This window comes from Ziziphus jujuba, chromosome 2 (assembly GCF_031755915.1).
Source record: "Ziziphus jujuba cultivar Dongzao chromosome 2, ASM3175591v1".
Lineage (NCBI taxonomy): Eukaryota > Viridiplantae > Streptophyta > Magnoliopsida > Rosales > Rhamnaceae > Ziziphus > Ziziphus jujuba.
In genome coordinates, this window is record NC_083380.1 from 8,094,064 (window position 1) to 8,199,783 (window position 105,720).

The 105,720-nt window shown below is 32.9% G+C and overlaps 14 protein-coding genes and 1 long non-coding RNA gene across 32 annotated transcripts; 8 read left to right on the plus strand and 7 right to left on the minus strand.

Moving 5' to 3' along the window:
- Positions 1-12,965: 12,965 nt before the first annotated feature.
- On the minus strand, positions 12,966-14,708 carry LOC107417964 (probable BOI-related E3 ubiquitin-protein ligase 3). The gene is made up of 3 exons (XM_016026621.4): positions 14,441-14,708; positions 13,936-14,320; positions 12,966-13,827 (listed from the first exon to the last, which is right to left on the minus strand). Exons 1-3 carry the CDS (start codon positions 14,665-14,667, stop codon positions 13,126-13,128), a joined length of 1,314 nt encoding a protein of 437 aa, XP_015882107.2. The 5' UTR covers positions 14,668-14,708; the 3' UTR covers positions 12,966-13,125.
- A 10,828-nt stretch (positions 14,709-25,536) lies between these two features.
- Positions 25,537-26,831, plus strand: LOC125422470 (protein CYSTEINE-RICH TRANSMEMBRANE MODULE 4-like). Its single transcript, XM_048474250.2, has 3 exons — positions 25,537-25,847; positions 26,032-26,206; positions 26,572-26,831. Exons 1-3 carry the CDS (start codon positions 25,811-25,813, stop codon positions 26,618-26,620), a joined length of 261 nt encoding a protein of 86 aa, XP_048330207.2. The 5' UTR covers positions 25,537-25,810; the 3' UTR covers positions 26,621-26,831.
- Positions 26,832-30,969: 4,138 nt separating this feature from the next.
- LOC107417962 (uncharacterized) lies at positions 30,970-35,147 on the plus strand. Of its 5 annotated transcripts, none has more exons than XM_016026615.4 (4): positions 30,972-31,185; positions 32,030-33,121; positions 33,649-34,032; positions 34,524-35,147. In XM_016026615.4, coding segments are annotated over exons 2-4 (1,431 nt in total). In that variant the 5' UTR covers positions 30,972-31,185; positions 32,030-32,076; the 3' UTR covers positions 34,526-35,147. The 5 variants fall into 5 exon arrangements, with proteins under 5 accessions (XP_024930102.3, XP_024930101.3, XP_015882101.1 ...); XM_016026618.4 differs by having other exon boundaries at positions 33,649-34,026; XM_016026619.4 differs by having other exon boundaries at positions 33,649-33,979.
- Positions 35,148-35,903: 756 nt separating this feature from the next.
- LOC107417980 (protein Iojap, chloroplastic) lies at positions 35,904-38,637 on the minus strand. The gene is made up of 5 exons (XM_016026644.4): positions 38,305-38,637; positions 37,458-37,584; positions 37,151-37,289; positions 36,963-37,051; positions 35,904-36,535 (listed from the first exon to the last, which is right to left on the minus strand). Exons 1-5 carry the CDS (start codon positions 38,539-38,541, stop codon positions 36,411-36,413), a joined length of 717 nt encoding a protein of 238 aa, XP_015882130.2. The 5' UTR covers positions 38,542-38,637; the 3' UTR covers positions 35,904-36,410.
- A 452-nt stretch (positions 38,638-39,089) lies between these two features.
- LOC107417979 (serine/arginine-rich splicing factor SR45) lies at positions 39,090-43,545 on the minus strand. Of its 2 annotated transcripts, none has more exons than XM_016026643.4 (12): positions 43,218-43,545; positions 42,364-42,432; positions 41,958-42,049; positions 41,706-41,752; positions 41,541-41,621; positions 41,297-41,456; positions 40,966-41,200; positions 40,813-40,878; positions 40,464-40,580; positions 40,221-40,287; positions 40,098-40,129; positions 39,090-39,412 (listed from the first exon to the last, which is right to left on the minus strand). In XM_016026643.4, the coding sequence occupies exons 1-12, from the start codon at positions 43,448-43,450 to the stop codon at positions 39,349-39,351; spliced, it is 1,263 nt and encodes a 420-aa protein (XP_015882129.3). In that variant the 5' UTR covers positions 43,451-43,545; the 3' UTR covers positions 39,090-39,348. The 2 variants fall into 2 exon arrangements, with proteins under 2 accessions (XP_015882129.3, XP_024930103.3); XM_025074335.3 differs by having other exon boundaries at positions 40,813-40,881.
- A 419-nt stretch (positions 43,546-43,964) lies between these two features.
- LOC107417965 (protein NARROW LEAF 1) lies at positions 43,965-48,951 on the minus strand. Of its 5 annotated transcripts, XM_060814508.1 has the most exons (7): positions 48,638-48,946; positions 47,247-47,459; positions 46,586-47,092; positions 46,280-46,423; positions 45,421-45,661; positions 44,727-45,227; positions 43,965-44,611 (listed from the first exon to the last, which is right to left on the minus strand). In XM_060814508.1, exons 3-7 carry the CDS (start codon positions 47,078-47,080, stop codon positions 44,175-44,177), a joined length of 1,818 nt encoding a protein of 605 aa, XP_060670491.1. In that variant the 5' UTR covers positions 47,081-47,092; positions 47,247-47,459; positions 48,638-48,946; the 3' UTR covers positions 43,965-44,174. The 5 variants fall into 5 exon arrangements, with proteins under 5 accessions (XP_060670491.1, XP_024929751.3, XP_024929748.3 ...); XM_025073983.3 differs by having other exon boundaries at positions 43,965-44,605; positions 46,586-47,459; positions 48,638-48,951; XM_025073980.3 differs by having other exon boundaries at positions 46,586-47,459.
- A 1,966-nt stretch (positions 48,952-50,917) lies between these two features.
- Positions 50,918-52,077, minus strand: LOC107417971 (auxin-responsive protein SAUR77). Its single transcript, XM_016026635.4, has one exon. The coding sequence runs from the start codon at positions 51,767-51,769 to the stop codon at positions 51,335-51,337; it is 435 nt and encodes a 144-aa protein (XP_015882121.1). The 5' UTR covers positions 51,770-52,077; the 3' UTR covers positions 50,918-51,334.
- Positions 52,078-53,419: 1,342 nt separating this feature from the next.
- Positions 53,420-57,879, plus strand: LOC125422485 (uncharacterized). Its single transcript, XR_007241185.2, has 2 exons — positions 53,420-53,726; positions 57,054-57,879. It is a non-coding gene; the product is annotated as an uncharacterized LOC125422485 (long non-coding RNA).
- Positions 57,798-62,658, minus strand: LOC107417967 (uncharacterized). 5 transcript variants are annotated; one of them, XR_007241184.2, is made up of 12 exons: positions 62,392-62,658; positions 61,596-61,784; positions 61,381-61,434; positions 61,101-61,211; positions 60,639-60,701; positions 60,249-60,503; positions 59,925-60,071; positions 59,749-59,776; positions 59,472-59,542; positions 59,101-59,160; positions 58,147-58,282; positions 57,798-58,031 (listed from the first exon to the last, which is right to left on the minus strand). XR_007241184.2 is itself a non-coding variant. In XM_016026629.4 (11 exons), the coding sequence occupies exons 1-11, from the start codon at positions 62,590-62,592 to the stop codon at positions 57,963-57,965; spliced, it is 1,248 nt and encodes a 415-aa protein (XP_015882115.1). In that variant the 5' UTR covers positions 62,593-62,658; the 3' UTR covers positions 57,798-57,962. The 5 variants fall into 5 exon arrangements, 4 of the variants coding, with proteins under 4 accessions (XP_015882115.1, XP_048330314.1, XP_048330315.1 ...); XM_016026629.4 differs by lacking the exon at positions 58,147-58,282; XM_048474357.2 differs by having other exon boundaries at positions 57,798-58,282.
- Positions 62,659-64,028: 1,370 nt separating this feature from the next.
- On the plus strand, positions 64,029-69,422 carry LOC107417960 (protein PAT1 homolog). Its single transcript, XM_048474354.2, has 5 exons — positions 64,029-64,463; positions 64,877-65,022; positions 65,656-65,712; positions 66,175-66,238; positions 66,320-69,422. The coding sequence occupies exons 1-5, from the start codon at positions 64,382-64,384 to the stop codon at positions 68,464-68,466; spliced, it is 2,496 nt and encodes an 831-aa protein (XP_048330311.1). The 5' UTR covers positions 64,029-64,381; the 3' UTR covers positions 68,467-69,422.
- A 1,139-nt stretch (positions 69,423-70,561) lies between these two features.
- Positions 70,562-75,522, plus strand: LOC107417972 (protein PAT1 homolog). 2 transcript variants are annotated; one of them, XM_048474353.2, is made up of 5 exons: positions 70,562-71,059; positions 71,461-71,603; positions 72,196-72,252; positions 72,489-72,552; positions 72,634-75,522. In XM_048474353.2, exons 1-5 carry the CDS (start codon positions 70,978-70,980, stop codon positions 74,799-74,801), a joined length of 2,514 nt encoding a protein of 837 aa, XP_048330310.1. In that variant the 5' UTR covers positions 70,562-70,977; the 3' UTR covers positions 74,802-75,522. The 2 variants fall into 2 exon arrangements, with proteins under 2 accessions (XP_048330310.1, XP_048330309.1); XM_048474352.2 differs by having other exon boundaries at positions 70,677-71,059; positions 71,458-71,603.
- A 487-nt stretch (positions 75,523-76,009) lies between these two features.
- On the plus strand, positions 76,010-80,580 carry LOC107417974 (BTB/POZ domain-containing protein At1g04390). The gene is made up of 8 exons (XM_016026639.4): positions 76,010-76,373; positions 76,697-76,823; positions 77,007-77,514; positions 77,628-77,761; positions 77,861-78,309; positions 78,503-79,618; positions 79,723-79,875; positions 79,967-80,580. Exons 1-8 carry the CDS (start codon positions 76,273-76,275, stop codon positions 80,421-80,423), a joined length of 3,045 nt encoding a protein of 1,014 aa, XP_015882125.3. The 5' UTR covers positions 76,010-76,272; the 3' UTR covers positions 80,424-80,580.
- Positions 80,581-80,815: 235 nt separating this feature from the next.
- On the plus strand, positions 80,816-83,463 carry LOC107418102 (mitochondrial phosphate carrier protein 3, mitochondrial). The gene is given in 8 exon segments (XM_016026775.4): positions 80,816-80,904; positions 80,976-81,174; positions 81,881-82,242; positions 82,358-82,364; positions 82,366-82,402; positions 82,506-82,720; positions 82,838-82,962; positions 83,101-83,463. Coding segments are annotated over 8 exon segments (1,011 nt in total). The 5' UTR covers positions 80,816-80,896; the 3' UTR covers positions 83,159-83,463.
- Positions 83,464-83,512: 49 nt separating this feature from the next.
- On the minus strand, positions 83,513-87,363 carry LOC107417975 (uncharacterized). Of its 3 annotated transcripts, none has more exons than XM_025073278.3 (14): positions 87,204-87,363; positions 86,963-87,059; positions 86,718-86,828; positions 86,449-86,546; positions 86,164-86,247; positions 85,877-86,013; positions 85,650-85,722; positions 85,513-85,558; positions 85,276-85,385; positions 85,073-85,180; positions 84,943-85,002; positions 84,537-84,598; positions 84,067-84,379; positions 83,513-83,831 (listed from the first exon to the last, which is right to left on the minus strand). In XM_025073278.3, exons 1-14 carry the CDS (start codon positions 87,279-87,281, stop codon positions 83,622-83,624), a joined length of 1,587 nt encoding a protein of 528 aa, XP_024929046.3. In that variant the 5' UTR covers positions 87,282-87,363; the 3' UTR covers positions 83,513-83,621. The 3 variants fall into 3 exon arrangements, with proteins under 3 accessions (XP_024929046.3, XP_015882126.3, XP_024929047.3); XM_016026640.4 differs by having other exon boundaries at positions 87,186-87,349; XM_025073279.3 differs by lacking the exon at positions 83,513-83,831 and having other exon boundaries at positions 84,236-84,443; positions 87,186-87,351.
- A 10,484-nt stretch (positions 87,364-97,847) lies between these two features.
- On the plus strand, positions 97,848-101,073 carry LOC107418105 (transcription factor BC1). Of its 2 annotated transcripts, XM_016026781.4 has the most exons (8): positions 97,859-98,550; positions 98,717-98,899; positions 99,079-99,144; positions 99,270-99,338; positions 99,505-99,588; positions 99,722-99,931; positions 100,058-100,191; positions 100,280-101,073. In XM_016026781.4, exons 1-7 carry the CDS (start codon positions 98,179-98,181, stop codon positions 100,148-100,150), a joined length of 1,077 nt encoding a protein of 358 aa, XP_015882267.1. In that variant the 5' UTR covers positions 97,859-98,178; the 3' UTR covers positions 100,151-100,191; positions 100,280-101,073. The 2 variants fall into 2 exon arrangements, with proteins under 2 accessions (XP_015882268.1, XP_015882267.1); XM_016026782.4 differs by lacking the exon at positions 99,505-99,588 and having other exon boundaries at positions 97,848-98,550.
- The last annotated feature ends 4,647 nt before the right edge of the window (positions 101,074-105,720 follow it).

The window sequence follows — 105,720 nt, forward strand, 5'->3', positions numbered from 1 at the left end:
ATGATTCAATAATCTATTTATTTTTGATTGGTTTGTAGTTCTACAAACTAACTATTACTATTCAATTTTTTACTTCCCATGGTAAGAACGGTACTAATCTTGTCATGCACCAAGTTTTGGAAGTTGTAACAAGTCCAGTGCGAAATTCTTAAGTTTTGGAAGTTGTAACAAGTCCAATGCAAAATTCTTATCCGTCAAGTTTTCTACTCTTCAGGGCTAACAGAAATAGAAGATGTCTCCAATATCATTTTCAAAGTGTGGTTTGGCTGAGAAGGATTTTAGCTGATTTCTATAGCAGGTCTTGACAATTGATGGTAATTGGGCTCTCTTCTGGAATTTGAACTCACTGTTACAGAATCCAACCCTTGTTTCCTTTAAGATTGCTTAGCTCTATATATGGGCCTTGCATGGTGTGTGACAAGTCCAATCATACAATGTATAAAAACTTATAATAATTGATGAACAAAGAGGCTTGTTATATGATTATTTGTTTCTGTACCTTTTATTTGGACTACTTAAAAACATGGTCATTTGTTTTTGTGCATCAGACTCTATAGAACAATATCAAATTCTGTAATTAAAACTTTAGCAAAAATATTAATCGTAAAGAATACGGTTACCAGTTTTTGACTGTAGAGCTTGATTTAGGCTCTTTGGCAACAATATGATTACTGTAATCAGAGCACTTGACCAGTGTCTCTCTTCAGTTGTTATATCCAGTTGCTAATGAATGATTGGCTTTAGAGACTTGCATGTTAGGTTTCTCTCAGCCATGCCATCATTTCTCTTTTGAAAGACAACCTAAATTCACAATATCTCAAACAAGATATTTTTATCATTTGTTCTGTAGTCCTGGGACTTCTTTTCTAAATTAGATTTGTCTACTGACAGAACATGATATTGAACTTCAGTTTTTATCCTGATGGAATCGATTTGGTTTATATTTGGAATAATTAAGCATAGTTTTCTGTTTTGATTAACTAACAACTTAGATATGAGTTCTCTTATATGCCATTGGATGGCTAAAGCAAGTTCAGAGTTACATGTAATGAAATCATCGATATCAGTTTCTTATCCACCAAAGTACTAACGTCCCCCGTTCTGGGGATTGAGAACATGACACAGAACCAGGTTGATTACAAGATTGTTATGACATGTGAAACAATGTGCATCCATATTTGGTTTCATTAAGAAACAAAAATGTTCATTCTTGTTAATAAATTACATACAACCCTTTGCCACTATTCAAATTTCATACCATATAGTGTTTCTTATTCTTTCTACAAATTTATATTTAGTTAAGTTTACATACTTAACATGACTCAAAACCATGATAGGTATACTTTAATGCAGCATATATTCTGCTTGGTGTCCCACTTTTTCTTGAACTTTATTGTAAATTTTTACACTCAATGATTGGTGAATGGTGCATATTGTGTTGGAGAAACACTTCTCATCTTAATATGTTTTCTATTTGATCGAATTTCAGGATATTTCAGTAACACTTCGATTTCTTTTTACTTGATTGCAGAGGTGAACTGGTATTCCATTATAGTAGGACCCCCGGAATCTGACTAGAAAATGTTAGGCACATAGCCTCTCCCATCAAAATAAGAACTTTCACTTCAGTACTAGCCACTTTATCTGCATCGCGATCAAAATGTCATCATGAAATAGTTTGCCTTCTCTCATAAGTGGACTTATATATTAAATTCTATATATACATATATATCATATATTCCCAGTCAACTTTAATAGTTAAAGATAAGAATTTGGATTTCTCAATTGTCATCAGTGTGCCTTTTGGGTGAGAATGCTTTTTCAGGATCTCAAGAACTTCTGCAATATGTGGTTCATTGATTACTCATTTTATTACCTTAAAATATGTTAGAACTTACATTTCAAATCAAAGATATATATTGAGACTAAGACTTGAAAATTAGTTAGGAATTCACAAATCAGAGAAAAAAGTTTTACCAGCACTTTTTTCTTTGGTACACTTTTTAAGAGTAATGATAACTCAAAACAATCCACCATTCCATTTTGCCCACACATAATAATGGCAAATGAGTGGTTTTGAATGACTTTTTTTGGGGTTTTATCTTAGTGGGCAACTGTTTGAATTTTAATATGCTTAAAATTAAAGCCTACTATATATGTGGCAGATCATATAGCACACACACTCAAAGATTTGTACTCTCCCTTTTATCCCAAATCTCATTTTATATAAAAGGTTAAAGGACACATGTTAGAAAAGAATTTTGGTTTCCTCTCTTTTTTTTTTCTTCAAGAAATTGGAATGCAGGATGAGTAGTAACCCACTAAAAATGACTCTTTTTCCAGGAATTTTCCTCATTTTCTTTGGAGCTCCTTTTACTATCTTTGATTGGCTTTTCAGGACCTTCCAGAGAAGCTCTATTTTATCGGCTATGCGTTTTTGGTTTTTCTATAATTCAATCTATATTCTAATTCACATTTGGACAAAGAATATATCTCTGTAGCAAATACAGACCAACATGGACATTTTCCAGTGCTTTTAGGGATGCCTATACTTACAACTTCACTGTGCTTTGCACAAATATTTTGTGCTTTCATGCAGAGCCAAGTATATTTTGGTACCATAATTTATTGTCAAACTTTTGCGCCCACTTTAGCCAAGTATATGTATATATTCTTTTTTGCAGTTTTTTGCTGCCAAAAACAATCCCCAGTAACTATCAAAAAAAAAAATGCCCAATGTGAAATTAACGAAAGAATTATGAGTAAGTCAGTGAATCCAAGCAGAAAATATAGAATGATTTTGAAGCAAGTTATTTATGCTAATTTTAATCGTCTTTTTTGGATTTCATGATTCTGGAAATGAGAAATTGATCTCAGAAACAAAAACCAAAACGGACCTTGGTAATATTTAAAGATGTACTTAAAAAACTTATAATCACAGAGATTAATAAGGAAAGCTATAAGAACATGTTTGAAGAAAAATAAACAAATAAACAAAATCTATATATATATATGTATATTGTAATTTTCACCAGTAAACTTCATTATCATAAAATATCTTTTACTAGATATTATTGTTAATATTTTTTTATCCTTTTTGTGCTCGAATATCTTTTAGTAGTTTGAAACAACTCCATTATAAATGGACCATGTTTGATGTCTAGTATGTTGTATGACATGGTAGGGACATATCTAGTCTGTGCAATCACTATCTATTCATCATGAACTAAAAAGTTAGATTTGATGAAAAAACAAGGGTCATTATTTCATTGACAGGGTTTTGTAGTTATATATTATATATTATAGTTACAGTTCATAGTGGAGCCCTATATTAGGCCCAATTTATTAACTTGGTCCTGTAATGTTGTTTCATAGGGCCCATTTTGTTTTGTCAAAATTGGGGTATTTTCTCATAACAGCTCCCAACCCATTAAGAAAAAGAAAGCAACTTGGCAATTCCAACCTCCTATTCTGCGAGAGAGATTTAAATTTTGGCAGCAGCACCATCAATGGTGTTGTTGCCTAATTCAACTTTCAAAAGGTGAAGAGTTTAGAGTCAAGTGGTGTATCTATTATGATTTATGGATAAGTGGGAGGCATTGAATTTAAATCAATGGAAAGAACCAAAAAAAAAAATAATAATAATAGAGAGAGGGTGGGAAATGAGAAGCATAAATAGCCACCGGCATGTGATATTGACAAAGAAAGACGAAAAAGAAAAGAAAGAAGCAAAGTAAAAGAAACAACTATAGGTTAGTATTATTATATCATTGATGGTGATGGAGAGCGGGTAGATAGAATGTCATCATTGTTTATTTTCCCTTGTACTATAATTCTATATCCAACTTTCATATTACTTATTGACATTACAATGTAGATGGTGTCTGCCACTTGAACTATAAAATTAATTTTGACAAACATTAATTATATATCATCAAATTATATCGAGGAAAAAAATAAAAGAACAACTATGATGGCATCCCAACCCTCAAACAAAAGAAAAATGAAAACTATCATATATTTGGTTTATTGGTAGATGTTAACATTAGCAACCACTAAAGCATATGCTATTGGTTGATAAGGCATTAGAATTTGAAATCTTGAAAAAACAAAAAAGATAATAAAAAATAAAAATAAAAAAATGAATGACATAAAGGGAAAGAGAACATTCAACAAAAAAAATTTCTACCTAAATTGTGAACCGTCCAATTTTTGATTGAAATGATAATGATATTAAGGTTGATGTAAACTTTTCACTTGGAAGTGATCTTTGCTCTAATTACCTGATTAATGGTTTGATTGGACATAGCATTAATCAATAGTGAAAATTGAAGAGATAAAGAGACAAAACAGCAACTGGGGTTTGTTTTTAATTTGCATCAACATTAAAAGAGTGTTAAACACGTAGGTCCTAAAAGGAAAATGCCACATGGAGATCAGTCCATGTAAATCCTAGTTAGGTGTAGTTTGAATAATACCCTCCCAAAGATAGAAAATGTACATGGATTACTAGTATCCAATTGGGTTTTGAATTCCAACGACATAATTTTATGTTTCATAATAGATGGGACCCATATTTTCCCAATTCAGATGAGATGTCTATAACATCATGTATTGTGACTTCCATATTCATATATTGGTGATAGTACTTAGTTTTTAATTTTCCTCTTCTGTTGATTTGTTCCAAGTGGTAGATGATTCTTTGTAATGTCACCTCCAACTCTAAGGTCATGTATTACATTTTTACTAAGAAATAGTTCTGTAGAGATCAAATCTGATGCCGATCAATTTTACACTTAGCCATCTGATATCTTTTCCAATTTTTTTTTGAATCACTTTGTCCTTAGTATTGATTAGGATAAGTTAATTATTTGATTTAGGATAAGTTTCAATATTAATGAAGTTTTTCACACATGGTCCAATCCAATCCTCTATGACTAAACCATTATAGAAAATCTAGGTCTCATATTTCTCCTTTATTTCTGATGAGTATCTAGGGGGTCTTTGGTGTGTGCCCACTTACCTCCAAAGAAAAACCAGAGGAATGATTTGAGTGGTTAGCTTTTGCAGGTGGTGGCTAATGTAGACAAGAAGGAACTATTTAACACTTTTAGACAAAGTTGGCACTAGAGAGTAGAAAGAGGAGAAAGAGAAAGATCGCAAAAAAAACAAACACAATTATTTTACCCAAGATGGGGGAGTTGGGTTCACAACCACAATCTCCAAGAAGCTATTAATGGGGATGAGCAAGACTATATGGTCACAGCACATGGATATACATATATATATATATATATTTGAGTGTTAGTGGGAGAAGCTGATGTACACACTTGCAATACACAGCAGCAAAATATATATTATTACATCTATCTGTCAAAGCCAGACAAAAGAATAGTTGCAACAGTTCCACTTTTACTCTTTTATGTGTTTTTTCATTATTATTTATATATTTTTCTCTTTTGTCAATGTGTTTTTTTTTTTTTTTTTTTTCATCCATAGTGGGGTTTTCTTGGATTCAAAATTGCAATAAATAATGTCTCTATCTTTAGCCTTACTCCATCCATCCATCCATCAAAACGCATCCCCCAAATCCAACCTTGTAAAAAGTAGACCCATGGCAGGTCATTGAAATTCCCACAAAAAGGAAAAAATTCATTGTGTGAGATATGATTTCTAGGCGAATGGTGTATGCTCTCTTTCTTTTTGGAGGTTGTGGATTCTTATCCTTGACCCACCTGCCTTTTTAAAAGCCAATTCATATATCTACATCTATGTCTATCTATTTATTTAATAACCCATTACACACCTTTTGCATAGTTATATCAGGATATGAGAAAGACAATTTATTTTTTCGTTTTTTTCAAAATAATAAGTTAATATAGCTAAGAATGATAATGAAACTTCGTATAGATTTTTTTAATATATATGGATGATTGATTGTCAATTTGTCATTGTGATTAATTTTTCAAAAAAAAAAAAAAGGAAAAGAAAAAAGGAGAGTAAGTAAACAAATACCGACACCCAATGGTAATTTGTCATCTAATTTAGACAAGCTGAAAAAAAAGAAAAAAGAAAAAAATTCTGTCTATATTGGTAGGCTTTTACTAGATGGTTCCTTTTAGACTTGTAATATTCATACCAATTAAGAGAAAAAAAAAAAAAAAAGGGTACAATTAATGGTCCAATCTTCAAAATTCCAAATTGGACAAGGCCTAGCTTGGGTAGCTAGGTCTTATCAAGTTTTTTTTTTTTTTTTTCTTCTCTCTCTCTCAAGTGACTTGTGATATGGGAATGTGGGGTCCTCATTTAAAGATATATATATATATATATATAAATGTTAGGACAGAACAAAAGGAAGCAACAAAATCAATTCTAAGATGATGGGGGAGAGGAGTAGTAGTAGTACATGAGTGCCCCCTTTCACAAGGAGAGAAAAGTTAGGGTTCCTATCATGGCCCCCCATCACACACACACACACACACACACACAAACGTCTTAATTGGATCCATATTCTATGCTTTTGTACTGTCCCATTGCTTTGGCAGCCCCACCTTCCTCAACTGAAAATTGGAATATGGTTTATATCACCAAAGTGGACAACTTATGTGACACATTTTCCATCCCCTTCCTCTCTCTCTCTCTCTCTCTCTCTCTCTCTCAAAACACAACCAAAAAAGATTTTTGTTTTTTAGTTTTTAAAGAAAAGCACAAGGCAATGGGCCTAAGATACTTAGGAAGGACATTGTCCTTTTTGAGCTCCTTCCCCACAAGAAATTTTTTTTTATTGGGTCAAGTGTCACTTTCTCTCTCTGCGTCGGCATTTGGTTTGGACTTGTGCGTAGTGTGTACGTGACGATGAGTTTAGAGCATGCTTTTGATTAATTCAAATATCTTATTTTTTTATTTTTTTGAAACAAAAAATAATATTATTGTTCAATGAATATTGTTTGAATAAAGGAAAATAAAAATAAAAAAAAATTAAAGAAGAAAAAAAAGGTGTGGGGTTGGATCATGACCCACATGAAATGGATGTGTGATTCTATTGCTACTGGACCAAGGCAATAAAATTGTGGCTTGGCTTAGTTTAATCACCTATCCTTTTCTTTTCGAGAGAGACATAGGAGTCTTTGTCTGTCATTAATAAAATAATGTGTTATAGTTGATGATTTGGGTAACAAACAGCATTTGAAATCTTGGGCTTTTTTTATTTTTATTTTATTATTTGATGATTCCAATGTGCAATGCACCACTCAACCAAAACACTTTCATTTCATGATATGTGCTATCTTAGACAAAATTAGTACTTAATTCCCCCTTTGACAATCCCTATTATCTCCAAATTAGATACCCTTTTGTAGAATAAAATCATATTATTAATATATATATATTATCAAGTGTTATACGGTCGCAATCGAATAAATCTGATGACGAATACATACATCTGGACCCCACACTTATGAGTATGCACTAAGCGTGCTTATAATTTTTTATTTTTATTTTTTAATTCTTATTATCCACAAATAATATTCTCGGCTACAAATTAAAACCCCGTGATACTTTTTAACTATATAAAATTGTTTAATTTCTTAATCAACATGGTCATGTTAGGTTGTGGTTTCGTAACAAATATATATAAAAGAAATGTCTCGATGGGTTCGAGTGAAATACTTTTTTTTTTAATCCTAATTAGGTCAAAAACATATAATAAGAAACAAGTGTTAAGAAACAAATCGTTGAATTAAGTAATCAAACAAATTAAATAATATAAATAAATAAAAATCTTTGAAAAATCATATCATTCACAGGCAAACCCTGGGTGGTACGGGTCCAATGATGATTCAAAACTGCTCTAAACTGATTGCTTAACGTATGAAACTACATCATGAACAACATTTTTTTAAAAAATATATAAACAAAGCAAAACAAAACAATTTTCCATATATGTATGGCCGTCCAATTGACGTTATAGGTTTGAATTGCTTCAATTATAATTCTGCGGAAAATCAAGCTAACAACTTATATACATGTATACAAAAGATATTAATATAACATTATCATGTTGATTGATAAGAAATTGATTTATGTACAATATATATATTATTATGCATTTCAAATACACTTCTAAACCTTTCTGTCAAAAAACAAAATAATAATAATCTCCAAAACAAAACTCATTACTTTTTTTTCCCAACTTTTCACCATGCCAAATGTTAAAGCAAAGCAGAAAACTCCTTGTGCCCCCTAATGTCTATCATAAAAATAGCAAAATATCACTTTAATGGTAAATAGCCATCCTCCATAATTGAAGGACATGGGCATCACTCTTTTGCCTTTTTTTTCTTCATAAAAGAAAATAATAATAATAATAATAATTTTCTCAACTAATTTTTCTTCTCCTTGGCCAAGTAGTACTAGAGAAGATGGGCATCTGACATAGCATTGACAGTGACTTTAGCTGATGTTTTTATTTTTATGATAAACCAAACTGGCTGGCAATGCCATTGAAATTTCACCAAAATCAGACTGCCCTAGCTAGCTAACCATCGTCTATAATACAAATAGAGATTCTTTTGGACAAATTGTACACATATTGCATACGCCATTTACATTGAAAACAAAACATATTATTTTTTTTTTTTTTTGACAACTAGAGTTGGTCATGTCCAACAATTTTGGTCAATTTCTTGGCCTAATTGTATAAAGAGGGTGATCATTTCAATGGTTTGGCTTTTGTATTTATTGCATGGGGGTCGCATGCATTTTCATAGAATTAAACATGAAAATATCATTATATAAAACAAACACGTACACACACAAAAATATATATTATAACATAAAGTACAAAAAAAAAAAAAATCTAAACGTAAAACCTAATTAACCGAAGGAAGAAAGAGCAAAAGAAACGAAGAAACCCACTATAATCATGAACAACAAAGTATGGGAATCATTCCATTTTTTTTTCTATTTCCTCAAAATGGGTCAATAATTCGTGCGTATATATAAAGTTGCGTATATCTATCCAAGTATAAGATTAATAGACAACGTGTATAGATCAAATTTATGTGTGAATATGTGTTCTAATTATATCTTTGAGTATATACAAAACTTTGGAGGAAAGATAAAATTAATAAACATTCTCTAAAATGTCAAATAAGGTTTTGTATTTTTGTCATTTGGAAAAACTTCCAAGCAAAATATTGGAATAGTAAGAGAGAACATTTGGATGGTTGTTAATTTTTTTTTTTCTACAAACAAAAAAAAAATTATATTGTAAAAAAATAAAACTATAATTTTGGTGATGTGGGTATGTTGAAAAGCAGGCAAAATCAGAATCCCCATCGATATTTTAAAATATATATATATATATATATATAATGATGTCCACTTGTGGGCATATTATGGTGTTTCATGCTACCACAAAGTCACAAAAGAGATAAATATTTTTTTGAATACAGACCAAAAAGAGCATCATTTCTTTTTTAGGTAAAATGTTTACTAACTTCTCTGATTAGATTCCTAGGCAGAAACACCTTTTTAAAATTTGGTAAAGTCCAATTAAAATAAAAGCATAAAAGTTTTTTGCTTTTTAATTATTATTAAACAAAAATGAAATCATTATCACAAAACTTAGTCAATAGAAAAATATCCAACTTATGATAGCAATAATTTATCCTCCTAGACAAAACCCAATTAACATAATTAATTATTTTTTTAATTATCCAATTAATTAATAAAAAAAAAATAGACAAATTGGCAGTGCAAGATAATGATGATGAATAGAAAGAAGAAAGTAAGGAAAGATGGGTGGGAATCAGATTCACGTGTTATGGAGGGCATGCCGGTCATAAAGGGACAGATGGTCCTGATCTTTGTGGGGGCCCAACTTGTGGGCCCAAAGATCCTAATCTTTACAAAACAAAATCTCCCATTATTTTTGTGATGTCCTTGTTACCCTCCTCATTAAATGCCAACTTTGGCTTTTGTACCCCTTTGTTTTTTAAAAATAAAAATAAAAAATTTGTTTTTTGGTGGACCCCATAAAAGTATTTTGTCCCTCAAATCAGACATATTGTTCTAAAATTGGCCCATTAGTTGGACAAATTTGAAGATTGATTTGGTTGCTTTGGAATTGAAATTTAAAAAATTGACCTCTAAACTATTTTTGGGCACCTTTTTTATTAAATGGTGTATATGTATGACTATTATTGCTATTGGAGCCTACTATAATATTGTCCAACTAGTGAATATGACTAACATTATTGGAGGTGATACCAATGCCATTTGTACATTTCTTTGGACCTTGTTTGTTTAAAGAATGGTCCTTGATTCCTAAATTGATGCTCATATCTTCTTTCTTAAATTAGACCTATCAATTTTTTATTACTCAAAATATTTTACAATTAAAGTTTAATAGATAGACGTAGGTTCATTTATGGATCAACTTACTAACCACGGCTAAATAGCTTTTTTTTTTTTTCAATAAAAAAAATGGAAGACATCATCGATTGGATATGACATTTTTTTTTTTTTTGGTCTGCACACAGAAATTAATACCTTTGCCTCTTCATCTAATCCAATTTAATTATTTTTTATATATTTGTCAACTATTAATAGTAGGTTGTACAATGTTATTGTCTAAGCCAATTTGTTATTTTATGTTTTTTAAGTAAAATTATAAATTTGAAAAACTTATTATTAAAAGCATAGCACCATTAGTAGCTATTTGATTATCTTAAAGGGTCTAATAGTAAAAAATTCCAATCAATTACTTCATTAAAAATCGTCCCAATAAAAGAATTACTTCAACTTTATAAACAAAAATGAATATAGGAAGAAACTCACTCTGATTGACCTTTTCTTTTTTAACTTGTGGTTTGGCCAAATGTCAATTAAGCCTTTGATTTTGGCAGCATATTCAACAATAGCTGATTGAAACTTTTCATATGTTATTATTGACTCAACACCTTTAATTGGAACAATTTTTATTTTTAAACTAAATTACAATTTTTGGGTAATAAGGTACATTGTTTTGCACATGTTTAGGTAACAAAATGGAAACCACATGCAACAAAAAAAAGAATAATAATAATAAAAATAAATAATTAAGAAATTAAAAAAAATGTCGTTTTCAAAAGAGATAATTTTTTTGTCATTTGTATTTTTATACAAACACATTAAATCTTATCAATTAAAAATACTTTAAATTATGGGCATTGATACATTTTACACTCAAAATTCTTTTTTAAATTTTTTAAAGAAACTATATATATATATATATATATATTAATAAAGGTCTAAAATGCCTAGTAATATCTCCACCCAAACTATTGGCCATATAAAACAATGGGGAATAAAATACGTACAAAAATTTTCAACAAGATAAGCAATTGTATATTCTCAATTTGAATTCAATTTTTTTCTTTTTTTTCTTTTTTTTTTTTGTTTTATTCCTTTTTTTTAAGGTGGGACCCAATAAATGAAAAAGACCCTCTCTCAAAATCTATCTCTCTCTCTCTCTCTCTCTCTCTCTCATATTAAATATTGACAAAATAATATCCCATTCCCACAAGAAATTGAGTGTGAGTAAGAGAGTGAATGCAACCCCTCCATTAATAATAAGACCATAAACCTTTTGCTTATCTTATTACCATTTGATCCACCTACATATCACGTGTCATTCTCGTGCAACCCATCAACATTACTGCAAGGTAAATTATAAAATAAAAAAAATAAAAAATAAAAAAACAAAAAAATGCCACATTTAGCGGAACCCCCACATTGATTTGTCTTTTACTCCTTCACCTCCTATATTAGGCCACGGTGGGACACAAGTTTTAATACGCAACCTCCCATGATCTTTTTATTTCACCTGTTCCCTAAAAAAACCTTTTTTCCATAATAAATGAATGAAAATAACAAGAAATTGAATAATAATAATAATAATAAATTTATAGAATTTTTTTTTGTTTTTATAAATTATGGTGTTCTGTGCTTCTGGGAAAGGAAGGGCGGGTCTTAATCTGGTCCCTTTTTCTAGTTTGAAAGCGACCAAAGAGGTGGGGCAAATGGTACCGTGCGTAGGACGCTGCTCGCTCAACTACCACCCATCACCACCACCACGGCACCGCCACCGCCACCACCACCACCAGTCACCACGACCTCGGGAATCCCAACGGCTTTTATGCACTTCCCCCATTACAAAAAAACTCTATTTTTATTATTTTTATTATTATTATTTTTTTCCTGATGCCGTAGTGATGGTGGCGATGCCTTGCTTCGACTTTTTTTTATTTTTTATAAAATTATTTTACATATAAATAAAAAATCAATTTTTTTTTTTTTTTTATTTATATGAGAGAGAAGAAACTAAAAGACAGGGAGTGGCCGTTGGCAGCCATTGCACAGCAACAGCGACATTTGCGCGCGTCCTACGTGTCAGCTTTTGCCTCACACCTGTCGCTTTTTTATAATTTTTTTTGGGTCACCGTCGTTGACCCCACTCTAATTGCACAGCGCGTGCATTGTACGCTCCATTTATATCACCTAGTTGCTCTGGGAAAGACTAGCTGTCGGGTAGATGCGCCATGGGTCCCACTTAGCCCAAAAAGAAATTATATGAAGAAAAAAAATTAATAAAAATCACATCTTCACCTAGAACGCCCCACACACACATATATCCTCTTCCCTGGCCCCGCTCTTTCACCACGCATTTGCTAAACTGCGCCACTATCTTGCTATCGTGAGCCGTATTATCCAATCCGCTAATTATAGCCCCCACAAAATTATTAAAAATAAAAAAATTGTAATCTAATTCTATCCAAAAATTAATAATGATAATAAAATGACAAAATTACAAAGAGGGGGTTGATTTTCCTTCGATTTTCCTCCTCGCAAATTTTCAATAATTAAATTCCAAAATGCAGGAGATTTGCCTCTCAAAATGTTGGAAATCCAATAAGTAAGAATTATAAGAAAAAAAGAATATGTATTCACATGGTAAAAACAAATAAATAATTGGGATCGAAAAGAAGACGAAGAAGAAGAAGCAAATTTTGTATAGAAGAGGGAAAAGTTTTGGGTTGTGAATTTGTCGTGTTTTTTTTTTTGTCGTGGAATATATATAATTCAGGACATATTGACATGCAAACTGACGTTCTTGGGAGTTTTACAGATTGGGCAAGTATGCAGCGACGACCCACAAACTGTACACAGACAGAGATGCCTGCAAGGCAATATCAATACGCAAGACTCTTCTTTCCCACAATTCCTGCACCACCTCTTGTTGCTATTCCCAGTTGTACCTCCATTAAAACTATTATTATCCACCATCATCTTATTGCTTTTGCTTTTATTACCGCCTCTCCCACTTGTACCTTCCTCTTCCCCTTTCCTATCACCTATCAATCGCCACCCACACCCATCCATGGTGGCGTTTACTTCTCCATCGTCTCCGTTTACTTCTCCGCCGCTGCTTCCGCAGCCTGACTGTGCATCGTCCATTAACGCGGCTAAACCCGCTGCGGCGGCTTGAGTTTCTTCTTCCTGGGTTCGATGGTGGTCTTCTTTAACCTGGGCTAGAACATGTTCGAGATTAGTCCTCAGAGCATTGGCCGTGGCTTCGTTCGTCTGAGCCAGGTCGCGCCAAATCTGATTCTCTACGCACAGCGATTTCACTCTCTCTTCCAATGCCCAATTCAGTTTCCCCATCTTCTCTATCTCTTCCTCTTTGGCTCTCAGCCTCTTCATCATCCCCAATTCGATTGCCTCTAATATCTTCCTCGCTTGCCTTTTTCTCTTCTCCTCAATTTCCAATCTCACTTTCTCCATCTGTAAACAAAATCAATCAAAAAAATAAAATTAAATTAATTCATACCCTTTTGCTAATATGAGTTTTTGAGAAGTGGGTAATATACAATATGCAATAATAATACATACATGATGAGAGATTAAGTGGTCGATGTCGAATTGATGTTGTTGGATTTGCAGAGAAATGTCTTCGCCAAGAAAGGAGAAAGAGGCGCCACAGTTCTTTGTTGCGGTTTGGTAAGGTGAGAGGAAAGGATCAATGGAGGAAGAGTCTCTGGATCGCTTTCTTGATAAAGTTGGGAAGTTATAGGTGAGACCGCTATCGGATTTCATAGCGGTAGTCGTGGTTGTTGTCTTCGGAGGAAACGAATTGGAATCGTTGAAGACATTATTGTAAGCCGGAAGCAGAGTATCGGCTGTGATTGTTCCTGATAATGGCACTACTCCATAACCCATCTGGTTGCTACTACTGTTGTAGATATTCGTGTTTCCTTCAAAGGTGTTCATCATCTCTCTGCCATATTCAACCAAACCCAATAGCACTTTTAGAGTAAAACAAATACAGATACAATTTATATATCAAGAAGAAGAAGAAGAAGAAGAAGAAGAAGGTTGTAAAATTGGTTATAATTACCTGTTGCCTATGAGTTGAGGAGGGAAGAGATTAAGGTGGCGAGCTTCAACAGCCATGGAATTCTTTTTCTTTGTGATGTTTGTTGCTAGCTCTGTTATCTTCTGTATAAGGAATTTCTTTTCTTTCTTGTTCTTTGGTTTAGAGTTCTGGTATTTTGGAGAGAGTTGAAAGAAGATAGGGAGGGAGAGGAAGAGAAACAAGTACGAGGAAATGAACAAAATGGGCATGCAATAGGGGTGGAAAGGCTGTATGGTGGGGTTTATTTAGGGTTTGGTTTGGTTTAGAGAGAGAAAAAGAAAAGAATAATATTATTATTTTAATAATTAAATTTAAAAAATGTAAAATAATATATAACACCCTGATTTATAGAGAGAGAAAGTTACATGGAAAAAAAGAAAAGAAAAATGAAAGAGAGAGAATTAGATAAAAGAAAAAGTTGAGAGAGAGAGAGAGAGAGATGTGTGTTATTTGTTTGTTGGTTTGGGTTTTGTCTATTTTGGGATTCGGTTACCAGAAAGGCCCCTGCTATTACTCGTCCTATTTGGGCTCCTATTACGTAACCAACAGAGATTCAGTCAGTCCGTAATTAATGCATTTTACTAAGGGTATTTACGGAATATCAGCGAGCGTTTATCGCAACCACTGATTGGTTCTTTTTTTTATCATTTAATTTATTTCAGTTTATACAGTAAAAAATAAAAAAATAATTAAAGTACGAAAGACTAAGGTGGAAGGGATTTAATAACTGACAAGCTGGGTATCTGCCACGTATCACCAGCCGACTGGGGCCTGCGTGAAATTGCCACGTAGGCTTAGCAAAACTCCAAAGCACTCGCCTTTCCTCAATTCTCTTTCTCTACCCCCACCCCCCTGAATAACGTGATGGGCCCGTGGGGTCCACAAGAAACACGTGTGGGACAGGGTGGGTAATGGGGACTATGTGTGTGAGGGAGAGAGAGAGGAATAGGACAAGATAAGCCTTCTGGACACGTGTGAGGGGTCCAGCGTGGAAAATAAAAGTGGGACCCCAACACAAAATGCTTTGGAGGAGAAAAAAGGAAAAAATACAAATAAAAAAAAGTGGGCTCCATGATAAGTTTAGTGTGGGTCCCCACAAAGAGGCCGTTGGGGTGGGTACGGTGTACCTCTGAAGGATGAGAAGTGAAAGCGGGGCTCTCTGGTCCTTTTTGACAGTTTCTTACTTTGAGGACAGCTTAATTCACGGCTGCTCCCAAGGGAAAAAAATAAAAAAATAAAAAAAATAAAAAATGTACTCTTCTCACTTCCACGTGGCAGCATCCCAGTTCTCGAACGTTGTGTTTGCCGTTCCATGATTCCTTACCCTGAGACCTCACCAACAACCAACAACCTCCTCCCCACAATCACGATCATCCATTTTCTCTTTTGGGGGGGGCCCATCTAACTTCATCATTGTATTTTAACCATGTTGCCACGATTTGGCATGTGTACGGAGTTCATAGATTCGTGTGGGCTTAGCTTCGGATAGATATAATAATAAACACGATCATATTATTTAAATTATTGCATTGGTATTGCTTTAATTTACTTTTTAAGCCTGAAACTTTTTGAGTTCACATTGCATACACACATTTTGAGGATCAGTAATATATTTAATTTTTATGAATATTATGTTATGGGATATGGTTCTCAAATTTTTCTAATAAATTTGGCAAGTTCGATGCGTTTTGATTAATCAAAGTATGTGCGAAGATTATATATATACATATATAAATGGGTTTTGCTGACCAAGAAAAACCATGACCGGCTGCAACGTACTCTGAAATTCAATCAGAAGAAATTGAAAATTGAAAGGTGATTATGATAATTGACCAAAAGAAAAAGAAACGGTTTCAAAGTTGAAACAATGTTCCAAAAAAATTTCAATCTAGTACGTGAAGTCCTTTTTCAATGCATAGCATGGTCTGATACGATTTTATCCAGATTTCCCACATTTGAGGCCTGATTTCTTGCATAGCAGAATTGTCCATTTATTTGACATTTTTGCATATTTTTGACCATTAATATCTCATTTTGACAGCAGCCCTTGCATAGCCTCCTTATCATTAATTTCTAACTAATTTTTGATTTTTCAAACTTCATGACCTTCCATCTCATACCAGTATATACATATAAATGCTATGCATATATATTAGTAATGTCAATATTTTTATATAATAAAATATGCATGGGAATTGAATTATTTGAAATTGCCTGTCACTTCCAATATTAGAGTTTCCCAATTGTTTAGGTATGTCCAAGTTTTCTTAGAAAAGACTTAGTTGCTAAGGTTTAGCTTAGATATCTTTTCTGGGTTAGTTCGCAAACTTTGACCCCAAACAAAAGCATGAATATTCATTATAAGTAAAACATGTGTGTATATATATATATATATAAATATATTTTGGACATAATTGTGGTAGGTTTAGATCCAAAATTGTTTATTAAGATTGATGCTTTTTTGTTGAACTATTTAAAAAAAAAAAAAAAAAAAAAAAAAAGAGAGGAAAAGATTGATGGGTTTCTGTCTATTTGTCTAACCCCACTCTTCCTCCACCATTCACTCACATTATAGCCTAGATCTTGCCGACTTTGCTTTGCAATGAAAAATGTATACAAAGTTAGTAGCAAAAATAAAAAAGTGCATTAAACATATATACATATATGTATCTGCAAATACTTTCATATATTATATATCAATTTGATCAATACTGATTTGTCTGGTTGCACTTGCATCTGCTTACCATGCGCCAATATGCCCTACAACTCTGATTACTTTGATATTGTCATCCCCCATAGATACATGTTGCAGCTTCCCAATAAACTTCACCATATGTACAACTATATATACATATATAAAATGTAAAACGGTGTTCTCAAGGTATATACTTATAATTAACATTTTTTTTAAAGTAATATTGCAGATCCTTCCTTTTGTTCAGAATACTTTTTCATGCGTGGTTTACATTAATTATGAGAGATTAGACAAGTTATCTTCATTTAAGGAGACAAAATGACAAATAAATCTCTCGTGTATATATATATATATATATATAGATACAACTTTTATATTGTTTAATTAATTAGACTGCTAATATTATAAATTGTTATTATTATTATTTTTAATATGCACAAGTTGATACATTTAACTTTCATATATATATATTTCAGGAGACAAAACCTTACATTGAATATAATCAAACTTTGTCGAGTACCCCACATGGGTAAGATTATTAAACTTTAATATATATATATATATATATATATTTATATGTGTATGTATATTTGCAGATATATTCTGCATGAAGCAGGCCGTACAGGGACAGGTTAACAAAGGCATTAATATGCCATAAATATGACTTGTGCTTCCTACAGTTAATATATATTTTCCAAACTTTGCTTTGGCTTTGCACAAGTGGCTTATTGACTTCATATTGCAAAAACTAATCGTTTTGAAAATGATGGGTTAGAACTTAGAAGCTGATAAGGTTATTTTCTAATTTGTACATACATACGCAAAGGTGGAGTTTAATTAGTACTTGGAGTTTCTATTTTGTTACAATGCATTTCTTGTATGTGAATAATACATAGACTGTAAGCGTGAAGACAAATAATCTTTACCCTTTTATACACGTTAATTAAGAAAAGGACTGTTGTTTTTCTGAAAACAATATTTATATATAGAACATTGTAAACTTGTCAGATGGACTATGCAAATAAACTGTTTTTTTCTTTTTTGTTTTTTTTTTTAATATGTTTAGCTTATTTGTATATGCACGTAGGGTCCTCAAGCTCTGATTTAGCTCTACAAAAGCCATAAAGTATATGGTCCATAAATTAAATTAGTATGACACATATATAGATAAAAGTTAAGGCATATATAGAGTACTTTCATTAACCCAAGAATTTGAAACCACCAATAATAATAATTGCTAAAGTTATCATGAAACTTCAAGAAAAGAAAGAGTGAGTAATAGATGAAAAGTAGGTTAAGGGAGTGTGTGTGATTCTCTCCCTTTTCCTTCATCTTTCTCTTTCACTATAGTCCATATCTCTATTATTGCTCAACACCAACAGCATCAAACCCATATATATTATATACTATGGTTTAACCACCACCGAAATCGAAAAAAGCAAATCAAAAGTAACAAAAAGCAGTAGCAAAAAAGAAAAGGAAATATTTTTACAAAGTATATAATATAATGGATCACAACCCATATAGATATGTATATAACAGTCTGATTTACTTTATTCTCCAAGAAGGAAAAGGGAAAAAAAAAAAAATTATATATGATGCTATATTGGACGGCTAGATCTTTATGAAATGAGTTAAAGAAACCAAAAAAAAAAAAAAAAAAAAAAAAAAGGAAGAAGAAGATAGATATAGGATGAAGATCATGTGTGTTTGTGCTTGACCCGCTTTTAAGGGCAAATTGTTTTGTATTATTCTATATATATCTGTGTCTGTGTGTGTATATATAGCTTGACTTGTGGAGATAGATGGTTTCTTTATCTTTTTCTTTCATTCAACTTAAAGTTTTGGTGTTGGTATTCTACATGTGATCTTCACCCTTTTTACTCTCTCACATTTTTTAAAAGGAATCTCTTATCTCTTTTATAGCTTTGTTTTTCTTTTTGGGAATCTCATTCATCACCCTCCCACAAACATATAACACCAAACTTTGAATATGTCTCTCAGTTTTCATCAGTCTCTGTCAAATAATTTGTATAAAAACCCATTTGATATTTGATAAACAATGGATGAATAATATATATATATATATATATATATTGAAAGGAAAGGAAAGTAAAAATGAAAGAGCATTTTCCTTTTTGGCCTTTTGAAACTGGAAATAGGTTGTGACAACTTATTGTGATGTTTCCTGCTGTGGTCTGATTGAGGGGCTATCATTATTTCTTGTATTGGAAACATACCTTACTTGTGCTCAGGATACTTGGAAAGATGTCAGCTTTATATATATATATATATGCTATCTATCTATCCTAGCTGCCAAGAGAAAATTTGACCGTTTGGTTGGGAGTAAAGTGATTTACAAATATTCTTTACAAAAAAAAGAAAAAAAAGAAGAAGTGATATTTAAAAATGTTAAGCAATCATCTCATGGGTTTTTGTAAAGAGTGGGGTTCCCTCACACCAAAGGGTATATGATTCTATATCATACATCTTCGCTGGTTAATGAATCTTCTATTAGGTTGATCTAATATAATTAAACTATGATTTTTTATTATAACGGTTAAGCTTATTTGAATATTTTTACTAAATTTGATCTTTTATTCACCCCCCAAAGAAAAAAACAAAAAAAAAAAAAAGAAGAAGAAGAAGATCTTCTTAGTTTAATATTAATATTATCAATCAATCTGATAAAAAATTGATTGTTTCACCACTATGTTATATCATTACGATTATAATGATTAATAATTGAATTAAATACCTCCCCTAAATCTTGCAACTTTTTCTTGTCCACTCAATTGAACATTTAATGTGATTTCACTATCAAAACAAATTGAATTTCCCATCAAATAAGAAACTTCCAAGACATTGAATATGAGATAAGCAACAAAAGAGATAAGCAAGAATTGGAAAATGGGAGTTTTGGAAAATTAAAAATGTTTCTCTCAGAAAATACATTTCCCAATGAGGTTTTTTTTTTTTTTTTTTCCCTCATTAATTTTTTTTTATTTTTTATTTTCTTCTTCTCATAGTGTGTTTTTGCAGGCCTAATGTCTCCATGTGCCTTTCAATACAATCTCTCAGCTTTGGACAAGTCAATTTCACATTCAATATTTTGCTTTCTTGTGAATTCACAATTCAATGAAGATGCTTGTTCCAATGGAAACTACCTCACCGGTCTGCCACATTTATAATTTACACCTCAACTGTAACACGACAATTTTGCATTTGTCAGAAAACAATTTTCATTTTTATTATATAAAAAGAAATTCCTTACAAGTTTTGGTTGACTATTAAAAAATGATGTGTACATAATTTGTATCTTTATACATAGTGAAGTACTTTGAATTGCTGCTAAAGATTATATAAAATAGATTATTTTTTGTCAGCATTTGGGTGGAAAATAAAATATTAAAAAAAATTAAGCTTTCTGTTCCAAAAATTAATATATATTCCTCAAAATAATACAGCTTCAAGATCACGTATGAACTATATACAAGATATCTTTTTTTTTTTTTTTTTTCTTTCTTTGTGAAAACTTTTGACTATATCTCAATAACGTGTTGACAATTGTTGCATGATGTTCTACATTAATTAATTTATAACACGATAATTTTTTATCTCATTAATTTTTTCTTCATTAAAAAATCAAAAATCTATAGATCGATGACCAATAGTTTGCTGTTTAATTTGCCTGCTTTTAGTGTTAATTATTAGATTAATTAAAGTCCACAATAACATTAATTGTATATAACACGAATTTTGAACCGCTATTATTATAGCAACACATTAATGAGCATGCCACATGGTGATCGGTTTATATACATCCCCTAATCTTCCTCCAAGTTTGATTTTGTTTATTAGAATTTTCTCTTTTACATAAATATAAAATATTATTGCATAATTGTAAAATGAATTAAATTTACTCAGCTTGTTGTATGGATTGTAATCAATTAATTCGGCTTTTTTGTCTTATCTTTTTTATAAACCGAAATTAAATTCTCTGCATATGTAAAGCTTTTGGTGTTGGGTTATGTGTTGAATGAATCTATATAGCTACTAGTACTAGTTACGTATACAAATCGATCTTTTTCACCTCGTTATATAAGAAATCAAAACTATATATTATAGAATATATTATCCATGCTTTTCATCGTTAAATTGATGGCCTTGCAGGGCCATGGGTAGTCTCAGAATATAGACACATGTATAGCATGCAAACAAAAAAACACACACAAGCATAATGGAGTTGTGATTAATTAGGCACCTCCATTTTTTTATTGTTTATTTATTTTTTAATATTGAGGAGAGATTTTAATTTTGAATTTTTGCTAGAAATTTCTGTTTTTGCTTTGCTATTAGACTGTTAGGTGAAAACGGCACCTACCTAATTAAGTTGATTAATATATCAGTCTTAAATTTGGCTCATTGGAGAGTGTTCACCAATCAATTCTAGTGACAGATCTCAATTTATAACATGGAATTTTGTACTAAAACAAATTGCGTGTGTTTATATAGTATGATCATGTTGCACACAACCTCAACCCCTTGAGAAATATCTTGAGTAATTATTTATCTATTATCTTTTTGATTTTGGAATTATTTGTATATATAGTATATAAGGACTACTGATTAGTTTTTACTAAATTCTAATTTACTGTGGAGCACTGTTTTTTTGTAATAAAATGGTGTAGATCATTTCAACTCATCTAAATTAGAGCCAATTTGTTTTTTGTCAACATTATTATTTATTATCTTTAAATCAAAATAAGACACCACCTAATTAATTAAGAGTGGGGGGTTTGAGGGGCTGAAACTCACATGGAAAGCGTGTGTATTATATAAATTTCAAGTTGATAACTCTGTTAAATTAATGATACATTTATGGATATAATTATAAAAATTTATATATAGAAAGGAGGAAAATTAAGAATTAGAAAGAGCAGAGAGAAGATTACATATAAGGGGGTCTGTAATAAATTGGTTTTGGCTGCACTAGAAGTTTGGGAAGATAAAGATGAGGCAAAAATCCAATGTAGAGAGACCAAAATTGTGAAATGCATAAGGAATCAGATTTGGCTGTCTTTTTGCACCTGAGGTGAAGAAGTAATTAATATTGATTGGCAAAATAAAAAATAAAATAAAAAAAAGAAAAAAGAAAAAAAAAAGAAAAAGAAATGTACAACAAAATTGTCTGTTTGCTATAATGGTTGATAAGAGGCAGTGTACAACTACTATTGTCCCATTGTGATCATATATATATATAATATATATAAACTTTGGTACTTATCCATGCATTCACTTGCTTTTTAGCTAGCTCTAGCTATATCATAAAAGATAAATTTGTACAAATTTAAGCTTACCGACTTCAATATTATGTCTCGTAAAATGACAATTCACCTTCTGAGACCGACAAATTGTGCACGATTCTTGGGGTGGAAAGCAAACAAATACATTAAAAAAATGTTGCACCAAAACATTTTTTATCATCACCATCATCATCATGATGTTGATCAGGAACTAGGTTGTTTTATTGTGTATGAATTATTGAAAAGTAAAAAGAAACCCGAACTCGTACCATATAAACTTTTACAATTTTTAAAAAAGAAGGTTTAGAAGGCCCATAAGGCCTAACCTTCTGGGCCGGGCCACTATTCATGTATCCCAAAAAATAATAAAAAAATGAAATAAAAATGAGAATTTGAAAGACTTTTTCATATGTGGATAACCCACGGCCTCATATTGTGCCTCAATTGACGATTATATATGTTTTAACATGCCCATCATATATTTTCCACCTTCATGTTTGACATTTATTTATTTATTTAATTAATTAAATTTGCTCTTAGTTTTTATCAATTGTAGATGGCCATTTAAAAGGGCCTTATGATCCTTTCTCTCATTCATACCCTTCGGCTTTTCCACCTGGCATGGGGTTAGAGAATTAGACTACTTTGGAGCTTGTTTAATAAGACAATAGTAGTAAGTTTTCAATACTAATCATGAAATCATAAAACAAGTACATGAAAATTAAATTTAATTATAATATTATAGGTTGGATGCATTTTATAGAGATAATAAATTGAGGGGCTTCTTCACAAGTCGATTATCAGCTATATATATCGAGTTATATATGTAAATTCCATTTCGGCAATATTGATTTTAAAGTTAATTTATTAAAAATTACAAATACTTTCTCAAAAGCACTCAAGCAACCTCATATATTCCATTAAACCTATCCTCATGAGTCACTACTATCACCTTCCTTCTCCTGGTAATTCCGAATATTATATACGCATATATATATATATATATATTATTCATTCATATACTTTGTTAATTGAATTAAAGAAAATGGGTAATTGATTTAAGCATGATTAAACCTCTATGCATTTGATATAAGCGTATGAATTAGTATACATATCCATGTCATGGTAAGGTGTTACATATAAGCTAATTTTAATGAGATTTTTGGGAATTTGAGTGGTGTATCCTCCACTTGCAACTGCATATGGACCATCACCAAGGGAAAGGGACACTCACTGGGACCCTATGTCCCACCACCATAACGATCATCACCACCATTCAGAAAAGATCATGATGCTTCCATCAACATGCCTCCAAAAAACCCCAAATATAGAAGTAGTAAATTTTGGCAAATATTATTCACCAATAAAAAAAAAAAAAGGGAAAGATTGTATGTAATATGCAAATTTTATACTCTGCCTCTCTCTGATCACTTACTTTTTTTTCTTTTCTTTTTCTTCCTTTTTTTTTTTTTATAGTTTGTTTGATTTTTATTATTGTTTACAGTTTTGCGGCTGAAATTTCATGCATTTCTGCTTCATGAAAAATGAGAGATATGGAACAAAATATTTGATTTTTCTTGTACCATTAATTAGTTGCTGTTAATCATAGAAATTTCCCCGTAATTCCAAGTAATAGGTTTTTTAGTAAGCTCTTTTAAATATTTTACAAATTGGGTTTTTTTTATATATCCTTCTGTATTAATTCTTTCAGTTTACTAAATATTAGTTTAGATTAATATTTGTTAATATATACATACTATAGAAAGCAGTCAATCAGGCCAATTTGTATCAAATATATACATTGCCAAGATACTGAGGAAAAGTAATTTTCATTTTTTGTTACATTGAATGATAACTATCATATAGACGATCATCTAAATAGATGAACCATAATCTTGAAACATATTACTGAAATCACATATTAATTTAGTTTGAAATGGAACTTTATACAACTTTAGTCATATTTGTTTTTGAAATGGAAGTTTATACAACTTGAGTCATTTTTTTTTCTCAAAAAAAAAAAAAAAAAAAAACTTTAGTCATATTTTTCTTCTAAAAAAAAAAAATAAATAAATAAAAAATTAGTCATATTTTGGAGTATATCTAAAATGAAATAAATTGCCTTAAAATTATTGGTTAGTTGGATTCTAAAACTTATTCAGAGGGCATTAACTTGGAACTTTTGGCAGACTATGTTTAAATATAAAATACTGCAAAGCTATACATATATATATATATATATACATACATACATACATACATACATAGTAATTTTTTCATTTGGAGCAACACATATCGAAGTCAACTTTTAAATGCTCAAGAAAAGAAATGAAGGTAAACAGGGTTAACTTTCAATCGTCAATTTTTGTATCTTTGAATTGCAAACGAATTATTCAAACCTGTTGAAAAATTACTTTTTTGTGATGGTAGATGATCATAAACAAATTCATCATACATCACATTTTTTTCATAAGACAAAAAAGAAAAAGAAAAAAAGAAAATCTAGTTAGAATATATAAAAGCTAACTATACAATATGGCTGGTCCATTGAATATATACCCTTGCCAATACATAATTTTCTAAGTTCTGGGGCCACAAATTGAAGAAAATGAAAACCAATTAAACCTCTATTACACGATAAAATCATGGAAATTAAAATGACTCACTAGAAACGTCCCAAAAGTTCAAAAATGCTACCGATTCATAAGAAATTGACCACCAAGATAACGACAGGGTTTAAATCAAAATAATACATATGCATTATTTGTAATTTTATAACGACTAATAAAGGCTACCCCACGTCAGATAATTATCATCTGAGGTGGCGAAATCCGCGTGACGTGGCACATTGATTTGTTGTTGACCCACCAATGAAGTGTGAGCATGGAATTTTCTTTTTGTTTTCGGCCAATAACAGAGTATATATATATACATGCAGAAAGTGTGGAAGAACTTTCTTGTTACTCTTTTTCCTTAGCCTTGTTGAAATTATATATAGAAAGTGTGGAGGAACTTTCTTGTTACTCTTTTTCTTTAGCCTTGTTGAAGTTCCTTCTTTTTTTTTTTTTTTTTTTTTTTTTTTAATTTAAATTATTTTTTTGGGTAAATAATTGAAATCTCATTGATAACATCGCGTACAGACGGCTGCCTCTATAGTTTCTACACTCTAGCTAGGTTCTATCTGAATATGTATGCAAATATAACATATATATCAAACCCCATCTATACTCCTAGAATTTTCCAATCTTCCCGATAACATTGACTTTCTTTGGTTTGAAGTCCTCCACTAATTAAAACTTGGTTATCTTCTTTCAATTCAGCTAGCTCCTTCCTCATCTTTTTTGGCCAGTCATGAATCACTACAATCATCAACATGAAGCAGCTTCTGGTAATTAACTTTTCTCTGGCTTTACTTTTTCACATAATTTTCTCTTCATCATCTTCAACAATTTTATTATATGTTAACTGAAGTATTAGTTTTAATCAGTAGTTTAATTAGAATGGTAAAAGGTTTATATACATAATCAGGGGTGATTAATTATATATGTATTATGTTATTGAATATTTTGTAGCACCTCAACAACAGCAAGAGGCATATCATGAAGCTCAAGAAGTAGCAGCTTATGTTGCTCCTCGACCACCATCACCACCAATTGGTTATCCCACAAAGGATGTTCCTTCTGGGTTTCACCAACAAGCTGTTCCTGTTGAAACAAAACCCAAAGGTGAAGGCTTTTGGAAAGGATGGTAAGTGCTATCAAAACATTAATTTCTATGCCTCCCTGGATATGTGTATATATATATATATACACATATATGTATAGTTGTTTTCTATTGGATGACATTAGGCTTCTTATGCTGTCCAACTAACACCTGATTATCTTTAATCCACGAAATATTTCATCTAGGATTATATGTAATTAGGTGACAATTACATAACATAAATTGTCTGATGTTGCCTATTAAAATATTATCCAATATATATATATATATACATACATATGCTTCAATTATATTGATTTACTCTATATGTTTAAAGTTTGTAGTTGGACACGTTTTTGACCTAGTGTCTATATCCATAGATAATAATACTCCTTGATCTTCTTGTGCAGTGTTGCTGCCTTATGTTGCTGCTGGGTCTTGGATGTCTGCTGTTGCTGATATAATATATAGTAGAACATTAATATATATATATATATATATATATGATAATTGTACACATTCTGAGTGGTTTTTACCATTCAGAATTAAATATAGAAATAAGACTAGTAGAATTATATTCTCCTTTTAGCATAATGTATAAATTTTCTGTTAGAACTTATCATTTCTAAATGGTTCTGTTAATCAATTATGATCTGAAATATGAAATTTTGCATGGTGTTATGAATATGTTTATCTCTAGAGAATATATAGATATATATATATATATATATATATAGATTCTTTTTCCACCAATTTGAGATATTTATTGAAGCAACATATTGGATATGTAAGGTGTTATGTATGTGAAATATTGTTTGAAACTCTTAACCATTAATTTAACATAAATGGTAATTATTCACATACTCTGAGTCTGCAGTGACGTTGGACATAATATTTTTTAGCTATGGTAGTTGAAACTATATTGTATAATAAATTCTTGCTTTTTACATCTTTTTAAACCGATTACCAACTACATTATTATGAGCCACATTACGTAAACGCCCAGGTGATGAAAACTCAAATTGTTTTTTAGAAAGACACTTTTAAAGGATTTTTTTTTTTTTTCTCTTGAATGGTTGAAGGAATTAATTAAAAAAATATATATCCAAATTAACATAGTTAATTCTGACCTCCAAATGGTACAAATCCTTGACAAATTTACCCTGTCCATATATTAATTAATGGATGTATGATGTAATCGATCAGTTGGGTTAGGTAAACAAATTCACTAATTATATGCGGCAACGTAACCAATGCATGTTGTCATATGCATGCAAGAAAAGGGTGACTTTGCGAAACCTAACATTATCTAATCTAGGTTATTTATAGATGATAGCTTTTAGACTTTTTAAACCCTTTTTTTATAGTGACAAATACAATTTGATAACAAAAAGTTTTAATTTCTTGTAGAATATTAAAAACAAGGATGTGATGTAATGGAATGTTAATTTGTGTGGACTCCGCAATTAAAGATAAAGAATTCCATTAATATTGATTCTTTTAGATTTTTATCCACAAACAATAAAAACTTTGTCAATGGATCCAGTATTCAAAATTGGAGAGATGCGTCGATTACTACTTTACAACCTCTTTTATTCATTAAAATAAAAAAAGAATAAAAATAGAAGATACCAATCCAACTTGCCTATTACCCTGTGATGTGGCATATATATAGAGAGAGGGAGAGATATGAAAATCTCTAGGTGGAAGGAACTACCGTGAAAACCACAAGATTTTATTTCAACATGAATTTTTGTTGTAAGAAAAAAATTATATAATAAATATAAAAAATACATATTACTGATATTTATATTTACCCGAAAAATATATATTATTGATCTTTATCTAAACTTTGATTAGCAAAGTTGAATTTTTGCCTTCATCTTAATATTGTAAAAGGGAAATGAAATAAAAGAAATGTGATTGTTCTCCTAAACCCAGTTGATATTTCTCTTTGAGAATAACACTTCAGCACTAACACGCTTATTAGGCCGACTTCCATATCGTTACCCTAATATGACCACCACAGTGCCACTATACAAAGTTTAAACATGTTCAATTTTTATCAGTCTCTCAACTTCAAACCAAAACACTCTTTCTACTAACAACAACTACAACTACTACTTCCTCTATAATTTTTTTTTAGTCACTAAATAACGAGTCACTAAGCTCAACAAGAAGCTCCTCCTGCTTAGTGTGTCTCTATAAATTTAATTGGTTTACTCTCTCTTTTTTTTTTTTTTTTTTTTTTTTTTGTCTCAATAAAATTAATCAGGACTATTTATTTATTAGACAACTCAAAAAAGATCAAAGAACCAACATTCTTTGTGTATGTACTTTAAATGAACAATTTGGCGTGTTTTTCAGTACGCAAAATGCTAATAGCTAGAAATTAGTGATATAATAGTTGATTATAGAAATGGGTTTTGATCTTGATGTGGGATTAGTATCATATCCTCCAATTGCATGGACTGCCACCGCCACAGCAGCAGCAATATTTTGAAGGTACTTATCCATATGTTAGAGCAGCACCACCAATTGGCTATCCCACCAAATCAAATGCCCCAGCTGATCAGTTTCCCCGGCAAATTACCCCTCCAGAATCCAATTTAACCACTGCTTTCCAAAGCTTTTTTACAGAATGTTAAACTACAAAATTTTGCTTTTTCCTATTCTTCTACTTATGCAACAACTGCCTCAGCTGGGATTGCCGCATTTTCAACTGATAAAAAAAGGGAGAGAAAATCGTGTATATATATGATGCATTATTTCTGCAAATATACGAGCATACAAGTAAAAACAAAATGTGTGAATATCGTTCTCTTAAGGATTGACATTTGAAATTTTACTTACTATCAAAATTGTTGATAAATTCTTTTTATTTAAGCACTTAATTTGATTAAAAACTAATACCGTAAATTAAAATTAAACTAAAGTAATAAAATAACTAATAAGAGAAACAACACATACAAATAATAAAAATGATAAATATTATACTCTAAAGCTTTAAGATATTAATTTATCTCTTATTCTTTTTATAATTGAATTTAACTTCAATGATTACTATTGGATTTCTATCCTTAATTCTAATCATATCCAATTATATCCTTAGGAAAATTAGAATCTATGAATGGAAATTTAAGAATTTTTTCCTAAATTAACCTAAGAAGTCATGCATTAATTTACATTTTCTAGATTACTCCTTAATTAAGCTTTTCAACTCTAGTTAAAACATGGATTGTGTAATTTTAGTAACAAATTCATTAAATAATCCTTTCAAAAGGAGAAATTCATATATTCACCCAATACCCAATTGATTTATGATATAATTAGGCATATTATAACATTAAATCCAAAAAATACACAAGAAAAGAATAGAATTGCACAATAATAATCAACCAACCATTCAATCTTCTTCCAAGCCTAAGCTTTCTCTAAATTGAGTGTGTAGCTCTATAGTTCTTCTCAAACTATCTACAATGGTGGCTCCTTTCCCCTCTCCTCTACCAAGTCTCCTTCTACATATATATAGGTCACCCGAATGAAGACACCTAAAATAATATTCAAAATCTTACTATTTTTGGATAAATCTAGCCCTTAAATCGAGATCAAAGGATCATAGATATGCATATGACTCTCACATGTTTATTTTAAATGAGGTCATATGATTTGCATATAGAAAACTCTATATTAAAGGCACATGTCTTGCACATGTTCTTATTAAAGCTTCATTTTAACCAAAATCAATAAAATCTAAATTAAAAAAATCAAGGCATTGATGGTGAGTGATCTTCCTCTCTAAGTTGATCCCCATAGCTTTAAAAACCATGAAAATTACCTTTAATTTCATAAATAATTAAGTTATAGAAGACTAAATGAGTGAACTTAAACTCACTTATATATATATATATATATAATGTAATTTCTCAATGTTGCTTTTGTAGTGGTATTTTGAGAAAGCATGTTGTTGTTATCTGAAAAAGTATATATATGTTCTCTTATTTATTTATTATTTTTATTTTTGTGAGACTACTGTCTCCAATCAAATGAGGAAAGCTAGCATCTACGAACATGTTCAGGTGGCGTTAGAATTGTGTACTATTTACTCAGAAAAATGAAGTTCATTTATGAAAGAGGTTCAAAATTTTACCTGAATATGCATTTTTTCTGTTTTTGCATATAATATACACATACAAGGATCAATAAACGTTAACTGTAATATATATATATATATATATGATTTTGAGTCAAAATCTCTTATTCCCATTAATCCAATTATATATATATATATATATATAATTATGATCTACTTGAGAATTGATACACAAATAAGTTTTGTGGAGAATTAAATTTAATGAAATACCATTTCCCATGGAAAGTAATCAATTAGCCAATATTTAGAGGACATGAACATGGACATGTAAGTTTCATATCTATTATAAATCCTATGTAATTAATAAAAAAAGAAAACTTCATAGTAAACTAGTAAAGTATAACATCTCTTTCAAAAAGAGATTTATTTTTATGTGTTTTAATATTATTGATTTTAATAAATTAGATAAATAAAATGAAGGCATCCGTATTAATTCAACTTGTTAGACTTTTCATGTATTTGACATCTCAAAAAGAGGCACGCATTCAGCTATACCAAACGGGTCTGAATCTTGCGTGATTTCAAACCAAAAATATATATTTCATAAGGGAAAAAAAAAAAGTATATTAAAAAATAAAAAATAATTTTTTTATAACTTTTATTTTCCAATACTATCTCAAATATATATATATATATATATATATAAAATTTTTACTTGTTTCCTTTCCCATAAATTCCATTGTTGTCGTAGTTATGGTATGGGTGTTACTACAGTCGGTGCTGAGATGGCAAACTCATCGAGTTTCCTTTTACTGCGAGAAAAGCATCCCAATACCCAGTTACCCTCTTCTATCTCTCTCTTTCTCCAAAACCCTAATCTTCTTTTTCCATTACGAAAACTTCCTCTTTGGACTCTGCAATTTATTCCAAGGTTAGTCTCTGTTTCCATTGTTATGCAGATTATCAGGGCTTTGTTCATAATGCTTTGTCTTTGAGTAATTTTTAAAATTATTTGTGTTGTTGATTTTTTATTTTTTTAAAAAACAATGGTTTAGCATTAAATATGATTGCAAAATTTGATGTGAAATGGGGTTTGTTTTGGTTTCTTTCCTAATGGGTTTTTGATGGGAACAAGTATTCTTAGAATCCTGATTGTTGAAATCGATCCGTACGATATCTAGGAACTGTTTTTCTTGCTTAGATCGAAGAGAAAATTAGCTAAAGGAACGAACTTTATAGTACTATATGGCAACAAAATGTGTTCTTTATGTGAATTTGGGACACATGGTTGGGAAAATGTTGATTTTTACGTGTAAGTTCCAATTAAACCAAGAATTTAGTAAAATTTTGATGAAACGCGTATTCTTGCACTAAAGCATCTCCTGGTAACTCCATTTTTCCTTTTCACTGGATTAGATATCACCTCTTTCTGACGTTAGGCCTCAAATTAACTATTGATATTATAGTGCTCATGGTAGAATATGACTTACATAGTTAAATTCAAAGAATATGATTTTCAAAGTCAACCTCTTTCGCATTTGACACGTATCAGATAGGGTCTCTCTGACATTAGCTTAACTAAGGTGGAGTTCTTAGAGAAAGGCTTTCAATTTTCCTGATTAATCTAGTTACCGATTTTGGTCTACTGGAAGAAAGATTTAGTAGCTTAAATGCTACACTTCCCAGGTTTCTAATTTTTAATTTACCAAATGGAAATGGAATTACTCTTTTTTTTTTTTTTAACCTGTTTCATATGCCATTTGTAATCCATGCAGTTGATTAGGTACCTCTTACTCAGGTTGATAGTATATTGGAGCAATTCATGGCAGGTAATGGCCTGCCATCTGTGGGTCGTGTGAAGTTAACTGATCTAGTACCTGCTGAAGGCCTACCGTCCGATTCTTACAAATTATCAGTTTCAACTTTATCGCAATCACTGGCCCAGTACTCTGCTGCAATCATTCAGTTTCCTGCAAGTGATGGAGCTCTTTTGAGAGCTGGTTTAGACTCTGCTCGCCTCTACTTCCATCAAAAAGCACCATACCCACCTGCAGATTTGATTAATACCAATGATCCCCGTGAGTGGTGCAAGACTTCTGGTTACTATGCAGATACTCAACAGTGGCAAGAAACCTATGATTATAGACCTGGCCTCACTCCTTCAGAGCTCAATAATACGATAGAATTTCCTCCGGCTGGTTTGCCAGATATATTTGCTCTCCTTGGGAAGGCAGCTAGGGATATTCTAGATGCTGTCAGCTACTATTTGAACTTGCGCAGCTCACCCTTCTCTGACATACTTGATAATGTTCCCCTGAGAACTCGGGAAATATCATCTTCTGTACTATCTGCCTGCTGTCATGCAAGACCATCATTTCAGGGAGCCCAACACCATAATTTTGCAACCCAAGAGGATGGGCAGTTGATAATGTTTTCTGACCATGAGCATCAAGTTGACAAAAGCTTGATATCTCTTGTTAAGTCGGATAAAGCTGGTCTACACATAAAAGACTTCCAGGGTCGGTGGGTTCTTGTGGATGGAGATCTTGGTCCCCAAGAAGCAATTGTCTACCCTGGACTTGCACTCTATCAGGCAACTGCAGGATATGTCACCCCAGCACTGCATAGAACAGAGATAGGCAATCTGCAGAATAACTTGTTTGGGCGATGCTCTCTGTCTTTCAAACTCATGCCCAAATCTATGACTAGTCTCACTTGTTCAGAGATGAGAGCTGCTGGTCATGGGGTGGAAGCTCAATTCCAGCTTCCAGTTCCAGTTGAGGACTTTATGCAGAAATCCCATCCAACTGATCAACTCTTTAACCGGCAGAATTTCCAAACTTTCAATTTCCAAGCAACCCAAGATGGTAAGCACCGATCTAATTATTTTGACCATCTGATTGCTTAATTGGTAGTAATTGCATTGTTTCCATACAATTTAAACATGCAATAAATGTGTGAAATTTGTTCTATTAACGGTATGGTATCTACCACGTTTTATTGTCTCTCTTTACTTAGAATAGGCTCTTCGTTTATTTGGCTAGTATTTTTTTTCCCTTAAAAAATGTGTCTGGATCTTATTGGGACGCTGAGAGATTTGCAATATATACAAGCACACAAACACAAAATACAAGTATTAAGGTGCTGTTTCAATGCTGGATCACTTTGTTAGGGCTTTGTTCTTGTCCTTGAAAGAGAAAGTTATATGTGAAATGATAATATTCATTTTTATGATATGTTGGAATTTCACCCTAATGTTGGTTACTAGCTAGTTCACTGTTCTATTTGACTGCCCCCCTTGTTGTTGGATTGTTATTGCTTTGTCTTTGCGTGAGTAGCTCTTAGTGAGAAGCTTTTAACAGCAGGTCCTTGGATCGATGAAATGCTGGTACAGGATCTGTAAAATCTTCAATGAGGAGGAGAAAGAATGATTCAAGGTCCAAACCTCTGCCACCTTCAAAGAGATTACGGCTTGAGGCTCAGAGAGTACTAAAGGAAAGAGTTCAGGACATTGCAGACAAGGAGGGAATCAAGCTGAGGTTCTGCAACCTGAAGGAATGTGAGAATCATGTTCATACTCTTGATAGTCCCTGTGCGAGTATAAGAATGAAGATAGGGTGGCCATCTGGAGTGCCATTTGTTCATCCCCATGATCTACCCAATAAGGCAAAGCTTGGCTTTCTTGAAGCATATGAACCTGGATGGACGGCAACTCATGATATGGAGTTAAGTCTAACTGAACCTGGACAGACCAGTCAACACTCGGCTAATTGTAATTGTAAATCCTGTTCAAGTTATATCTGCATGGTCATTCATTATTGTGCTTGCTTATTCATCTACATCTCTCATCATCTTTGGCGTACAAACTTGTAGAAACAACTTGCTAATGAAATGCTGGTATAGGTATTCTTGTAAAATCATGCAAATGATTTTTGTTGTCCCAATGAAATGTTTAGTCTTGAGATGTTTTATTCATGATAAGTTATCCTTCTTTAGGAAAAGTTTGAATAGTAATAAGACAGGTTATCCAGGAGTTTTATAGATATTTGCTTAGATCACAAGTTTGCTTTAGTAGTTAGATGTAAACCAGCAAAGTTGGTTTATAAATCCTTATCGTTTTTGCCTCAGCATTGTGCTCATTTCATTTGAATTTCAGTTATGATTCACATTTATAAATTTTCCAATTCATAAGTATTTCTTATCTCTGTTTCCCACATTTTCATTTATTGCTATTAACAAGGTTCTCATTCATATTCCCGTCTTCTGCAGGAACCAATCTCCTTGATTTCCAATATGGCCATCCTGATCAGTTTCTATCGACATTGGTGTTTTCAGGAATCATGCTCAATGATTTACAGCTTCTTGTTACTAGATAAGATTCTGAATGCTCTCACTGAAGACCTGGTTATGACCCTTCAGCTATTTTACGCATATTTTTTGTTAGAAATTGGTTACATAAATGAAACATAGGGTCCATAATCCAGTGTTAGGTTATTTGTGAATATAAAAAGTTTCTGTAAAAATAAACTCATCTTTGACAGGTCTTGAGGGTACCCGATATATATAATTTTTCAAGTACCCTCTTGAGAAGAGTATTGTGAGGATCAGAGAAATGAAGTCTGCATTAGAGATTCAAAAGGGCGACAAAAGTTCAAGCCCTGAAGGTGAAAACAAAGGGAGACAAAAGTTCAAGCCCTAAAGGTGAAAACAAAGTCTTGAGCAACCTTTTTCCTTACAAACTGCCTACCTGCTGCACTATTGCATTACAGAGGATTGTCTCCGTTTTCTTGAAAAGTACAATAGATGTATGTATATAACCATTGGGTTATAAAATAATCAATTGTACTTTGTAATTGAAAGTCCTGAAGCATATACATTTGCAATTTTTCTTCTTCTTCTTCTACCCTTCTTTTTTTTTTTTTTTGGGAGATGTAAAATAGAATTGTTTTCAAGAGACATTCTTTAAGTTTTGTTTTTAGTCATTTAAAAGATATTTACATGGCTCATTATTTAAAAAATTATAATATTAATGATGAGGACAAATTATGAATACCGCTTTAGTTATGTACTTTTCCTTCAGAAGAGAAAAAAATAAAAAAATACACGGTAAATTTAAAAAAGAGAAAAAAAAAAGAAGAAAAAAAAAAAGAAAAAGAAAAAAGAAAAAGAAAAAAGAAGAGTAGATTCTATAGAAGGGCTAAAATTTATTAAAAAATGAATATTATATTTTGTAATTAATTCCTCATTCCCTCCAACATGGGAAGAGTAAAGGATATGAGTTCCAAACGAGTCTTACGGCAACCTGAGTTCCAAATGGGTCTTGAGACAACCTCCGACAGGGACAGTGTACAGTTGATTACTATAAATGGAAAGTTGTTATGGATCGCTTAAAACCTGTTTTTAACCTATGTATAGATATAATAAAAAATGATTAGACTAAAGAAATTTTAAAAACAAGATCTAAAACAAACTTTTTCCTCTTTATTTTTTGGGTCAAGAGAAAAAGTAAATGTAACTGAATATAAACTAAAAAGGTGGACTGGTAATCATATATTTATAGAAATTTTTAACTTAAAAGCTGCTTAAAAGTTCTTAATATTTTAGCCTCCAATTCGATTCCAATTACACTAGCAAGTGGAACAATGAGAATTTAGAATAAAACTCAAAATACCAATTGAATATAAATTTTTTACACTAAACTTATCAAATTCAATCGCCGCTTAAGTGTTTCGAGCATGTTAACAAACTAAACTACCCAATTGCTATTGCATCTAAAAGACAAGTCTACATTTAAGTTCACCCACAAGACTACATTTTAAGTTTTTAATCCCTCTCCGGCATATGAAAACATTCCCTGGAAGAAGAGAGAGTTACAACAATACCTATACAATTTCTATCACCAATTATCATCTACAAAGCATGCAGACAGAGCACAGACGAATGGAACACAACTGCTCTATTGCCGGTTGATCATCCAACAGAAGCAGACTGTAGAAAGAAACTCTTAGCAAGATACATTCTGCCTCATAGCAAGAGTAAGCTGAAAGGGGCATCAAGCTAACTAAAACTGACAGAGATAAAAGTGGCCCACAAGCAAACAATGACTCTTGTCAGCATCTATTTCCTCTTGTATTCAGAAAATTGAAAATGACTTTCTCAGCCCCGAAATGGTGGAGGTTGGTTTTCGAAAGGCAATTCAATTTGTGTAGCATTACCATAGAATTCTTCCAAGTTGTAGAAAGCTCGCTGTTGAGGGAGAAATATATGGACAACTACATCACCTGGAATCAAGAAACCATGTAATGCTAGGTTAATCACTCTAGAGTGCTAGATCAACAAATTTAACAGGGAAATCCATACTTCCACAGAAAATATGATATTAAACATATCTCAATTCTCAAGAGACCAATATCAACACAATTAATCTTTGAGTGATTTTGATGAGCCAATAGAATTCTCAACCATAGGTCAATAACAAACTTTAAAGTCAGATTACAGATGCCCATTTCAGCACCATTGATGAAGTGTCAAATGAGCAACGTAAAATCCAACTCACTGTAGAAGCAATACTTATTGTAGCTCATATTATTCACGAGATTGATATAACTGAATTGGATTTTATGGCTAGGGGACATAGCAACCAAAAAGCAAGCAAAATAACCACACAACTTTCAAATGAAATGCACTGTGATAAAAAATAACTCTTACCAAAGTCCAACAGGGTCCATGAATTGGGTTTTGAGTCGCCGGTTGGCACTTTTCCATACTTTTTCTCAGCTAGATCTCTTATCTTGGACCTAAAATGCAAGAAAAGAGCTAGATTGAACATTGCAGCCTATTCTGACAAAAAATTTGGCAAACCACTAATGCAACAAATACAAACTTGACATTCATACCCAATAGCATCAATTTGCGGGCGAGAAAATGCTGTAGCAATAATAAAGAATCGCGTCCAATACACAAGAGGCTTCACAAAGAGGACCTTTATATCTCCAGCTTTCACCTCATTAGCAACCTTAGCCATTGCTACAGCAACTACAGACATGGGAAAGAAACCAGTATTCAGCAGTGTAATATATTAAACATTTAAAGGTTTAGCATACATCCAGAAAGTACATTTTAACTTCTATACATTATAATCATCAGAATGCAACGACTCCAATGAAAGAATTTTGCTCAGAATAGTTTGTGAGATTAGCTTACAGGATAAGCTCTCAGCATCATCATCAACCTCTTCACTTCGAGTTTTTTTGTCATTTCTCCTATATACCACCTTTCCATATCTATCAAACAAGTGATCAAACATATCATCTGTATCTTCATTTGCATTCTGCAGGGGGGGGAAAAAATTAGTGTCAATGATTAGGAAATCCACATTCAAGGTTTAAAATCCCATCACTTGAGACTTTGATATCGAATAGATGCCCTCTAGCATAGTTGGATTCCATAAGCAAATGCACAGTCAGAAAGTTTAGTTTAGACTATCTAAACGCTTGCTTACATATTCCCCCAAATGAAATTCCTCATTGTTGGCATAACCTAGACAATGACTAAACTACGCCCCTATCCATAAAAATAATAATACGAATACGAAGAAGAAAGAGAAATCATATGCCCTGTACATATCATTTCCTATTTCTTTGATGAATGCACACGTTCAAATCTATCACTATCAAACCCTCGTCGATTAATTCCAGGGTTTTTATCTTTGAAGTGAAATGCTAGACCCACCATCCTAGAAGTATAGAAGCTTAAGATCCCAGACATTGCCTATTTCCATTGTAAGAATGGCAATGTCGGGGAAAGTTAAGAAGCATTATCATCTACACATTAATCCTGAACACCAAAAGTTTCAATTTTTCATCTCTTTTGCTCCTTCCACTGTTACCAAAACCAATAAGCAAAGGGTTAAAATTGCATAAGCCAAGCCAGTTTTAAGTTAAAAATTTACATAGAAGATTTCATTTTTTCAAGTAGGAAACACACAATTCAAAAACCCAAATATAAAGCTCGGGTGAATTCGTAAAATGGGAAACTGAAAAAGTAATACCTGTGTGAAACTATCTTCTCCCTTAGCCTTGCAAGTTAACAAGTACCTTGACTTCAAATGCAAGTTCTTGCTTCTTTCTATTTGCCAAAAACACTTGCAGTGTAACCAACCGTGGTGATAAACTTTGCTTGAACTTTCAGCCAGCTTGGATTCAACACGACCCAGTTGCCGGATTTCTCCGGAGGACCAGACACAGGCACCGACTCCGGCTAAAGACAGAGCAATAGGCACTGCCATGTTGGTCACCGATGGAAACGGCAGAGTGACTGATTCTTTCGAAGACGGAAAATGGATATACCAGAGAAAATGCGTTATCTCACTTTGATGATCTTCTTTGACCCGTACCTGGATTTTTTTTCAGCCTCCTCTCGATTGGGCCTCAATAAAAGGCCCAACTTTTCAATTTTTATTTTTATTTTTTCAAAAGCATTATTTAATTTTTAAAAGGAACAAATATTTTGGTTTAACTTTGCTTTTAGACAGCTACCACCGAAGTTTGATGGGTTTCCACCAAAATTTGAAAACTGGGTTTGAAATAATTTTCAGACACAAAAAGTAAGTAACATTATTTCTTTTTGGTTTCGTGTTAGGCGTGAACATAGGTTTATTTGATGACTAGTAATGGAGTTATCTTATATGCCTCTACTTTTAGCTTTGAACCCTCAGTATAGTATTGCTCTGATGAAATATTCGTGAGGAGAGTGTTTTTTAGTTACCTTAATCTGGTGTCAGAATGCATCAATAGGTATGCAGCACAAAAGACGATATAGAAAAAGTATACAGGATTTACTAAGGCAAGGAAACAAAAACTTCACCATATGAATCAGAAAAAATACAATACGGAATCTTTTGCATGTAAACTCCCCAAATGACAATACCATACGGGATCTTTCATACATAAACTTCAAAAGTGACAAATATCAACTCTGATGATTCTGCCAGAGAATTTTGATATCACTTCATTACTGGCTACTACTACTACTACAGAGATAATGGAAAGAAAGGGGCAGAAAGACAGAATGGTAGAGAGAGATGGAATATTAGCTACGGCTTCCGAGGTGGTGAACTGCTGCTGCTGCTATTGCTACTACTTCGTCCTCTCAAAGGCCTATACATAAACCATCTTTAATCAGAAAAACTGAAAAACTAAGTGTTAAAAACTGACTACAGGCTCCCACCATTAAAAAAACAAACAACAACAACAACAACTTATATGCCAAAAAATATACACATCTCACTAGTCCATGCCCATGATATCAGCAAATTGAATGAGTGTATTTAATTTGAAACTGCAAGCTGAACTAGGTTTTTAGTACGATCATGCATATAACTAAAAAAACTAAAGAGAAAAACAAACAGACGAAGAAGATGATAAATAAGTTTATCCCCCTGGGATTCTGTTTCCTACTGACTGATATGAGAACAGTGTAAAAAGCTTGTACTTCCAACTATAAAATGCTATGAAGCATGCATAAAATAAGAAACTAAACAGACTAGTTCAATACGATAGATTTCGAATTACTGAATAATGCATAAAAGATAGAGCTCCAACAAACAGCCGAATAAATGTATCATTGCCTTTGAATAAAAACAGATGCATTTTCAATCCGTCAGAAAGAAAAGAGTAATCCCATCTTGGTGGGAATGATGAAAAAAAGAAACAAAAATAGAAATGTATCCCATCTTGGTGGGAATGATGAAAAAAAGAAACAAAAATAGAAAAGTAACAAACACAACTAGTATCTAAGATAGATCAGAACTGTAAGAAAATGCAATAATCATGCACATTTTACCTTCTTGGACTTGGGGATACCCGCCGCGTTACCTGTTAAATTAGAAAGAACAAAACCATAAGGCACCATACCATTAAAAGCTAATAATAAACACCAAGAAAACACACCACCAAATCAACAAACCTTCCGTGGACTAGGTGATTCAGAGTATGATGATGACCTCCCACGTCTTGTCGCTGGTGCTCGACCCCTATAACAAAAATGCAACACAAAAAAGTCCAAGCACATTAGGCTCCAAAAAGTATAACTAAAAGCAAAAACTGCAATAAAGTGAGCATACCATTGAAGAATTGTGATTTCTGATGCAAGGAAAAAATAATAATAATAAAAATTAAAAAAATGAAGATTCAGTTATCTAAATGTCACCTTCGCGGTGGTGATATTGATCTTGTACGTGAGCGAGCAGGCCTACGAATAGGAGAACGAGTACGTCTACGGCTAATTGGAGACCTTCGAGGACTGCGAGCCCGTCTTGGAGGTGAACTAACTCAAAACAAGCATTCTTAATAAGAAAACCAAATTTGAAATAAATACACAACAGATAGTTTAAAACAAGCTATCTTTCTAATAATACAGTCAGTGGATGTAAGTGCAAGTAAAATATTCCATACATGTGTATTATATCTCTATCACTTGAATACAATATTCTTATATTGAGTTATAATTTGTTCATGATCACAAGAAGTTAAGAATTTAATAAAGAAAGTACAGTTACCGGCGCCTTGGAGGAAGGGGAGAGCGTCTACGAATAGGACTGCCACGCATCCTTCTAGGAGAGGCTCTGCTGCCACGAATAAAATACAAAGTCAAGAACACTAAAAGCTTACAATGAAAATAAGAAATGAAAATTTCAAACAAGGTATCATACCTAGCAGGAGACCGCCGTCTTGGAGGAGGTGATGGAGAACGGCCCCTAGGTGGCGATGCAAGCCTCCTGCGGGGAGGCGTATCACCACGACGATAAGGAGACTCTATTCTACGACGAACAGGAGACTCAGCACGACGACGTGGAGGAGAGTCTGGCAGTCTTCTAGGCGATCCACCTCTTCGAGCTACAGGTGACCTCCTTCGTGGTGAGGGAGGAGGTTTTCGCCGGGGAGAAGCTGATGTAATCGAATGGAGGATAACTTATTAGTTAGATACACAAAACAAAAGACATCTACATGTGCAGTAACATATATCTCATATATCAAGCATACGTTCTCTTGGCCGCTTAGGTCCATCCTTGTCAGCACTAACATTATCAGATTTGGAAATGTCTCTCTTCGGAGCACCGGCAACAGCTTTAGGAGGAGGTGAAACCTTTTGTCTCTGAGGTAATGTGAACCTTGCTCGAACTACATTACCATCAATTTGAGCCTGCAAAAATGTACAAAAAAGATCACTTTTGAACACATGATTGTGATTTCATTAATCATATCCCCATATTTCAGTAAAGCTTACACCATCCATGTACAATTGTGCTTTTTCAGCATCGGATCTCGTCTTGAACTCAACATATCCATATCCTTTCGGCAAATTGACCTACAGATACAAAGCAAGATTCAGCAAATTATGCCAGAAGGAATAACATCATTTTTTTTTTTTTTTAACCTAGTATGAACTTACAGTTCGATCCATTGCCAGCTCAACATGAACAACTTCACCAAAGTTACCTACAATGTCAATGAAAAGAGGGGAGAAGAAGTATGTTTAGTAAATTTTATATACAAAGCTTCTGAAATTCCCTTCAATAATCCACTTCAAACTTCATTTTATAGTTTAACAACAAAGTACAAACAAACACAAGGTGGAACTATCTTAATAACCATCAAGATACAAAAAGTAAACAAACACCAAGAAATAAGAGGCAAAACATACTGAAAATTTCTTTCAGATGGCCTTCATGCACATTCCTGGTAAGTGCATCAATATGAAGAACAAGCGACTCATGAGTAGAAGGAGAAGCTTTCCTGAAATTCATCGCTAAATGTTAACACATGAAATATAACAAACAGAGCATACATTTGATGAGGGTAAGAAGGAACATGCGACAGACTTTCCCTGATGATTTATGAGAACACTGTTTCATGAATGCATTATGTCAATATATTTCTACTTTTCACATGAAGCAAAAGAGGAAGATAACCATTGCAAACAAAAGGTGAGTTGTTGCAAACATAAATATTCTTGTGCCAAAGACATGAACATGTATTGAAAAATTACACTAGAAAATACATGTTGAACTAAACTATTGAATTCAACATAGGAAAAGAAATAACTTTACCTTGGAGGCGGTGAAGCTTTTTTAGATTGTGGTGGTGGAGATCGACCACGCCTAGCTGTTTCAACAGGACTGTAAAAGAGGGGGAAAAAATAATGCAGTTAAAAAATGAAAATAAAAATGGGCTCATAAAGGCACTAAGATGAACATTTACAGCAAAGCCACAGAAACCATTATAACAGTGCTCAAAAATCTAAAACAAAAATGAAAGTTCTTTGAAAGTATGTTCTAACTAATTTGTTGATAAAGCAGAAACGGATTCTACCATCAAAAATCTGCATAATAAACGAAAAATTTGATCACCCCACTCTCAATGTTAATGGTTGTTTCTGTCCAAAAAAAAAAAAAAAAACACAGAAAAATTTGATCACTTTCATTTATCCCACATTATGGTTCAAACCAACGTGCTTACCACATTTCTGAGAAATTGACACATTCTCTTACAGTGTAAGAACAAAGAAAAGAAATAGCCAATTCGCAACGCAGTTTTACCAAAAATTACTCATTTTACGATTTTTTTTTTAAATAAAAATAAACAGACATGTCAAGATTAAAAAATTTTAAAAAAACCGAAAAATTAAAAAAACATAAACCAATAATTCAAAATGCTTGAATATATTACATATAATTACTATTTATTTTTCAATAAATGGAATTCAAGCTTAAAGCAATTAACAACTTCAACTGAAGAGGTCTATCGACTACCCAAGTTTTATTTTTTAATTTCACAAACTTTCTCAGCAACCAAATGGAAAATCCAAAACCTAAACTTTTATACCCCTCAAAAAACAAAAGAAAAAAAAAAGAAAAAAGAAAAAGAAAAAGAAGCGTGATGGAAGGGGTAAAGAAGCAAAAACCTTTTCCTAGGAGGTGGGGTTCGGCTGCGAGAACTAGCGCTGCGAGAAGGAGAGGAACTGGTGGAGATAGACCTGGAACGAGATGGGGAGCGAGAAACCGAAGGGGACCGAGAATACGAACGCGAGCGAGAAGTGGAGCGAGACGACGAGCCGGAGTATGAACGCGACCGTGAAGATGAGCCTGAATTGGAGCCTGATGGGGGCGACCGACGGCCTCTGCTCGGCTTCGCCATTGGTTCAAGAATTTCCAACCCAACTGTGAACGATATGAACCCTAGATAAACCCCCCGACCTCACCACACTGGTCGATTAAAAGCAAAGGAAAAGACAACGAAATGAGCAATTTTTTATTAAACCCAATGAAAGAGGGAGGGCATAAGTCCGCCGGGCCAACCCGAATTGTTTGGGTTGGGTTCGGAGTTTGCCCTTTTTTTTTTCTTTTACTTTTTTACTTTATTCTATGTTTCATTTTTTTTTCTTTTTTTTATTTTTTTTGGCCAATTAAGTTAATATATATATTCTTTTTTTACTTCATGTGGTAAGAATATCTAATATATTGTTTTTTTGTCACTAGTTTATTCATTTATATAAGGTTAATATTATGACCCTTTTCAGAGTTTAAAAAAAAAAAAAAAAGGAACAAAAAAAGTCTGAATTATTGGATAATTTTTGACATTTTACTACTTGGTTTCTACTTTTAATGGATTTTTGTGTGTGTTGGCAATTAGAGAAACAAACATGAATGGCTGTAGAACAAAATTGCAAAGCTCTAATTTTAGTTGAAGTTGGTCAAACTCCAAATACAGGTGGCTCTAAAAATTTCTGTAGTTTCTAAGGCTGTTGTTTAAGCTGTGTTACAGTTAACAACATGGTTTTAAAACTTTTGAGGTTTAGGAAATGGGTGTGTTAGTTTTTTTCCCACCCTATTCCCAAAGTTTGAAGCTACAAGTGACAAATCTATTTTCCTTCTTCGGTACTAGTACTAGTAGAAGCATCCGAACGCCTCCTCTTGGCTTCATTGTCCCCCAACTGTAATGAAACACAGATGTCTTCGTCACAGCCGTTTCTTAATAAAGAAAGATTCTCGGAAACTAGTCTCTCCTTCATGTTAGTTTGATGCAATGGCGAACGTCTAGGGAAGCTTGGAATGAACTGATGCTCTACGCTCGGAGCCACCTTGATTCCATCTTCTAGATGAAACTCTGTTTCCATGGACAATGGATTCGCCGCTGGGCTTCCAGGTTGAACTTCTAAAGGGATATGCTGAATTTGGAGACCCATTGGCTCAAACTTCTCGGTTTTCTCTTTTGGATGGATCCCATCAGGCGGTGAGGAGTCCCCAACAGTAGAGCCTATTGCTGTTGCTGATGCAGCCCTTTGCTCTTGCACTGCCACTAGATATATGACATGAATAAGAATTCTCAACAAAGTCAGCTATTTTCTATAAGCAACAAGGATACAGTAGTTTAAGCAGTAATTAGCAGAAAATGCGTTTGCTACAAGACAAACCTCTAAGGCCTTCCTCAGTTGTGATGAGGTCAAGCTCAAGGAGATTGAGAAGGCGCCCGAGATCAACACCACTGGTCCAATTCTCAGGTGGTTGGCCAATTTTTAACTTAAGTCGACCTCGGTTAGCAGTTCCTCCCCATATGATCCCAATAGGCCGTGGTTTCTCCCCATTTACACCTTTCAGTATTATAAGGCTTCCACTATCTCCTTCAAGGTCAAATGTTTGTTGGTTCTCACCCACAACAAGAAAATCAGTTAAGAAGCAGATGCCTTTTTCGTCATTGTACTCAAGGGCATAAGCCAATACAGTCCCATTAGTCAATCCAGAACTTCTTCCAACCTTCATCACCTGCTTCCCAATGAGGCTACTGATTGGAGATTGAAGGTCTATTAATTTGACATCGCCAATCTCTCCAACACCTTTCACAGATGTAGTAACGCTAGGCATGTCGAAATCATCAGCAAAAGGAATGAATGCCCCATCTGCTCTAACAAATGTCTCTGCAGTAACAAGGAACTTGTTAGGTGCATTGTCTTTGGCTTGATATACATGGTTGAGTGGTGCTCTTTAGCAACTTAAAATTTCCTAGATCTTATATAATTTTAACTTCACTACAAATCTCTTCAATAAAGAAACAAGGGCAAGTTATTTCTTTTTAAAGCTACTCGTAATTTGGAACTTCATTTGTATTACCTGGGTTGATTCCAGCAAAGATGCCATACCAAAGCTCATCTGTGATAAATGAAGTAGCTCTCTCCACTGCACCAAGATACACACCCGGCCCAAGTGTTGGAGGCAGAGGATGAAACATTTTCTGGTTCGGGTAATCTAAATCAACAGCAACATGCCGGTTTGTGAGAAACCCAACCTGCTGACTGCCTGTTTGGCTTCTGACAATAGCGCCCAAAGTTCCATATGTCTCCTGGCTAGCCACCTAAAAAGCAAACAATAAAGACAGCATACCTGAATCTTAAACAACAACAGAATAATCCAAGGCTGCTAACTAAGTATTCGAACAATGATACACCAAATTGTAGTGTGAATCCCTAAACACTCAAATGGGATAAGGATGAATATTAATTTGTCACATCACTATTTAAGCTGCCCCCAGGTGGTGAAGTCTTAAAATATCAAAATAATTGTGGGCAATCTAACAAGTATAACTGCAGAAGCCTAGGTATGCAAAGACAACCTACTCATTACAATATCGTTAAATATAGAATGAGAGCGAAAAGTCAATATATATCAGTAAAAGCTCATGAGGCCAATATGTAATATTCAAAATCAGCAAACGATTTTTCTTAAGTTGGTATTTCTTAAATTAGTGTGGATATTATAAAGAATTTCAACCTCAAGTATGCATTGGAAAACCTTTCCAATCACAATAAACGATTGGAGAACAAATTTCTGAGCTTGACTCATGAAAAAAGCTACAAATATTTGTAATAAAATATTAAGGGGTTGGATCATTTTTTCATGGAGATAACTAGCAAATTTCCATCCATAGACTCTTTGTGGAAGAGAATGAAATTTTGAAGGGAACTTAACAAACCTGAGAACCAGAGCCAATGCATAGATCACCTCCACGCAAGTCATCTACAATTTCTGTGTACAACTGCTCTTTGGGAGCTGGCTCGGGTGCACCAAAATACGAGAATTCTACCACATCCACATCACACCATACCCCTCCTGGTCCCTGATTGGAAATACAAAAAACAGTGAGCACCACAATGAAACATAGGCAACATTTATGTGTATCAATGCCACAAGAAGATGTTAATCCCAGCATACCCAAAACAAAATTTATTAAATTATTAAAAACATACAAGAATAATCAATATAAACTTCTTTTCCTAACCTCGAGCGCAGTGGGTAGACATTGGATGGGACTGAGCCATTGCTTGTGGACTTTTCTTGAAACAAAAACAAGAATAGCTGGTATATCCGTTAACACGCCTCGTCGAATACGAAAGCCAATTGCAGTGCCAAGACTGTAACAACGCAAAATCTTGCTATGAAATGCCCTTATAGTCATGAGTTCAAGCAATGTGGTTGCTTGCTGACCCTTTGGCAAGCGATTAAGGGTTTCAGGTAGGACCCCCTTCTGTAGGTTCGCAAAATAGTTTGCCCTCTCTTCTGCAGCATTAATTAACCGGCTTGATGTAGGCCATGAGAAGTAAGCAGCATTGCTTTCACAGTGCTGTCCAGCTGATGCAAAAGGTTGAAGCGCAGGTGGACTTGATGAAGGAAAATTAGAATGACTGCAACCATTCCTCTCAAGGTCCAAAGCTGATTCCTCTGAGGGTGTTGAACCAGAACAGCGAAACCTCAATATAAGTCTGCTTCGCTCCATGTTTTACTTCACCTAAAGCAATAGTATAGAGAACATGAAATAACCCCAACCGCAGGTAGATTAGATAAATAGACAAAATCAAAACTAGCAGAGTTAAAGTTTGCACAAGTTCCACAATAAAAACTGATTTCACTGCTATTCCACAAGTTCCAAAATGATACATGACCTTCTATGATCTATGCAATCCAATCTTCTTTCAATTGATTCAGGTTGAAGAATTAGCAATTCTGTGGAATTATCTGAAGCACAGCAAATAGTACTCGAAATACTAATGCCTCTCTCAGATTATTTCTTCTAAGTCTCTGGAAATGTCTCTCACGCTTCACATCATAGCAATCTCCATAATTGAACTCTGAGACAGACTCGTGCACTTAACAGGCTTAACAAAACACAATGTTTTATTCCTCTTGTCAGAAATGAAAATCAGACATTGACCTACCGATATCAGACATGACAGGCAATGGGTGGACCCACGATTCGAAATTGAAAATACGGAATAAAGACATGATTTGATATGAGAGGAAAAATGAAAAAAGAAAAGCAAACCAAAACATGACAGTTAACCTAATGTATCGCCTCCGTAAAGGTCAATCTTAAAATAGTATGTCAACAGTGAAACATGCTTCAACAGTAACAACATTCTGTGCACACTTAAAATCAACAAAATAATGATGTTTCCACTAAAATCCAATACATAAGCGCGCTTGCTTTTTAGTCCCACAGCCACAAATTTCACAAACATTCGTAACTCATATATTTAAAAAATTACAAAAATTCAAGCAATGGGTCCGTATAAATGCATGACTATCTATACGACCCGAGCCCCCCAATCAGGCTTGGTTGCCAAGGAAATGGAGGAATAGATGCCGAAAAAAGAGGAAGAGTCTGAAATACATTTGCTTTTTCAGTAACTAAAATATCTCAATTCACATTTGCACAGCAATTCATTTAGAACCAAGAAAAAGTAAAGAACAGCTTTCACATTTCTTTCCCCTTTTTCTCTAATTGGTCAACCAACTAAACAAGGCATGAGCAGGTGGTAAGGGAAGGGCAAAGAAAAAAAAAAGCTCCCTAGGAAACCGAGTCATTAGAAGACCACCTCACTATCAAATCCATAACACCTTCTTAATTATAAAAACCAGAACTTTTCCCCATGGGTGTGAAGAAAATTTTCAAAAATGGGTTTTTGGAAAAAACAATCCCTCGACCAAATACATAACATGGAATTCATTGAAGCCCAAGTCCAAAGCACAGTTTTTGCATGCAGAAAGCTTAAAACAACGAACCCAGAAAGCAAAGAAGCATAATTTACAGATGCTAAAACTAAAAAGATGGTTTCTTGAGGTTAAAAAAAAAAAAAAAAAGGAAAAACGAAAGAAAAGGGTCATGGCAAGAGGAAAAACTCACTGATCAGCAAAAGATAAGTGATGGTGAAAGACAAAAATATTTAGAAGAAGCTCACCGTCAAATGGTGTTGTTCAAAAGAGAGTAACAGACAAAGTCAGTAAGCCAAAAACTAAGCAAGAATCTGCCGAAAAAAGTTGCAGTGATATTTACCTCGCGTTGTATGAGAGAGAGTGGTTGTTGGTGTAGAAAACCATGAAAAGCCAAGCGAAGCCAAAGTGGTGACCTTCCATATAAATGTGGTAAAGTAAAGCAGGTGGTCTCATATTATAGTTTTTAATGAACTTTATTGTACGTGGGGAAGGGAGAGCTGGGTAGGAACAGCGCATACTACAGTTGCCTTCATGGAAATCACCATAGATGTTTCTCTTACTAGCCGTTTGATGGAACTTTGTGCTGTGATTTTCTCTTTTGGGATTTCATCAAACGATCATCTTTGAGTCAATGTTTAATTGATATCTAGGCCAATTGATGTTCCATGTTTTCTTTTGCATACTTATGTGGTACCTTTTTTTGCATTACCAAAAAAAAAAAATTAGCACTTTTTTTTTTTCATGGAATATTTGTACAGTACTTCAAATTCTCTACACATCAGAATTTATGTTTTTTTTCCTTTTCTAGGTGGTTAAATAAGGTGATTAAAACTGGGAAATTGATATTTGGTACACTATTATTAAAAGCAATTGAATTTTGTAAAATATTATTACATAAAATATTACGAAATTATAACAAACTTAATCCAAACAAGAAAAGTAAAAAAAAAAAAAAAAAAAAAAAAAAAAAAGAACTAACTTAAGAGAGGTGTAAATTACATGCTGCCTGTTTTTGTTCTTTTTTAAAGAAAAACCAACACAAAACAGCCCTATCTTCTATTTGGCTGCACACACCAAATTGGTTTTGTTCCATTTTTAGAAGCAATTTTCTGTCTGCAAAATTCAGTAAAGTCAAACCCCAAAAATTAGGCCATGAAAATTTTAAACTTGTGCATTTTGTAAGTTTAATGTCAAATCAATTAAGCCAATTTTCTTTCATGATCATGATAGGCCTTAAAAAAGAGTGATCATGTTCATCCGAAAAGAGAGAGAGAGAGAGAGAGAGAGAGAGAGACATTAATTTGGTGGGTCTTAGAGGTTTGCCATTATGAATAAAGTGTTATCATTTTGAGTGCACAATCTGCCGAAAGTACCAAAACTGTTTAGAAAACATATATTGGTTTTCATCAACATATATTATACATGATTTATAATGTAATCCTACTCTTTATCTTTTCCATGACTTGGACACTAGGCAGGCAATATAGAATGTTCTGATTTCTGAAGACTAAAGCCCAACAGAGGCCTTTCCGTAACACCCTTTTAGCTCCATCCTCTTCTTCTTATACATATTGGAATTTTTATTTTTATTTTTATATAAATCTAACGTGTATATGTATATATTTGGGGCAACTATATGGGATTTTTTTTTTTCTGTATATTTGAGTTTCTCTTTTCTGTCTTCAGCATTTCAGGCTTTCTTTTATCAACACATTTCAGGCTTTATTTTTTCTTCAATATAATATTATCATAGGTTCGCAATATTTGTGGTTACTTTTCTTGCCAAAAAATTAAAAATATATATATATATATATATATGTATATATATATATATGTGGTCACTTTATTAAGTACTTAAAAAAGAAAAAATATTAAATTCTTTGTTTAAAATTATTAATGGAAATTTTATATTTTAAAAAAATCTATAAATATATTTATAGTTCATGTTTCTCTTTCAACGGTGCGCGTGTTTACTTTATAAATATTTAACAAATTTTTCTTGCATAAAATATAGCTTAGCTAAGTACACTAATTAATTAATGACAACTACCAAGTTCCAACGCACAAGCAAATGGATTTATATAAATGCTTTGATATATTCTTCTTTAATCATTTTATTTAGTCGAAAAATAATTGGCATAATTTTTTGAAAAGAAAAAAAAAATTTGGTAAGACATAATAATTAAGAGTTAATGTGCCTTGCAAGTAATTCAAATCTGCAAGTTGTTTTAATTAGTAGTGAAAGACAAGATCAACCCCTTTAGGTATCGATCATTTTAGATCTCGGTACTGATTGAAATATTCTCTTCAACTATATATGATGAAAAGTTAAAAACTACCAGCTGTGTACATTTTCCTTACAGCCAAACAACCAAATTAAACTATTAGTATGGGATTTATAAATTTGCCAATTAGTACAAATTAAAGGATTCAAACTCAGGATTTATTAACCAAGAAAAAGTGATTGGACTATCTCTGTAAAGACAAGTACTTAATAGAAAAATTCAAATACAAGATTATCAATTGAGAAAAAGTTATTGAATTATCTTATAAGAACATACTAGTTTAAGATAAACTTAACACATTTGAAAAAATAATAGGAGATATGTACTCTTTATCATTATTAATTAAGTACAACATTATTATTCATATTGTTGAGGATGAAGAAACTAGCTAATATATCTCACAGGAAAGAAAGCTAAGCTCCTCCATGAATATTACATATATCTATACAAAAATACATGAAAATATATATGAATACCCCAAATTTCTGGTAATATTCATGAACTTTTGGACCCACGAAAACGCATTGAGTTAGAGATCACAGCGAGAGAGAAAAAATAAAAATAAAAATAAAAAACATAACCAACACGACAATTAAGAATTATAATAATAATAACATATAACAAAATGATGTCACAACCTACTTTGATCTCCATCCCCCATTAGAATGAACATAATATATACGAATATATATATATATATATATATATCAAAGTTCCCAACCTGTAAGTCATCTTCAACTTCTTCTTCTTCTTCAGAATACATATAGTGAAGCAAGTTCTTCCAAGGACTCTGAGCTAAGATTCGGATCTGCATTTTCAAGCATCCAAAGAAGATGATCAAACAGAACAACCTCACACCTGACCAAAATAACTTGATGATGATGATGATGATGATCTCCAGCTGCCTTGTGCTTATTCGCCGGCGACGACTTCTCGATGAGAGCATTCAACAAAGGATGGTTCAAGTACTTAGAGCTGATAACGTAACGCTTTCGAGTACTGCCTACCAATATAGTTTGATACTGATCATGTTCAACTTGATCTTGCATGCCATGATGATCATGACTATTATCCCATAATAAATCTTCCCTCGTAGATTTGGACCTTAAACTAGTATAAGATGAAGATCTGCCTAGCTGCCTTGACAAGCTCTTGCACTTCCTCAGTAATAAGTTGATCTTCTTCATGATCTTTTGTATGAATCTGATAATAATATTGATGAAGATGATGATGGACAAAGTTTTTACTAATCCTAATTGGTTTCTGAGAGAGAAAGAAAAGAAATAAACATAAGCTAGCTAGCTAATTGATGAAGAAAGAAAAAATTTGGAGAAGATATATAGGCGGCTTGAAGTATACTCTGAGAAGAAGTAATGAATGAGAAAGCATTTATATGTGATTATGTCAGTAGTATATTTGAAGAAGAGAGGGAGTTAGAGGGGTGGGTGGGTGCAAAGTCGTTGTTTTCCGGTGCTAGAAAATTGTGGGGCCCTAAATTGGAAAACCGAACGTTTTTTAGTGACCGAAACAAGTCATCCTTTTAATGTGAAAGGTGATGATACTGGTGCAGGCCTTTTTACCACTCTCAACAGACAGACTAGCACAAGCTCTTGTCACTAACTAGCTCAAGAGTAACATTCATGACGCATCCGCCAACACGATGTAAATTGGACATTTAAGACCCCTTTCTTTTTTTTCTTTTTTTTGGGTAAAAGAAAAAGGATGCCTCCCAATAGTATCATACGCATAAGACCGTAGTCTTGTGCTATACGGTATTATAGCATGGGACCATTCGAGACAATAACAGAGCTTGTCAATACTTGAACCTCAATTTCTAACCTCGTAGATGTGAAGGTTGAAGGGTTTTTTTCCGTTAAACTATCACCCTCAATGGTTAGACGTTTGATACCTAATTACACATAATTTCAGTAATATAATAGATGAGTTAAATGTAATATATGTCTAACATCCAATAGAAAATTTATGTGTATATATATATATGTTACATAATGAATTTAAATATCTAAGTTGTTTTATATTAATATTTAAATTATTTTAAAAGTTAAGACTTAAAACTAAAGGTGTAAAATGAATTTAATAACATTTATAATTTTATATTTAAAAAAAATAAATTCAAAACTCGTGAAATATAATTGTAATTTTAAATTTTATTCCTCAAACAATCTAATAATTATTAAATGTTATTCCGATAGTAAAACTATCTGGTCAACCTGATATTGATGTGATTATATATATGATATATATAACAATTTTACCATTAGGATATCCCAATGGAATTAATGTGTGAATTCAAACATATTCTTTTAAAGATATGCTGCTATTTAAAATATATTATATATTTAGAAGAATAGTTTAAATCTGTATGATAAATCTAGTAGAATATCTTAATGATAGAATGACTATATAAATATAATATTTAGGCTCCCATGATATATATCTCTTTCCAAACTGGAACTTGACTCGATGTCTGAAAGCAGTGGGAGAGAGAATGAAAAAGTCCAAAATGAAACTAACTTTTAGCCAAAACGGTGAGAATGGATCATGGTCTTTTAATGAAAAATACTTTTATTAATTAATTGAAAGATGAGAGGATAATTTCGGTTCCGTTTTGCACACATCATAGATAGATTAAGTATTGTGGCGTTCTTTGTATTTTAGTAAGGACTTTGGAGTTTTCTTTTCTCTTCTTTTCTTTTTCTTTTTTGGCAGGACTGAGTGTGGATAAGATTAGAGAGAAGTAATGTATCAATAAAGATTATAAACAAAATTAAATCAAGTTTTTTACGGGGAAAATCAAAACAAATTTAGTAGATTGTTTTTTTTTTTTTTCTTTAGTAATGAGGAAATGTAATTAGCTATCATGATCTACTCTTTAATCTCTAGGGCCTATATATCTCTTATAGGGTTTGAAAATTTATATAAAATTATAAACATCTATGCCTTACTAATAAATGAAGCAAGGATGCATTTGCATATGATATATGAAAAAAACAATTACATGTAAGAATATATTGTAAGCATGCATATGGGCATAAAATTCTAAAAAGTAGGCATATATAGGAAAAGGATATTTCTCCTTGTGCCTGCTGATGCTTTTTGGGGTGCTGGGATTGCGCTACATGGGTAAGACTTCTTAGCCAACATTTGCTTTCCAGAGCTCATAATAATTCAACATGGCTTTACATAATCTACGTGGAAATGCTTTGAATCATCCATAACTTTGTTCTTGAAAACTGTGGAATATTCTTTTAGCTAGCCTTGACTTTGTTAGGTTGATGTTAGGGCTTAGAAGGGCTAACTAAAAATAAATAACTAAATTGTGCCTCGATATATAAAATGTCAAAACCAATCAAGAATTTTTGTGTATGGATTTATGGGATTAATTATAGATGTTTCAAAAATATAAACAAAGTTTCATAAAGTCACTCCAGAAAAACAAATGGTAAATCATGACTTTGACTAAAATCATTCAATTAGAAGAGACAGTGTGCTTCATACATGGAAAGTAGTATACGTTTTTAGTATATATATCTTGGTTTTTTCCTAAAATCTAAAGAAGTTTTGCTATATTAATCAACTAAATTGAAGAGTGAAACCCTTCAATTACTTCATAAACACCCAAAGATCATGCAGAGGAACATAGGATCCAAAGGGAAAAAGTTTTAGTGTATCTATCCTAATAATAAAGTTATTCTTTTATATATTAGACAATGATTCTGAATTTGAATTCTCAACTCTAATAGTTTTATAAAAAAAAAAATTACAATTATAGTACAGATAAATGGCATAAAAAATAAAACTTAGGAACATTGGATCCATCTTAACCAGTAATAGCCAGTAGCAGCATGAAGGCAAGATATGCCATGAGCAGTGGTGTCCCACAGGACTGGAAGCTTGACTAGCTGCCTTGTCCTTAGCACAAAGAGCCAAATCCTTCCCACATGGTACTAGCATTTTGGCTAGGAACTCATTGCCTTCTCTGTAACACACAGAGAAAACCCAATTAAGGGTCTCAAAAAAAAAAACAAAAAAAAAAAAAAAAATCCACTTAAGGGCAAAATGCATGTTGGGTACATGTATGTATACCATCCCTTTGGCATGGGCAACCCTAAGACTCTTGTTATAGCTATGTTATAATTATTGTGCATGCATTGTATTTGGAATTTAATATATTAAAATTCCCACACATGTGTTAATTTGTACATATACGACGTTTGGAAGAATATACAAATATTTATGTATTATGGGGAAAAAAAAAAAATTTGATTGCAGGGACCAGGGGACTTTTCAGAATGAATGAGTCCTCTTTATAGGAACATACCATGTATAAAAAAACAAGGTGTATCTATATCTATCATATACATATATATATATGTATACGAATGTTAAATTAAATTTTATATCAAAGTTTAAGAACTAGCTAGTATATGGTATTAGTTTTGTATTAAAATCCTATTTGTTCATTATATTTAAAAATGAAAATCGGTACAAAGCAGTGTACTCAAAAATATCTTGGATGTCTGAGAAGACAGTGACTAAATAGATCAGAGTAATATTGCAATGGTACAGAATCCTACTATTTAAATTAAATCATCATGCCTGCTCATATAAAGCTACCAAACAAACCAAATTCCTGCCTATCTGTAGATCTACATATATATATATATATATATATATATCCTAATTAAGCTGCTTCATTTCTTATTAACAACTTCTGTCTTTGCCAACTAAATCAGGAAATTTAACCCAAAACCCAATTAGGATTACTAGCTTTGAAATCTAGGAAGATAGTGAACAAAGTCATTAAGCAGAGATCAGGTTGGCCAAAATAATCATACATATTTAGAAAAAGGTTAAACGGATTCTCCAACCTTTGCCGGGACTTATATTAGCAAGTTCATGTGCCCAAACATTGAAATTGGACGATTCTTGATTTGGAATAAAATTTGTCGGTTTAGAGCCTAATTTAAACTTTTAACAAAAAAGTGAATCATATAAAGTGAATAACAATATTGTTCTGAAACAAAACAAAGTTATAGTGGGAATAGGAAGGTCATGAACAAAAGAGTTAATAGGAAGATGATAAAACTCACCGAGGAAATTAGTAAGAAAGTAAATTTTACAGGAAGCTGCATTGAAATATATACTTTATAGCGTGTATATATATATATATATACACATATGAATGACAAATTCATGGAGTGTCGCTTTCGATCCAACTAGGCTAGTAGTACTACTTATGATATGTCTTGTGACAAACTCTGAAAAAAAAAATTTGTCAAAAAAAACCCTGAAAAAATTGTCATCCATTTTGCATTGCTTAATGGACACCAACTTAATTTTACCATGGAAACAGATTGTTACGTGTACTTCTGCTGATGACATACACATGTTGAGAAAATGAGTATAGGAATGATTGTTCTTATTTTACACGGAACTTGTTACTGTTTTTGATATTATTAAGCTATTTTATTGTTGATTTTACAAACTTGAAGTTTACTCTCATAATGTAACAATTAAGCATTCGAATGATTTGATTTTTTTATTTTTTTTTAGCATTCACATCCTTAATATTTCATCATTGATTATGAGCGATTACACTGTTGTAATTGCTTTGGCAATTTTACAAATTTATATAACTTCTTTTTTTCGTTAATGTTTTTTTTTTTTTTTTTTTCACATGTTCAAATTGAAACTTTGGCTTCCTTTTTTTTGGCTTCCATGAAACTTTGGCTTCTTAAGATATAAGAGGTGATGAACATACAAAAGTGTGTGATAAATAAGTCAATTTGCGTGTGTGATTTGGTTCACTCTTTCAATGCAAGTAATGAAAATTAGAATATACATTTTTTCTCTGGAAAAAGAATTAGAATATACATATGGGAAAAGACAATATTACTTTTTATACAAGCATGCATGTTACTTTTTATATGTATAGGTTTAGATATAAAGGGAAAACACTGTAGACTAGGTAAAGGGAATAAATCTTTTGATACTTTTTAGATACCACACATAAAACATTGTACTTAAACCTATCCACCAAAAAAAAAAAAAAAAAAAAAAAAAAAAGGAACATTTTACTTAGAAATTAACAATATTAATAGGATTTTTTAATCTATCTATCCCAGTAAGAAAGAAATAAGGTGAGAGATATATGAACTGGCACTAGCTTAAGGAAGAAATATTTTGCTTCATATAAAGCATGGCATAATATAAAACTAATATAAAGTATGTAATCATTTATAGAAGGTATAAGAAAAAAACATTCAAAATTACCCAATAGATGAAATGAATGTTAAGATGAGGAAATCACTATTTTAGCAGGGACTGAAAGTGATAATGACTTGGAAGACATCAACTCTATCTTACATTCTTATCGTTGGGATCATGAAATTAGTCAAGGAATATTTATATTATATTTTTATTAACATTATATCTTTTATATATCAGAAACAAGAAGGGGCTCTTAAGGATTAATGTGAGGGGCAGTTGGTAATCCTGTAATCAGTGACAACCCAAGAGTGGGACCTGAACAAAGCCAAATGATGCTGAGAGTGGAATTTAATTTAATATATAATTTTAAAATATATGAAATAATGAAAGCTTTTTCTTTTTTTTATTTTTCCTCCAGCTTCACTTCCAAGTGATAACAGCTGGGATTTTCACTTGCTTAGAAGCAAAAGCATCACCTATCACATCAAATATTGGAATAGCAAAAACAAGAACCAAAAAAGTATTAAATACCCAGCACCCCATTCCAAAGCAAACACCAAACCATACCTATCAATCAACAGAAAAAGACATCTGATCTTCATCCTGTATCAGAAAAGAAAAACGGTTTTTTTTTTTTTTTTTTTTTTTTTTAAATTTATTTTTTGGTCACGGCTGCAAAAACTTTATAGATTTTGATTGCAATACCAAATCATTCATTTTTATTTTTTTGCATTCCATATGGTCATAACTAGCTGATAATCCACCAGTTATATAATTCCTTACTTTTATCCAATTTCAGCAACCCTGTTCACATGGTTTTTGGAACATACCAAAGGAACTTTTCCAACATATGAATTTTATAGATATAATGGTGAAAACTATATTCTATTAGCTTTTCTTCTCTTTCTTCAATATATTTATTTTTTCAAAATCATTTTACAACAATTTCCTTAACGAGTTGAGCTTTTGCCTCTACAATCAGATATAAGTTTCTCAGCATTTATAAAACAAAAGAATATTTCAGATTCACATAACAGAAATGATCTCAGACCATTCAAAATTTCCAAGATCATCTAAATCAAATGAACTACATCTCAATCTCAGTACTAGGGGGCAAAAGAACTAAGCCTTCCATGTTTCAAATTATCACACATTGAAGCGGAAAAGCATCACATCTCCTTCTTGTACAATGTAATCTTTACCTTCAGATCTCAACTGCAACCACCAAAGCTTAATATTAATAAGGTTTCTCCTTTTTGGACAAAATAGTATTAATAAAGATTGATGTAGGATAATACAAGGAAATGGTAAATAAATGAGAGAAGATAACCTTGTGATGCTCATAGACATTAGCACCTTTCAATACTCTACTTTCCAAGCCTATTAGTCATTTACTGACAAAATCAGCCATCTCTCTCATAATCAACATGCATGCCAAATATCACTTTGATTTGACTATTTGGCAACTGTTTGATCAAAAAAGTCTAACTTATAATTTAAACAAGTTGACTGGCAGGACATATTTGGATATCCAACAAACTAAAAGAAAAGATTGACGCATGGCTAGAGACAGACAACTAATCGATGGGCATGGACGAACCACAGGAGGTTATGAAGGCATAATAGTCAAAGTATCAAAATGTGAAACAATAAATGCATTGACGGTTGTTCAAGAGTATAATCACCATAAGACTTAATACATACAATAGGTTGATCAATTGTCATCGGTTTTTCTAGAAAACATTGTAATCCCTATGCAAATTGAACTTGGAAGTCATAAACCAAGCCGAATGAGAATATGCTCAACAGCAGTAACTAGTTGTGGTAAACAGAGTGCAACACCTCATCATTTTCAACTTCAAAGGAAGATTTGAAGCATTGGCTCATTAACAAATCGTCAGATATTAGTTTTACCCCCAACACAAACCATGTTAATCTACTCCTAATACCCAACGGGGGTTCCACGAGAACTAGCTAAGCTAGAAAAATTGATGTTAAACTTTCAGAAAGCGATTTTCTTAACGGGTCAAACATTTGACGAAGCTCATAAGAATGTGTCCCCAGCACCAATTTTTTCTGTCAGCTAAATACCGGTATATTGTACAATATAAGTCATATCTACACCAAACAGCCTTTGAGTTATGTATATAATAGAATTAGGTCCTTAACTGAATAAACCTATAAAAGGCAAATTTACTATTTTCATAAGGCAGACTATAGATTGGTAGTATAGATAGAGCTTCCTGCAAACCGTCCAGAATATTTTGTAAGACCACAAACTTACAACTCCTTTTTCTCTAGCTGCAGCAAGTGAACCAGCAGCAACAAAATCATCATAAGACACCTGATAATGCACACAATGGTCAAAAACATGATATTGGCTAACTATTATGTGCATAACTTTGATACTGCATTAGACTAACAAACTTTTCTTTTTTACTCTCAGAATATAGCCCACTGTGTTTCATATCAATATTTTTAATGGAAAAAAAGAAAAAGAAAAATAAGCAACACACAAAGAATTTTTATGCTTATCAGAGATGCTTTCTCACACAGTCAAACTCACCAAAATATTTATATATATTTTTATTTCATTGCATCAATAATAGGTCTGTGTTCCAGTAAAAAACATAAACTTCTAACTATGATTCTTACCGTCTCAGCTCGAATGAAACCTTTTTCAAAGTCAGAGTGAATGACTCCGGCAGCTTGAGGTGCAGTCATTCCTGATTCAACAAATGAACATAAATCTGAGGATACACATGCTATGATGAAAATGTTGTCCAACACATTTTCAAATACCTTAATAATTTACTTCAAAGCAATGTAGGTACTCTTAACCCCAAAAAAAAAAAAAATAAAAATAAAAAAAAATAAAAATTTACAAAACATTAACAAAATAGAATTTACAACCAGCAGGGGTTAAGCTAACCTGCAAGAATGGTCCATGCTTTTGTTTCCTACATGAGAAGGAGAATAATCATCTCAAAACATGAATCGCTAATAAACTCAAGAATTCATGTTACAAAACATGAGAAGAAGAACAATCATTTCAAAACATGAATTGCTAATAAACTCAAGAATTCATGTCACAAAATTCTTCCTCACCTTCTCGCCAGAAGTAAAATAAGTACGAAGCCCCAAAAGATTATATGTTGCCCTGATAAGATTTCCAAGACCACTTTCACTGACACCAAGAGACTTCAAAAACTCTGTTCTCTCGTCAGCAGGAAGCTCAGTAAGCTCTGACTCAACCTGCAATGAAAAACTTACATGCATAGGACAATGATTAACAATAAGAAAAATGAAGGGCAACAGATCAAAGCTAGAAGAGATGAATTCTAACACTTCTAACTTGCAGACAGTGACAGACACATGCTAAGGATGTACTCTTTAAAGTCTAGCACTTCTTTTTGTTATGTATATGCAAACCTGAGCTGAAATTGTTACTAGTCCAGATTGCAACTCTGATGCAAGATTCATCACTTGGTTGACATAAGGATTACTTCCAGGGTCAGCAACATCAGACTCTGCAACATTTGCTACAAATATAACAGGTTTCATTGTAAGCAGGCAAAGATGCTTTATAGCATCTTTTTCAAAATCTGTTAAAGAAACAGATCGTGCTGGTTTTCCATCCATAAGTGCCTCTTTAATTCTTTCCAGGGCAGATCTTTCTGCTTCCTCCTGAAGTAATAGAATTATTTAATTTCAAAACTAGCATAAAGCATTTATAGATCAAAAGAACATTGAAAGTTTGGGAGCGAGGGGAGTGATATGCTACTTGTTTCAGCAAGTTGGAAATAAGAATCAATGCTATACCTTAACTTTTGACTGCGAGTCTTTTCCCTTGCCTTTTTTGAGCTTCTCTATTCTTTTCTCGATCTGCATTTCTTGTAAAAGATACAGTTTAGTTCAAAATCAGTTCTACTCATTCTAACAAGCGGTAATATGTGATACGATCATAAAAAATAATATATAAATATATATATAGATAGATAGATATATGTGAGTTACCAGGACAATGTTTAACAAAGGAAATTGTTCCTTTGGCACTTAAGAACCATTTAAAGTACAGAACCATCAAAAAGCATGTGACAATCCCCAAACCTTCCCACACCCAAAATACAAAATAATCAAATAAAAATCGAGAAGGTTATATCAAACTATAAAGATCAATGAAATAACCAAAGTGCTCCATATACATTTAAAATTGTTAAATCAGCTCCGAAACTTGAGCCAGAAAGGTCTAGTACAATTGTAAGCAAGTCCAAACTAGCAAACCTGGTCAAGATCTGAGAAGACAAGCTCTAAGTTGATAACATCGATATCAGACTTAGGATCAACTTTTCCATTAACATGAACAATGTCATTATCTTCAAAGCAGCGAACAACCTGAAAAAACAATTAATTGGTTCGGGATATAGAATTGAAAAGCAACATCCGCAAGCATTGGCTCACGTTACACCAACCCATCACAAAATCTCCACTGCGGCCAAATTATTCAATAACAAACAAAGACAAAATCCACAAACGACGGCAGCAGAAAACCAGGGACATAAACCTGAAGTATAGAGTCGACCTCTCGGATATGTGACAAAAATTTATTACCTAACCCCTGCAATATACAGATTAAGAGATAAATAAAGCTAATGCATTTTTTCTAATTCATGACATTCTGGAGGCAGAACAGAAATAACAAATATAGTAATGATAATTCATTGTTTAAGTTGTGAACTCAACAATGATGCCACAATAAGCTAGAGCAAGGAATGTTACCTCTCCTTGACTGGCTCCCTTCACAAGCCCAGCAATATCTACAAATTCTATAGATGCTGGGACCACTCGCTGGGATTTGCTGAGATCAGAAAGCACATTTAGACGTTTATCTGGAACTGCAACAATCCCTACATTTGGCTCTATAGTACAAAAAGGAAAATTGGCAGCTTGAGCCTTCCCATTTTCAACCTGCATGCATGAAAAACTTTTGTATCGTAATCGAGTCTACTTTGCACCCGCAAGGAATACAGGATGCATAATTCCAGACCAATGATGGTTCTTCAACAACATGGTCAACAAAGTATGGGGAGAGAAGTGAGAAAACATAAGGGTTTATGCATGAGAAAGTAGGCTACTAAAGAAATGCCAGAAGTCTATCACCCTGAAACATATTTCGCCCAAAAGTGTTGCCTTTCTTGGAGTTTTGACTTTAAAAATCTACAAAAACATATGCTGCATATCCCAGAACCCAAATTCTATCCAGCTGACTTAATAGGTCATGTAAAAATCATCCATTCCCTCAAGACAAATTGGAAATACATCCAATAACTCCAAGGTCCCAACCACGTCAAAATTCCCAAGTTTGTACATTGTCTGTCAACATCAATCAAAATGAAATACAGTCCCAGTTCTAGTTCATCAGTTTTTTTTTTTTTTTTTTTTTTCAATATATATATAAGCCAGGAAAGCAAAAACATAAACAATTTTCAATAACAAGCAATAAATAGCAGTGGTAAATAAAAATAAATAAAAAAAACTTTAGTAAGAAAGTTGGGTTCTGATCGTTTAATCTTACAACAGCATTGAAGAGAGTGGATTTGCCAACATTAGGCAGACCAACGATGCCGGCTCTAAGGCTCATGCTTATCTTCATGGAAGACGCAGAAAACCCTCTGCTCAATCCCCCAACTACTCCCATCAGCTTATAATGGTTTCTCTGCTGCTTCAGTGGATGAAGGAGTGATGGCATAAGGTGGCTGCAAGCTATTCTCGCCATTTTGTTTTTGTTACAGAAAACTATGCTTTTTCAGTGTTTTTTATCACTGGAAAACTTTCAAAGATAGGAAACAAAGCCATATTTTATGGCTGCGCACCAATGTTTTCGGGTATGATCCTTAACCGACCCATCTTGTTTTCCAACCCGAATTGCCTGACCCGTATCCATGTTCACAACCCAAAAGAAAAAAGAAAAAAAAGAAAAAACAACAACAACAACAACAACAACAGCAACAATAACAATACACACGAACGCGCACATACACACACACACACACAACAAAAAACGGGAGTTTGATCCATATTTGCATGTATAATGCAGTACACTCAGAAAACTCATGAATTAACAACTAAGGAGGATGATGTGCTCCAAAATTAATTCTCCATAACCACACAACAAACTCTTATTCACCAAAAAATAAATAAATAGATAAATAAACTGGTTTTTATTTCCAATAAAGAATCAAAAATAACAAATAAACTGTTTTTTATTACGATAAAAGTGAACCAACCAGTGCAACAACATAAAATTTGATAATACGAAAAATAATATTGAGAAGCATATTTAAATTTTGTACAAAGAAATTAAAAAGGAATGAGACCATATGACGGATAAAGATAAAAATGTACATGTGTATAATATATATTTTGGATGGTAGAAACACAAATTTTTATGAAAAACCAATATATATTTCAGTCAAGTAAACTTTTTTTTTTTTAACATTTTTGAAATTTATTTTTAACAAAATTATATCACTTTTTTTTTTTAAGAATTATATTACTATTTTTAAATATCATACACATAACGTAATCCTCTAGAACCAACCACCTTAATTAGAATATTAGATAATTACAATACTAACATACTCTGTTATTACATTTTCCAACATATAATAAGAAAACAAAATTTAATAATTGTCTTGAAGAATTTTATTAAAAATCCAAAAATTCCAAAAGTATATACCCCTTTTCCTTCATTCTCAATAAACTATAGACCTTTATTTTACTGCCACAACTCTAATAATTCACAATTATTTTTTTCACACAGCAGCTGTATTCCATTTCAAATCCACTGCCACTTTTTTTTCTTTAATTATATATATATATATATATATATATATATATATATTGGATTTATGACAACCAATTGCAATCAAAAACCATAAAACCCCATTCACCCAAAAAAAAAAAAAAAAACCATAAAACCCCACAAAATTATATATTTGTTATACGGCTACTACCTACTGATAACCAACCAGTAGTTTTTACAAGGGAAAAAAGAATAATAAAAAAAAAAGAAATAATAAACAATAAAAATCATCTCGCCGTCCTTTCGCTCTTAATCTCATATTCTTTCTCTCCGTCTCTTTCTTTAATAAATTGAAGCCCAATCGTTATCTTCTTTCTCTACCGTGGGTTCTTTTTTTTTTTTTTTTTTTTTCAAATTTTTTTTTTCTACCTGTATTTTTTTCTTTTTTGGAAAATTTGTTTATCTTTATAAATCCAACCCCCAAAAAAGGAAAATAAAAAAAAAAGAAGTTTGAAGCTTCGGGATGTATCGCTGTAACAAAATCACTGTACAGATCGTTCTGTCACCTACCTAGCAGAGACCCTAGGAATTTGAGTTTAAAAGGGTTTTTGTTGTTTTGGCTTTTTATTCTTGTAGTTTTAGATTTGGGATTTGTGTTTTTAAGTATTATTGAGTAGGTTCATTGTTAGGGTTTTGGGTTTGTGAGTTCTTTTTCTCTTTTGTTGATTGGTTCGATCTTGAATTGGAGTAGGCAATAGATATGGAAGGGTTTGAGAGTGGGAGTGGTATTCACGAAGCTCCCAATCCTCAAGATCTCAAGCAATTCGGAGATGATTCCACAGGTTTGCTTTTTTTTTTTTTTTGTTCTTTTTTTTTGTTGTTGTTGTTGTTGTTGTTGTTGTTGTTGTTGTTGTTGTTTGTCCTTTCTGGGTCTTTTTTGTATTTTCGTTTTTAGGTTCTCTTGCTTGTTTCTTGATCTGGGTTCTGCTAACTAAACTGTTAGACTGTTGAAGAAACTGAGAATAATAAGTAAATTTAAGGAACCAATTGGATATTCTTGAGCCTGAGCTCCACTAAATTGGCTTGTAAATTTTGTTCATGGTTTTCAAATGGAAATAAGTTTATGGGTGACTTTTGCTTAGCGCTTTGTGAAGTGTTCTTCATGATTTTAGTGTTGAAATATATATATATATATATATATATATATATATATATTTTTAACCAATTTTTTGGAATAAATCATTTGTTTATGCAGGAGATGCTGTATTTGATGCATCTCAATATGCATTCTTTGGTAAAGACGTCTTAGAAGAAGTTGAATTGGGTGGGTTGGAAGAAGAAGAGGAGGATTTTCCCGCAGCTGGATTTGAAGAAGAGGAGTTTCTTTATGAGCCAGAAGAGGTATGTCCTTTTTCGTTTCATGCTTTAACTCAATCACGATGGTAATCTATTTGAAATGTTTAAACACGTACGCGCATAATCCCTTGGAGGGCTTTCTGTCTCGCTCTCTGTTTTCATTCACATGATGGGTTTTTGTGTCAGTTGATATCTCTTCATTTGGACTAGGGAAGGTGCATGTCTTTTGGTGGCATAACTAGGAACTTATAAAATCCTATTCTATCCTTTCTACATTTCCCATAAGTGAAATACATTGTATAAGAAAGTCATTAAGTCAGTGAAGTATATAAAGTGCTAAACTAATCCTTTAGTTTTTAAGATTTAGTGACCAGTCAATCTGTTATTTTTTATGTAGTTCTATCTGTTCACATTTGATTGCAAAGTAGAAGCTTAGGTGTTCCTCCCCTGCCATGGAAAAAAGGAGTTCCTTTTTTGTTCATGTCACTCTTGGCGTTCAGATTATCTTTCTGTCTGTCCACTTACTGATTTTTCTGTTCAATTGGTTTCGGTTGATAGTTGATCCAATTGTAACTTCTAAATTTACTAATAATGTTGAAATATAAAAATTTCCACCTGGTTTCAACTGACTTTCTTTTTCCTTTTCCTTTTTTCCCCCCTTCTTTTTCTAATTTGCAGGGTGAGGTTTTAAGATCTCTTTCTGATATTGATGATCTGGCCAGCACTTTTTCAAAGGTTAGTTTAATGCAATAATATGATCGTGAATGTGGTATGGATAATTTGTAGTTATTTGTCGTTGTGTTTTTGTGTATGCTGTGGTGTATGGAAAATCAATTCATATGTTTAGGGCCTGTTTGGATGTAAGATTTGACTATATTGGACTACTTAAAATAGTCCAGCCTGCGCTTAATGTTTGGGCCTTACCAACAAAAAGGAAAGTTTTGATCTTTTTTTTTTTGGGGTAATTACATCTAAATTTAATCATGCTAGCCTTATTCTTCCCAATGCTTCAGATTTTACCTGATGACAGCAATTGACTTCTTTAAACTTTTCCCCCCTCCTTTTGATGGGAACTGAAAATTTGCATCAAAAGAGTGAAGTGCACGCTTTTTTTATGGTCTATAAGGGCCAAATATTTTTTATGGTCTTCAAGCTTTTGAGAAAGTCATGCATGTTCTAATTGCTTGTTCCTTGCAGTTGAACAAGAATGTCAGTGGACCAAGAGGCACAGGTGTAATTGGAGATGGGGGATCCAGAGAAAGTGAGTGTAGAGGTGAAACTTCCTAATTTAGTGTATCCATTGGAATCCATTATTCCTCTAATGTTTACTTGTTTCTTTCAGGTTCATCTGCTGCAGAATGGGCACAAGATGAGTTCCCTAACTGGGTTGACCATCAAATATATGATGCTGAGAGCACTCTAGAAGGAAAGCGATGGTCTTCACAGCCATTTTCTTCTGCTCAGCTGATGGAATCAAAGACTTTATACAGAACATCTTCATACCCCGAACAACAGCAGCAGCAGCAGCAGCAGCAGCCGCCACAAAACCACCACCCCCACTTTGCCAGTGAACCAATTTTGGTACCAAAATCTTCTTTTCCTTCATACCCCACGCCAGGTGGCAGATCCCAGCATGCTTCACCAAACCACCATTCTGGACATCTGAATGTTCCATATCACGTTGGAGGACACCAGGGTGGATTATCTTCTCCAAACCTCACTCCCTTCTCTAATTCTCAGCTTCAATTGGCTGGGTTACCTCATTCACCTCATTTTGGTGGAAATTTACCACAGCTTAATTCTGGTATTACTGTGAACAGTCGACCTCCAAATCAATGGGCCAACCAGGCTGGCATGTATCCTGGAGATCACCCTACCTTATTGAATAATTTATTGCAGCAACAATTGTCTCATCAAAATGGTATAATGCCTCCACAATTAATGACACAGCAACAGCAACAGCAACAGCAACATAGAATGCACCATCCAGTCCAGCCATCATTTAATCATTTGCCAGGGATGCAGTCCCAACTTTTTGCTCCCCATCTTCCTCCATCACCACCCTTAATGGGCAAGCTTGAAACAATGCTTGGTCTGGCTGATCTTAGAGATCAACGGTCAAGATTTGGTCAGAAAGGTAGGCTGAATCCTCGTTTTAATCTGCAGGGTTCTGATACTAGCAATCAGAAGAGTGATGGTGGGTGGCCACAGTTTAGGTCAAAGTACATGTCAGCTGAGGAAATTGAGGGTATTCTCCGAATGCAACTTGCTGCAACACACAGTAATGACCCCTATGTAGATGATTATTACCATCAGGCTTGTCTCGCAAAAAAATCAGCTGGGGCAAAGCTGAGGCATCATTTTTGCCCGACTCACTTAAGGGATCTCCCTCCCCGAGCACGTGCCAATTCTGAACCCCATGCTTTTCTCCAGGTTGATGCTCTTGGGAGGATACCCTTCTCTTCAATCCGTAGACCACGTCCTCTCCTTGAAGTGGACCCTCCAAATTCATCCAGTCCTGGAAGCACCGAACAGAAGGCTTCTGAGAAGCCCTTAGAACAGGAGCCAATGCTTGCTGCTAGAGTTACAATTGAGGATGGGCTTTGTCTTCTTCTTGATGTTGATGATATTGACCGTTTTCTACAATTCAGTCAACTACAGGATGGTGGAACCCAGTTGAGACGTAGACGGCAGGTCCTACTGGAAGGACTTGCAGCGTCACTTCAGTTGGCTGACCCACTTGGCAAAAATGGCCAGACAGTTGGGCTTGTTCCAAAGGATGATCTTGTGTTCTTAAGGTTAGTCTCTCTACCTAAGGGACGGAAGCTCCTCGCAAGGTATCTACAGCTTCTTTTTCCTGCCAGTGAGCTCATGCGAATTGTTTGCATGGCCATTTTCCGTCATTTAAGGTTCCTGTTTGGTACCCTACCCTCTGATCCAGGATCAGCAGAAACTACAAACAACCTTGCAAGGGTAGTTTCATTGTGTGTTCATGGTATGGATCTTGGTGCACTTAGTTGCTGTCTTGCAGCAGTCGTTTGTTCATCGGAGCAGCCCCCCCTTCGTCCCCTTGGCAGCTCTGCAGGAGATGGGGCTTCTCTCATTCTAAAGTCAGTTCTTGAAAGGGCAACTGAACTTTTGACAGATCCTCATGTTGCTAGCAACTACAATATATCTAATCGGGAACTTTGGCAGGGGTCCTTCAATGAATTCTTTGGTCTTTTAACCAAATATTGTGTAAATAAATATGACAGTGTCATGCAGTCCTTGCTGATCCAGGGCAATATTACCGTTATTGGAACAGATGCAGCAAGAGCTATTACATGTGAAATGCCAGTTGAGCTTTTACGCGCAAGTCTTCCTCACACCAATGAGCATCAGAGGCAGCTTTTGCTGGATTTTACACGGCGGTCCATGACTGTAAGTGGTTCTGATAGTCACAGTGGAGGGAATGGTGGTCAGATCAATTCCGAATCAGTACTGAGCTGATATAGAGCCGTATCAATACACATTAGCAATGTGGCCGGCAGAGAAACTGTACTTTTGACAAATGAGAAGTGTACGTGGACTTGTTGTTTGATGACCAGTGGAAGTGCTTTTGCATTTCTTCTCTACTTATGGTTCTAGTCATATGGGTAAGTTAGCAACAGGTAACAGCAATAAAATGCGGTGTTTTTTGGGCGTATATGGTGGGGTTAAGTTTAGTTTTATGGTTTACATCTTTATGATCCCTTATTACATGTCTCTGCAATGGTAAACTAGTAAGCAGGTGTATTTGTGTTTTTTTCTCTTTTCTTTCCCTAAAATGTGATGGGATTTTTCCTTTAGAATATTATATTTTTTGGGGGGTGGAGGGGAATATAACTTTCCTTTGACTTGGGAGCTTATTTTTATGCTCTTTTGTGGAACACTCCTTATAATGGAGAGAAGAGGGGGAAAATGTACAGTGGTCTAGTGCAGTTAATTTCCCACGATCCTGTCCGATTATTAATTTTCAAGGATGGGTGGGGGTTAGAGTTATGTGCTTTTTTTTTTCTTTTTTTTTTTTTTTTTTCTTTTCCCCCTCTCTCTCTCCCCTCTTATGATATTTGGAATTATGGGTCATGTTTTCCCTGTTGTGGCAATGCAATTGGGAGGAGAAGGGGCTTGCAAATGTTTAGGTTGTAAGCTAGTTGGTTTTTATAAAGCAGGATAATCAGTTGGGTTTTGCACTCAACTGTCAAAAATTATGTTAAAATTGCTGTTGCTTTTAGTATCAAACTTTCTGTTCCAACTTTGTTTATGAATTCCTTTTCTTTTTTGGTTGTCCTTTTGAGTTCATATATTTTGAAGATGGGCTACATTTTTGTTATGTGATTAGTACGTTGTACCATTTTGCCAACAACAATGGATTTGAATTGATTGCAGTGAATGTAAGCTGAAGCTGCGTGCCATATTTGCTTCTTTTTCTTTGTTTGTTTTTTTCTCTGTTCTTTTCTTTGGTCCCAAAAAAAAAAAAAAAAAAAAAAAAAAGAAGAAACTATTTTATCTCCGCCGAAATTTAGTGGGAAAATGGTAAACGGGTCAGAATAGTCATAACAATTAACCAACCCGCGCTGGTTTCAACTTCCCAAGCCCGATTGACCTGCCCGAAATTGTGGTATATTTCACTTGGTTGCACATGGACGGTCCAAATTTAGAACTTTACACAGTAATCCAGATCTTAGATTCTTAGGAAATTCTCATTATTTTATTTAATGGGAGATTGGAAATATTTTATTCCAAATAGTGATAGTTCCGACTTAAAGAAAAAAAGAAAATAATAATAATAAAAACAGCACCTTGACTTTAAATATTATTGATAAAAAAAAAAAAAAAGAAGTGGATTAACAACAACAAAGGGGACAAATTTTTCAAGATCATATTCCAAAATCACAATTTTAAATTTGATTTGATTTTACTGACTTATGAAAAATAAAAATGCTAAAAAAGAGTATGCATGTCGTAATATATACATGTTAGGTGGATTACCATTAGTTTTTTGGCAAGAAATCATAATCAAGAACTACTTTTGACAACCATTTTTGACATTTGGCAGATTGAAGAGTTAATATAATTCATATGTTATGTGTTTATGTTACTTCCGATTGGACCCTAGTGAGTTTTATTTTATTTTTTAAAAATTTTAAATTTTATACATGAAATAAAGATAGTGCTTTCTAAACCAATAGAGAGACAACCAATATATAAAAAGAAGAACAAAACCCAATATGCCAAAAAAATATAAGGTCATTTGTTGTAAGATTTCCCAACACATGAGAGTAATTATATAGAAAATCCCAAAAAGTATATACCCCACATAATAGAATTTCATAATTATTTGTAATAATAATACCCCAAAAAAAAAATAAAAAAATAAAAAGCAAGGCTACCGTGTCTTCTTATAATTCCACTTTGGACAACGCATTTCCATTCCACGTTGAGAAAAAACATATAAGCTTATCAAAATTTAATTGCCACAGCTACTACCTACTCAACCAGTTTTACAAAACTAAACAGAGAACATTTTAGAGAGAGAAAAGAAAAGAAAAGAAAATTACAAAAAAAAAAAAAAGAGGGTCATTTCGCCGTCCTTTCTCTCTTTAATCTCATATTCTATCTTTCTGTCTCTCTCTCTCTCTCTCTATCTCTATCGTTTTCCTCTTTGCCTCTCGTGGGTTCTCTTCTCTTTTTAGCTGTATTTTTTTTTTTTTGGTTGAATTTGTTTTTCATTTTAAAAAAAATCCAACTCGTTGAAAAAAAAAAAAAAAAAAATTCAATCTTTGGAATGAATCGGATTAACAAAATCACTGTAGAGATCTCTTCATTTCACCAACCGAGCAGAAACCCTAGAAATTTCAGCTTATAAAGGGTTTTTGTTTTTTTTCTGATTCGTTGAGTAGTTTTGTTCATGATTAGGGTTTTGGAGTTGTGAGTTTCGATCTTGTATTTGGAGTTTTAGTATTATATAAGGGAATTGATATGGAGGGGTTTGGGAGTGGTAGTGGTATTCACGAGGCTCCCAATCCTCAAGATCTCAAGCAATTCGGAGATAATTCAACAGGTTCGCTTCTTATCGCTTTCTGGGTTATTTTATTTTATTTTATTTTATTTTTTAATTATTATCTTCGTTTTAAAGTTTTCTAGCTTGCTTCTGGATCTGGGTTTATGCTAACTAACTGTTTGACTGTTGAGAAAACTGAGAAAATGAAGTAAAATTGGTGGAATCAATTTCATATGGGTATCGAATAATTTAATTTTCCACGTTTAGTAGTATTCTGGAAGCTGACTTTTTAATATATTGGTTCTGTAAATTCATTTTCTGGTTTCTGGATGAAAAGGATTTTAATTGTCTGACTTGTGTGGTGTTTACACGAAATGTTCTTTGTGATGCAAGTATTAGAATCTTTTTTAATATATTATTTATATATTTTTTCTGACACGAATCATGTCTTTATGCAGAAGGTACTGTATTTGATGCATCTCAATATGCATTCTTCGGTAAAAACGTATTAGAAGAAGTTGAGCTTGGAGGGTTAGAAGATGGACAGGAGGATTTTCCTGCAGCTGGATTTGATGAAGAAGAATTTATTTTTGATAGAGAACAGGTATAGTCTGTGTTTAATCCTTTAACTTTATCAATATGATATGTTAATATATACTTTTTAGTCCTCATTTGGAGGGCGCTCTGTTCCCATCATGTGTTCACCTCATACGTTTGTTTTCGTTCACCAAGTGGTAGATTTTTGAGTCGGTTGATGTCTCTCTGTTCAGACTATGGAAGGTGCATGTCTTCCAATAGCATCCTAGAGGAACACAATTACAGACGCATTCTATCCTTTCTACAATGCCCATATATGAAGTAATTTGTTTTAGTTAGTCAATGACTTGGTCAATATATCAATTATATGAAGTGCTTATTGATTTTTTTTGCTTAGTCAATATATATTGATTTATTGGGTCATCTATGTGCAACCATTTGATTGAAAAGTGTAAGCCCTGGAGGCCATCCCCCACCATTAGTCCTTTGTCATCTTTGGTGTTTGATTTCTCTTTATCTATCCACTTTGATTATTTTCAGTTCAATTGGTTTTTGGTTGACAAGAGATTTGATTCAAACTTTTTCTTTTGATTAAAATTCTAAGAATTTAGAAATTTTCAGCTTGTTTCAACTAACCTTTTTATTTTTCTGGGTTGCAGCGAGAAGTTCTAAGATCTCTGTCTGATATCGATGATCTAGCCAGCACCTTTTCAAAGGTTAGTTTAGTTCCGATCATATGGTCATGAAACTGAATTGCCTGATTTTACCTAATAGCAGCGGTTGACTTTTATAGTATGTATTCCCTTTTGATGGGAGTTGAAAAGTTGCATGAAAAGTGAAGCACGTCTCTTTTTGATGGTTTAGAATGTGCCTGGTATCTTTTATGGTCTGAGAGCATCTTCTGGCTTTTGTGTTTAAGGCATGCATGTTCTTATACCTAGTTTACTTGCAGTTGAACAAAGGCGTAACTGGACCAAGAAACACAGGCGTAATTGGGGATAGGAGATCCAGAGAAAGTGAGTGTAAATGTGAAAATTCATAATTGAGTTGATTTATTGCAATGCTTTATTCTTCTAATTTTTTTCTGTTTCTTTCAGGTTCAACTGCCTCAGAATGGGCACAAGAGGAGTTCCCTAACTGGGTTGACCATCAGTTTTATGATGCTGGTAGCAGTCTAGAAGGAAAGCGATGGTCTTCGCAGCCAATATCTTCTGCTCAGCTTATGGAATTAAAGCCTTTGTACAGAACGTCTTCATACCCTGAAGAGGAACAGCAAGTCAAGCCTTTGTACAGAACATCTTCATACCCTGAACAGGAACATCAGCGGCAAAACCACCTCCAGCACTTTGCCAGTGAACCAATTTTGGTGCCAAAATCTTCTTTCACTTCATACCCGCCACCTGGTGGCAGATCCCAGCATGCTTCACCAAATCATCATTCTGGTCATCTGAATATTCCATATCTTGTTGGACACCAAGGTGGATTATCTTCACCAAACCTCAATGCCTTCTCTAATTCTCAGCTTCAATTGTCTGGGCCACCTCATTCACCCCACTTTGGTGGAAATTTACCACAGCTTAATTCTGGTGTCCGTGTCAATGGTCGACCTCCAAATCAATGGGTCAACCAGGCTGGCATGTATCCTGGAGATCATTCTACCTTATTGAATAATTTATTGCAGCAACAATTGTCTCATCAAAACGGTATAATGCCTCCGCAATTAGTGACTCAGTCTCAGCAACAGCAACATAGAATGCACCACCACATCCAGCCATCCTTTAATCATTTGCCAGGGATGCAGTCCCATGTATTCAATCCCCATCTTTCTTCACCTTTAATGAGTAAGTTTGAAGCAATGCTTGGTCTGGCTGATCTAAGAGAACAACGGCCAAAATTGAGCCAGAAAAGTAGAAGGAATTCTCGTTCTAGTCAGCAGAGTTCTGATTCAAGTAGTCAGAAGAGTGATGGTGGGTTGCCACAGTTTAGGTCTAAGTATATGACAGCTGATGAAATTGAGAGTATTCTTCGGATGCAACTTGCTGCAACACACAGTAATGACCCATATGTAGATGATTATTACCACCAGGCTTGTCTTGCAAAAAAATCATCTGGGGGGAAGCTGAGGCATCAGTTTTGCCCAACTCACCTGAGGGATCTTCCTCCCCGTGGACGCTCTAATTCTGAACCCCATGCTTTTCTCCAGGTAGATGCTCTTGGAAGGATTCTCTTCTCTTCAATTCGTAGGCCCCGTCCTCTTCTTGAAGTTGACCCACCAAATTCATCTGGTCCTGGAAGCACTGAACAGAAGGCTTCTGAGAAGCCCTTAGAGCAGGAGCCAATGCTTGCTGCTAGAGTAACAATTGAAGATGGACTTTGTCTTCTTCTTGACGTAGATGATATTGATCGTTTTCTGCAATGTAGTCAACTACAAGATGGTGGGACCCAGTTGAGACGTAGACGGCAGGTCCTGCTGGAAGGACTTGCGGCGTCACTTCAACTGGCTGACCCACTAGGCAAAAATGGCCATTCAGTTGGGCTTGTTCCCAAGGATGATCTTGTGTTCTTGAGGTTAGTTGCTCTACCTAAGGGACGGAAGCTCCTCTCACGGTACCTACAGCTTCTTTTTCCTGGCAGTGAGCTTATGCGGATTGTTTGCATGGCTATCTTCCGTCACTTAAGGTTCTTGTTTGGTGCTCTCCCCTCTGACCCAGGAGCAGCAGAAACGACAAATGACCTCGCAAGGGTTGTTTCATTGTGTGTTCATGGCATGGATCTTGGTGCACTTAGTGCCTGCCTTGCAGCAGTCGTTTGTTCATCAGAGCAGCCCCCTCTTCGCCCACTTGGCAGTTCTGCAGGAGATGGGGCTTCTCTCATTCTAAAGTCAGTTCTTGAGAGGGCAACTGAACTTTTGATGGATCCTCATGCCGCTAGCAACTATAATATGACTAATCGGGCACTTTGGCAGGCTTCCTTCAATGAATTTTTCGGTCTTTTAACCAAGTATTGTGTAAATAAATATAATAGTATTATGCAGTCATTGTTGATGCAGGGTCCACCAAATATCACAGTTGTTGGAACAGATGCAACCAAATCTATTATTCGTGAAATGCCGGTCGAACTTCTACGTGCAAGTCTTCCTCACACGGATGAGCACCAGAGGCAGCTATTGATGGATTTTACACGGCGCTCCATGTCTGTAGGTGGATCTGACAGTCATAATGGCGATAATGGTGGTATCATGAATTCAGAATCGGTGCTAAGCTGATGAGGAGCTGTGTGAATATATATACCATGGTAGCTGAGAAACTGTACTTTTGAGAAAGTGAAGTGTATGTGGACATGAGTGGAAGTGTTTCACATTTCTTCTGTGCTCATGGTTCAAGTCGTAGGCAACTTATCAACAGCTGACAATAATAAAATATTTGATAGGCGTATATGATGGATGGGGTTAAAAGTCTAGTTTTTATATGGTTTACATCTTTTTGATCCCATATTACATATCTGCTTTGGAAAACTAGCAAGCAGATTTATCTGTTTTTCTTTCTCTCTAATATGTTATGGGACTTATCCTTTTAGAACTCATTTTTGTTTAAGGGTAGGGGGGATAATTTTCCTTTGACTTGGGAGCTTTATTTTGATGCTCTGCTGTGGAACTCCTCGATGTTGAAAAGGTGGAAAATGTACAGTGTCTAGTGCAGTTGATATCCCACGATCCTGACCTATTATTAATTTTCAAGGATGTGGGGGAGGGTAGAATTTGTGCTTATATCTGGAATTCTATCATATTACCTTTCGTGGCAATGCCATTGGAGGTGGGTTTGCAGATGAAGGCCGTAGTCAAGCTGTGTCTGTAAGCATGATAGGCATTGGGGTTTGGCTTGAACCCTGGAAAAAAAAAAAAATTTATGTCTGTTTAGCGTTAGACTTTCTATTTCAGCTTTGTTATACTGTCAAATGTCAATGATTTTATGTGTTTTCTTCTCTTACTTGCTTCACTTGTGGTTTATTTTGAAGATGGACTTTCTTCATTGTATTTTTGTTCATCATTTTATTGATTTGCTTATATTCCACTAACAATGGATCAGATAGCAGTAAGAAAATGGGTTTTGGTGTGAAATTGGAGCTATTGTTTTATTAAAGTAGGTTCTAAATGCCAAATTAAATTGACGACTAAATACTATATTAGAGAAGCAAATTTGTGAATGAATCTCTAAAATGTGAAATGTAAAAAAGGGTATATGGCCATGTTTCGAAGGGATTAGGATTATTTATTTGTTTTTACTTAATCAATGCTTTTTTGAACCATAAATGGAAACAATTTCATCACTAACGTTATTTATTTATTTTTTTGGTATTGTTATATTAATGAAAAGAAACAAGCATAAAAAGGGGACAATATTTCTAAAATAGAGAAAACAACGTTTCTAAAAAATTTTGCAAAAACACTGCTGTGAAAAATAAAATACGATATAAAACAAATAAATATTTATATACCTTACCAAAAAAAATAAAATAAAATAAAAAATGGCAAAGAAGAAGAAGTTGAAAATGGCGGTGCTTGGAGTTGGGGTATTTTGTATTTTTCTTCAGAAGAAAAAAGTCGGTTTGCCGCTAAAGTTGGAAGTCATATAGCTTTTAAGACAATTATTGCATTTTTGATATATACTGGGGGGTTTTGTTTGTTGTGAAAATTTTTGGGTTTTGATACAAAAGTAAAAAAAGAAAAAGAGAAAGAGATGGGATCGTCGAAACGCGGAGCAGACGACAATCGGAAACTCAGTGGGCGTACACAAACCGCCCATCAGCGTCTCCAGGATGCTCTCAAACTCGGTACCAGGTTTGGGTTCCTAAATTCCTCTCCTTTTCCAACCTTTATAGCTAGCTTCTGTTACCTTTGCCTTCAAATGCTAAAAAAGTACCTCCTATTTTTCTTGTTATGCTTAAAGATGTTATGCTTCCAAAATCATACGACTTTTGTAGCCAAAACCCAGTGAGCTGGAATTTTTTTTTTTCTTTTTTGGGAATTGGATATAGAATCATTCTGGTGGCCTACACTTTTGAGTTTGGACAAAATTAGTGAAAGGTTCAGCGAGTAGATGTAAATAGAAGGCCCATGCCTATTAAATTATGTGCTTCCTGAATGGGTTTTATACATTGTAGGTCTTATGACAGCCATGCAAGAAAATGGCAATGCTCAGATATTGAGATACAAAGACATGTAGTCCACTCCATTTCTGCATTTCTTGATTCTGTTTCTCGAGATGCTCGGCACCATCCACTTGTGAAGGTATGTGACAATACCCATCTAGTTAAAAAAAAAAAAAAAAAAAAAAAAAAAAAAAAAACCCTTTAAATCATTAGTTTTGTAGGTTGTAATAAGTATATCTAATTTGGGTGTATATGTTCTGGGATCTGTCCAATACTAATCAAAAGTCGAAACCTTTTCATGACTTTTGCCTTCCAATTTCAGGATTCTGTTGCTGATATGGTTGGGGCATTGGTATGGATTCTTCAACGTCGAAATGTGAGCGTGTTGAGCATGGCAGCTGAAGTGACTGTGAAGTTGGTCAGCAATTTACCCAACTCAGTTTTGCAGTCTTACATGTTAGATCTTGTTGATCCTTTGTCATCCTTGTTATCTGCCCGTCAGACTGAAGTTGCTATATCATGTGTAACCGCATTAAACCATATTCTCTTAAATTTGAGCTTCAAGAACAAAAAGGTTGTTTGGGAGATTCTGAAGAAAACAGAAAGTGTTTCTCATGTTAGTGCTAACATATTAGACTTTTTCAGAGGAAAAAAGCCAATTGAGTATTTCAATCAAATGGCTTCATTCTTGAGTACAGTACTATGGCAGTGGCATGAATCTAGGTTTCCTGTTTGGAGCAATCCAGAACTGACGAAGGCTTTAAACAATGTGCTTGTAAAGCCAGATTTTCAGGATAGAGTGGAGGTTTTGAAGCTGTTTTCTGCTGTAGGTATTTGACTTTTTATATTGAACTTCCTTTCTTTCCATCTAAGTTCTATTAAATAATCAACCTATATTCTTGCAATATTGGATTATCGTGGTTTTTCTGTTTCGGCTTACCAGCTTTATGCGGCAATGGGACCAAGAAACTTTTAGAGAATGGACAAGCCCTTATGGAGATGATGCTGCACTGCATGGACCATTCACAACCTTATTCTGTTCGTACCGAAGGTTTTAGGCTTGCTCAATGTTTAGCGGTAATGGCTGTAATTTCTTCTTCCCAAAAGCATATCATGGTAAGAACTTAAAAAGCATCCTAATGTATTAAGTCAAACTGCTTACTGTTTTTTGCTCAGATAAATGAACAAGAATTTTTAAAAATGATGAGCTTGTGTTGTGAACCATTTGTGAAAGCCATCATCAGTGGAATGAGCAAGTGGGAGTTGAATTCTGGAAAGGTTGCTGGTGACAAGATATCTTTGCTAGTGGAGGCATGTCGCTTGGCTCTAATTACTTGTTGGGCAGGAAAGCATCACATATATTTCTGGAAACAAGGGATAGACAAAGTTCTTCTTGATCTTCTCTTAGAAGATTCTCATAGCAAATTGTATCAACCTATTTTGTCATTAGAAGAGCAGATATCTATTGCTAAGGAATGTCTAAATGCAGATTATCTTATTGGTTCAAGGAATTACATATGGGATATTCTTGGATGGCTTGCTATCCATTGTGAGGAAGATTTCAACCCCGAGATGCATGGAAATGGAAAGGAGCTCTTCATTGACATACTCATTACATCTGCATGGTAGGTAATGTCTAATGCTTTAATCCTTATGAATACTAGGTTCTTGTTTATACTATGTTTCCCTGTATATAAATTTGTGTCTACTGCATTCTCTTTCCTTAAGCTTAAATGTTGCTTTTTTGTGGAGATTCTACATGTATTATTTCCTATATCTTCATGGTTGGGTGATTTTTATCCTTTATTTATTTGACAGCTTGGCCTTTCTGGATGCAATTAAGAAATGTTTTTGGCAAAATGATATTGGTGATACTTTACGAGGTGAATCAGCAATAAGGGCAGTTCTGATGATGATTTATACTCCTTGCAAGTATGTTTCATCAAAGGCGAAAGATAGACTGTTTAAAGTACTGAACCACCAAAATTGCGTAGGATATTTGAAACTCTTATTGACAACACTCAATAGAAACTTATCGGGGAATGACTTTGATGCACTACAAATTGTCATTTACCTGATGAGTTTGACGTGTTACTCAGGTCTACCACAATTTCAGAAGTGGTTAATTGAATGTGGAGGAGTGAAGACGCTATTACATCTTGTAAATTTGTGCTTGAAGGGTGACTTCTGTACAGAAAGGTTGAACTTTTCTTCGCATCTGCATAATGCATTCTATGAGAGGACTTGTTGCTTTCCTTCCACAGAAGTATGGGAAGTCAAAAACATGCTTTTGCTTTATAGTTTGTGGGGTTTAGCAGAATTGATAAAGTATTCTGTATGCATAAGAAATAACTTAGACATATTTACAAATCAGATGACTTGTACAATAGCCGAACTAGTTTGCAAACTGCAGGATATCTGTAGTGACAAAACAACTCCTGAACTACGATGGTCTGCTGCACATGTTCTTAGTTATTTTGGATTCTATGGTTTTCCAAGTAAACTTGGGAATAGAATTGGCAAAGCACTCAATGTCATGGATCACACTGATACTAGACTCATTCTTACAAGTGGTGAGTGTTTGAGTGTTCATAGTGTTGTACTTGCAATTCGATGTCGATCACTGCTGCCACTTAGTGAGCAACAATCTGGTTCTTCAGTAACGGATTCCATGGAAATTTGTGGAAAGTTTAGCGGAGAAATTCGGTTATCTGCTCATGTTGATCACCAGATATTGGTAAAGTTGTTGGAATATATGTACTTGGGACACCTACGGGTAGGAGAAGAACTCATTAAAAAGTTGAAAAGGCTTGCTAAACATTGTAATCTTCATCCTCTGCTGCAAATGCTTTCTAGGAGAAGTCCAAAGTGGGGAGCTCCATATCCTAGCTCTGATCTTTCTCCAGCTTTGGGTCCACTTGGACATCGTTTCTCGTATGTTTTTCTTCTATCTTTGATTATTTCGAGCGTAATTATATATATATATATATATATATATTATATACTTTGATAGTAATGTTATGCGTTGCTGGCTTCAGGGATGTCATCTTGGAAGCCAAATCAACCGAGTACTCGGGCTGGGCATGTGGTTTTTGTTCTGTTTTAATGCCCCACATGCATGCTCACAAAGTTATATTGTCATCAAGTTGTGATTATCTACGAGCCTTGTTTAACTCAGGAATGCAGGAGAGGTACTTGTATATTTGCATTTTTATTTTTCAACATTTCAGTTTTCTGTTTTCATGCTTTTTCTTTTTCCTTAGATTTTGTTTATTCTCGCAGCCTTTCACAAACCGTAAAGGTCCCTGTCAGTTGGGAAGCAATGATTAAACTCGTAGGCTGGTTCTATTCCAGTCAGCTGCCAAATCCTCCCACTGGATGTCTATGGGAGAGCATGGACACCCAGGAGAAGCTCCATGAGCTACAACCGTATGTGGAGCTTTGTTGGCTTGCCAAGTTCTGGTTCTTAGAAGATGTTCAAGAAGCCTGCTCAAATGTGATTGTGTCCTGTCTTTATTCTGCGAGACAACTTTGCATTAAAATAATCCAACTCGCTGCCAATTTCTCTCTAGGAAGCTTGGTCGAGGTTGCAGCAACTCTAATGGCTCCATCGTACCGGCAACTATGTGATTCTGGCGAACTTGAAGAGCTCGATGAGGATCTGGTGAACATGGTTCGTGCTGCCTCTGTTCGATTTTCTCAGGAGGTTGGTAGCAATATCGAAACTAGTTTCAGGTGAATTGGAGGATTGAAAACGTCTAAAACTGTATAGAGGATCACAGAATACCAGACATGTAGGTTTGTACTGCGTATACATATGTATGTATAATATTCAGCAATTTTGGTAAAGATTTTGTTCTCCCGAATTTTGATATGTCAAACAAGCATCCAACAGATATACATCATTGCATTTGTAGTCAAAATGATGTATTTCTAATTAAAATTATAATATTTTATTTTCTAAAAAAAAAATATCAATAATAACAATAAAAGCGCGTAAAGTAGGAAGGTTGGACAGGTAATTTTGAGAAAACGTGAAGAATTTCTCCACGCAGTCCCCCACCAAACCCCCCCACACATATATGTCCATTCTCCTCTCTTTTTATTCATTCAATACAAAAGAAGGCCAAGGTCTTCTCACAAGGAGAGATTGAGGAAAAAAAAAAACACTAGTTAAAAAAGAAAGGTATTGGCACTCAAGAGAAAGTCGGAATGGTTTCGTCGGAAAAGTTTTCTCTTCCAAAGTTCCTCTACTCCTCCTCCATGCCGTCAAAGAGTCCAATCATCTCGTGTCGGAAAAGTTTTCTCTTCCAAAGTTCCTCTACTCCTCCTCCATGCCGTCAAAGAGTCCAATCATCTCGTCACCGGAGGAGGGGATCAAGATGTACTCGCCGGCGTTCTACGCGGCATGCACGATCGGAGGGTCATTATGCACCGGACCAACACATACCTCGGTCACTCCTCTTGACGTCGTCAAGTGTAACATGCAGGTTTCCACTTTCTACTTCTTCTTCTATCAAAATTGTATTTCTCTGTTACTATATATTTTATTTTCCTCCCGTTCTTTACAACAATTTCATTGTTTTTCAATAAAGACTTTTTTGAATTTCTTAAGAATAAATATATATATATATATATATATATATATATCTATACACATGTTAGCTTTTCAGCTGAGTTTCTATTTTCATCTCAGAAAACCATTTTAGAACTCCCAAAAAAAATAAAAAATAAAATAAAAATAAAAACTTTTGTGATTCTGATTACAAAATTACACTTGTTCAAAGACAATACAATACAAAAATTAATATAATATAATTCCCAAACTCTGGGAGCAAGACAGCACCTTCCGATCCATGTTCTTTTAGAATTTTCAATTTGTTTTGGCTTTTTTGACCATTCAAAAAGGCGGCTTGACATTGTCTAGAATGGTCAACGAGTTGACTGGTGAAAAAAATAATTTTCATTATTTTATTTAAATTTTATATTTTTGAAATATTATTATTTATCTTCCTTTAATTTTTTTTAAAAATTACTAAAAAACGATTAATTTGTGAACTATAATTATTAAAAACAACCAATGTGTCAGTTTTTATAGCTAATTTTAAAATTTAGAAGGTATAAATGAAATTCGCCAAAAAAAATTTTGAACTTTTAAAATTTTTTTTTTTTTTTTTTTTTGGTTGAATTTTTTAGATCGACCCGGCAAAGTACAAGGGCATAAGCTCCGGTTTCGGCATTATTGTGAAAGAACAAGGAATCAAAGGTCTATTTCGGGGTTGGGCTCCAACATTGCTGGGTTACAGTGCACAAGGTGCTTGCAAATACGGCTTCTACGAATTCTTCAAGAAGTACTACTCCGACCTTGTGGGCCCCGAGTACGCCGCCAAGTACAAGACCTTCGTCTACCTCGCCGGCTCTGCATCGGCGGAATCCATCGCCGCTGCCGCTCTTTGCCCCATGGAAGCTGTCAAAGTCAGAGTCCAAACCCAGCCTGGTTTCGCCAAAGGTTTGGCCGATGGCCTTCCCAAGTTGGTCAAGTCCGAAGGTGTTCATGGGTAGTGAAATATCAATGTTCAAGATTGCTTTTTTTTTTTTAATTTTTTATTTTTTTTCCCTTTTTCTTGTTCAAATTCATGGTTCTAAAAATACCCTTTTGAATATCTTTGCCAGATTGTACAAAAGGGATTGTTCCACTTTGGGGTCGTCAAATTCCTTGTAAGCTTTAAAAATACAGTATTTGTGAAAATGTGATTTTGGTTTGGATTGATAAATATGATGTAATTTGTGGTTTTTTTTTTTTTTTTTTTGGTGGATTCAGATACGATGATGAAGTTTGCATCTTTTGAGACAATAGTTGAGCTGCTATACAAGCATGCAATCCCAACTCCGAAGGAGCAATGCAGCAATACATTTCAGCTTGGAGTGAGCTTTGCTGGTGGATATTTGGCTGGTATCTTCTGCTCTGTTATTTCCCACCCTGCTGACAATTTAGTCTCCTTTCTCAACAATTCCAAGGGTGCTACCGTTGGTGATGTTAGTAGAGTCTTTGCACTTCTCCCTCATTCAATTTATATGATTTCTTTTATCTGTCTTCTTTTATAATATTCGTATCCTCACTCGCTTTCTTTCTCATTTTGATCTTGAATGCAGGCTGTTAAGAAGCTAGGCTTATGGGGTTTATGTACCCGTGGCCTTCCTCTTCGTATTGTGATGATCGGAACTCTTACCGGAGCTCAATGGGGTCTCTATGATGCTTTCAAAGTTTCTGTTGGACTGTAAGTTTCTTCTCCTGCATTTCTCAATATCATGCTCATCAATATTAATATGTCCTTCCAGATTTATAATTGTCGAGTTCTGTATGATGCTTCTTTCTTTGTTCAATCTGATATGATATATGGGTTTATTCCTTTTAGGCCAACTAGTGGTGGTATTACTCCAGCTCCGGCCGCCACCGATCTTGCAATTGCCTGAATTTTTAAGTTGATGGCTAATATACTCCAATAGTTACAGAAATGGAAAATAGGGTAATTGATTCAACATTTTTTTGCCTTGCAAAAGCGACTACTTTATTCAAGAGAGATATGATTCAAGAAGATGGTTCTTATTCTTATCATGTCAGTAGGTATAATGAGGTTGCGATAAGGATCAGATTTTTTTCCCAAAGATGGTGTATGCAATAAAAATTTCATTTTGAAAATTAGAGTTTTTATTGTGTATTATGTATTCTACAGAAAATGATTTTGATTTTAATAAATTTGGTTAAAAGTTGCTACTTATTTTCAATTGCAATTTCATTTTATCATCAATGTCATTTGTACAGTAAGATAAGAAATCTAAGCCTTTACGCAGATTTTATTTTATTTTATTTTTCTCATATTACAGTATATGATTTTTCATTTTCCCTCTTTGGGTTCACCTTCTAACAAGGAACTACTTAAGCATGATCATGGTCTAAATTTAGAGGGAAAACAGTATCAAAAACAATCCTAGCAAAAATATACCTAACTTCTGGCAGGGTTCCAAGAGCTAATGACTCATAATCAATCTTGCTGCCTTGCTTTGACACAGATTTCTTCCCTGTATCCTCTTTTACACACTCAAAAATTCTGCCGACCCTCAAATACAATTCCAATGGGATAAATACCTGCATTTTGCGATAGAGAGAATCATGAATGGTCTTCTATGATTGCTCAATAAATACACGAACCTACTCAGATAAAACAAGAGAAATAAAAAGGTGTGACTGTCCAAGTGATAATTCTCAAGCAAATGATTCCTCCATATGTTTTATTGCCATCTATAAGTGAAACACCGATTGGCAGCATTTAAACAAGTGATTACATAAAACTAAAGAGGAAAAGAAATTGTAACCTACTTACCAGATCTGAGTATGGTGCTTTAGGATACTCTGCCATTGCCAGGGAGACAGCTTGCTCATTGGTCATTTTACAGAGAGCACGTTTAACAGATGCTGCTAGATCCATAACCTCATTTGTCAATGCACAAGAGTCCAGGTTCCGACATTCTAATAACTCATAAAAGCTTGTATCATGTGGTTTAGTGATCCTTCTAGCAATATTTACTGCTTCTGAGATATCTCCACCATTATGAACTGTAAGGCTGAAGGTGGCAACAACCATGGGATCCCTAGGTTGGTCACATAGGGCTTTGTGGAACGCCAAGATCCCAACCCTGAAATCATAAAACTGTTGTAACCTACGCTTGATTGGTCCAAAGGGGACTTAATTTCATGCAACTGCAAGTGATAATGCTGTTTTAAAGATTTTGCTCATAGACAAATGGCATATGGGTAACAAACAAGCAATTGTTTTTTGGAGATAGATCTTACCACAAGCTACTATGACAAGGCCTGTCAGGTGCCAGAAGTTTATCCATGTTAGAAAATAAAGACTGCAGACGAAACATCAAAAGTTATATAAATTTATTAGCTACTTGGCTCCTAGCTCTCATGAAGTTGCAAATAATATAATATTATGACGCCAAAATTTTTGCGTACAAAAGGACAATATAAGGCTATAGTATGGACAAAGATTGTAGTGATTCAGGACAAAGAATGATGCATCCCATATATCAGATATCAGCACCAAAAACAGAGAGGACTGCTAAGTCTTCTGGATCAACTATTTAGCTACTAAAACATGAACCTTGGAAAGCTGTAAGCCATAAAACCTCAAATACCATGTGCTCTAACAGAAGCATATCAGATGACTGAGAAATCATGTAATTATCATTACCAAAAGCATATTGGATCTTTTGTCACGTCTTCGAAAACCATTCTGAACAAGATATGCTGCCTGCAACATCAATTCATAATAAATTTTAAGTGATTGAATAGCAAAAGAAATTCAAAAGTTACATACATACCTGGATGGGTAGAAGAATTTCTAGGAGTCCAAATTTCCATAATAACCTCAAAGAAGCCTCAGCAGAACCATATGCTAGCATGTAGTTCATTTCCATCAGTAGCCTTCCCTAAACCAGTTTGGAACAATGAACCGGTTATATAAAACTCATGCACATACACATTGACTGAAGGAAAATGATAGGGTGAAAGAGGCTTTAACTACCCTATCAAGTCCTGAGACTGAGCCAGATAAGTTTTTAACAAAACGAGCTGTTTCCCTTGAAATACGGAAACCCAACCGGGCTGCAATTCTTATCGCACGTAGAATGCGAGCTTCATCAAATAATGAAGGATATCTTAGCTTGGAAAATGCAAGAAAGTGTCCATCATTTGTGCATGAGCAGGTGTCTTCATTAAAGAACCCCTCCCATAAACATATGAAACAGCAAACAAAACTTACCACAATCCTCTTGAAAAGAAGTGCTTGGAGGAATCACAGTTTTCACCTACGTCCACAGAAAATGAGGTAAGGTCTATTTACATTTCCAGCTAGTCTAAGTAATTAAGAAAGCATCACTGCTAAGACTATGTGCACACTTTTGCTCTTTTAATATCTTCCATTCCTCCCAGATAGTCATACACAATCCTTTCGTATGGATCAAACATTAACCTGCAGAGAGACAGAGAGGTTATAAGAATAGGAGAAAAAAATTAACAGAAAGAAAAAAGGTAGTGATGAGGACTACAAATAATGAAGCAGACAAGTAACAAACAAAAGCATTAAAAATTTTGAACTTTCAAGTTACAAGGGTCTTAGAGTCCACCCGTTAATTGTAAAGTCTCGCTGTAGACAATTCCTCCAACGAACATAATCTTTTTCTTCACAGTCAATAGGTTTTCCATATTCACTACTGCTCAAATCCCTCTTGAAGTTGCTTGCAGAGGTGCTAAAACTTGAAACCTAATTGCCAGAATATAAATTGAGCAAGAAGAAGTAACAAAAGAAAGTTCAATATCATATATTTCAGCAAGGTAGCACTGTACAATCAAAACCAAAAAAGAATTTAAAATACCAAGAAAAAAAATTAAATAAATAACAAAGAAGACGAACCTCCACAATGGCATCGTCAATGTGCACATGACATATGGGAAACCGTTTTCCAACTATTTCACACCAAGAAAATGATCTTCTCACCTGTCAACAGGGAATGTCAAAAGATTAGCTTGGAAGTTAAAACAATAAAGAAAATTTTCAGGAATTTAATTTCATATATGAAAAGGGCCTGCACTTTTGGATTATAGAAGATAACATCAAATAAAAACAAATTGTGGATAGGGTGAGACTTAGCATGCACTAAAAACAACACGAACTATGAAGATAGCAATTAAGAGTAACCTCCTTCAATTCTGCCGAAGTTATTATGTCAAAGTCCTTTGGTGTTCGATTTAACACAAGATCACGAACACAACCTCCTACAAGGTAAACCTGATAACCTAAAACAAAAGAAGGGGAGAAAAAAGAAAAAAACAAAAAACTTACCCAAAATGAGAAAAAAAAAAATCGCTACTTCTAAGAAAAGTACCATGACCGTTGTATGGTGGCAACCATGGAATTCAAAATTTCACCAACTCTTGCATTGGACCAAAAACAAAAAAAAAAGTTACCTTTTTGCCTGAGAACATTGAGAACCTTTCTCGTAGGCCTAGTGATCTTGGAAGTACTAATTCCAAGCTCTTTGGAATTCAACTTTTTCCATTCTGGAACTTTACCATCTCCTTCAGCACGAAATATGGAAAATTCAAAAACCCAGATAACGATTCCACAACAGGATACTCAAAATCAGGAAGCAAACACTTCAAAATGGAGAAGGGAAAAAAAAAAAAAAAAGTTCAAATCTTTTGCTTCTTGCCTTCTGTAGAAACCGATTTGTGATTATCATTGTCGACCTTCAGAACATCCTCTGGCTCATCAACAACGTCGAAGGCCGCCACCAAATGTTGCCTCACCTGCAAAATAGATCATAGAACTGGTCCATTCTCTTGTCCATGAATGCATAGATACAAATAGACAAATATATATATATATATATATATATATATATATATTATACATATATACACATAAATAGATACATTTACAGAGGGAATTGCCTTGCTAACGCAGGGAAAGAGAGGGATACGGAGAGGGACATGGGGTCGGCAAGCGAACCCTAAACCCGGAATCGCCATGGATGGGGCAACTGGTTCATCTGGTTAACGTTGTGAGCTTAAACCCTTGGAACCAAAGCGTTCCTAATCTTCTTCTCAGGGTTTTAAGAGTAAAACGATATATAAATGCTGGGCCCACGTGAAGAAGATATTGGCCCATCTTGGTTATGGTTTTGACCTTAATATGGTGGACTTATGTAGATAACGGGCCTTATATGGATTGAAACTATGGGCTGATATGATAGTCACAGGCCCATATTCTATTTGAACCTGTTTCTGAAACATGAAAAATGAAAAATGAAAATTCCTGATGAAGAGCAAAATGAAAATTACCAGTAATACACCCTTTCATCTTTCAATTATACCATCGGTTATATATGTATATTTATTTATTTATTTTATCTCAAAAGGAGTAAAAAAAAAAAAAAAAGATTAAACTTCTACGGTAGCTAGATGCTATTTTTTTTTTATTATATAAAATTCGACATTAAATTTTTAACGATCTATTATTAACTTTATATTGTTAATAGGATTCTATTTAAGTTAATATCATTAAATAATTTGGAATCTTTATTAATTTGGTGACCCCAGAATTTTTCATCAAAGTAATTATACTCTTTGTGTAGGACCAAAGGAATTAATTCATATATACTGTTAGGACTTGAATTGAAGCATATACATATACTAGTTAATTAGCAATGAATATATTCAATCTAGCTAGCTAGAATAGTAGCATTAATGTTATTGTCATTTAAAAAGCATTACAGAAAAAAGCAGTTACAAAATAAATAATTGTTAAATCACCATCTTTTTTAAAAATTATATCTAATAGGAAACTAATTTAACGATATATATGAAATTTAAAATGAATCTTTACTAAAGTATCGATATCATGTTAAATCACCGTTTATTCTAAAAACTATAGCTTGAAAGAAAAAAAATAGTTAAATCCAACAAATTTGGATCCTCTGTTTATTTTTCTTTTATCCTTATATGTGTATGTTTTTTAAGAAAATATTTAATCACATGTATTTTATTTGAATTTAGTTATATTTTTAACAAATGTATTAGTAACATCTATATCTATACATATTATTTATTAAATTGGTTAAAATTAAAAAACAAGCATAAACAAATATTGAAAAAACCAAACAGAGGATCCTAATTCATCTGGACAATGTATATATTAAGTTTATTATCCAATAACAATTATGATATTTTGCTTTTCCCCAATCTAGTAGCTAGATAATTGCTTCATTAAAGCAAGGTTTCAAAGATTAGCGTATCAATATGTGTCTCTTTGTCCAAACAAAAACTTAATCTTAGGGAGATATTGCTTAACAAAACTTAATCTTGGGGAGATATTGCCTTTATCTTGATGGGTTTCTTTCGGCACCACTTTATCTCGATGAAAACTGAATTTGGCCAACAAACGTTGAAATCTAGCATTCATGATCTTTTTGGCTAAAGCTTTCAATGATAGATCAGTTTGGTCGCGTAGGATGTCTAATTAACATAATTCCAATTTCCTTTACGCGTAGAAAAAATAGTTTTCAAATGCATTTTAATTCATTTTGTAATTTCTGTGTACCACTTGAAAGTGATATCCCATTAAAGCTACCTTCATCAGCAACTTCCTCGAAGTATCGTATCTGACTATAAAACTTCGTCATGCCCAAAACATTCTAATTTTATTTTATTTTTTACTCATATATTGGGAAAAAATAATAATAATAATAACAATAATTAAGCTGTCTTGGATGAATCTAATTAAGTGGGGTTCTGTATATATTATATTTACTAGCTTTATTAGAAATTATTTTGAAATCTTATATGTATATACTAGCTTATCGTAATGGATTACTAAGCTAATTAATTTACAAAACAATATAGTCAAATGGAGTCCAAAAGCAATCCATTTTTTTTTTCTTTTTCTTTTTTTATTTTGAAAAGCTGGTACAAACGCGTAATGAAGAAAGAGGGCCAGAAAAAGTTTAAGTTCCATCAATTTGAATTATTTATCAAAAAATATATATATAAAAAAAAGAAGTTCCATCAATTTGAATAGACAGTACTAGATCATATTTCTGCAGTTTGTTGTTTTGGTCAAGTTATGGAACTGTTTCCTGGTCAATTTTTCCCCATACATTAAAAAAATAATAATAAATAAAATATAATTTGATTCCCCTCCACGCAAATTATATGTAATACATAGCAAAGTACTGAATGCTTTTTGTTGTTTCTCTAAAGTTTTGGGTGAGAATCGTAAGGCATGTAGACACATTAAATTAGGGTTATCTAAATAATGAAAAGTCCAATGTACAGAAAAGCAATTGAAATATATATTTTTGTTTTCTTCCTGAAGAATTTGTGAATGTGTTTACATATGTATTGGCTTGATTTTTGGGCTGCAGTATATCATTTAAAGCAACATTTTTGTATTTTCTATCTCTTTGTCTCTCTTTCATCAAAAAAATAAAAATCTCTTCGTCTCTCTCACATATTGGATTTGGTTATGTGAAAGTTCTTACGTACAGGAGAGAAATTAAGCCGTAATATTGCTAAGCTGTAAACCACTGCATCAATTATATATTACGCACTTTCCATGTATGTTTGGATGATGTAGTTAACTAACATAATCTCCTTCATATTTTTTTTTTCATAACTAGCTACAGTCTAAATATATATATATATATATATATATAGTCCGTTTATGGTGTGGATGATTCTTATGCGGACCACAATATTGGTAACGGTTTTTCATAGTATTGGTGACGATTTTTTAAGAAACCGTCGTTAATACTATGAAAAAACGTCACTAATATTGCGGTCCTCATGCGTACCGTTCTCACCATAGAATTTCCGTATATATATATATATATATATATAAATGTTAATAAGAGAGTTTTTATACCTATCCAATTAGACCTTTAGTTTCAAAATATAAATATATGCCATGACAGTTTGTTTTCTAATATAACTTGGAAGATAATTCTCAAAATATCAAAATTATATATAAATACATATATATTTTGTATGAAAATTCTCATATCCCAGATGGTGGACAAAAATTAATTTATTGACAATGTAAAAGCACCTGAATCCTTATTAGTCCTTTTAGGTGTTTATTTTTGGATTTTAACTTTAGTTCAAAATCTTGGATACAAGCTTCATTGTGCTTAAATTTTATTGCTATAATGTCAATGTTTATATTTTAATAAAAGTTTATGTCTAATTATATATAATTTATGAAATATTTATGTCTGTTTTATTGAAAAAAAATATATATATGAAATTTAACATCGGTTTTCAAATAAAACAGAGCTATATATAGAAGTATATGGACATTTATTTATTTATTATTTTTTTTTTTATAAAGGATGCAAAGGATCTAAACTTGAGTCCTTCACGAGTTTCTTATGCCAAAAACTATAGGAACCAATGAATTAGTTCAAAGGTTACAATACTATAGAATTTATTTTATATAATATAATATGAATGTACATATATCCATACGTACATATATCCATACGTACATGTACATGTGCATGCGTGATGAGAAAAAGTGGGTCTGTGCATGTAGCTAGTTTAAAATGGTTCATGAGATTTGGAAAAAGTAAATGAAATCTCTCTCTCTCTCTCTCTCTCTATATATATATATATATATGCAAAATTATTTATAGATTGATCTAATGGGGTGTTTGGATAGTGATAAAGTTAGTGAAAATTTAAAATTTCATACGAAAGTGAAAAAAAATTTTATTTTGATAATTTTAAGAAAAAAAATTTATGGGTTCTAGTGAAAAATAAATCGTGAAAAACTGACAGAAAAATTAAATTCTATAAAAGATGTATCATCTAAAATTTCCTCAAAAATTGATTTTATATAATTTTTTAAAATACAATTTTATTATTTAATTTTAATGTATAAATTTATTTAATTACTTGTATATCATATTTTTTTCTATAATTAACCAAACATTATAGAAAAAAAATCCTAAAAAAATTCATTCTCAAATAACTGAATCCCAAAAAACTAATTTTCAAAAATAAATTTTCTTCAATACTTTCACTTTTATCAAACACCTCATAAAAATATTATAATTTTTTAAATTGGGATAAATAAGCTCAATTTTAATATCATTGAATTATAAATATGCATTCCAGTTCAAATAAGTATACCCTCAACTTGAACTTTTTTATGTACATATATATAGTTGCTTTTATTTAATTTATCTATAATATTATCTATATCTTTTTATGGATATTAAATACATGGTATACATACACTTGTTATCAATATCAATATCTGTATTTTCTCGAATCCTGCGAATAGGATTGAAGAGTTTGGAAATGGAAATGTGGAATAAGGTATACCACCCAGTAAGTTCGTTAAGGATATACACAATACGCATAAATTGAAAAATGTAAAATATTTTTACACATAAACAGTTGGATAACATTAATTGCAGAGCTTCGTTATCTGTTTGCTAATGTGATTTGATGAGTCTGATTGTAGTAGCAGAATTATCGAATGACCAAGAACAGTGACACCGACCATGAAAACGTACTACCACCAAGAAATTAAAAACAATCCAATCGAATCAACAAATATAAATCAAATCAAATTTTTTTATAATTAAAAAAAAAAAAGGAAAACAAAAACAAAAGAATCGAAGCCTGCGAATTTCACGCGTGTAACAACTTGTCGCCATCAAAAGATACGGAGCCTCCTATCCTCTCTCCCTTTCCACTGGCTATAATTTGGGGTTGTTAGTTTTATCAGTCTCCAACCTATACCTATAATTGCAATTTAGTCTTTTTTATCTTTTGGTTTTTTTGGCATTTGATCTTTTAACTTTTATTTTTTTATGCATTTTAACCGACAAACTTTTTAACAATTTTGAGGTTATATATTGCAATTTGATGTAACATGCAATTGGATTTTTGTGTGATTGCCCTTATTTTGTAATTTCATTGTTTTCTTGTTCATATATGTCTAAATATCTATTTAAAATTATTCTAAAAATTAACACGTATAAAAAAATCGGTTTTTAGGAACCAAAATGAAATAAAAAAAAAATTGAACACCTTTAGTATGCAAAATGATTATTCCTTATAAAATAGGAATATCTATACATAAAAATTAAACAAGAAAAAAAGAAATAATTATTCATATCAATATATTTTGTTATTATTTTAAATTAGATTCAATTTTTAGCATTTTTTAAATATTTTTCAAAAAATATTAATAATCACTCTAAATTTAACTATATTTCAAATATGTTATACTTGAAATGAAAGAATACCAATTCTTTTTAAAAGCAAATATTATTCTTTGAAATGGAAGAATATGTGTTCCTATAAAATAAATATTTATGAAATTGATAATATAGCAAACAAATTAATAGTTTAACTTATGGGATACTTATTATATTCCTATGTTTATTCCATATCAAAGGTGCTCTTGAAAACCAAATTGCAACCATAGGCATAGGTTCAAGGACAAACTAAGCTAATAATCCACATATGAATAGGGTTTTTTTTTTTTCTTTTTTTTCTTTTTGCAATAACATATTATGGAGTTATTTTTGGTTAAAAATATATTCTCAAGATAAAGTAGGGTGCTAATGGATAAAGGGTGACATCTTAGATCACATCCGTGTGAGAAATATTAATAGTTATTTGAAAAAAAATAAAAAAATATTTAAAAACAACTCTTACCAAGAAAAAAACTAAAAAGAAAAATACATAAACATACTATTAATTAATTGAAATAAAAAAAAAATAGAAATTGATCTTTGGATTGTACATGTATTAGGTAAACATCTATCTGCCACAATAACCCTTTTTCAACTTCTGTACCATCTTAATATTTTAAATAATCTCACATGATATGCAAAAATATATTTTTAAATTATCAGCTTTTAAATTATTTTTAAGAGCTAATATTAATAAAGGTTTTTATGATTTTCAATAAGGACGGTGACACTAGAAAAAATGACTCCTTATACATATAAAGGTTTTTATGATTTTCAATAAGGACGGTGACACTAGAAAAATGACTCCTTATACATATATATATTCATGCACCCACACCAACCAAAGTCATACGCTAAAAGACCATCGAAGAAGTGAAAGCTTCAATGGACAAGATTTGTCTCTGCAACAGTCCTTGGCTCTCACCTGAGTCACCTCTGCCATGCACAAGTACTACCCATCTGATCTATTACTTCAAATTTCCAGGAGATAACAACAAAGTACCCAAAACAATACTTAAAAAAAAAATATATATATATATATATATATATATATGTGTGAGTGTGTGTGTGATAACAAGCTGTAATCTCCATTTATTATTTACGTTTTCAGGAGATTTGTTCGTTCTATTGGTCAATTATAGAGGCTGTGTTTTTAATAATGCACAGCTGGGGATTTGTGGGTGAGACTCAATTTTTCTGATCCTTTCATATTATTTATATACAGATAATCAATTCTGAATTCAATATACATATTACATTCTAACTCAACGTGACAAATTCAAATTTTCAACCCCCATATTTATGAAATAATAATGTAAAATCATTCTCCGATCACCTTTTTTTCTGACAAATTTATTGTAGAAACTGTAACTTAGCATTGAAATATATATATATATATATATAGGTATATAGACAAATAGCTAGGATGGAAAAGTTGCAATTTCCAAGAACATATACATGAAAGAGTAGGTGGTTATATAGGTTAGACATGATTTATGAAATCCTTTTTCTTTTTCTTTTTTTAAGTGAAATAGTATAAATAAAAAAGGGACCACTGGGCATCGGAAAAGCAGCGGTAGTTGCTAAGGAGTGAGGAAGAATAGTGAAAGGTGGTTTTCAAGGCACAGAGAGCTCCTGGGACTGAAAGATACCTTACATTTTGCAAATGTATGATCCTTTTTCCACACACGCACACACACACACACACACACACACACACACACACACACACACACACACACACATTCAGAGACCTACCTCAGTCTCTGTAAATCCTACTTACAAAAACCACCCAAGTAAAAAGTGGCCATGACTTTTCCCAATTACTTTACCTAGTACCCTCTCTCTCTCTCTCTCTCTCTCTCTCTCTCTTCAATTTTTGTTTTTTTAAATCACCGCTACTAGGAAGTCAATATTCAAATTTAGTGGAAACAGTAATTCTATCACTTGACCATCTTTAAATTACTTTTTGACAAGCAATTTGAGTTTCAGATTTGTCCCTTATCATCATATGGTCTAGAATAGTTGTATTTTAATATTTTAAATTTTTACATTTTTGCAATTTAAATTCTCCATTTTTAGAAATTGCAATTTGGAGTTTCGTTTATAATTTGTTGCAATGTGAATCAGATTTTATTTTTTACTAACAAGGGATGTTAGTTGTCATCTCGTGTTGCACATGGAATATCAAAGTAACTTTTTCTAAAAATAAAAAGTAGTAAAGACAAAATTTCAAAAATTTAGTACTTTTTAATTTGAAACTTAATATAACTTAATCTATATTACAACATGACTTGCACGTACAAGGGAAAGGGTTGTTAAACATTGTCAGTTAAAACAAACAAAGTTTAAATTTCAAGAAATTACAAATTGAACACATAAATCACAACCTTTGAAAGTCAATGGACCAAATTGCAAAACTATCAAAACAAGTGTACCAACGTGAAATAAACCTAATAATATAATTTGTTTTGATCCTTTTGGTTTGAGGCATGGCGTGTATATATATATATATATATATATAGAGAGAGAGAGAGAGAGAGAGAGAGAGAGATTATCATATTTGGATATTCAAATTTTGTTAAAATCTAACATTGAAAATTACATTAATCGTGTTAAAATGCATTGCATTTGGACTTTGTTGAAATCTAGATATCAATAGGAAACAGCTATGCATATATTTATTAGCCATAAAAAATAAAAATAAAAAGAAGTTTATATAGATTTCATTTAGTAACATGGTTAATTTTTCATTTCTATCTTTTATTATTTTCTACTTAATTGTATATAATTTGTTTATATCAAATGTTAAAGCATCTTTAATGGCTCGTATAGCACGTAAGTTGAAAAAATTTCTAGTCTGTGTGGTACAAATATTTATTTAATAAGCATTTATTCAAAAAATCATTTTTCAATAATTATGTTTAATATATCTATATATTTTTTAAAAATAATAATAATAATTTTTTTTCATTTTGAAAAATATCTTGATAATTAATGTTTTCATAAGTCACTTTGTTTGATAGACTATCTAAAATAAAAAAAATCTCCTTAATAGTGTCTATTTTATTTTTTGCCACATTAGAGTCATTGAAGAGGTTTTTTTTTTTTTTTTTTTAAATAAAAACTCTGTTTATATTTCTAATATAACAAAAACAATATAATAATTTATAGAGCCGTTGAAGATGCTCTTAACTAATGACATTATTTGTTTGGTATCTTAAATAACTATGAATTTGAATAAAAACAAACAGATACAAATATAGAAAATTTGAAGTTGTGTTCATATTTCTTTTTTCTTGCTTAATTTTGTAGTTAACTTAAATGATTAATAAATTATAACTATCATAAATTAATATTTGGACATAATATGATGCAAAACTAGATGGGAAAAAATAAAATATCAAAACTAAAAGCCAATCACGTTATATGAAATATAAATTTAATTAAAATTTTCTAATTCATCAGATTTAAAACTGTCCCCATCCATCGACCAATGGTGGGCATGTGACACTGCAAAAGAGTGCGCCTCTAGTTTTTAGGCATGTAGGACCTAGATTGGCTTAATTTGTTGGGCACTTGCCATAACTATTTGTCCAATTTTGTGTCCTCAATTATTTCTAACACCCTGCACAATGGGAACATAAGAGCATTGCATATCCAGTTGTTTTATAATGGATCATCAACTTTCATTAAAACCAGTCATTTCAGCATAAAAGATTTTGATTTTATCACTATTGTCTGTGGATGAAACAGGGTACTCTGTTCCTTGTAACCTTGGTTTTATATATATATATATATAGGATGAGATTAAGGTGCGGATTATCCGTATACAGACCATACCAAAATAAATATTTTTTTTAAGAAAAAAACATTGATTTTGTTGTTATGTATATAAAGCAAAATCGATATTTTTTTCAAAAAATATAAATTTTGATACGGATCCACATACAGAAAGACTGTACCATATAATTACTATATATATATATATATACACAACTTTTAAGTAGTGCCCCTTCATTATATGTTATATGGGTTGACATTATAAGTTATAAATGGACATAATTAAATGATATCTACGAATATAATAACAGCTCTCTGTAAAGATCTCGCACTTTTTAGGAAATTGATCAAATTCAATAGCTGTGATATTATGACTTCTATATATATATATATATATATATATTTAAATTGCAACATTATGACTTGTGTGATGCTTAATCTTTCATATCTACTGCAACCAAACACCATAGATGAGCCATTCACCAAAAAAAAAACAGTATAGAGGAGCCCAACCATATATTAAAATATTCCATAATCTCGCAAGGAAAAAGCAGAGACTTAGGCCAAACTTGTTTGGGGTTTAATATTCCGAATTGAAACTATTTCACTCTGTGTCAGCGTCTGTAATAAGTGTATATTAATTATTTTATGGTTATGTTTCATTATTACAAAATACGCTGAGGCTTTAAAATGTATACTGGATAATTTTTTTAATGGAGTTTTGATACTTTTTTTTTTTTTTTTTTTGGGGTGAATAACAGAGTTTTGATACTTTGATTAGTCCAATGGTACATACCATGTGGTACATATTTTTTAGAACAAACCTTAATCGTCTTACAGGAAAATAATAATAATAATAACATTTGATGGATCATTGTTGTGAATTAATGAATATACTTCAATTATTCAATCAAAAGTAAGAGGTGGTACTTGACACAGTCTGAATAAACAATCAAAGCTTCTTTTGCTTACAAAAAAAAAAAAAAAACCAGCAAGGAAACAAGAAAGAGTAAAAAAATATATATCTATATTGAAATTGAATTCCTTCTTCTCTCTCTCTCTCTCTCACATTGAATTCTGTTTGTTTCTGCAGAAAGTGACCTTTTTTCTGCTTGTGATGGTGTCCATTCGGCCCCTCTTTGCTTTGTATTACTTCCAACTTCAAAAGGCCAATAACAACCAGAATCTAATATAGATTTAAATTTAAACGAATAAATACATATATAATCTATATTAAATAATCTATTTGCTTTTGAATAAACAGTGCAATTGAATGCAATATAAAACCCCAAATCATTGTCATGCAATGTTAACTCATTAAATTAATAACAGTTTTTGGTTTTTTTTTTTTTTAATTGTTTTTCTAGGATATTTAAAATAAATGTAAAGAAGATACTCTGTTTTGATATTTCAGCTTATGCATCAAAGGATAATATAAAAATATAAACAACTAAAAAAGCTTCTAACTTTATAATTTTTTTCTCATTTTTTTTCTTTTTCATGTTTTTATTTCCCCATTCTACTATGATATGTAGATAGATAGAGAGAGAGAGAGAGAGAGAGAGAGAGAGAGAGAGAGAGAGAGAGAGATAAGACTAGTCAAAGGTACAGAAACTTTGCATGGGAAAGAGTTATAGCAAAGATTTTAGCATTTTAGTGTGCTCTGTTTTTTTCTTTCCCTTCCTGATCTTTATATAAGCATGGCCTCCTAGTTTGTCACAGACCCACTTTCCTTCACTGCTATTTTCTCTTGCTGCCTTCAAAGTATCATCAAGTCAAGCCCTTTCTCTTCTATCACTTTCTTTCATTCAAAAAAAAAAAAAAAAAAAAAGGACCTATATTTTCTTTCTTTCTCAATTCCAAAGCTTTCAGATATGGCAGCCTTTTCATACTCTCACCATCCTTTTCTTCTTGACTCAGTTTTATTGCCAAACACTCCCATTAAGATGTCTGGATTCATGGATGAAACCAATCTCAACACCAATTTCTTCTCTCAGTTTTACCCATCTCAACATTTTCAGGAAATCCCTCTTGATGTTAGATTAGAAGAAACCAGCTGTCTTGATCATAGCTCAAGGATTGCTCTCAGTGATAATGAACCTTCCATGACCAAAAAACATAGCACTGAGTCTTCCTTTGTGGTGGATAAGCTTGAAAGTGGTGAGCAGGTTACTCAGGAAGTTCCTACCATGGATAAGAAGAGAAAGAACAGAAATGGGTCATCCTTAAGCTCTGCTCAATCCAAGGTAGGTATACCAGTCCAAAAGATTGAGCTGAACTTTCTAATCCATTCTAAAAATTCCCCCTTTTTTTCCAATTTTTGTTGCATACATATGAGCTTTTTCTAATCTAAATTCTTTTTTTATTCTTACTATATTTGCTGCTGTTGTCTGTTGTTTGCTGTGTCATCAGGATGCAAGAGAGAACAAAGGCAAGAGACAAAAGAAAAGTAATGATGCTAAGAAAGATGAAGAGAAAAAGCTTAAGTGTGATAAAAATGGTGAGGCAAAATCTCGAGAAGAACCTTCAAGAGACTACATTCATGTCAGAGCAAGGAGGGGTCAGGCAACAGATAGCCACAGCCTTGCTGAGAGGGTATGACTAACTATTCAGTCATAATCTCAAACAATATCTTTAAGACTCAAAGAAATATTGTCCAAACATTTTATAGTTTTTACGTATACTCAATATGGTTACCAAAAATTAATATGCCCACTATTTTTTTTCATCTCTCATTAAAATTAACATTTTTTCTGCAAATGGGTTTTTCTTAGGTAAGAAGAGAGAAAATCAGTGAAAGGATGAAGATGCTACAGAAACTTGTTCCTGGCTGTGACAAGGTTTGAGGAAATTTTCCCCTTTGTCTTCACTTTGTCTTTCTCAAGAAAATAGGGGATCTATGTATCACACTTTAATAGTAGTAGTATTTTCCTGACAGCTTCATGTGGTTTTGTTTTTAAAACAGGTAACTGGAAAGGCCCTCATGTTGGATGAGATTATCAATTATGTTCAGTCCCTACAAAATCAAGTAGAGGTACCCCAAAAAAATAAAAAATAAAAAATCTCTTTTTCCCTTTTATCCGTCAATAGACTAATAGACTTGTCTACTTAATGGAGTAAAATATGTCATTTTAACCTTCTTTCTTTTTTCTTTTTCTTTCTTTTTTTTTTTTTTTTTGTTTTTTTCATCATTATTGCAGTTCCTTTCAATGAAGCTTGCTTCTGTGAATCCCATGTTCTATGACTTTGGAATGGACCTAGATTCATTCATGGTCAGACCAGAGGTAATAGAAAAACTTCTAAAAAATTTTGCCTTCCATTATGATTTTGTTCTTATCCAATTCTCTAAAAGCTGATCATTATTTCTCTGCCTTTTTTTGACTTGTATTTGTTTTTTTATTTTTTATTTTTATATAGAGATTGAGTTCCATGGCATCACCAGTTCAATCCATTCCACAATGCAGCCCAACACAACAACAAACCACAGCTTTTGCTGATACAGCAACCACCACTACCAGCAACAACAACAACAACACCAACTTCACCACAGCTACCAACTTTCCTCATGTAGGAAACTCAGCTCCACTTTTGCTACCACAAGAGCAAAGGCCAAATGCTTTCTCACATGTACATATTTGCTTTACCTTTTTTACAATGCTACAACTTAAAAACCCATTTTCATAATCTAACTTCAGCTTTTTTTAAGATTAGTAAACCATGTCTCCAATAATGACAAAAAACAATCATTTTCAGGTTAATGGCAGTCTGTTGTGGGAAGTGGAAGATCAAAGACAAAACTTTCTTAGTCCATCTGGCTTCAGCAACAATATGTGCACTTTCAATTGATATGAAGCTAAACAAAAAGCTGCCCTACCAAAACATATATAGTGAGTCCACAAATTCCTGTCTCTTATACCAAAATATTATATTCATTTTTTATATAAACTAATGCCCTTTTGGTTGGTCCTTTTTCAGTTTGTGATGAAATCTGAAGCAGTCAAAACCAGAGGAAAGAGACTTAAGAAAAAGAAAATGATTCCCAAAAAAAAAAAAAAAAGGAGAAGGGCTCTTTTTCTTCAGTATCAACTCCAATCAAGAGGGTTTTGTTCTTCAGGCCAAAAAAAAAAAAAAAGAAAAAAGAAAAAAAAGCACTGGTTCCAAGTCCAATAGATTGTAGTGGCCTGTGAACATGAATGAAGGGCAGCAAAAGAAAAGAAAAAAAAAAAAAATTTAACGGATGAAGAACACAAAAGGACAGATACAACCGACCAAATAAGACCAAATCTTTTAGAGATCCCTTGTTCGTGTCCATCAATTCGCTCTCATCATCTCCCACCTAGTCTTAGCATTTGCACAGATTCCAAGACCCTTGTTATGGTAGTGATGGTTAGTAATTGAAACTTTTTATCTAAAAAATATATATATATTAATTATTATATAAAAAAAGGCCTATTAATTATTATAAAAAACCCATTAAGTAATTTTTGATTAATTTTTTGTTGTTGCAGTTGTTTCTGTTATTACAGTTATTTTTACCCTTTTTTTTTTTTTTTTTTTTTTTTTTTTTGGGGTTAGTAAAAGAAATTGATTCTGTTCCTGTTTTTTTTTATATGACTAGCTATGCATTTTGTATTGTATTGGTTGGGAATCTTTTGGTATTTCGTAATTATTATTGGATGAGGTTTTCTGAGGTGAATTCCCCCCATCCCATTTATGTAACGGTTCTGGTCGTACAGAGCATCTATCAAATACAACTTTATTATTATTTTTTTTTCCCTTTAAAAAAAAAAAAAAAAAAAAGGGGGGTTCTGATGCTTGCTATATGCTTTGGCAACTTGCACAGTTTCATACTTCCAATCGCTTGAGACAGAGACTGCCCAGTCGCAATTTCCATATTTTTTATATGTCATATCTTGTGTTTGAGTCATCCTAATAATAATTTAAAAAAAAAAAAAAAAAAGCATCAACCACGTCTTCATTTTGGTCTCTTTGAGCAAGTTGCATGCCATGATAATCTGATTTAAATTTGCTACACCCATATTAATAGTCAAAATAGATGACAATAAAATGATGATATACCCATAATAATAATAATAACAACAACAACAACTTGTGCATTGTTGTTTTCAGAAATGCAAAAATTGTCAAACATTGTTTTATAAGTTCCAAAACATTTTATTTACACACACGCAACCAAAAAAAAAAAGGGTTGGACAAATGCTTCTTTTTAAGGTTGCATGAATATCATATTGCTTTTATGGCTCTCCCGGATATTTAGAACAAGAAGGCATATAACTTGGTTATATTCCACGCCATGGAAATGACATAGAATTCATTGGAATATTAATTATATATGAAACTCACCATGCAATGCATGCTAATTCATTCTGATTAGGAAAAATAAAAAGAAATTAAGAAAGTCAGAGAGACAAAAAGTAAAAAAATAATTATAATGTTCTCAAAGTCCAAGTTATCAAAATCATGAATATTAGGTCAAATAATAACTACTTCAATGTGACTTTGCAACAAAGAAAATCTTGTGGTAACTAACCATTTTTTTTAATTTTTTTTTTCCCTCGTGGTAACAAATATTTGACTCTTTGCATAACTTTTTCCAACAAAATATTTAATACATATATATATATATATATAATTTACATATATGATTACCATCAAAATATTTTTACAGTGTTCCAAAATATGATCCCTGGCAGGGCCACAAAACTAATTTTAAGCACGGAAACACATGTGATAGGATTGAATATGGTCAGTGAAGAGAGAGATGTCTGCGTTCTCTGTCCCCTACGATACATAAGTTTTATAAATAATAGTAATAATGTTTTTCTTTTCCTTCTTTCATTGAAATATAACCAATAGATTTTGATTATTAAAAAGAAAACAGAGTGTTTTTTTTTTTTCCCCTCCTTTTTTTCCCCCACTGAAATTAAAAAGAAAAATAAAAGACCAGAGTATAGTAGATTGAGGAAGACAGTCCATGTGGTTTTTGTGTTCCACCTTTTTTTTTAAAATTTTTTCTCCCTAATGTTGACCCACATGTTTTTATTATTCTCACCAATCAATTGGACCATAATCAATCTCTTGTGTATGCCGTCCATTTGAGGAAATATATGGGACTTACTCATTTTATTTTACTTATTTAAAAAATTATTTATGCATGTTGAAAATCTAGAAAGTAAATTCGATCTTCCTTTTGGGAATGTCCAGTCTCATCATATGCAGAGCAGGGTAATTAAGAAACAGATTGTCAGATCTAGAATGAACTTTATACATATGATATCAGTTTTCCTTTTCGTTCATTCTTACCTCCCAAAAAGCTCAGTAACCCTGTTGGTGTACGTGTTTATCTAACATATATCACACATACATATATATATATATATATATAGTGCAGTTTCCAGTTTCCATCGAATAAATATGATGGTTTTAATGTCAAATCTCTTTTAATTTATTAATCTTTGATTTGTATTAAGGATTAAAATTTATAAATCAATTAATGACCTAATTTAATATAAATTTAACTATATATTAAAATTTTATTTGAAAAAATTTGAACTTTATACTATATATTTTTAAATATTAACCCTAAACAAGAAAAAGATAATAAAATCATCATATCAATTTGATATGAGCCTAATTGTGTGTATAAATGTATATATATGTATATATACATATATAAATATTTAGCTCAAGATTGTTCAATTTCTTTCTTTTTCCTTTGTTCGTCAGATGATGACCAATCACCATGTTATAATGGAGACAGTGGCACATCATATTAATTAGATTTTTAATTTCAATTTTTCAGACCGTTGCAAACTTGCCGCTTGGCTAAAACTTGATTATCAAAATAGCACTTTTTTGTAAAAACATACATCGATCAAATTCTCAAAAATAAATAAACAAATAAAAGCTTTGAGAAAGTAGTACTACAGATTGGTGCGGACATTTATATAAATAATCATTTGTATGCAAATTAGTAAATGCTGCCAACAGATTTTGTAGCTCACCTGAGCATCAATTTTGTTTTGTTTTTTTTTCATGGTCCCCCATGTTTCTGTTTTTATTTCCTTTCATATATAATAGATTATAGTTATTATATTTATGCATCAAAAGTTTGTTTTTCAAAGTCCAGAATCATGGTGCTAACTTATCCAAAATGCTGTATTAATGTATTGGCTTCAATAAATAGATCTTCGACATAAAGGGTTTCAGAATATGGAAAACTAATTTGCTGCAATAATCTTACTCAAATAAAGAAACCCACAAAAGGTAGAAGCTAACTATAGCATACATATTCAATATACAGAGGGAAGTATAATATTTATTTGCTTAAAAAGTAATAAAAATAGAAAAAGTTACTTTGCATTTTTATTTTTTATTTGGTTAAAGTATTCCCATGCAAAGCCAATTATATATAGTTGAAAACTATAAAACTGTCCCCTTGCAGTGGAACACATAAAGTATATCTACAGTTTCCCAAACACTCAGCCAAAGAAAGCCAATATTGCACACATATATATAACCAGTAAACTTTGTTCCATGAGAAGCCAGCAATTTAAAGACAGATCAGATCTCTCAGATGACTTGTATGAAGCAAAGTTTAGAAAGAAAAAAAAGCTTGAAATTTGTCATTGGCAAGCAAAAGTAAACCAAATAAAAGGTAAGAGACACACAAAAAATCTTTGCCTCTAGCTTTATAAGCCAGAAGTTAAGCGAAATAATTAGAATATTCCAAATAAAAATACTTTCATGATCCAAAAATTGTTCATGTAACAGGAAAACTAGGCCTTATTTTGCTATCAAAAGCATGTAAATCCCATATCATCTATATCGATCTAAAATCTTGGGGTTGCCACCTGAGCTTACCTGGAGACTTCCTTTTTGCATATATCATGATTCACATGCATGACACGTCTGTTTTCATATGGGACATGCATGGCCATTTGTAGTCTAACACATCATTTTTTCATGTCAACGTGGAGAGGTTCATTCGTTGCATGTGTACACAAGCTCTGTTCTCATCTTTTTTGCTCTTGTTTTTCTTTTTTTTAAATATACATATATATGTATATGTTCCTTTCTATCATGTGATCTTTATGTCACCATCTCATTTTATATGACATGGGTGTCATATGGGCATATGTGTATGTATTATATATGAATGATATCATACTTATCAGGAGAGATTAAATTTAATTGATTTAAGGCTAGCTGTAGCTTGCGTGTACATGTTGGCTAACCGACATCCATGTGTGGTCGTTTTGCTTATTAATTGTTTTTCTTTTGTCTTCTAAATAAACTAGGAAAATCCCATCCTTAAATGCTTCACCTTAAAACGCATATACGTATGCTTATCTTTTTCTTTATCTTAAGACAAAGAAAGCATGATATATCAAAACTATAAATGGAACATCTAATCCTATCTGATTCATACTTGCATACCCCATAATTAGATGCAAATTTATGAATGTCTCATTTGATAAGTTAATTGATCTTACATTATTTATTTATTTATTATTATTTTTTTTGGCATTTTCTTTCAATTTTCAAATAGTGTTTGGCTTGACTTCTAGTGATCAACAAATAATAAATAAGGATCTACTTGTTTGAATACGGCTTGTTGGGGATCGATACAGACAACAAATTTGAGTGATTTGTTTTATAGATTTAATTGGTGAGAGGTGAGGGGTTTCAATGATAGATATCTATTAGATACATGGGAATACAGTGTGTAAAAAAATCAATTAATTATTTAATTCAAAGATTATTTTTCAAAAAGAACAACAAATAAATAAACAAAATGGATGATCAAGGGGCCTACACAACGATACAATTTCCCTATATAGAGAATAAAAGAATCAATTCAAAGTTACATGATGTAAGTACCTAGCCAGCTAGGTAATGAGTGCATGCTTTTGCTTAATTTGGAGGGTCCCATATAATTATTAAGAAATCATGTAAATTTTGATTTGTTAATCATAGGATAATTATGATGATTAGAAGAGGATTCTTAATTGGGGATGTGATTCTCAGCTTTGTCTTCTTGGTCTCTAGTGATTTTCTCAAGCAATATTCAAATATACATTATCATATCTATATATATATATATATATATATATATACATATATACAACCACATTTCCCTTGGCCGAAAAACGGAAAAGTTAAAAAAGAAAAGGAATACTAACAAAGTGGGGGCCAATAGAGGTATCTCCAGAAGCAATTTCCAAAAGGAAAATTACTTCTTGAGCCTCAGCATGCATGAACAGCATCTACTTTCCCTTGTTTTCTTGTCCTTTATTCTCCCATTGTCATTTCCTCTACCAGACTGTGTCACTTTCATTTCAATTGGCTTTTGGAGCCATATATATGTATATACATATTACAATCAACTTGGT

What these genes read in the sequence shown, in the direction of transcription:
- LOC107417974 (XM_016026639.4), top strand. Translation starts at nt 76,273, where the DNA reads ATGGGATCGTCGAAACGCGGAGCAGACGACAATCGGAAACTCAGTGGG. An exon ending in CCACTTGGACATCGTTTCTC is followed by an intron (nt 79,619 to 79,722) that starts GTATGTTTTTCT and finishes TGCTGGCTTCAG; the next exon opens with GGATGTCATCTTGGAAGCCA. An exon ending in AACTCAGGAATGCAGGAGAG is followed by an intron (nt 79,876 to 79,966) that starts GTACTTGTATAT and finishes TTATTCTCGCAG; the next exon opens with CCTTTCACAAACCGTAAAGG.
- LOC107417967 (XM_048474355.2), bottom strand. Translation starts at nt 62,592, where the DNA reads ATGGCGAGAATAGCTTGCAGCCACCTTATGCCATCACTCCTTCATCCA. An exon ending in CCACTCTCTTCAATGCTGTT is followed by an intron (nt 61,785 to 62,391) that starts GTAAGATTAAAC and finishes TCATGCATGCAG; the next exon opens with GTTGAAAATGGGAAGGCTCA. An exon ending in ATTTTACTTCTGGCGAGAAG is followed by an intron (nt 59,777 to 59,924) that starts GTGAGGAAGAAT and finishes CTTCTCATGTAG; the next exon opens with GAAACAAAAGCATGGACCAT.
- LOC107417964 (XM_016026621.4), bottom strand. Translation starts at nt 14,667, where the DNA reads ATGCCCATTTTGTTCATTTCCTCGTACTTGTTTCTCTTCCTCTCCCTC. An exon ending in CCTCAACTCATAGGCAACAG is followed by an intron (nt 14,321 to 14,440) that starts GTAATTATAACC and finishes TGAATATGGCAG; the next exon opens with AGAGATGATGAACACCTTTG. An exon ending in ACCACTTAATCTCTCATCAT is followed by an intron (nt 13,828 to 13,935) that starts GTATGTATTATT and finishes TTTTGTTTACAG; the next exon opens with ATGGAGAAAGTGAGATTGGA.
- LOC107417962 (XM_025074334.3), top strand. Translation starts at nt 32,077, where the DNA reads ATGGCAGGTAATGGCCTGCCATCTGTGGGTCGTGTGAAGTTAACTGAT. An exon ending in TTTCCAAGCAACCCAAGATG is followed by an intron (nt 33,122 to 33,648) that starts GTAAGCACCGAT and finishes ATGCTGGTACAG; the next exon opens with GATCTGTAAAATCTTCAATG.
- LOC107417979 (XM_025074335.3), bottom strand. Translation starts at nt 43,450, where the DNA reads ATGGCGAAGCCGAGCAGAGGCCGTCGGTCGCCCCCATCAGGCTCCAAT. An exon ending in ACCCCACCTCCTAGGAAAAG is followed by an intron (nt 42,433 to 43,217) that starts GTTTTTGCTTCT and finishes CCTCTTTTACAG; the next exon opens with TCCTGTTGAAACAGCTAGGC. An exon ending in AGCTGGCAATGGATCGAACT is followed by an intron (nt 41,622 to 41,705) that starts GTAAGTTCATAC and finishes TTGTATCTGTAG; the next exon opens with GTCAATTTGCCGAAAGGATA.
- LOC107417975 (XM_016026640.4), bottom strand. Translation starts at nt 87,281, where the DNA reads ATGGCGATTCCGGGTTTAGGGTTCGCTTGCCGACCCCATGTCCCTCTC. An exon ending in CTTCGGCAGAATTGAAGGAG is followed by an intron (nt 86,248 to 86,448) that starts GTTACTCTTAAT and finishes CCCTGTTGACAG; the next exon opens with GTGAGAAGATCATTTTCTTG. An exon ending in AAGCACCATACTCAGATCTG is followed by an intron (nt 83,832 to 84,066) that starts GTAAGTAGGTTA and finishes CGCAAAATGCAG; the next exon opens with GTATTTATCCCATTGGAATT.
- LOC107417972 (XM_048474352.2), top strand. Translation starts at nt 70,978, where the DNA reads ATGGAGGGGTTTGGGAGTGGTAGTGGTATTCACGAGGCTCCCAATCCT. An exon ending in ATTCGGAGATAATTCAACAG is followed by an intron (nt 71,060 to 71,457) that starts GTTCGCTTCTTA and finishes GTCTTTATGCAG; the next exon opens with AAGGTACTGTATTTGATGCA. An exon ending in TTATTTTTGATAGAGAACAG is followed by an intron (nt 71,604 to 72,195) that starts GTATAGTCTGTG and finishes TCTGGGTTGCAG; the next exon opens with CGAGAAGTTCTAAGATCTCT.
- LOC107418105 (XM_016026781.4), top strand. Translation starts at nt 98,179, where the DNA reads ATGGCAGCCTTTTCATACTCTCACCATCCTTTTCTTCTTGACTCAGTT. An exon ending in TAAGCTCTGCTCAATCCAAG is followed by an intron (nt 98,551 to 98,716) that starts GTAGGTATACCA and finishes CTGTGTCATCAG; the next exon opens with GATGCAAGAGAGAACAAAGG. An exon ending in CCCTACAAAATCAAGTAGAG is followed by an intron (nt 99,339 to 99,504) that starts GTACCCCAAAAA and finishes TCATTATTGCAG; the next exon opens with TTCCTTTCAATGAAGCTTGC.
- LOC125422470 (XM_048474250.2), top strand. Translation starts at nt 25,811, where the DNA reads ATGAATCACTACAATCATCAACATGAAGCAGCTTCTG. An exon ending in TCAACATGAAGCAGCTTCTG is followed by an intron (nt 25,848 to 26,031) that starts GTAATTAACTTT and finishes AATATTTTGTAG; the next exon opens with CACCTCAACAACAGCAAGAG. An exon ending in GAAGGCTTTTGGAAAGGATG is followed by an intron (nt 26,207 to 26,571) that starts GTAAGTGCTATC and finishes CTTCTTGTGCAG; the next exon opens with TGTTGCTGCCTTATGTTGCT.
- LOC107417965 (XM_060814508.1), bottom strand. Translation starts at nt 47,080, where the DNA reads ATGGAGCGAAGCAGACTTATATTGAGGTTTCGCTGTTCTGGTTCAACA. An exon ending in GCATTGGCTCTGGTTCTCAG is followed by an intron (nt 45,662 to 46,279) that starts GTTTGTTAAGTT and finishes TTTGCTTTTTAG; the next exon opens with GTGGCTAGCCAGGAGACATA. An exon ending in AACTGAGGAAGGCCTTAGAG is followed by an intron (nt 44,612 to 44,726) that starts GTTTGTCTTGTA and finishes TCATATATCTAG; the next exon opens with TGGCAGTGCAAGAGCAAAGG.
- LOC107417980 (XM_016026644.4), bottom strand. Translation starts at nt 38,541, where the DNA reads ATGGCAGTGCCTATTGCTCTGTCTTTAGCCGGAGTCGGTGCCTGTGTC. An exon ending in GAGAAGATAGTTTCACACAG is followed by an intron (nt 37,585 to 38,304) that starts GTATTACTTTTT and finishes CCCCCCCTGCAG; the next exon opens with AATGCAAATGAAGATACAGA. An exon ending in CCGCAAATTGATGCTATTGG is followed by an intron (nt 37,052 to 37,150) that starts GTATGAATGTCA and finishes CTTGCATTTTAG; the next exon opens with GTCCAAGATAAGAGATCTAG.
- LOC107417971 (XM_016026635.4), bottom strand. Translation starts at nt 51,769, where the DNA reads ATGAAGAAGATCAACTTATTACTGAGGAAGTGCAAGAGCTTGTCAAGG.
- LOC107417960 (XM_048474354.2), top strand. Translation starts at nt 64,382, where the DNA reads ATGGAAGGGTTTGAGAGTGGGAGTGGTATTCACGAAGCTCCCAATCCT. An exon ending in TTCTTTATGAGCCAGAAGAG is followed by an intron (nt 65,023 to 65,655) that starts GTATGTCCTTTT and finishes TCTAATTTGCAG; the next exon opens with GGTGAGGTTTTAAGATCTCT. An exon ending in TGGCCAGCACTTTTTCAAAG is followed by an intron (nt 65,713 to 66,174) that starts GTTAGTTTAATG and finishes TGTTCCTTGCAG; the next exon opens with TTGAACAAGAATGTCAGTGG.